The sequence below is a fragment of the Pelodiscus sinensis genome, chromosome 1 (assembly GCF_052426305.1).
Source record: "Pelodiscus sinensis isolate ZL-2025 chromosome 1, ASM5242630v1, whole genome shotgun sequence".
Lineage (NCBI taxonomy): Eukaryota > Metazoa > Chordata > Testudines > Trionychidae > Pelodiscus > Pelodiscus sinensis.
The window spans coordinates 16,656,188-16,800,366 of NC_143052.1; the positions used below are offsets into that span (position 1 = coordinate 16,656,188).

General features: G+C 43.6%; 1 protein-coding gene and 1 long non-coding RNA gene across 3 annotated transcripts; one reads left to right on the forward strand and one right to left on the reverse strand.

The window, feature by feature from the left end:
- Positions 1-14,104: 14,104 nt before the first annotated feature.
- Positions 14,105-102,952, reverse strand: FAM107B (family with sequence similarity 107 member B). 2 transcript variants are annotated; one of them, XM_006117117.5, is made up of 4 exons: positions 102,788-102,952; positions 28,096-28,279; positions 20,613-20,766; positions 14,105-17,314 (listed from the first exon to the last, which is right to left on the reverse strand). In XM_006117117.5, the coding sequence occupies exons 2-4, from the start codon at positions 28,221-28,223 to the stop codon at positions 17,198-17,200; spliced, it is 399 nt and encodes a 132-aa protein (XP_006117179.1). In that variant the 5' UTR covers positions 28,224-28,279; positions 102,788-102,952; the 3' UTR covers positions 14,105-17,197. The 2 variants fall into 2 exon arrangements, with proteins under 2 accessions (XP_006117179.1, XP_006117178.1); XM_006117116.5 differs by lacking the exon at positions 102,788-102,952 and adding an exon at positions 29,451-29,641.
- Positions 99,176-107,045, forward strand: LOC112544801 (uncharacterized). The gene is made up of 3 exons (XR_012903230.2): positions 99,176-99,263; positions 105,761-105,996; positions 106,904-107,045. It is a non-coding gene; the product is annotated as an uncharacterized LOC112544801 (long non-coding RNA).
- The last annotated feature ends 37,134 nt before the right edge of the window (positions 107,046-144,179 follow it).

Here is a 144,179-nt window from a genome sequence, read left to right on the forward strand (position 1 = left end):
CCATTTGTCTCGTGCCATCCCTCTCCAGCCTTCCACAAACTTCAGGCAGTGACACCACTCCTACTCCCTGGCTAATACCATGGACCCAACCTCCATGAATTGATCTCACTTCCCTTTAAACTCTGTTCTAGTTCTAGCCTTCACAACCTCCTGCAGCAAGGAGTTCCACAGGTTGACTATTTGCTTTGTGAAGAACAACTTTCTGTTGTTAGTTTGAAGCCTGCTACCCATTCCTTTCCTTTGGTGTCCTCTAGTCCTTCTTTATGGGAACTAATGAAGAACTGTTCTGTATGCACCCTCTCCACCCCACTCGTGCTTTTATAGACCTCTATCATATCCCCCATCCGTCTCCTCTTTTCTAAGCTGAAAAGTCCCAGTCTCTTTAGCCTCTCTCCATATGGGACCTGTTCCAAACCCCTGATCATTTTAGTTGCCCTCCCCTCTCTCACCCTCTCTCTTCCCCTCTCCCACCTCCTTTTCCCAGTCTCCCCCACTTTTGTTCAATAAAGAGAGATTCTATTTTTGAACACAATTGTCCTTTATTTTGTACATCAGGAAGGGGGGCTAGGGAGGGGTAAGTGGAAGGAGGTGAGGGAGGAATGGGGTACGAGCCCCCGATGGGGAGGACTGGGCTGGCTCTCCGGGCTTCTGGGGGTGGAACCTCTCCTGCAGCCCCCCAATTGCCCCCTCTCCCCAGATGGCAGCCTGTGGCAAGTGCAGCCGGTCTGATGGCCGAGTGCTATGATGTGCCCAGTGTGGGTACTCCGGGCACTCCAAGCCAGGACTGCTTTGCAAGCGGGGAACCCTGAGAACTGTCTGTCCGGGGTAGGGGTCGGGTCCCTTTAAGCACAGTCTTCGGCTAGCCTGAGACAGCATCTCCACGCTCTAAGTCCTCATCTGATGCCCTGCCGGCACTGCTTCCGGCCATCTTTAACCTCTGTTTAGGGTCCACTCTGTGTGGACATGCTAGTTCTAATTAGCAAAACGCTAATTCGAACTAGTTTTTAAGTCTAGCTATGCTAATTTGAATTAGCTTAGTTCGAATTAACTAATTCGAACTAAGTTAGTTCGAATTAGCGCTGTAGTGTAGACGTACCCTCAGATAGATGCCTGCAAAGCACACAATAGTTTAGACAGTTTGTTAGCAGTGATCACAGCACATAAAACTTACTATATTTGTCTCATGATTACTTTGTGCACCTTTTCCCCAGTTCTACCCCAACAACTGCTGTATTTCATCTTAGCCATCAGCTGTAAGCTCCAATAGGGTGGCACTTAGCACAGTGATGACCTGCAAAACACCAAATCAGACCATTATTAGAGATAGATTCTAGTAGTGACTGTGCTTTGTTTCAAGCAATGAATTTGAAATACACCGAAGCAATGGGCTGAGAGCATAGCTTTTATATTTGGGCACAGCTATGTTGAAATCAGCTCCCAGGGTCTCTCTCTGCTATGGAGACTGTATTGTTCTAGCAACAAACGGGAACCTATGGAAGTGAGGCTCTGTGCTGAGTGCAGGGTGCCCAATCATTTAAAGGCGGCGGGGACATCACAACAACAAAACATGACATTTAAATAAAATGCATCTGACACCAAAAGAAAACTAGCCCTTAGACTATTCAGAATCAGTAATGGACGAGCTACCCTAACTTTAAATGTACAGTCTCTTGTCACTAACAAAATATTATATTAATTTAAAGAAACAATGTTAGAGTGCGGATCCCATTTTTAGTCATTCCAATCAATTAGCTTTCATTGGAATGACAAAGATCTTGTTTCTAATTACTATATAAAAATAGCTCCCTATGTCTGGCTGAAAACCAGCATTAAACACGGTGTTACGTATGTGACAAACTACAGTCTGTGAGACTCTCTCTTTCTCTCTCTCTGTCTCTCTGTTTGTCTATGTGTACAAAAAAAACCCCACACTCTAGATGGGGGTAGATTTTTGAGAGAACTCAGCACTGGGGGCAGTGAGCTGTTTTGAAAATCTGCCCCACGGTGTCTGTCATTCCCAAATTCTCTACAAACTGATGAGAGCAATGTATGCAGTCATCATTTCTTCCCGCCCCTGAATAACAGACTGTTCTGGGAGCACTCATTTTGTGACAGCAGCAGCACACAGCAGGAGATGTAATCTATTTAGGACAGGAGGTGTAATCTACTGTATTCAGTTGAAATTCCAGAGGGGGGAGGGTTTTGTTTTTTTTAAAGAGATGGAGTTGGATTATCTCAACTGGCACATAGCTAGTCCTAAAGCAGCAGTCCAAAGCCTTCCCTCCCCATCTGACAGGATGTGGGGCAAATTGCATCTTCCTACCTTGGGAAGCAAGAATCCTGATTAATGACAATACAATCCTTATTATCCCTTATTATTTGCCCCAGTCCGTATGGGGCGGGGGAGAGTGCTTTATTGTATTCCATAATGTGCAAAGAAGGGAATATCCTTTGCGGTGGTGTACACAGTAACAATGTTAATGCAGAGCTGCATGGCTAAATCCCTCATTTGGCTTTTAAAAACCTCAACCCATGTTTTTGGTGCAAGGTTTAAAATCTCATTTTCCACTCTTCATGCTGTTTAATTCCCTGAATTTCAGCCAGGTTGGACACTGAAACTAGACCAGCCAATCTGCTAGCACTATGTTGTTGAGTTTGGGTTCTCAACACTGCAGGCAGAAAACATTTTCTATGTACATTTCCCCTCATTTTTATTGCGTGAAAATATTCCTGTTAATGTTAGATTTTTTGTAATTCATAAAAAAATCCCCAATTTTGTGGTTTAAACTACTTGGCAGGCTCAAGTTGACTTCTTTAACTCTAGCAAAGGAAGACAAAGACAAGCCTAGGCACAAGGGGACAGCAAAGGAAGGATGAAAGAGGAAAGCACATCCATAGCCTCTGGATTGGAAAGTGGCTGAGCTCTGATGCTGAATTGTTGGCAAATGGATATGGATCTATAGTCGAAGTGGTAGCTCCCCTGGCCGGGCGCACAGAGTGAGGGGAGGAGGAGAGAGAAAGAGAGATAGACCTTGAGGTCCTGGAAGGCTCTGGGGGCATGTCTACACTACCCCGCTAGTTCGAACTAGCGGGGTAATGTATGCATACCGCACTTGCTAATGAAGCCCGGGATTTGAATTTCCCGGGCTTCATTAGCATAAGCGGGGAGCCGCCATTTTTAAATCCCCGCTGCTTCGAACCCCGTGCAGCGCGGCTACATGGGGCTCGAACTAAGTAGTTCGGACTAGGGTGCCTATTCCGAACTACCGTTACTCCTCGTGAAACGAGGTGTACCGGTAGTTCGGAATAGGCACCCTAGTCCGAACTACCTAGTTCGAGCCCCGGGTAGCCGCGCTGCACGGGGTTCGAAGCAGCGGGGATTTAAAAATGGCGGCTCCCCGCTTATGCTAATGAAGCCCGGGAAATTCAAATCCCGGGCTTCATTAGCAAGTGCGGTATGCATACATTACCCTCCTAGTTCGAACTAGGAGGGTAGTGTAGACATACCCTGGGTTAGAATAGGGGGTGGATGTGGGGGGTCTCATCACAGGTTTTGATGTATTACCGCAGCACTGAAAATTCACATTACATTACAAATCTCCAAAGTCTCATTTTTTCAAAGTTTTCTGCCCACTTTATTTGTTATGTGAAATGTTGAGAGGGGCAGCTTGGTTTACTAGACTGAGCAAGAGGCTAAGAGACAAGAACTGAAGCCTAGTCTTGGCTCCATAGGTTTATACAGTGCCTTGCACAATGGGGCCCAACTATACTGTGGTCCTTACATACTACCACAATGTAAACATGAAATAATCAAAAACCGTACCCAATCCTGCACTTCCAAAGAGGTTCTAAATGCCTTCGATTCCCACTACATTTAACAGGAACTGAGTACTCAGCACTTTTCAGGATTGGCCCCTAAATTCTATACTAGAAAAAAAAGCTGCTGATAAAAACCCTTATTCTGAAATTCTGCTGCTATCCGTGTATTAGTAAAATAACGTACCTGAGCTGGAAAAATCCTGTTTTGGTATCAATTGCAACCATTAGATGGCAGCATTATGTACCAGTTGAAATGGATTAGCATTTTAAAGCTGAAAACCCAGCCAGGAGCAATGAAGGGGAAGGCCAGCTGGTAGCTTGGGCAGACGCTCAAAAGCGTCAGCACAAGGTATTAGCATAATATTTTAAGAAAAAAATCAAATTCTAATAAAAACACTTATTTTGGATTCCATTAGAAGTGTCCGAACTACATTAGTAATAAAGAGGCAATTTACCATGTATAGCCTGAACAGGAAATGTGTTAGAGTTAGTTCCTCATTTACAAGGGGCCAGATTCTCTCTCTCATTTAGACAGGTTTCATACCAGTGTCATTTCAGCAGAGTTACTTCTGATTTACACTGGTATGGTTGGCAGGGGAATTGGACGGGAAAAATAATAATACAGTGTGGTACATTCATAGCCTGTTTTTCACTTGTGAGTCTTGTCTGAAGCCCTAGGTGGCAGGGCTGGAGCATGTACCAGCTTTCCAGGGCCCTGGGCAGTTGTCTGGTTTGCCACCCTAATTGCAGACCTGTCCTTGTGATCTCCTGTCTTGTGACTCCCTCCCTCCCAGGGCTACATGGATCTAGTCTAACTTCCTGTATATCAAACAGACCATAGAGTGTCCCCAAAATAATTCCTAGGGCTGATCTTTTAAAAAAGCATCCAATCTTGCTTTAAGAACATAAGAATGGCCGTACTGGGTCAGACCAAAGGTCCATCTAGCCCAGTATCCTGTCTACCGACAGTGGCCAGCACCAGGTGCTCCAGAGAGGGTGGACCGAAGACAATGATCAAGCATTGTCTCCTGCCATCCCTCTCCAGCCTCTGACAGACAGAGGCCAAGGACACCATTTTATCCCCTGGCTAATAGCCTTTTATGGACCTAACCTCCATGAAATTATCTAGCTTCTCTTTAAACTCTATTATAGTCCTAGCCTTCACAGCCTCCTCTGGCAAGGAGTTCCACAGGTTGACTACATGCTGTGTGAAGAAGAACTTTCTTTTATTAGTTTTAAACCTGCTACCCATTAATTTCATTTGGTGTCCTCTAGTTCTTCTATTTAGGGAACTAATAAATAACTTTTCTTTATCGGCCCTCTCCACAGCACTCATGATTGTATAGACCTCTATCATATCCCCCCTCAGTCTCCTCTTTTCTAAACTGAAAAGTCCCAGTTGCTTTAACCTCTCCTCATATGGGACCCATTCCAAACCCCTAATCATTTTAGTTGCCCTTTTCTGAACCCTTTCCAAGGCCAAAATATCTTTTTTGAGGTGAGGAGACCACATCTGTACACAGTATTCAAGATGTGGGCGTACCATAGTTTTATACAGGGGCAGTAAGATATTCTGGGTCTTATTTTCTATCCCTTTCCTAATAATTCCTAGCATCCTATTTGCCTTTTTGACCGCCGCTGCACACTGTGTGGAAGTTTTCAGAGAACTGTCCACGATAACTCCAAGATCTCTTTCCTGATTTGTCGTAGCCAAATTAGCCCCCATCATACTGTACGTATAGTTGGGGTTATTTTTCCCCGATGTGCATTACTTTACACTTATCCACATTAAATTTCATTTGCCATTTTGTTGCCCAATCACTCAGTTTGGTGAGATCTTCTTGGAGTCCCCCACAGTCTGCTTCTGTCTTGACTATCCTAAACAGTTTTGTATCATCTGCAAAATTTACTACCTCACTGCTTACCCCCTTTCTCCAGATCATTTATGAATAAGTTGAAAAGGATTGGTCCCAGGACTGACCCTTGGTGGACACCACTAGTTACCCCTCGCCAATCTGAAAATTTACCATTTATTCCTACCCTTTGTTTCCTGTCTTTTAACCAGTTCTTAAGAAAGGACCTTCCCTCTTATCCCATGGCCTTGTAATTTACACAAGAGCCTTTGGTGAGCCTTTGGTCAAAGGCTTTCTGAAAATCCAAGTATACTATATCTACTGGATCCCCCTTGTCCGCATGTTTGTTAACCCCTTCAAAGAACTCTAACAGATTAGTAAGACAGGATTTCCCTTTACAGAAACCATGTTGACTTTTGTCCAATAAATTATTGGACAATTGCCAGTGATGAAGAATTCACCATGACCCTTGGTAATTTGTTCCAATGGTTAATCATCCTCAGTGTCAGAAATGTACACTTTATTTCCAGTCACCACTTGTCTAGCTCTTGGGTTTGAGTGACTTGTGCATGATCACACAGAATATATGCAGCAGAACATGAAAAAAACAACTATATCTTCTGAGTCCTGGGCTTTTCTTGTCCATTCTATTCCTAGTTTGGTTTTTTGCAGTTAAAACTTATTTCTCCCTACGTACAAGTCCGTTTTTCCTCTTTTCTTCCAAGTAGAGGGATTGGGGTTCTAATATGATGAATAGCAATGCAGTTTCCAGACCAAAATACTCATTTTACAAACTTGCCATAGCATTCATTACTAGCCAGCCTCTTTTACTACAAACTGGCCCCAAGAACTCAGCGAAGTCAGAGGAAGATTGGCGGGGCAGCAGGAACTGGGAGTCAAAGTGAGTGATAAAATAGTAATGCAAAGGGCCATGAGGCTGCAAACAAGGAAAGCATGTGCTACATTAGATTCTGTCGACAGAAGAAGCAGCAGGGTCTATTGATTAAAACACTGAATTAAACTGGATGTTTCATTTTGCAAAAGACTTGCTGTTTGACCTTGGATACGTTATAGGGATCTCCTACAAAGAGAATCTCCATATATATGTACCAGAGTTGCACTGGTGCCCCTGTCATAGGAGTCTCTATGGCAGCAGAAGAGGGGTCTAGATAGTATTGAAAACCTCTGGCCACTAGAAAGGGAGTACATAGAATCCAATTCCCCTGCCAATTACACCAGTGTAAATCAGAAGTAGCTCTGCTGAAGTGACACTAAAACCTGTCTAAATGAGAAGAAAATCTGGCCCCTTGTAAATGAGGAGTCAATTCTAATGCACTGGCACAATAATCTCAGAATTATGTAATATCCTGACAATCCACAGGGCTGGGAACTAAAGGAAACCACAACAACAATTTTAAAAGTGTCTTAAGTGATTTAGGAGCCTACGTGCCATTGGCTTATAATGAGATTTAGGTTCCTGAGGTCCAGATGCTCAAAGGTTTTAGGGCACCTAATTCCCAATGGAAGTTAGTGACCTATGTGCTTAGTTATTTTTGAAAACAGGATTTAAGGCTTGTGTAAACTGGAAATACTACGGCGGTACAGATGCTGTACTGTACTCTAGAGTGTACACTGACAGACAGGGGCTCTCCCGTTGGCAAAGGTAATCCATCTCCCCAAGAAGTGGTAGCTAGGTTGACAGAAGAATTCTTCCATTGATCTAGCACTGTGTACACTGGGAGTTAAGCTGGTTTAGCTAAATCGCTCAGGGACATGGATTTTTCATATCCTTTAGCGACATAGCTGGGTTGACCTAACTTTTTAGTGTAGACCAGGCCTGAAGGGGTGCTAAAAATTTAACCCTAAGTCCCACTGCTGCAGATGTAAGGAAACTGGTCTCTAAACTGATTTTAACAACGAAATCCTGCCACTCACTGGCCAGATCCTGAAGTAACTGATCTGGAAGAACAGACATGAACTTCAATTAAAATTTTCCCCATGAAAGGCTAAATATAAAAATTTGGGGTTGGCAGGTTTCACTTTCTGTTACTAATGAAGAAAGCTAATTCCTATTCATCTTTGCCATCAGTAAATGACCTGTTAGTCCTGACTGCATTTCCCAAAGGATGTCTCTCTGTGTAACTCCACTATTACACACTATGCCAAACCCATCCCTGCCTGACTCCCTCCCACCCCTTTCCCAAATGGGCAAGTGCAAGCATGCTAATTTGATAACATACACCCACTTACCCTCTGTGATTCTTCCGGAACATCTTTGTCTTCATGCACGGTGACCTGAGGTCTCACAGTTGTGCCGTGCAAAGGGGCTGGATTTCCTGGACATTCCTTGATTTTCTAGCACCAGGAGCAGGGCTCAGGACTCCAGCTGCTCTATGAAGCATGCATTTCTCTACATGTGAAGAAGAGAAAACTGACATGATACATTTCTTCTTCTTGGAGAGTCAGGTGTTGGGGGAAGTTTCTCCACAGCACTTTCAACCTTTGAACTAAATTTTCTAGGCCATCAGCCAGGGACATTCTGCAGTGCTTACATAGTAAATAGCAACTCTGAAGGAAAAAACATTATTGTTTGGTAGCACCCAGAGATCTCTGCTCCGATTAGGGGATCATTGCTGTGATTACCACAGACACCACGAGACAGGCCTGATCAAGACAGACATGGGTGGGAGACAAGAAGTAGTGTTATCCCTGTTTAACTGAAGCCCAGAAAAAAATGTCCTGAAAAAATTAGGAAGAACAGCTCTTGTGCAAGAGGGGGGTTTTGCACAAAAAGGAGCTGTGTAGATGGCACCGTTTTGCGCAAAAGCCTCTTGCACAAAACCAGCCCCTAACCAATTATGCAAATGAAGCGTGACAATAAGCTAATCCACGCTTTGTTTGCATAGGCTTTTGTGCAAGAGGGGTACAATGAAGACGTAGCCCAAGTAACAGAGGCAGATGAGGGCTTTTCTGTCATCTGCCTTAGGCATTTATACTGGAATTTGCAAAGGAGTTGAACTTCATTCAGCATTAGCTGACTCTTTTAGGCTCGTCTACAGATTGTAGTGCCAATCACTATATAGTATAGGCACTAGACACCTGTAGTGATGTAAGCATAGGGCTGAGGGGTGGGGCCAGGACTTCAAATTCTCATCCTGGTTCTGACCCCAAACCATTCTGTGGTCTGAGGCAAGCTGCTTTGCCTCAGCTACTCCCATCTGTGAAAGGGGTATAATACATACATAGTACAGTATCAGACAGCAATTTTGTGGCAATTAATATTCATGAAGTGCATTACTGTACAGCACTAGGTAAAGGCTTAATAGTACTGTGTGTTGGTGTATTTAACAAAGTGCTTGAGCTTCCCATTCAAAGGCAAGGGAAACGAATATTAATAAAACAGGTTGATCTTTACTCCGAGACCTGTAATAAATGAAAGATAAAATAGAGATTTTAAAATCCTACCAGTTCTGCCCATACTTACTTCATTAGAGTGACAGAAAATAGGGTTGCCAGATGGTCTCCCAAAAATTACCGAACACATGGGCTAAAAATTTATCGAGCAAAAAACCCCCAAAAAACCAGCTTCTGCATGCAACCATAGGCTCCCAGCTGGGAGGCGGGGCTGCGATCGGCGCTGGGAGTCTGTGGCGCTGGGAGTGCAGAAGCCGGGAAGGGGAAGTAGCTGGGAGTCCCCCTGTCCCTGCCAGACATTTGTATGCTACCACAGGCTCCTAGCCACTCCTCCCCCCCAGGCTTCTGTCCGGCGCCCAACCGGAAAAACAGAAAATACCAGACATTGCACATGTCCGGTATTTTCTGCATTTTTTTTCTTTTTTACCAGACAGAGGGTGCAAAAACCGGGCTGTCCGGTAGAATACCGGACACCTGGCAACCCTAACAGAAAATAAGCCTAGACCTTCCCTGGCAGGCTTTTGTCCAACCTATTCTTAAAAACCTCCCCTGGTGGGGATGGATCCACAACCTCCCTAGGTAGTTATCCCCTTCGACCAAACAAAGGGGTAAGGCGACAAAGGTACTACATTAAGGAACCACCCCTCAAGTGGCAGTATTAATGAACATGTCAACACAGGACTATATGTTCTCCTGCTCAAAGCCAGGCCACCTGCCAATCCTGCGGCTGTAGTCAGAGCACCTCTCGCCAGAGCAGACTTCAGGCTGAGAGGAAGCTTCTCATTGGGTGACTGGCCTGACCGTGAATTAGGTGCCACCTCCTTGAGGTTTGGTTAATTGGCCTGTCAGAGGAAGGGGGAGATCTCTAGGAAAAGCTTCAGAAAACAATCTGCTGGTTGTCCTAGGAAAGAGGGGACACAGTAGGAAGCCAGCGGAGGGGCTGGCCAGATGTGCTTCGAGAGGGTGTACATTATTAATGGAGAGAGCACTGAAACAATTTACCAAGCGTCACTGTGGATTCTCCATCATAAACAATTCCTAAAGCAGGAGCAGATATTTGTCTGGAAAGTATTATCCTGGGGCAGATCTCTGGCTGAGGCCATAGAGGAGATCAGACCAGATAGTCCCCTTCTTGCCTTGAAACCTATGAAAGAGACAAAGCCAGCTCCAGGAGGCTAAGCAGGGCTGATGGCTAGGAAGCCAGTGGAGGGGAAAGCCAGCTCACTTTCCTGAGGCAGAGCCATGGCCAAAGAAGGCACGAGGGTCTGAAGTCTGACAGTGCAGCAGGGGGAGTTGCCTGCTGGTTCTTGGCACTGGAGAGACATGGCAGGGTGGTGATGGGGATACCAGGGCTCTATCTGATGTAGTCTGGGTTCTGGTTGTAGGACTTGGCACTGGGACTTGTTTTCTTATGGTTTATGTGCCTGGGACATTTATAATGAACCCCACAAGAGCTGTATTTGTACTCAGACTGTTCTGACTGTTCAAGAGGTCTCCTAAGAAAGGAGCCAGCCACAGGCACACTGGCTATGCCTCTGCCAGTCACAGACAGGTGCTCCCGGCATGCCTGCCCAACCACAAAGACCTTGTCTCTGGAACTCAAGTGTCAAGGTGACAAGACTACTTCACAGGGCTTCCAGTTAGAACTGCTCCTGCCTGGTGCTTACAGAACCAACCCTAACAAGCCCGCTCCTTGGGCTGCTTAGAAACTCATCTGGAAGGTGATGCCATTCTGAAAGGCTCTGAAAGGCTTGATTCTGCTGCCCTTGATTTTAATGGAGCAGGATGAAGCCCATCTTTAGGCTTGGAGAGATGTGTGAACCCCGAGGTCTGCTTACTGTCACTCACACACAAACGTTGCAGGCAGCATTGTTTCCTATCTACCTACCTCCTTAGAATGCATGCATCACCAACGGACACAATTTCAATCCCTAGCCAGTTTCTAAAGCATGGCCAACCCAATTGGTGGTTTACTGTCTACTCTGGTGGTTTTCAAACTTGTTTTTCTCATGACCCAGTTGAAGAAAATTATTGTTGCCCGCAATCCAACATAGTTTGATGAGAGTGAGGGCTCCAGGATGGGGCTGAGCTTTTGGGTGTCAGAGGGGGCTCCAGCTTTAGGGGGTGTCAGGGCTAGGGCAGGAGGGGCTTATCTTGAGCAGCTCCTGGTCAGCGTTGCAGTGGGAATACTGAGGCACTACAGACCATGCTACACTCCAGAAGCAGCCAGCAGCAGGTTCCCAGCCATTGGGAGTGTGGAGCTAGTGCTTGGGGCAGGGGCAGTGCGCAGAGCCCTGTGTGTTCTCTCCCGTCCCCACCTAGGTGTTGGGCCTACTGCTGGCCACTTCTGGGGTGCAGCGCAGTCTGCAGTGCCAGGACAGGCAGGTAGCCTCCTTAGCACCTCCATTGATCAGCTGATCCTCCTGCAGCAACAAGACCCATTGCCTGACATTCCACCACCCAGTACTAGGTTGTGACCGGTAGCTTGAAAACCACTGGTCTATTCTTTGGCCTCCCATCCCTATAGTCATCCCTGGCTTTTAACTTGGCCTGAAGCATGTTATAAATGTGGGGGCTGGAGCATGGTCCAGTGGCTGGAGCATAGTAATAGAGGTCCCTATTCTGTCAGCATTGCTGCTGCCTACTTACTTCATGACCTCAGACAATTCTCTCCCCTTCTCTACACCTTGGTTCCCCCCACATCAATCAAGTGAATTAATAAAACTTACCTGTGTCACAAAGCGTGGCAAGTCTTGAGCTCCTCAAATGAAAGGCTGGTCAAGTGAAAAGACACTAAAGTAAAATGATCTTACCTGTATTTTCAGGTTTTCCAGAACTCATCCCTTACCTGGACACACAGGTTTGCCAGCCCTTCCATCCTAAATAGGAAGAGCGTTTGGGAATCACAACTCACTTCACTCCCTCCCTTTACCCACTCTGATGGTACAGGTTGTGACCCATCAGAAGTCACACTGCTTAGTCTTCTTCCTCCCCACTCTAGAAATCATTACATCAGCTGGATTTATGGCATCACGCCTTAATGAAGAAGTATTCTTTAATCAAGGATGAAAATCTATGGCTGGCTCAACCGTAGCAGTGAGTAAGCTGACTCCCCACACAATATGGCATGCCATCACCAGTTTGCACACAACAGCAGGAGCAAAGCTGAGCAGGCTTTCACCCTGTAGCAAGCATACAACAGATAAGTATGTGCAAAGCCATTTTAACACGATGCAATCTGCAGACATACAAAGGAAGACAGTTTTTTGGTTTTGGTTTTTTTTGCTGGACTTGCTACAAAAGCAGATCAAACATCCCATGTGCTTTGTTTTCTTTCTTTCTTTCTGAAAATGGAACGAAATATCTAGAGGATAATTTGAAACATGTTTCTATATGTTTGGGGCGGGGGCATGAGAAGCAGCAATCCTTCTAGCAGGCCATAGAAACGTTTCATTTATTAAAACACTCCATCCCCGTCTACCTCCCTCCACATCTGATGGCTCCTGGAGTGGCTCCAGTCTCTGCTTCAGCAGCATTGCCAGGATCCATTCCACATGCTGAGTATTTTCTAAAGGAAAAAAGCATTTCCTGACATCTGGTCTGAATTCACTGCCTTTCTCTGCCTCCCCTGAACTCCACTTCACTATTGGCCATCCACCACCTGTTCTAGGCTGCCTTTAGCGCCTCGGTTGACGTTTTCATTGTCATCATCATGATCAAGTTAGAGAGGAAGACTGAATTGCACACCCACATGTTCCCCAGGCCCATCTTCCTCCCTCTGCATCTTTCCAGTCTGCCTTTATAGATTATTATCTTGCTCTTAAAGGCCTCAGTCCTTGAGGGTGCTGAGCACACTGACCCCAACCAGCAGAATGCTTAAGCATGTGCTTTACCTTAAAGACAACCAGTCCCAGGGGAATAAGTGTGCTTTAATGCTTTGCTGGACAGGAGCACATTGCAGGATCAGGATCAGCACTTTTTCCTTGCTACTATTTTTGAAATGGGCCAAATTTAGTTTGCTTTTTTTGGTGAATGAACTGATTTATGGAATGAATTTTGTGTAGGACTCTACCAACTTCACAGCCCATTTTGGTCATTTTCATGGTCATGGGATTGTAAAAATCATAGCTGTCATGATTTCCGCTATTTAAAACTAAAATTAGTGTGGCATTGGAGGGGTGAGAGAGAGAGAGAGAGAGAGATTTTGTAAGGTTATTGTAAGGGGAGGTGGGGGTCATGGGTCTGCTACTCTTAATTCTGCAGGGGGCAGTGCTGCCTTCAAAGCTGAGCAGTTGGAGCATGGTGGCTACTGGCTAGGAGACCAGATCTGAAGGCAGAGCACAAGTATATGTGGCAATACCATGATCCCTGCTAAAATAACCTTGTGACACCCTACAATTCCCTTTTGGGTTGGATCCCCAATTTGAGAAACTCTGGTCTCCCTCCTTCCCCTGTGAAGTTGGTATAGCATACGGTAAAAGCACATAAAAGGCCGGACTTCACCGGGGGGGGGGGGGGGGGGGGGGGGGGGGAGAGGGGCAGATTTCACAGTCCATGACACGTTTTTCATGGCCATGAGTTTGGTTGTGGCCTCCTCGTGTGCTTTAATAAAGTCAGCAAAGTTACACACAATAGCTTTCAGGAATTATTTAATCCCATCAAAAACTTTCCTAATTCTTTCCACCCCCTTATTCATTTGTACTAGTTGAATAGCTCAGCATTCCTTTTCTTTCCTAAATCATTTCTCCAGGCTGCCTAGATTTTAAGTCTTTAAAAATTCTCTGTGAAAATAAAAAGCAAAAAAGACAGTAAGATTTAGCAGTCTCTGCCAAAGTAATTTACCCATTATGTCATATGCGTATAATTATGGAGACATGTTATAGGAATCAAGTCAGTGTGGGCTTGAAATTGTTCCTTGGGAAAAAAAGGACAGACAATGACACTTTGAAATGACCTGTATAACTTTCAGCATACCGCCAAAACTATTTTCAGCAGGTCAAGACAGAGACAGTTGCATATTCCAAGCATGTAGTAGATTTTATTAGGTATAACTTTGGTTCTAAGTATTCCACTTTCATTATTGTATTACCTTTCATTAAAAACAATTATACAAGAGCAAATACAAAAAATATTAAATTATGAAAACACACCTATTAAGGCTCCCTTTTTATATTTATATATATTTATATATGTACACTCAAACAAGGACAGATATTAACAGATGATTAAAGCCAGCTTTAAGAGCTAGAAAGATATTCTACATTTACTACTATACTAACACAAACAGTTTAAAAAAAATTGACTCGCCCTATTACAGGCAGAAAGTGGTAAAAGTGAGCCTCTTTTAATTCAAGAAGATAGCTCAATGAAGACAGAGGATTGCTTACATTTTCATGTAACAGAGGGCCAGAACATAAATCCCTTTCCTTACATTGATAATCAGATACTTACACAAGTAGCCTCTGGTCTCAATGGGATTTCTAGTATGACCTAAGGGCTGCATCATCTAAACCAATGTTGGATCCTGATTTTAAAAAAAACAAACCAGTTTTGCCTGCCAAATCCTTATGAGATTGACATTTGGGTTCCTTGACAAAGTACAGCAGAATTTCTAAGATTTTTTTTTAAAGTCATTCTACTGATAATGAAGAATTTTTTTAAATGACTCGATGTTGTACATAGAAATAATAGTCAGATCATCCCTCTACATTTAACCACACTGGTTTCACCACCACAAATGGGAAGTGGAAAATATCCATCCTGTAGTCCCAAGAGAGCCTGACCCAAAGTCCACTGTGATCAATGGGAAGCCTTCTCCACTGACTTCAGCATGCTTTGGATTAGGCCCTGTTTTTTCTTATGTCTGCGTTAGAGTAGCAGGGTGGCCACGTACGTTGAGGTGAAATGGCAGAAGCTGAGCCGCTTCTGAAGAAATGTACTGGTCAGGCAAGATGAGACTGTCTCTTCAGGCTTTCTGTGGAACTGGAATCCAGCAGACCTAAAGGAGATCACCAGGCAGAGAGTGGGACAGAAAGATCAACAGCAGTGGCTAAGCATCAAGGTACAATTTCTGAAGGACGATTTTCCACTGCCCTTGTGCTGGGGGGTGCAGCATAGAAAATTGGAGCATGGGGATGTCTGAACAGAAGACAAGAGGCAAATCCAGTCAGAAAGTGTTTGAATGACTGGCTGCTAGAAAGGAAGACCTTCTTGGAAAACAAGACAGCCGGGAAAAAACTGCTTTAGTTACACTTATGTTTCCTCAGAATACAATATGGTAGAATTTACAAAATGTGGTGCCCTCCATTTTCCATGACCACAGACTGAACAGATCTGAAAATCACTTGTAACCTTTAATCTCCTCCACATGAACGGCACTGGCAATCTAAATTAATGATAATGACGCTTCTCAAAACTTAATTTACTTCTCATCTAATTGTGTCTTAAAAAAAAAAAAAGAGCTTGACCCTGACACCTTGAAGAAACACTGCTAATTGTGAACGCTATGTCCCAGGTCCAATACTGGAATTGTATTTACATTTCCAGTACCCAGGGAAAAACAAGAGAGAAAAATAGTATCTTGCAGATACACACACATACAATGCTGATGCAAAGAGAAAAGATTCTCAAGCAATTAGCACAGCTGTAATTACAAAGGAACACTTATTTCTGTTTAGCACTCTAGAACAAAGACGACAGGCAGGTGTGGATATGCACCACTCCCAGGAAGGAGATGCACATGTACCCCATCAGAGGCACTGGGATTCCATGAACAGTCTCCTCCCTAACTCCAGGGTTTCCTGACAGGGGAAAAGCAGTAGTCATAAGCACTGGGGGCCAAATTCTGTCACCCTGACCAAGTACCATTTTACTCGGCGGCACGTAAATGAGACTACAGTAAGGGATAAAATATGGCCCTACAACGGAGTAAGAACTTGGTTCCCTTAACCCATCTTTCCTCTTGTCTCAGGAAACACATTAGAGCTTATCTAACAGTGGGAAAAGTTTCTCATTTCAACAGCCTTGGAGGGGAGTTTGAGATTTAAATGAGACCATTCTGTAGCTGATCTGTGCACAGAATTCCCATTGTCTTCAAGCTGCTCTGAGCAAAGACAGAATCAGGCCCTTATTTCAAATGCCTGTAGTCAATACTCTGAGTTTAATGCTACTGATCTGTTAACACTAAGTTGAGATCTGTAGGTCCCAGAGGAGAAAGACTATGCCAGCAGACCAAACAGTCCTTAAGGAATCAAAACTAGAGGGTGGGTCTTTTCCCAGCAGGAGTTATCAGCGAAAGATACACCAGTGGAGCTACATGGTCTTGTACAGTGCAATTGCTCTACTGGAGTGGGAGTTGGGAGAAAGGAAGCATTCAAGGAGAGAGGAGAAATCAGTCTCTGATTTTTGCCCAGGTGAGAAAATATTACTATTTTTGCACTCTGAAGAGCCAAATTCTATGTACACCACAGAATTTAGTCACAGAAAACTTTTTTTTAGCTGTTCACAGTGCCCCTGAATTTCAAACATTCCTATTTCTCTGCAAAATATTTCCTAGTGGTAACAGCCTATGAAATGGCCAGCAAGGACCAGCTCATGCCACTTTCACTCTACATTTAACCCTTATCAAAATTAAGTGCAGGAAACCACATTTTCAAAACAGAGTTTATACAGACTGAAGGGACAGAAAGTGAGAATGACCCTGCACAGCATCGTTCCATAAAATATGACCAGAGATTTTTTTTTTTAAAGCAAAATATAAGCCTGATGTCTCCACTCAACTGGGATCAGAAGAACCCAAGCAGTGCAACACTCAAGGAGTTTCTCTTGTGTCCCTGGTTTAAGTCTCTTAGTAAGCACTTCAGACATGTCCATAATCCTGAACTGAAAACAGGCTGTGTATCCACTGGTTTCAGTATTGTGTTTGGTGCATATGATCTGTTTATGTTGCAGACTTCTAATCCACACAGGTTCCAGGAATTCAAAACCCATCTTCAGTAAACATCCCTGGATGTCGTGTATCTTCCCTTTCCAGGGCAAATGGGTGAGACAACTTTCAGAAGCCTTTCTCTGCAGCTGGAATGGAATGTTGAAAGTCTTAGCATGTACTTCCTCTAGGAGTCTGGTGCTTCTGCCGATTCTTGGGCTGTCCTCCTTAAGTTGCCTTTGACTTTCACAAATTCAGGTGCATTCTCCTGCTCCTCCTGGAGCTTTTGTTTTTCGAGTTCCAGCTGAAATGAGAATCGGGTTTAAAAAAATGTAAAGCTTTGATTTCATAGGAAGGAGACGTAGACTCAAAAAAACCTCAAAAGCAGCAGAACATACTTTAATAAAAACAGATGAAGTGGCTTTTAGAGAGGAGTATTACATTTTTTATTTTACTCCAATCTCCTCTTAACTCACCTCTCCTGGAAGATCCACTTGGCTTAGAAATAGCTGTAACACACGGGGTAAACCACAATTATGTGATGGGACAATGAGAGTAAGTCTTGGAGATATCCATGAGAATTTCCTTGCAATTTAAACATAAATAAAGCCCTCTCTTCTGCCTTCCAGCACAGGAGGGGAACAATCGTTCCCACTGAGGCCTGGTCTATATTAGACCAGGCAGGTCAGCTTAACGTACAAAACTCTAGCAATGCAAAATGTGTAGCTAGAGTTGGTTTACCTTAAGCTGAGCCATGGTGGCATCCACACAGTGGGAGGAGTACCAGACGCCGGTGAAGGCTGCCCTCGGCGTTCGATTTAGTGGGTCTATACTAGACCCACTACATCAAATGTTAGAAGATCGACCTCCAGAGCGTCTTCTCATAGGTAGAGACATGCCCTGAGAGCACAGGAGAGCAGGGTTAACATGCATGCTTCCGGGATCTCAATATGGATTTAGGTGTGTAACTGGAGACATCTCCAATTGCTTTGCCTGTCTTGAGCAGAAGAGGAGTAAAACATCAGTTCCTCCAACCCATCTGTTGCAGACATTTTCAGTGCCCAATTAACATTTTAAAATCACCTGGCATGCCTGCCCATACATGGCCGCCATCAAAAAAGCATTAGGACATGTAGTTTCTTACTGTGCATCTAGAGGTGTAGTAATATACTACAAGTAAAGAATGCTGTGTATTAACTGCTTTGAATAACAATGATCCTGCCAGTCCTGATAGCAGATCTATGAGCCAATAGGCAAGAGGAAGCAACTCTCTGGAAAGTGAACAGTAAACACAAGTCTGAGAGGAACTGTTCATTTGAATATATCAGGGTCTTCCTAATGATTAACAGGGATCACATACCACTCAAACCCAGCTCTCTGCCTTCTCGCTCTGTGACAGGGGACATAGCTTATTATAAAAAAGAATGGCTATGAATTCCACAGTGAATCATTTTGTCAATTGATGTCACTCCTACCATACCTGCAGAGTTGCAACACTGTTTGCTATGGGGCAGGTTTTTCCTGTCACAACAGGATTTATTTTTCCAGATTTGAACTTGGGCCAATCAAGGATAGGGAGCTTGCAAGTGGTGATGTACTTTGAGACTTGACTCTTCGTTAGGGCAAAGATTTAAAAACAAAAACAGAATCTGTCGCTCCTCAAGAATTCTTAACTTCTAAACATTTTTGTGTCTTGGGATGTAATTAATTAATATTTAATTAGACTAGCTGGATTAATTGTCTCATAATTAGGATTAATGTTTGACTTTTTTATTTAAATTGTTTTTTTAAAATAAAAAAATACTGTACTGCTTTTGATTGAGTCATTTCATTTTTTCAAGAGCATTTTGGTGTGTCTGGACTTGTTTTGATATAAGCAAAGAACAAAGCTCCTTCATAAACACACCGATGCCCTCTGCAAGTCACAATCTCGGCAGTCAGGGTTTTTTTTTTTTTTTTAAAAGGCTTGGCAATAAACTCAGATTTTTAAAACCAGAGGATTATGATAATCTACTTTGGTTTTCTGCAGAACACAGACCAAAGAATCTCTCCCAATAATTTCTGCATCAAGGCCATAACTTTGGTTTCAGCTAAAGAATTTATTTTAGAAAGACATCCAAACTTGGATTTAAAAACTGCACTTAATGAATAATCCATGACAACCTTAGGTAAATTGTTCCAGTGATTAATTACCCTCACTGTTAAAAACTGGCACCTCATTGCTAGTCTGAATTTGTCTAGCTTCTGCATCCAACTTCAGGATCTCATTATTACATTTTTCGCTAGTTTAAAGAGCCATCTATTATCAGAAATCTCTTCCTCATATAGGTATTTGTAAACCATGATTAAATCACCATCAGCCTTCTGTTTAAAAAACTAAATAGACTGAGAGCAGCTCACTTTAAGGCATATTTACCTGACTTTGCATAATTCTTGTAGCTATTATAGGAATCTTTCTAGTTTTTCAACATCCCATTTTGAAGATTCGGCACCAGAACTGGACATAGGATTCCAGTAATGGTCATTTTACTACTTATACAGAGGCAGTACTACCCATCTGCTCCCACTTGAGAGAAACAGCCCTCCATCTTATAAATGTGACCTACATTCTTTGTTCCTAGATGTGTGACCTGTATTCAGCTATGTTAAAAGATAACGTACAATAATGCTGTGTACCTTTGAAAAAAAGTTCTTCAAGGGAGGGATAGGAAGGATGGTCTAGTGGACAGAGGATTAGCCTGAGAATCAGGAATCTAGGTCCAAATGCAGGCTTGGTCAGGTACTTCCCTAAGCAAGTTGCTTAGACTGGATGCACACTTAAAAGTTTTGCTGGCATAGCTATATTGTTTAGGGGGGGTGATTTTTTCCGGTGTAGCTATCGGCACATCTACACACAGCAGGACTAACACTGAAACAAGCTATACAACTTGAGTTATGTCAATTGCATGGCTTAAGTCAAAATAGCTTCTTTTGGCTTTTAGCACTGTCTACACAGCAGGAAGTCTGAGAAAGCGCACTCTTCCTCCAATTTCCCTTACTCCTTGTACAATGAGGGTTAACAGGAGTCTGAGTAAGAAGTCCTCCAGCTCAACATTATTTCGACATTGTCAAAATAACTGCTTGTGGTGTAGATGCAGACTGAGTTATTTCAGAACAACATCAGTTATTCCTAAATAACACTGATGTGTAGACATAGCCCAAGCCAGCAAAACCTCTCGTGGAGATGAAGGTGCAGGGCATAAAGGTGCTTATGCTTGTGTAGCCTACTTGTTGCACTGGTACATGATACACCAACAAAATCACTTCTGTGCTGGTACAGCTGTGTCTATACAACATACTGCAGCTTTGACTCTTCCTATGGTGAGTAAGGCCTTAATCTAGCTGGCGTTTCAGTTCCCTATCTGTAAAATGAGGATAATACTTCCCCACCTCCCAGGTAGCTGCAAGGATAAAATCTACTAAGGGTTGTTTACGTGCACAGATACAACACAAATACTTACAAAGACAGAAGGTTCCTTTAGCCACTTCATCAACTTCAGCCTAGTCTAATTTCTAGCCCAGAGATTTTCTCCACCTTTTCTTAACACCATTTCCCTTCTCACCTGCTCCAGCTTCTGCTGTCGTTTCATTAATTCGATTTCCAGGTCCGATTTTTTCTTTTGTGCTTCCTCTTCCTTTTGTTGTTTAATAACTTGATCTCGTTTTCTTTTCTCCATCACCTTTTGCAGCTCTGGTTTATTCTGAGGTGCAAGACCTCTGGGGGGGGGGGGGGAGAGAAAGAGAGAAAAGAGCTTTTAATAAATTGCATATTCACACAGAAATGTACGCACATCTCCCTTTAGTTAGCCAATAACTACCATTTTCCAGGATAAATATTTCTGTGTTTATACGCAATAGTATTAAAAAGAGATGAGGACTAACCAAAATAATTTCAGGCCCCATTAGTTCTAGAAGCATTTCTTTTTAATGTATATATATTAGTTTTCCTCCTGGCTAACTCACACTCTCAAGTTCTTAGCTGTAGCCTTCTCCCTATTCCAGAGGAAATGAAGTACCAATGATCACAGGTCAAGTCAGTGGCACAGCTAGGAACAGAACTAGGGAGCCCTGTCTCCTAGCTCCCTATTTTAACCAACAGACCACATAGATTTTACTCAGTCAGGTCTGCACATGACAGTCTATGCAGAGACATTTGTGACAGTGGAACAGTTTTTCCCCACCTGGACTTTTGCCATATTACTCATAAGAATTGTGGCTTCTGCTATTTTCTCAACTTTTGGGAATTTTACATGTGGGTGGCTGCAATAGTCAACCATTTTAACTGAGAACACTGAGAGTTGTCAAGTGAAACCCAAAGCTCTATGGGAAGTTAAGAGACAGTAGACTTCTACAGCAGCATTTGGATTGTCCTAGAGAACAGACTGGCCAATTCCCAGCAAGAAGCTTCAGTTCTTCCTGGAAACAATACTGGGATTTGACTGCTTAAAACTTGCCACAGGATTTTGGTGTTTACTCCCTTCCTCCCAATCCCAGGAAAGAATTAAAAATGTAGCAGTTGTTTTCTTGTCTTCACTTCCCACCCCCAGTAGTAAAACTTTACACCAAAAGAATACTTCACGTCAGCATAAACTAATGAGGTTCTAAAATTAAATACTGCTGCTATTCAAAACGACAAATCATAGCAGTGTGGATCCTGTGGGCAGCACAGTTCTTCCGTGTAATAGGATATTCCTCCTCTACATAAGAAAAGAAAAACTCCAGACTACATTAAGGTGCTTTATGCTTTTATAAACCTTAAAGAGAAAAAGAAGATTTAATTCAGAGCAGCCTAAATATGCTTTGTGGATTAAGAGCATAAGAAAGGAAACCCCAAATGTCTCTGAATGTCTTGGTGCTAGCAGTTGAATCTTTGATGTTTAATCCCATTAACAAAAACCAGGATGCATGCACACCTAACGGCCAACCTTCTCTGATCCATTTGGACTCTGTGTAATGTGCCCATTTCATTGTCAGTGGAGAACTATTATACTGAGCATAGGATTCATTTAGATTTAAATAGCTGACCTCTGGCTTTTGGGAAAATTTCAACATTAAATATGCAAAAGGTTTCTCTCTCAAAATCCTATTACACCAAAGGCAAAAGGAAGAATATTAAGAACTAAGCAGGAAGATTAAAATTTGGACATGTAGGCAGTTTGGTTGTCCTAATGCAATGACACTCCCCGCTCCCATCTCTCCCACATGGAAATGTCTGTCAGTCTAATAAAGACTGATTGGCTGTTTATGGTATTTTAATTAACACCAGTTAAGTCTGGGCTATCGTGTCTCCCTTCAGTCTCCTTTGTCACCCGCCCATCTCTTATCTCAGGAATAGCCACAACTCAGACTTCGTCCAACAGCTATTCTTTGTGATTGCAGACATTTTGCAGGGTCAGAGACTACTTTGTGCTTATGGTGATGAATGCCATAAACACTGATTGTAATAGAAATGTAGCCGTGTTAGTCTGGTGTAGCTGAAACAAAATACAGGACTATGTAGCACTTTAAAGACTAACAAGATGGTTTATTAGATGATGAGCTTTCGTGGGCCAGACCCACTTCCTCAGATCAAATAATGGAAGAAAATAGTCACATATAGTATATATGGTTGAGACTATTTTCTTCCACTGTTTGATCTGAGGAAGTGGGTCTGGCCCACGAAAGCTCATCATCTAATAAACCATCTTGTTAGTCTTTAAAGTGCTACATAGTCCTGTATTTTGCTTCATAAACATTGTAGTTACTCAATTTGACCAGACATATCGAGGAAGGAAGAAGGGCAACAAAATCTGTAATGCTTCTTGTTGAGAGTGGGCTCTGTTACTGTGTCATCCTGCCTCTTTAAAGAAATGGGCAAAGTTAAATGTTTTTAAGCAAGGGATGCAGTGTGAAGCGTCTCTCCCCCACCCATCCCTTGTCATGTGACTTTGCTGTGGAAGGAGGAGGATTCCAAATATCACACTAATTAAATCTCAAGATTCTGCTGTTTTGCTTAATTGCCATACAAAGCGTATATAATAGTTCTGCTGAGCTATGCTTTCCATGAAAAGGCCAGCCTGTAAAATATGCATATCTGTTAGAAGGGCCATCAAATATAACCCCTTTTAAAAGCTGGTCTACTTAGACAAGCTCATGGAGACACTGTGAAACTAAAACGGTGTTTATAAAATGCACTGTGATCTGATAGAAGGCACTGGACAAAATGCAAAATTATTAAAATAATATTTAAATGAATAGGACTGTTCCACTGAAAAACCCTTAAATACTGTGTTCTAACATGGCTAAGGACAACGTTCATTTTCAGCTTTGTTCCACTACTCCTAAAAACTGAACATTTCAAAAATTTAAAAAAATTGTCATTACATCATATTAATTTTATTATATTAATTGATTATATTAATTGATATAGAGGGAATATATGTAACATTTATAAATTGATAAATTACAATTATTTAACATGTACGTGTGTATACTCTCACACACTTAAAATCATATGCCAAAACATATGTCTTCTGCACAGCAGTCCTATAATCTAAAATAATCTACCTGAACCTATTACAGATCTTCTGGAGTTTACATATCCATGAATTGCACTGGCATAAAGAGAAGAATGAAGAACAAACTATCAGACCAAAACACTATCTGTCTGTAACCATATCAATTTACCTGAGCATGGAGTATATACACAACTATGACGTACTTGGGCACAATCCAGACTATTGAGTAGCTGTGTCAGCCCTGGCCTGTAGCCGCCAAACCGCACTGCTCACAAAAAGCCTCCTTGCATGTAAGTCGCTCCCAGCTATGGCTACGTGTGCTGCAGCCAACCAGCCACATCTTGGCTCAAACCAGCCTTGGTTATGCTACAGAGTGACTGCAACACAGCCGCCTCCTGACCCCATCCCAGATCTGCTCCCGGTAATTTAGGTCCTGTACTTTCCAGCCCTTTCCTGGACAGTACAAATATAACAAACCTATTATTCCTTTAATGGATTAATGTGCCAGTTGATTATTTAAAATAGAGTGCCCAGACACGCAACATAAACATATTAGATTAGATAAAAACAGTAAAGCATGTCTCTTAACTACAAAGAGATATATTTTGAGTGTAAACCAGGGATGTGAATGTGCAATCCACTACATGATTAACTGATCAGATTAACTGATAAATCAAGTCTTATTGACTACATGCACTACCCCACCCTTGCTGCCTCTGATACAGAGGCAGCAAGATGCGGGGAGCAGGAACCAATGCCCGTGAGGAGCTGGCTTTAAGCAGGCTCCCCATGAACACCGGATCTGCCTGCCACCCCCTACCCCGATGATGCTGCCTCTGATAGGGCAGGCTGGAGCCAATATGTGCGGGGAATCAGCTTTTGGCTCGCTACTCGCCGCATGTGCTGGCTCCGTGCACCTGCCTCCCCCCGCTCCTTGCTGCCTCCTACAGAGGCAGTGAGGCGGGGCAAGCAGAAGCCAGTGTTGGGGGGAACCGGTTTTGAGGCCAGCTCCCCCAGGCACCAGCTCCACAATGCTGCCTGTCCCCTCCCCCCTGCACTGCTGCTTCTGATAGAAGGGGGCAGGAGAGGCTGCTGCATGGGGACGGGTGAGGCACATGGGGATGGGGGAGGTTGCCACAAAGCAGCATCTGTCCACAGTGGCCCAGGCAAATAGCTGGTTTGTGTGGGGAGCTGTATCAGAGGCAGCTGCACGGGGGAGTGGGGCTGAGAGAGCACTGGCTGCTGGGTCCCACCCCGGGGACTATTGACTAGTCATGTAACTGATCAGACTTCACGCGGTTACACGACTATTCAATTACACAATATCTAGTATCCCTAGTGCAAGCAATGAGGCCTAACAGCCAGAAATGGTTACAAGAAAACTAGAGATAAAATGCTTACTGGTGCCCAATTTAACTATATTACATTCAAAGCAAAGTTCTCTCACCGTACACTTTCAGCAGTCAGGCCTCTTCCCCCTAGAGTCCAACAGTTGCTTTCCTTGTGTTTTCAGGTGCAGAGAATGGGCAGGAAGAGTGAGGGAGGTGTTCTGGGGCATTTGCCCGTATTTATAATTTCAGTCCCCTTTTGAAAAACCACTTCCAGCAGGGAGCAAGATGTGAGAAAAAAAAACTTCCACATGGTTTGTAAGATCTTGATTAATTTAATTTAATTTAATTGTCCCTGCCCCCTTTCTTGCCAAAGAACAGCCACTTAGCAGATAATGGCACATTGGACTTGTTGAATGTGGCTGAAGTATCAGCTTACCTCTGGTCTCTTAGGAATAGGTCTGGCCATCCTCAGACTTATCTGGAAAACATGCTTTTAGTCATGATTTCAACTTATTTTTCTAACTTCACATCTAAGATCTAACACTCCTACGTGCATTTTGCCATGATGTTACTGATCAGCAAATTATAGTAAATGATACCTAACAATGCATACCTTGTACAGACATTATTTCCACAGTATGCAGTTTGTGGAAATGGTGGAGATATATTCGGTCACAATTATTAAGATAAGGCCATATCAAATTCAGGGTCCATTTTCGTCATTTTCATGTTTACAGGATTTGAAAAATCGTGAGTTTCATGATTTCACATCTTTAAATCTGAAATTTCACTGTCTTGTAATTAGAGGGGTCCTGACCCAAAAAAGGCATTTTGGTGGAGTCTCAAAGGTTTTGAAGGGGGGTTGCAGTATTGCTACCTTAACTTCTGAGCTGCTGCTAGCGGCAGCGCTGCCTTAAGAGCTGGGCAGCTGGAGAGCAATGCAGAGGCAAGGATGACATGCCACACCCCTCCACTCCTGCAACCTCCTATTGGGCTAGGATCTCGTTTGTGCCTCTCTGCTGATTCTCCCCCATGAAATCTATATACTATAGGGTAAACGCAAACAAAAAGACTAGATTACATGGCAAGGGACCAGATTTCACTGTCTGTGAAGTGTTTTTCATGGCTGTGAATTCAGTAGGGCCTTAACTGTAAAACACTCCTTTTTAAACATCTCCAGGAGTGGGGTCTAAGTCTACAAACCTTTACTCATGCAAGTATTTCTTATTGACCCAAGTAGGATTGCACGAGTATAGCTTGTAAGAGGAGGCCAATCGTTAATTATGCATAGTAACGATCTTTCACCTTCTTGTACATACTTACTCTTGGGGGGATTCTGTGCCACTGTGCATGTGCAGAATTCATCTCCACAGATTTCTTTGCTTCCCCACAACAAAGTTAAAATGACTTCTGATACGGAATTAAAGGGACGCCACAAATATGGTCATGTATCCTTCTCCAGCAATGCAGGGGCATTGTGTTAGTCGCTCAGAGCAGATGGAGGAGAGGTAGGATCATCTCCCCACTCCGTGCAGCCAGTGGCTCGTGCGCCGCACTGCAATGCTGGAACCTCCACATTTATTTAGAGATAATACGCAGAATTTTTAAATATTGTGCACACAATTTTTAATTTTTTGGCAGGGAATTCCCTCAGAACTAATACACTGAAACTTTCACAACGCTCCTGCAAATTATTAGGGAAGCATAATTTCCAATTAACAGGTGTGAAAATAAGGTTCCATAGCTTGCCCAAGGCTGCAGACTAATGTCCTTGTTAAGTATGTACCAGTTGACAGGTCTCATGGCAGAGCTCAGACCATGGCTTTTATCAATACATTAATGACAATAAAGGGAGTCAAGTTGAAAATACCAGTTACTCTGACAGCATGAAGTAAAAAGCACAAGAGGGTACTGAACATCTCTCAGCAAAGTATTGGCAAAGGGATATCATCTCACATCAGCCAAATCTTTAATACTGTTTAAACTGACAGTTCTTTCAAGTAATCTGACTCACTTTATATTCTGGGTGTGTGGATTATTTTTTATGTTATTATTCCCCTCCATTGTTGACTAATTTAAAACAAAAACCCAGATAACTTTGGGCTGAGTCCAGGTGCCAACAGAAACAGGATCTGAGGCCTTAGCTCTTAAACAGAACATAAACAAAGCAGCATGCTATGTATCATTTGACAGCATGAAGGAAGCAACATTTACATAATGTATAGTAATGGAGATGCATCAGGAAATCCAAATACATACCTAACTTGGTTGTAAGAAAGACTATATAACCGACAAGAAAACTTAAAAAACGAGTGAGACTCGTTTAGAGACTACCAAAAAATATAGATAGTATCACGAGCTTTCGTGGGCACAGCTCACTTCTTCAGATGAGTGGAGCAAGAGGCATAGACACAAATAGAACCCACAAAATTTAAAGCAGAAAAGAGGGAAATCTCGGCAATAGTAAATGTGGCCTAAAGGTGTCTCTATAATAAGGAGTCCAAGTTGGGGGTAAGGGAGGGGGGGAGAGAGGAGGAAATAGCATTAACATTTTTCTAACCCTGCCCACAACTCAAACTCTGCCTACTTGTGTAGCCAAATGAAATGCCATTTAGAGCAGATTTTGCAGTGCTTCATGATATGATCAACTTTCTTCTTTCCTGTGCTCTCTGACTGATGTTTTTAGGTGCTACTGCAAGATAACTAACTATATATGTGTTTTTTAAAAGAAACACGAAGATTCTAGAATTCAAGACAGCTACCAAGGGGAAAAGACTAGTCATCTCAATCCAGCACACGCTTGAAATAAAATTAAATGGGTATGGGCAGCAATTGTAATTTAGGGTTTGTCTACTTTTAGTTTGAAGCAAGGTGAACCTACCTTGCATTAGCCTGCTGTATATTCAGTGTACTCTGTGGACTCTGAAGCTATGCATTGTTCACCTTGACCTAGTCCCATTTCAAAAGTGACCAGATCAAAGCAAAATAATTACTTGTTAATGTACAGTAGCAGGATTCACACAGACAGCAGCAAACTAGTGTGGAGAAGAATCACACTCCAGCTGCCTGCAAGTTTAATGTTTGTGCAGACTAAGGTATGTTAGTGTGTGTAATTACATAATTGTTTAACTGCTGAAAATTTCAGCAGTTACACGGGGTGAAGGGGTGGGGAAAGGGGCAGCAGCAGTCAGCCAGTGTGTGGGGGGAGCTGAATTCACCTTTTCTGGTTCATAAGAAGCTCCCTGTGAAGGTCCTGATGATTCCGGGATGATTTCACAGGATTGATTAGTTTCTGAGGTCTAATTAATTCAGGGTTGTCTTCATCTATGTAGTCTGGTTCAGCCATGATATTTTTTGGAATAAGATACGGATCTTTGAGTTCAGTGTCGTCACTTAAGTTATCTGTAAAACACAAAAATAAATTATATTAAAACAACATTTAAAGACCCTTTTCATGAAGAAATACAGAATTGGTGACTGCATTCATACAGCTAAAATAAGTTATGTTGGTAACATTTACAGACAGACAGACAGAATTTAACAGTAGGTAGAGATAAGGCTATAGAGCAATGCATCCTAGTTTCGTAAATTATGGGGGGAAAAAAATCAGAGTATTCTTGGTGGGAGCTGAGGAAATTGAGGAACAACTTCTTCCTCAAAATACTTCAGACTGTGGGCTTCAATAAACTAGATCTTCTTAGTTATTAAAACTTTACACTGAGGACAAAGTTCAGCAAAATAACTAAGCATATGCCTAAAGTCAAGCATTGAATTGTCTTGTTAACATTAATGAGGCTACTCCTATGCTTAAGTGTTTCACTTGATCAGGGCCCAAGAGTATAAAACTGCAAGATATAGCAGTCTGAAAATATAATTACTATATTAATTGGGTATATATGTGGAGTCCATTGGGACTTCATTTCCCAATACCAGTAACCCCATGTAATAATTGCAGTGGAAAATATGGTCTCTCGTAAGTAAGTCCAGTATTATAATGCAGGACTGCTACGCAGCAGAAGGATATGTTTGTAATAAATGTTTGTTATTTCTTAGAAAAAAAGGAAAACTTTAATTTGGAAAATATTTCCCAAATTCAGAATGATAATTCACATCTTGATTACAGTTAGAATAACATGTCCAAACCTGACAACTTTAACAACCAAGGACCATATTTTAGCTGGTGTGAACTAGCACAGCTCTAGTCATTTGAAGTCAATGAAACTCCACTGGATTCACAAGGATCAGGCCCTTTGCATATTCTACAATAAATAAAAGCCATGATAAAAAAAAAAGTTTTTTATTGGTAGCTAATCTGCAAATTAGTTTTGAAATTGTTTGCAGTGTTTAATACCTAGTTACATTTAACAGCACACAGACCACCTACATCTGAAATTAAAAATCTTGGGCCAAATTCTGCCTTTATTTACCATCACCAAGCCCCACTGAGTAGAAGCTGGCACTCTGCAACCAAGCACTCATAGGAAACAACCAACAATGCGGTTTTCAAAACACCCTCACAGCAGGCTGTGTTCCAGAGATAAACTGATTTGACATTGCATAAAGAAATACAGACCTCGATCATCATGGTTGATGGAACAGCTGAACATTGTAGACCCTTTAATAGACAGCTTCCAAGAGAAACTGAGAAAGACCTCTCCGTTTATTTCCAGAGCAAAAGCTGAATTCCCTCTTTAACCAAATCTTCACGATGAGCTTTACTTTTGTTACTCAATGGAGCACAAAACCAGCAGTTTCACTCCAGTTAATAATTAGACCGGGTCTGTTTACTTACTTCTATATAAAAAGAGCTCAGAGCCTGGGCCCACATCTGTTCCACTAGCCCAATCCAAAGTTCTCTGAAGTCAATGGAAAGACTCCCAAATGCACTGGCTTTAATGAACTTCAGATCAGGTCCTTTTGTTATGCCAGTAACACTCCAACAGCAGGGAGATGAGTCTGGTATATTTGGAGAGCACAGACCCAGAGAAATGCCATAATTTTTTTCAATGGAGTGGATGGAATTACTTTGGATTTCTGTATCTTGAAAAGATCAAGCCACTTGGCTTCTCCATTTGAATAATTTATCTGAATCATACAGTTTCTTCCCCTACCCTTCACATGTGACCTGCTGACTTTGCTGGAAGTACTCCTGAGCATACCTGCCTGCTCTCTGCTGTGAGTAAAAGGTTCATTTTATGCATTAGCCCTTTAATCCTTCAAGGCAGGGACTTTGTTTCTGTATGCTTGTGCTCTGTGCCCAACTCAATAGACCCTCAATTCTTGTTTAGACTTTTGGTGCTAATGTAAATATTAGGTAACAATGTTGGTTGTAGTAACTCAAAACTTGGCTGTCACAGCGTTCATGTCATCTAAATCCTTTATCGATATCAACAAACACCCTCCCCTCAAAACCACAAAAAGTCCACCACTTTTTCCAGTTTTCTATTGCATCTATATTATTACAGGGTTATTAGCATTTTCTCATATGCTGCAAGTGCAACTAACAATTTATTGCATGTCTCTCACTATACTGTCAAGATGCCACATAAAATTAAAAAGTACATTTCTGGCTGAAAGGACCATATTGAGCTTTATGTGAGGGACCACTTTATTGCAGCCTTCTAATAAGCTCTGCTACACAGCTGTATACTCATTCGTTCTTAAGGGATAGGACAATCCAGATTCTCTATGTTAACACAAGGTTTGTCAATTCAAACAGAATCAAATATATACAGGTGGTGTTAATACATAATATTTTAGAAGCATTTATGATCATACAAACAAACTACCAACACTCTTATTGCTGCTTCACACCCAGATAACCCATGCAGAATTACCTACAGCAAGGAAAGCACAACTCAGAGATCATTTTACTACCATAAAAGCTTCTGGAAATAGAAAAGGAATCTATTTTTGGAAATGTTTGGTCAAGCATTTTGCAGAACATAAGTCTACTTTGGAAGGCATCAGAAAGGATCCAGCAGCGATTTCACAGGGTTTATTTTAAATATTGCTTGAACACTGTTCTCCTCATGCATGCTCTCTCTTTTCAAAAAAAGAAATATAAAGATTTATCCAATTGTAACATTTGACCCTTTGTGGAAGGAACTGAGGTCACCAGTGTAAAAAGAATGCCTTCAGATGATAGCTGCTTGCCTAGGAGCTGAAAATCTGGCCCCCCACTGTTACACTATAAATAAGGCCCTTCATTTTTGGGTTTGAATTTTGTTTAAAATTTCCCAGGAAGTTATCACTGTTTATGCCACATTTTGTAAAAAGGGTGAAAACTCAATAAATAATCACAAAGGGGAAGCAGCAAGACGGGGAGATGTTTGATAGGGATGTGAAAAGTTAACCAGCAAGCATCACACTTTACAGGTGATACTTACCAGTTCCAGTGAACTGGGGGGGGGGGGGGGAGGGGGGGGGGCTGGAGCAGCTCCCCGTCAGCTGTAGGCAAGGAACTGTTCCAACCCCAGGGCCTGCTGCAGACAGGAAGCAGCCCCTGTCCATGGCAGCCCTGGGTGGGGAGCGCAGGTAGGAGGGAGTGTCACCCCCCCACACTTAATTGGTCAACCAGTTAAACTTCACGTTGAACTGGCTGACCAATTTAAAGGGATTTTACATCCCTAGTGTCAGCTATTCATGGCATAGCCATTAAGGAAATCTTTTGCTTCCTGTGACCTGTCCCTATAGCCGTCAGGTGATCATAACTGCCAGACCTGGTTCCCTGCCCCTTTTGCTCCCTGCTGCTGCAACAAGGAGAAGAGAAAGATCCTGGCTCACCCAAAATTCAGGTAGAAGAAAAACAAAAAACCCCAGTAAAACCCAAACACTGAGTTTTTCAAACCTCACAATGCTTGGGGGGGGGGGGGGGGGAGAGAGGGGGAGGAAGACTGGTAAATATTAAAACCAAAGGGCTTTAGCTGTTAATTACTCCATCTGGGACTTCCAACTGGACATAAGGAAATGAGGACTCAACTCTCATTCAAGTCATTCCCTTTAGTGCCTTTGCAAAATCCCAGTATGCCCAATCCTGCATTTCCCTACACAAGAATTATTATTACTTGTCATTTGTATTATCACAGTGCCTAGGAGCTGCAGTCATGAACTAGGAACCTATTGTGAGAGTTGCACAGTGGCGGAACTGGGAACTGAACTAAACTTTGGCTCAGCTGATTTCAAACTATGTCCACTTCGATAAAACCCTTTTTCAAGTCAGAACCTGCAAACTTAATGCATGTTCAGACAAAAATGTCTCCACTGCACATTAGAGTAAATGTTCATCAAAAACTTTTATCTACAAATGTAAATTAATTAGTCATTACATTCACTTGCTCTGTTTAGAAACATTTCAGTACTACATACTGAAATGTTGTCTTTTTCTACTGCTTTTCAACCTAATATTCTCTCCCCCCCATTCAAGTAGTAAAATAAGGTTCCAATTACTTTTCCAGTGTTACCCATTTTACTCGAATATTCTTAGTTGTAGAGCAGGCAAGCCTTCCTGATGACACCTATATATAACTCTTTATATCTCACTGGAAGTAATGAAAGCATCCTCCAAGGTTTCTTCCCCATTTTGCCCTTAAAAAGCATCTGTCTGCGTTACCTTGTAAAAGACTGAGCCATTGTCTGGGGCCGTGCAATTCTCAATGCACGTGCCTCTTACCATAGTGGAAACGCAGAACTGAATATGGAATCTTGTTAATATGGAAATTACTAAAGGCAAATTCCTAGACATATAAGGGCGTGAGTATTTTACCAGAAACAGAGAGAGAGGAGTAAACTGCGTAGCCAAAAACCTAATATCCTGATGACAAAGCATAGCCCACTTCCAGTATATGGGGGTGGGAGGAAAGAACTTTGCTCTTGTTAATTTGTCTGCTTTACAGCAGCAGTGAAAATTGCCAAGACATTGACCAGTTTTCATATTGATGCAATTATTTTCCAGGTGAGAGCCAGCTTCTTAAAAAAAAAATATAACCTTCTCTATTTAAAAAGAAAATAAAATACAGTTCCTAGCCCTATGTTTGCAAATCTCCTCCCCCCCCAAAAAAACCCTAAAAAACTTCAAATCTTCTGTAAGTGAACTGAATGTTTTAAAAAAAAAAATCAGCATTATCCTCCTGAGTCTACACTCAAACAGCTCTGGTGCCTCTGTTGCTGTGAAGAGCTTTGTCAAGCTGCAGCCAAATGAAAACCGGAAAGTGTCCTATCAGTTTTCACTGCTGCCATTCAGAGCCCTAATGGGCAGCAGTAAAACCTATGAAGACTCACAGTAAATGTTTTAGGTCAGGATTGTCTTGATGAATGAGTTGGAGGTAAAGAAGCTGGGGCTTAATATTAAAAATTTCCCAAGCCCTGCTCATGAGTGACATAGAAAAGTACCATAGATGCTACTAGCCAGAGATATTTCTTTTTGCCTTTTATATAAAACTTGGAAGCAAAGAAAGCCCTTGTATCCCAGACAGGTGTCATGCTCTCATGTCTGAGGCAATACTGAGTGAGTTTTGGTACAAAAAATTAAAACACAAATATTTTGTTCTGTGAGTACTGGAGAGGCTCCACTCAATTTTTGTTAGCAATATGTAAAGCTACTGATGGTGCATAGTCCATATAACTATATTACCAATACCTTAATGCAAAGCAAAGAAACCTTTTATACAGGTGTTGGATAGGTTTGGCTCAGTTTGAAACTCTGGGACACAGAAGTGGCACATTATTTTTCCTCAATGTGTTTTGTAATACATTGCCTGAGCAGCAACATAAAAGTACTTATTTGCTGTATCCAGTACTGTAGACTGGGGATGTGATAGTGTACACGTTTAAACAGTTAACCAATGAACCCAGGCTCATCAGTTAACCTTCATGGTTACATGTATCAGAGACAGCAGAAGGGGAGAACATGCGGGAGCCAGCTTTTAAGTAGACTTCCCATGGGCACTAGCTCCCTGGGAGCTGCCTGCTCTCCCATGCTTGCAGCAGTCAGGGCTGGGGACCAGGCACCTCATGGGAAGCTGGCTTAAAAACCTGCTCTCCACAAGCACCCGCTCCTGCCTTCCCCCCACACTTCTGACTCTGAATCAGAGGCAGCAGCATGTAGGAGGGGAGGGGGAGGAGATCCCATGGAGCCACCTCCCTCCTGCATTAAAAGGTTTATCTGCTGAAAAATTCAGCAGTTACACATTTACAAAATAACCCACTTTTTAGCATCCCTACTGTAGACTGGGGCCTGACAGAATTCAGGTTTTTTTAAATAAATCTGACATCTTTATTTTTACATTTTTTAGATTTTTACTGAGTTCAGTTTTCACAATTGTAGGAAATTATGAGGGCATTAGACAATGGGAGGATTGGACAATGATTATTTAATGTCAGTAGATGTTGAGATCCAAAAAGTTAATTCTTTATTAGCCACTAGAAGATTTGCCTGGTGTTGCTCAAGTCCTTAACTGAACTCATTTTTGCTTTTTTGGAAAATAAAAATGTACCTGCTGGGGCTGAGGGGTTCTGTATGCAGGCAGAGGCAGCCCATGAACCTAGGCAAACTAGGCAGTTGCTTAGGGCGTCGCCGGCCCGGGTGCCCAATGATGATGTCATGGCCACTGTTGGCCATGCTGGTGGGGGCACTGATCGCACCTTCCACCTGGGGCACCAGCTGCCGCAGCCGGCCTCGAGCTGCTCCTGTATGCAGGCTGCGAAGGTGAAAGAGGATTACCCCAGTCCTCTCTCACCACAGCAGCTGGGCGCCTGGTGAGAAGTGCCTCTCCGTGGCCGCTGCAGCTCCAATGAGCACAGCCAGGAAGATGTGCTTCTTCCCCACCTGGGGCAGGTCCAGGTTTGTCTACTGCCTGTGCTCCCCAGCCAGAGTGAGGAATGCAATGAACTGTGCACTTTCCCCTCATTCCCTGAAGAAGGGGAAAAACTAGCAAGATTCCTGTGTGAATTGGGGGGTGGGACACGTTGGGGCTGGGGCAGTCCTGAGTGGGGGGGACACCCGCCCCAGCCAGCTCCTTTCACCTGCCTAGTGATTCTGTCTCTTTCCCGTATGGTTTTATGAGAAGCGATCCCATTCTAGGCACATCCCACTTCCCTGGGAAACACTTACTGTGCTTTTAAGTTATGATAAGGAAGCAGTACATCGACGAACTCTCTCAAATATATAGTAGAGCAAAACACAAATTGTCAATGTACATGTCAAACTGTACAAAGTTTGACATGTTAAATCAAACTATTAAAGTTATTGAGCAGCATTTTTTCTTATTTTTTCTATCTGTAAATTGCTATCATCAATGGAAATATTTTTTTGTTGGTGGGTGAGTGTGTACAGTGAAACCAATGTTTACTGATAAAAATCTAATCACTCCAAGTCTATGTATATAAGTAGCTTTACGTGAATTTTGTATGAAGCCCTTATTAACCACAGTCTTCCATGCTAAATAGAACCAAAAAAGTTTTGATTTTTCTAACACATCAGCATAGGCATTTGGGTATCCAAATAACCAAGGAAAATGCCCCCTTCATACTTAGGGACCTACCAAACTCACAACCATGGAAAACAGGTGACAGACTGAAATCTGGTCTCTTATGAGCTTTTATCCTATACAACAAAGAGTAAAAAATTGGGATTCTGACCCAAAAAAGAATTGCAGGAGGTCACAAGGTTATTTGGGGGGAGGAGGGGTGTCACACTACTGCCATCCTTACTTCAGTATTTCCTTCAGATCTGTGCAGCCAGAGAGCAACAACTGTTGGTCAGCCACCCAGCTCTGAAGACTACACCTTACCAGCAGCAGCACAGAAGTAACCTTGGCAACACTGCACCCAGGCCACTTTACTTCTGCATGGCTGCTTTCAGAGCTGGGTGGCCAGACGTGGGTGGCAGCTGTGGATTGAGGGCAGCAGCACAAAAGGCAGGCAGGCAATACCATACCATGCCATTGTTACTTCTGCACTGCTGCTGGTGGCATTCCAGCCAACAGCTGCCATTTTCCAGCAGCCCAACTCTAGCAGCTACACAGAAATTAAGGTAGCAGTGCCATACTCCTCCATAACTTTGCAACAACCCACCCCCCAAAAAACCCTCCTTTTTAGGTCGGGACCCTTCCAATTATAACATTTACATTGAAATTTCACATTGAAATCATGACATTTATTATTTTAAAAAAATTCTAAGGACTGTGAAATTGTTCAAAATGGTCCCTGAATTTGGCAGAGCCCTATCTGTACTAAAGCCATATGTTAAAATGATCAGATCAGGTACAAGATTTATATTTTCAGATGAATGAAAGCTATTTGCAGAGTCATCCAAGCTATCCTATCAGCACTTCAGTAAATCAAAACTAAGAACCAGATTCTGCCTGTTTCCATTGAAATCCATAGGAGTTTTGCCAACATATTCAGCAGGGCCAGAATAGATCCATTAATCTTTATTAGGTTATACATGCTGATAGAAAAATATGGCCTGAGAACCTACAAACTGAATTTTGGCAAGTCTGTCTATAAATACACTCCATACGCTATCTATAAAGACACCGACTATTTTTTGTTTTAAATGTTCTTCATATTTCATGTATTAAATGTGTTTCCATTAGGGTTTTTGGGCTAGGTCTCCTGGTCGTAGCAACAGTTCGAGCATTAGTATGAACAGGACTACAGGCAGTCACTAGCATTTTTAACAGTGTCATCTGACCCTTCTCCAGGGCTAGTCTTTACCACATGACAACTGCAGGAGCCTTCTCTACACTAGTGCTTCTACTGGTTCTTGCAACAATGGGAAATTCATGCCAAAATATCCTGGTAGTTACTAGCCCCTTAGGAAGTCTCAATGTTTTGCTTTGGTTGCTTTAGAGTGGACAACACCTTAAAATGTGGTTTTTCCCCTAGCAGATACAGAATTTGGATTTCAAAATTTTCTTGAGAGAACAAAAAACACCAGACATTTGTAAATTTATGCATATGAAACATTTACACACTTCAGGTTGTACCCACAATTATTTCCAGCTGTGAAAGCAGAAGCAGAGTTGAGTCCACTTCACAAATTAAAAAAAAAGGAAGGAAGGAGGGATGGACAGATAGATTTAAAATATATCCAGGCCTCAGAGGGTTACATTGGAGCAAGCAACCAGGACTATTCACTTAATTTTTATTTTTTGCCTAGATAAACTTTGAAATTAATTTTGCACAGAAGCATTCACTCAACTGCTTAATGTCTCCTGAAGTGAAATTTTATACTTTAAAGAGCTTGAACATCTGTTCTGAGCATACTATAACCCATCAAACGCTATTTTTGAAAGACTTACATTTTTAGCTCTTTAAACTACTGCATAGACTTGTGGTTTGTTACAAGTAACCCTAAGGCATTCTTTTAGGAGAAATATGATTCCACTCTCCCTCTCTGATTTTCAGAGGCATTACAATGAAAATACTTCAGCATGCCTCTACTCAGAAATTACATAACTAGCACAGCCTTGCACAAACATGGCTGGGTGTAAAAGGCTGCTTAAATTCATGCTGCACAAATTTCCACTTTCCTTCCAAACTGTGCACATCTGAACGTTGCTTGTGTATACCAACTAAGCACCACTATAATATTTTGTGCAAATATCTGTTCATAGGGAATGTAAGCGATCCCCAATTAGGAATGTTCATTTTAACCCAACATGAAGAATTAACTCCTCCAGTTACGGTTAGTTCTTTTTCTAACCTAGGGGAAGAGTTCTCATACTTTACTCATCTGGGATCTCAAAACCAGCCATGGTCCTAAGTCTTAGCCTGACTCTTAATTCCAGAATCCTCTGGGGGCGAAGGAGGGGATCCCATAAAATTTACGTCAAGGCAAGAACATTTATTTTGGGTGACCAAAAGGTGACTCTGGCTGGCGAGGGGTGGATTCTGGTGCTGCTGGCTGGGAGTAGAAGAATGAGGTAAATGATGCTTTAATGTATGATCATGCTCTTGTTCCAGGGAGGGTCTATCTAAAGATGGCAAGAATTTTGGCCCTAGATTATAAAAGGGTCAGGGACCTTGTGGCCTTTACTTGTCCCTAAGGCTGTGTCCAGACTCGGGGTTTTTTTCGAAAAAAGTAGCCTTTTTTCGAAAAAACTTCACCTGCGTCTAAACTGCAGCCGCGTTCTTTCGAAATTAAATCGAAAGAACGCAGCTTTTCTTTCGACGGCGGTAAACCTCATTTCACGAGGAAGAACGCCTTTTTTCGAAAGAGCACTTTCGAAAAAAGGCGTTCTTGAATGCCAACAGGACTTTTTAGAAAGAGAGCATCCAGACTCACTCGCTGCTTTCTTTCGAAAAAGCGGCTTGCTTTTTCGAAAGTACTGCTTGCAGTCTAGACGCTCTTTTTCGAAAGAGGCTTTTGAAAAAGCCTCTTTCAAAAGAGGCTTGCAGTCTAGATATAGCCTAAGTGGGGTATTCCTATGGCAGTACACATATGAGAAACATTATAGTGATCATTGTTTTAACATCCTCATAATGTATGTGGCAGTGTATTACAGCAGCTCCCCAAGTTGCGAACGGTCGAGTTATGACCGTTCGCACTTACGACGAAAGCTCCCATGGAGTGGTCGTAAAGGCGGTTCCCGAGTTATGAACGCAACCCGCGCTTACAAACAGCGCAGTCGAGTGTAACTCAATGGGGTCCAAGTTACGAACAGATTGAGTTACGGCCAAGTGTTTGGTTCGTAACTCAGGGAGAGGCTGTATTATTTATGGTGGATGAACACCACATTGGCTTCTGCTCCTGGTTTCAGCACAAGCTTCCTAGGTGACTTTGAACTCCTCACAGAACCTCCGCATGTCTCTATTTCTCCATCTGCAAAATGGGGATAACTTAAGCTGTCTCTGACAAGAGTTGGGATGTCCACTTCATTATTGTTTGTGAAGCAATTCAAAATTATCTGATGGTAGCGGGGTTTCAAAGGAGCCCGGGGTCAGCTGGGGACTCCAGCTGATCCCAGCTCCCACAGCACTGCCCTTTTGAAACTCTGCGGCGGTGTTTCCAAGGGGCAGCACCACACAGCTAATCCTGGGCTCCTACGGTGGTATTTCAAAGGGGCAGCGTAATGCAGAGCCAGGGTCAGTTGGAGTCTTACTATTGTTTAACAGCGCGATTAATCATGATTAATTTTTTAATCACTTGACAGCCCTAGTAAAGAGTAGTTTTCTGGTGAATGTAACAGAGAAAGAGGGGAGCTGGTTTAAGATGATCCCAGCAGGGCGGCAAACAGAGTTGCACAGAGTTTAAAGCCAGAAAGGGACCATTAGATCAGCTACTCTGACTTCCTGAATGTCAAAAGCCATTAATCTTCACCCAGATTCTACTTTATTTTGTGTCAGACAATAAGGCTATGTCTAGACTGCAGGCTTCTTTCGAAAGAGCCTCTTTCGAAAGCATCTTTCGAAAGAGCCTCTTTCGAAAGCATCTTTCGAAAGAGCCTCTTTCGAAAGCATCTTTCGAAAGAGCCTCTTTCGAAAGATCGCGTCTAGACTGCAGGCGGATCTTTCGAAAGAGAGCACCCAGCGAGTCTGGATGCTCTCTTTCGAAGACGGCCTCTTTACATTGAAGAATGTCTTCTTTCGAAAGAGGAACTTTCGAAAGAAGGCATTCTTCCTCGTAAATTGAGGTTTATCGCCATCGAAAGAAAAGCTGCGTTCTTTCGAAATAATTTCGAAAGAACGCGGCTTGAGTCTGGACGCAGGGGAAGTTTTTTCGGGAAAAGGCTACTTTTCCCGAAAAAACCCCTGAGTCTGGACACGGCCTAAGTGATTTTCAATGCCAGGGAGCAGCCAAAGTAGCAAATCTGGACTATTTAGATCTCCACTATTTGTATTTTTCTTTTTCTCTACCCAGAGCAGCCCAACACAAACAAAACTTCCCTAAAACTAGGAAGTTTACATTGTGCCCCCCCATCTTATCTACGTGGTGAAGGTTGAAAGCCTGGGATTACTGTGTAGACAGAAGGCAGTAACAGAGAGTCCATTGTTTTAACAATGTGTTTAAATCCATATGGTTATGGTTAATTATTGTTAATCTCATCTCTAATACAGCTGCAGCCTTTCCTTCTGGAACCTATCTGCCATTATCACACAGCTTGTGAAAATATGAATTGGAAAGTTATGAGCCTGATAAGCGACATGCAATTTAGCCAGACATGCCTGAGACAAACTCCATAACATTATCTTGGAATGTTTTGTTGATTAGAATGGCACTCAATGGGGGTAGCTAGAGACCAGTCTGAAATCTAAAAAATAAGGTATAGGTTGCCCCTCCCAAAGCCAGAATTCTCTAGTTCGGCAACCGGATCATGGATGTTCCTGGATCAGAGAACCCCAGGAGACTAATGGCAGGAGCGGCTGGGCTGAATCAGTGGGATGGGGGACGGGCTGGCAGCAGCCCTCAAAAGTGGGGCTGGAGCCAGCAGCAATCCTTAGCAGCCCCCAACTACCTGTGGCACCGGGACCAGGTTGGGACAGCCCCTGGCAGCACAGGATTGGGCTGACAACAAGACTGCAGCAGCATAGGCTGGGGCCAGAGCCTCAGGCAGCTTGCAGAAGTGGGGCCAGAGCCTCTGGGGCAGGAGCCTGAATCCCCGGCAGCCCCAGCAGCTTACATCAGGGAGTGGGGCTGGAGCACTGGACAGCCTGCAGAAGTGGGGCCAGAGTCGGCGGGCTGCCGTGGGACTGGGACCGGAGCCCAAGCCCTCAGCAGCCCCTAGTAACTCTACCAGGGCCAGAGCCAGTCCCTGACAGCTAGGGTTACCAGATGGCTTTCAAAAAAATACTGGACACACATGATCTCAGAACGGGGGAGGGAGGAAGGGGGGACCGGCCAGTGGGGAGCGAGGCTGGCCAGGGGAGATTGGGGGAAGGAACCGGCCGATGGCAAGCAGGGCTGGCCAGGAGGGGGTCAGGTGGCACGGGGATGGCCGGGGGGGAACCAGATGGCAGAGAGTGGGGCTGACCCAGGCGCATGCAGGTTCCGGGTGCTGCCCATCCCGTGTATGGTCCCACAGGGCGCATGGGCGAGTCTGGCCCTGGGGATTCCATCCTGCCCAGCCCCGCCACCCTCCTCTCTATTGCGTGGCTGCGTACTACCTGGCTGGCAGACATGATCACTCAGCGTGAACGTGTCTACCAGCCAGGCAGTATGCAACTACATACTGATTCTCATGCTAACAATAAAACTTACTTAATTAGAAAATACCAGACATTTGTATGTCCGGTATTTTCTCAATTTGTTTCCCGGACAGAAAGCTCGAATACTGGACTGTCCGGTTCAAAACCGGACACCCGGCAACCCTATTGACAGCCTGCGGTAGTGCGGGGCCGGAGCCAGTAACAGCCCACGGTACTGCAGGATGCTGAAGCACGGCAGGTAGCTTAGCCAAGTCAGTGAGGCCAGCAACCCAGCAGGCAGCCCAGCTCAGCAAGGGCTGGAGGTAGTCCCTGCACTTTCCTCCCCACCCCTACCGGGAGCTGGCAGACTCAGCAGCTGGGGGCTGTGGCAGGGAACCTTCTCTAATCTGGCAAATTCCCTGGTTTGGGACCTGTCAGGTCTTGAGGGTGCTGGATAAGAGATATCTGACCAGTACTTCCATCAGCATTTAATAGATTCATTAATCACCTGTCTGCCAAGAGGTGATCCTATTCCCACTGGTGACAAGCCAGACTGCCATTGATTTAAGTGGTGCGGGATCTATTCTTAAAATATTGCATTAATGTTGGGGATTTGGAATCCAGAAAGCAGCAGGCACTACTAGCTATAACTATTTCTGTTATAAAGAGTGGATATTAAACTAATTAAACCACTGCAAACCTCTAGGAAATCCAATTAATTATTTAAAAGTTTGTTTCCCCAACCCACTCAAAATACTTGTAGTGACTGTAACAGCAACCAAACACAGATGGAGCAGCCAGAATAGAAAATATCTGCCTAAAGATGTTTGCACTGGAAGATTTATGGACACGCAAAGGAAGAAGAGCAGGATAAACGTGGCAATGTTCTACACTTCTTCAGTGACCGCATTATTGTTTCTCCCTTCATATTGATAAGCTAGCATCTCTTTCTTGACCACCACCAAGCTCGTTCTATATCCCAGGGCTTCCAGGGGAAATCAAGCTCATATATTAAGGGCTATGCTGGATAAGGGAGTCTCCTTGGGTCAGAACAGTTCCCAACAGATCAGTTGTGCTGAGGAGTGAGCCACAGTTCTGTAATCTGTATGCAGTAAGAATGGGCAGCAATAGACAAATGGCTCTGAGAATGTTTACACTTTCCAAAGACACTGGGAAGGGCTAATGGACAGAGTCTGTATTTAGTTCTCCTGAAGGTTTTGCATTATGGCTGCGAGATCCTATGGAAAAAAAACCCTTTGCAGAAGTAATTTTGAGACAAGGTGAATTATCAGATTAACTAAAATTCTGAGCAAAAATGTAACTAAAGGAAGCTGCTAGATTAAAATGGCGAAAAGCTGCCGTCACAAATACCACTGTTTGATTAGGACAGGGAAGGAAAGAAGGAAAAATATCCTTTCCAGGATGTAAAGAGACAGATTTCCATACTAGATGAGTTGTTCAAACAATAGGCTAGACTGAGGTAGAATCAAAAGGTGCAGAAGAGAGACAAGCACCATTAATTAAAATGTATTATAGTAGGCATGTGGAGTCTCCTGGGGGCCATATTGTGTATGCCAGGCACTGCACATACACATTGTAAGAGATGGGCCTTGCCCCAGAGAACAAATAATCCAAATTGATAAGATAGATATAAAGGTGGGAGGAGAAAAAAAGGCATAGAAAGGGGAAGACACCTGCCCAAGACATCCCAACAGGTCAATGATAACATCACCTGTATAGAGCTTTTAATCAGTAGCTCTCAAAACACTTGAGTAAAGAAAGTATCATTAAACTCCATTTTACCTATGCAGAAACTGAGGAAGAGGAAACAAATGTGACTTGCACAAGGCCCCCAGCATTCACAGCTGCGAGGAAAACCTAGCTCTCCTGAGTTCCAGTCGAGCACCCTATCCACTAAGCCAGGGGTGGGCAAAAAGGTCTCCACGGGCCAGATCCGGCCCACCAACAGGGTAGATCTAGCCTGCAGAGGCCCTGTTGCTCCCCTGCCCCCAGGCCAGTTAGGGTCTGGGGGCGAGAAAGCATGCAAAGCCTGCCTCGTCCTGCCTGGAGTGCATGGTGATCTGAAACGTCACGCAGTGCTCGCAGGGCAGGGGCAGAGCGGAGGAGGCTTCACATGCTCCCCCGCTCCCAGACCCTATTTGACCTAGGAGCAGGGCAGCCCAGGAAGTCTCCTCCCACAGCAGGGGCATGGGCACCTAGGGGAATGTGTGTGTGTGTGTGGGGGGGGGGGCAAAGGCACTCCCTCACTCCCAGACCAATCATTGTCTGTGGGGGGGGAACCTGGAAGTATCTTGGTCCCACCCCTTCTGCTTGATGCCCCGTCCCTTCCTGTGCAGCCCGAAGTCACTTCAAAAATTTCCAAAGTGGCCCCTGGCAAAAAAATATTGCCCACCTCTGCACTAAGCCATGCTGCCTGTCAGTGGATGCTGACAAGAACCAAATCAGGCTATTCAGGCTCAGGTATGCCTTTGGCTTATCAGAATTTCTCTACTTGCTTTTTATTAAGGGTAACACTGTGATCTTGTAGCTATTCCAATGCATATATGAGATAGCCACTGTGGGGAAGGAGGGGAGGGAGCGGACACATACTGGTGACAAGGGAACAATCTGATCCTACCCTGGGCTTGTTCCAAAGAATACATGCATGTGGATAAACCACATTTATTTCTGCAGTAGTAAAAGAAATATTGTGCAGGGGTATGCACAAACACAATTTATTTCATATGGATTAAGCAAGATTTACTAAAAATATGTAACCAAGTGTATGAAGTCTGGTTCTCACTGAAGATCTGTAATTTTAATCAGTGCATACAGCAGCAAGTTTGACTTTTACTAGAATCAGATCATTCAAATGGTCATCTCAAGGGAAATAAATGTGACAGAATAATTTGCATTAATATTGTTCCCCCAAAAGTAATTAGAAATTTATTAATATGCATTTCAACATTAATCCATGCACAAAACAAAAGTGCATTTTTTTCAATCCTTAGATTACATGAAAATTTGATTACTGAGGGAGCTCACTGGATCTAATTCACCCACTGTGTAACTCTACTGACATCAACGATGTTTCACCAGGATACCAGCCAGATTGTGGCACAGCGGAATAAATCACATTTTGGGGCTTCATATGAAGACAGCATACTTAAAATAAATTCCAGGTGTTTTAGTATGGAAAATCAGAAGTTTAGCTGCTTCTTCAGGCTTTAGTGTAGTGAGCATAAAGAACATTGTCAAACAGTGTCACCCAGTGGTAAAGGACTTCCTACAGACAGTAGCAGAAATTGCCATTGAAAGGAGAAGAAAAAACATGACAAAAGGATGTCATACAAAGTGCTACATTTAAAAAAAATGGTGGTATTGGAAAGCTTATTCGTGATCCCAAATCCAGTTTGGTTTTATTACTGGGGGGAAAGCCCATTCCCCAGCAGTTCTTCAGTATAATATAATTCATAATGTCTAGTTTATATTTCTGCCTCATACAGGGCCAGATTTTCAACCTTGCTAAAAGCATCTCCACTTAGGACCAGATTTTGTAAGATTGCTTAGCTCCCAGTTTTTCTGATTAAGAACAAACGGAGCTGCAAAGTGCTCAGAGCTTTTAAAGACATGACCACTTCATGGTCTTTAGGTACCTAAACAGAAGTGGATGAATCTTGAGCTATTTCGAAAATCTGCTCCGTAATTCTTTGTCAAGAAGGCTTGGGGGAAAGATAGATACATACAGTTATTTCTACATTTGTTAAATTGTTAGGAGAGATTTAATTAGTCAGTGCGCCTAAGGTGCTTTAAAGATGGAAAAAAATCCAAAGCATAAATATTCCATAACCCGCAAAGAATGTACAGTGGAAAAAATGTGGGCAGTGAATTACAAACAATAGTTGGGAATGCCTGTTGCAATAAAGCAACACCGACTTGCAGGTTCGAACACAGTGGACTTGGGGACGTTGCAAGCCTTGCCCTCATGCCATCTGTTGTGCTCTGCACTTTGGATGGGAGCACTCCAGATTCCTTCTGAAAATTACAAGAAAGTGCAATTCACTGGGGAGACACCACTCCCCAAAGTAGCGTGGGACCTAGCATTTTGTGGGTGGTGACTATTAGACAATTGCAAACTCTACTACCCACAGAACACTATTCCATTTTTAAAATCAGCACAATTTATGCTGTTTAGCCAGCTTACCAGTTTCCTAAAAATCCTCAATCGGCCATATTAAAAAAGCATACTTGTACTGTATACATCTTCAGGCCTGGCTGATGTGACTCAACTACATTTCCTTTCAGTACCAGGATCTCCTCCAGGTGTTTGCATCCTTGCATTCACAGCCTGAGAAAAGAAAACTCCTGCACATGCCTTTTGACTAAGCCAACATTTAGGTCCCATAAACTCTTTAGCATCTCTTGATTCTGCAGGGCTCTTTTCCCTTTGAGAACAAACTTCTTGGAACAAACCTCCAGACGTTAAAAGAATTCCACAAAAGATGTAAGCAAGCCAGGGGAGAGAAGGGGGTTGGAACAAAAGAAATAGTGGCCTAACATCAAGATTTACTCTCGCCATGAACCAAACACTCTCTCTGCTCAGCTACAGATAAAAAACAAACATTTAACATGACCAAACAGCAAGTCTTGGCTCTAGCCTCCCTCTGTATCAAAGATGCTGTGTTGAGAGAGAACAGTAATAGAGATGTAGCCGTGTTAGTCTGGTGTAGCTGAAACAAAAAACAGGACTATGTAGCACTTTAAAGACTAACAAGATGGTTTATTAGGTGATGAGCTTTCGTGGACCAGACCCACTGTCTTCTGCCTCAACCTATTTTATCAAGATTTTCATTTCTGAGATATTATAAAGGAGCCACGCTATTAAAATGAAGTACATAAAGCAAAAGATGGAGAGCAAACATAAAGAGGAGGAGGAGGGTTTGCAGGAGAATGCAGTAAACAAGGCATCGATAATAATTATTTTAATAAGACATCACGTGACATCCTGGACTTTTAAAGTGGGGGGAGAGGGAGAGAGAGAGAGAGAGGTGGGGGGGGGGTCAAGCAGATTTTAGGGCTCACCATAGCATAGGCAACAGTGGGATCCCTGACAGGTGTGGGATGAGCACAGATACTGGTCACACAGGAAGACTCAGGAAAATCTGTAATAAAACCTACAGCAGATAAAGCAACAGAGCCTGCGCCTCTCCTGAGATGGAAGGGCATCATTTTCTAAAGAAATGCCTCTATGACTGACAAACCTGTAGATCTTTTCCTTACAAACTTCAGCATCCTTTGGGCCTTTACATTTCCTTTCACAGAGTTAGAATGGCATGATTTTAAAATAAAAACCAAACATATTCAGAAAGCTGTGCACACACACAGATAACATTTACCCTCCAGCAGCACAGATTAGAAGCTACATAAATATACTGGTCTACTTCAAGAATGTACTGCACAAAACCAGATGGTGCTTTTCATTAGAGATAGTTTGAGGGAAAATGAGAGGAGCACCGCTATAGACTAGTTGCAATCTCTCTAACAAAGGACAGCTGGGATAGTTTAGGGCTGAGAAGGCAAGTAGGGCGATATTAGAATGATCATTTCTCTGAACAGTTTATCTGCTGTCAAGCCCTCGGAGAGCAAGGGAACAGGGCAGTAATCCAGACACTGTCTAATCAAAAATTCAAGGGGGAAAGTGGCTCTAAGGGATCCAGTGCACACAGGGAGCCTGCTTAAAAGCCAGCTCTCCTTGTGCACCGGCTGCCCCCTTTGGTTCCTCTCTGATACAAAGGCAGCAACGTGGGGAAGAGGGGCGTGTGTGTAACCGTGAAGGTAAACCGATGAGCCCGGACTCGTCAGTTAACCACTTAACCATGCAGACCATCACGTCCCTACTAGCCAGACTGCAGCAACAGATGGGAAACCAGTGTCTAGGTCAGTGTCTGGTTCTTTGCGAGGAAGCAGCACACACAGCAACCAAAGGAGGAAGTGCCATTTGGGAGGGGTCACTCCAAGATGGACAGACATGCACATGCTAGCTAAAAACAGCTGCCTGACCGCCGCAGCACAGGCAGCAGCTCCCGCTAGTTGCTCAAGAACATTCTGCTTAACTCCTGGTCACATACCGACACTGCTATTTCATAGCCCTAGCGGAGATAGCACATGTACGTCTTCTCACAATGGGAAATGTACCTCCCAGCTGCTACGTACAAGTACCCTAAAACACTCGTATATGGCCAGCCAACAGGTGGCTCTGGAAAGGGTTACATTCAGCTCTTCTAGGGGACAGAGGAAAAGAGAAGGGACTTTGAAAAAAACATTCCCCACTTCCACTCGCCTTAGATTATATTATAAACACTGCCTCGATGCCCCAAATTACCTTTCAAACTGATGAGCCGAGAAGATGCCCCTATCTCAGATTTTGACAACAGCTGCCCAATTCATATGATAAATAGCTATTCATTTGTGACAGTTACAGCCAACTGCCAGCTGTACCACTTCATTTTTGAAGTGGCCTCTGTTCTGTATTCACTCGATGAAAAGGCAGCTCGGTGGGCTGCCTGTCAGACCTATTTCTGCTACTCTATGAGGAGAAATTTGAAGGCCAACAGATATCCCTGTTCTGCAGGCTGGCAGCAGGCAGCTGATGAGGAGGTATGAGGAAAGTTACCATATTGAGGACCCCTGGAACACTACCACAGTGTTACCATCCAATTCTGCGTAGGAGTTAGAAAGAAAGGACGAGGAAGGGCATGTGAGTTGATGCCTGCACTCTTTTAATAGTAAAAACGGCCTATTTGTTTTTTTAAAGAGCAAAGAGAAGTTAATGCAGAAAGAATGGCTTGATACATTTAATTAAAATCCTGTAGCAGATTCATTTCAACCCTGTCTCCTCATCTAAATTCCTCATCTTCCAAAGCCCTTTCTTTAGCAAACAGAGGTACTATGGACTCCCTCTCAGAGCCTAAACCAACTGTATTTAAACTACTGCTTGTGAACCACTTGCGGTCTGTGGAGCCTAAGATGGCAGTCCCTTTTAGGTGGATGGTCACAAGATACCAGCCCCTCCTTTCTTTGTGCTAAACTGCATTAAAAGAACTAAACAAGGATTTTCAGAGATTGCCCAACTCTGCTTCCATTGAAATCAATGGTAAAACTTCCACTGACTTCAATGGGATCAGAGATCTGCCAGTGCTAAGCAATTTATAAAATCCCTCTAAATACTTCCCTGCTACTAATTTTTCATGTAAGCAACTGTTGTAGGTGCCACAGGGATATAACACAATTTTGAAAGATGGGGAAATGGCTTTTGCACTCAAAGCAGAGTGAATATGGTCCATGAAAGGAGCCACACTTTTCTCTAGATGGGCTGCCCCAAAACATCCTTCAGATATTGAAGTTGTTCCATGATCCTGAAATGCAAGCAGAGTAATTTTAAAGAGAGGGTTAGAATCATAGAACCATAGAGCTGGAAGAGACCTCAGAAGATCATCAAGTCCAGCCCCCTGCTCTAGGGAGGACCAATCCCAACTAAATCAACCCAGCCAGGGCGTTGTCAAGCCGAGACTTAAACACCTCTAGGGATGGAGACTCCACTGCTTCCCTAGGTAACCCATTCCAGTGCTTCACCACCCTCCTAGTGAAATAGTTTTTCCTAATATCTAACCTGGACCTCTCCCACCACAACTTGAGACCATTGCTCCTTGTTCTGCTCTGTTCTACTGTGAACAGCCATTCTCCATCCTCTTTGGAACCTCCCTTCAGGAAGTTGAAGGCTGCTATCAAATCCCCCCTCACTCTTCACTTCTGCAGACTAAACAGACCCAACTCCCTCAGCCTCTCCTCATAGGTCATATGCTCCAGCCCCCTAATCATTTGGGGGATAGTTCTTACTTTTTTGTCAAATTCTTGGCTTAGTGCAGATCCCATTTATCCAAAATAGAGGAACTAGTTCTCCCCAGCCTCCTATAAACATTGCCACCCAAAATTGCTCAAAAGTTCCAACCTGCCACATGAATCTTTCTACTTGCAATAGCCACAGTTTCCCAACCCATTTGCTTAATGGCAGTGTTACACTACTAATTAACAATGGATTGCTAAACAGAAATGTAACACTTCCCTTTTAGGTCAGACTCAGATGCTGTATTTGACCATATTTTAAAAATTACTTACAAAGTAAATGGCCTGCAGCACCGAGAAAAGGGCATACTTTCCATGAATTAAGTTAATTTACACAAAATTGGATCTGTGCATTCCGATAGACAAACACCACAAATTCTAGTAGGTGGGTAGTGTGGTCCTTAATAGAGCAAAGGACCAGGAGCCAAAATATATAAAGATATTTAGGGGCCTAAAAATGGAAATAGGCACTAAGTGGGATTTCAATAGGGGCTAGACTTCCATATTGCTAGGATTTCAGTACAAGTTTCTTAAATCACTTGCACATGATAAGTCTAACCTGTCTATGTTTTCATCAGTATTTCCAGTGTGCCAGTTGCTTCCAGCATCATATACCAGGAAACAGGAAATGATGGCAAGTACAGGAACATAAAAATGGCCGTACTGAGTCAGACCAAAGGTCCATATAGCCTAGTAGCCTGTCTGCCGACAGTGGCCCGGAGGGGGTGGACCAAAGACAATGATCAAGTGATTTGTCTCGTGCCATCCATCTCCAGCCTCTGACAAACAGAAGCCAGGGACACCGTTCCTACTCCCTAATAGCCTTTTATGGACCTAACCTCCATGAATTTATCTGGCTTTTCTTTAAACTCTGTTATAGTTCTAGCCTTCACAGCCTCCTCTAGCAAGGAGATCCACAGGTTGACTATGCGCTGTGTGAAGAAGAACTTTCGCTTATTAGTTTTAAACCTGCTACCCATTAATTTCATTTGGTGTCCTCTAGTCCTTATATTATGGGAACTAATGAATAACTTTTGAAAATATCCTTTGAATCATTTTCTGGATACTCACTGGATTGTCTACTTTCCTTTTTTCACAAGTGGTTTTCAATGACAAGAACACATATCCTTGGGAATACAGAGAGGTCTTCCAGGGTGCGTCTACATATCTAAGTATTTGTCTAGTTTTACAACAGGCTACCTAGAAGGTACTAGCAAAATCAGGACAAACTAAAATTTCATGCAGACAATGGCTTCTTTTTACTGCATTACACAAAATACGCTGAAAATGTAAGTGCAATAGCTATATTCCAATTTACTTATAATTATATGGTAAAAATGAGAGCGCAAGCAATTTTTTCAGTAATAGTGCCCTATGACACTTATATTTGTATGTCTGATTTTGTAAGCAAGTAGTTTTTAAGTGAGATGAAACTTGGTGTACACAAGACAAATCAGATTCCTTAAAGAGGTACAGTAGTAATCTGGAAAGATTGAGAGCCACTATTTTACAATAATCACAAGCTAATAAAATGAATGCAAGTACATTAATATCGTTAGTCTGTAGTAATCAGCTAAAGAATCAGAAGCTACATGTTCCTGTAATCTGTTATGAACACTTTGTCACAACAGATGGGGTTCTTCCTTAGTTCAACTTTCTTGCGCCAGAATTTCCTACCAACTATGGCATATGTTGCAAAGCCCCTTTCCTGATATTGCAGAAACATTATGTTAACAGGTAAAAAAAAGCACTCGTAATTATAGGAAGTTCCACTGTGTAGGAGCGGGAGAAAGAAGAAATACGCCTACATTCAAAATTAACAGGAACAAAGAAAAAGGACATACAGATTGAAAACAAAGACTTTGTTCACTTGAAACCAAACGAAGGGGAAAGCATTTTCTCTCTCTATATATATAAAAAAGTTTTTCCTGCAGGACGACAGACTGACATCATCACGCCACTCTGCATCCTGCCTGCCTCCTCCCTCTCTCCCCACTCTCCCAGCTTGAGCCCAATGTCACTGCTTCCCTTCGCCACTTGGAATTGGTATTTTAAACCAAGTCCCTACTCTCCTTCCTCCACCCCACCCTACAGCCATGGCAGCCCGGGGCGGTGTGTGTGTGTACGTGTGTGCAGTGCTCGGGACTCACCCTCTCCTCAGTGGCTGCACTTACTGTGGCTGCTCCTTCCCTTTTGCTCCCAGCAGATGGCCCTGGGCTTTCTGGACAGGGCTGGGGCAGTGAGCAGTGCAGGCAGGACTGCGTTGGGGATAGGACGAGACCGTGCCCCTGGCACTGCTGCTTTCCCCACCTCAGCAGGCTGCAGTATCCCGGAGAGCCACATGCACATGGCACTACCTGCATCTCACTGCACCCCATGCGGGATGGGCAGACACTCCTATGCCTCGCCAGCTGCCGGGGATAGAGCTGGGCCTGGCATGCGCTGCAGCTGAGGAGGGAAGGTTAGGATTGGGGAGGGGGGCAGAGGAAGGGCCCAGGCTGGTGGGGGGGAGGGAAGAGAGAGAGAAGGGGCCCAGGCTGGCATAGCAGGGGGAGGCAGGAGATGGGGGGGAAGGGGAGGCCAAGGCTTGCAGGGGAGGGAGAAGGAGCCCAGACTGACATGGCAGGGGTGGGGGAGGGAAGAGATAGAAGGGGCCCGGGCTGGTGCAGCAAGGGGCCAGAAGGGAGGAAGAAGGGGCCTGGGATGGCAGGGACCGAAGGAAGGAGAAGTGGGTCCCAGGCTGGCACTACGGTTGCCAGGTGTCCTGTACTGACCCAGAGAGTCTGGTATTTTTGCCTCCTGTCCGGTAAAAAAAATTCAGAAAATACTGGACACCTGAGATGTCTGGTATTTTCTGGGTTTTTTCCCTGCCAGGAGGCGAAAATACCAGACACCTGGCAACCCTAAGACACACTCAGCAACTGGGCCCAGCTCCCAGCCCCTTCCCCCCTCCCCAACCCCTATGCTTACCTGGGGAGGGAGACGGACAGACTTGATCAAGAAAACAAGACAGCCGACAGCAAAAAGACCTGAAGCAAGGGGAAGCAATGCCTTCCCTGGGTCTTAATGCTCAACCTCTCCTGTCTCGTACTTAAAGGGGCCATGCTGTTTTAATGCTGTTTTATTATATTTGCTTAATAACGGGGTCCTTTTTTTTTTTCCTCAACAGAATTCCCCCCCCCCAATGTTTTTGGGTTTTTTTGGGAGGGGAGGATGTTCAGTATTTTTGGTTAAACCACTTGGCAACCCTAGTTGGCACAGCAGGAGAGTGGGGAGAGAGAGAAGGGACCTGGGCTGGTGGAGGGCAGGGAGGGAGAAGGGGCCCAGGCTGGCGTGACCACAGTCCAGTCCTACTCAGTGGCCAGGGGAGAGCCGGAGTTGCCTATCCCCCGCGAGAGGGAGGTTGGCAAGCGCAGCGTGCAGGGGGCACAGCCCCCTAGTTTATGTTAAATTAGTACACTGTAAATGTGAAATCCACTTAATTAGGGTGGTTTTCATTCCTGTAATGCACACAATTACAAGTCAGGTTCATGGACTCAGGAGGCAGCACTAGTGATGCTAAGACCAGCAACAGGGCAGCTATGAGACATCTGGCATAGTGACCAAACATGCATCACTGTCACAGAATGAGCAAGTCAGCAACCACGAGAAGGCCGTGGAGAGGAACCTCAATCACTCTCTGCACATATAAGAAGCAAAGGAAGACCAAGAGACAAAACCCACATGGAATGGAAAAAAAATCGCTAGTTGCATTTGATAACTTGGCCATACATTCTAAAATTCAGAGCTAAGAACCAATAAATCAATTGCAGACATCCTAGAATGGAATTACCGTCTCCATTAACAGCTGTCATTGTCACTGGGCTTAACTAGGAAACCTTCTATGTAATCATATCCTGATTAGTGAAATGCACACATTACTTTTTAAGAAAGCTATAAAAACTGCACTTCCTGAGATACAAGTGGAAATGCTATTTTAGACTATTGCACTCAAGTGGCATTTGTTAACTTTAAGCATGTAATGAAGTGCTGTCCCTACTTATTTTTTTTCCCCCATTAAACATTTTTGAAGTTCATTGGCCCTGGGGAGAAAAAAATGTCAGAGAAAATTACATATTTTTTTACACCACTGTAGCAGGAAATAGATATCGTGAAGCAAAAGCCAGAGTTACATCTCCTATTTCAAAACAAAATGCTATCAGCAAAAAATATTAGCTTATTGATATAGTAGAGCACAGAGGAAGTTGCAAAGCTCTTTAACAGTCTTAAAAGCTGTAAGGCGTATTGCTCACTGTAATAGATGGGAGAAATTAAATGCAAGTGTTCTTTAAGTAAGATTTAGTAATCCAATAACAGAAGTCAAATAGATTAAATGCTGCATCGGCTGTTATAATTAAATTAACAAAATACTGATGGAAACATGCACATTTCCCCCTTATGTACCAAACTTTGTCCAGGGATGTGCTGTAGCTACATATACATCCTGGATTATAAATAAAATACAATGAGCCAAATTGATCCCTGACGAAACTGCACTGAAATCAATAATAGATTAGAGATCCAACAGGCTCAAAAATGTTCTCTGTGGCTACGTCTACATTGGCCCCTTTTCCGGAAGGGGCATGTTAATTTCACGAGTCGTAATAGGGAAATCCACGGGGGATTTAAATATCCCCCGCGGCATTTAAATAAAAATGTCCGCCGCTTTTTTCCGGCTTTTAGAAAAGCCGGAAAAGAGCGTCTACACTGGCCCCAATCCTCCGGAAAAAGCGCCCTTTTCCGGAGGATCTTATTCCTACTTCAAACTGGTCAGTTTCAGCAGCGGATGAATCAGGACGCCCGTGGCAGGGCGCTACTGGACCAACCCAGCAGCACCCCAGCTGCTCTGCCCCAGGCGTCCCCAAGTCAGCTGCTGCTGAAACTGACCAGCGCTGACTACAGGAAGCCCGAGGCAGTTGCTCTGCCCCGGGCTTCCTGGAATCAGCTGCTGATCAGTTTCAGCAGCAGCTGACTTGGGGACGCTTGGGGTTCTTAAGTTGATTCTGTATGTAAGTCGGAACTGGCGGTCAGTTTCAGCAGCGGCTGAATCTGGACGCCAGTTCCGACTTACATACAGATTCAACTTAAGAACAAACCTACAGTCCCTATCTTGTACGTAACCCGGGGACTGCCTGTACTGCAATTTCCCATGGACTCACATACAGGCAGTCCCCGGGTTACGTACAAGATAGGGACTGTAGGTTTGTTCTTAAGTTGAATCTGTATGTAAGTTGGAACTGGTACATATTGTAGGGGAAACTCTAGCCAAACATTTCTCCAGAGCTCAGTTTTATTCTCCCACACCTCACTTTCCTCAGTCCTTTATTCTCAAGCTGAGGTGTCTGCTGAGAAAAGCCGCTCCGGGGGCGGGGCGCTAGCTTCGCGTCTCCCTGGTCTGCTGGGGGGGAAGCAGCTAGTGCGGGGTTGCCTCACCCCATTTGTAAGTAGGGATCCGATGCAAGTCGGATCCATGTAACCCGGGGACTGCCTGTATATTAACATTAACAGGAATGTTGTGAGCAAGACAAGAGAAGTCATTCTTCTGGTTTACTCTGCACTGATTAGGCCTCAATTGTGTCTGAGTGCTTTGGTGGATAGGGTCAAAATTCAAAATGATCTGGACAAACTGGAGAAATGGTCTGAGGTAAATAGGATGAAGTTTAATAAGGACAAATGCAAAGTGCTCCACTTAGGAAGGAACATTCAGTTTCACACATACAGAATGGGAAGTGACTGTCTAGGAATGAATATTGCTGAAAGGGATCTGGGGGTCATAGTGGACCACAAGTTAAACACGAGTCAACAGTGTGACTGTTGCAAAAAAAGCAAACATGATTCTGGGATGCATTAATAGGAGTGTTGTGAACAAAACACGAGAAGTCATTCTTCTGCTCTTCTCTGTGCTGATTAGGCCTCAGTTGGAGTACTGTGTCCAGTTCTGGGCACCACATTTCAAGAAAGATGTGGAGAAATTAGAAAAGGTTCAGAGAAAAGCAAAACAAATTATTAAAGGTCTAGAAAACAGAACCTATGAGAGAAGACTGAAAGAACTGGGCTTCTTTAGTTTATAAAAGAGAAGACTGAGAAGGGACACGATAGCAGTTTTCAAGAATCTGAAAGGCTGTTACAAGGAGGAGGGAGAAAAATTGTTCTCCTTGGCCTCTGAGGGTAGGACAAGAAACAATGGGCTTAAATTGCAGCCAGTGAGGTTTAGGTTGGATATCAGGAAAAACTTCCCTCCTGTCAGGGTGGTTAAACACTGGAATAAATTGCCTAGGGAGGCTGTGGAATCTCCATCCCTAGAGATATTTAAGAGCAGGTTAGACAGACACCTGTCAGGGATGATCTAGATGGTGCTTGGTCCTGCCGTGAGGGCAGGGGCCTGGACTTGATGACCTCTCGAGGTCTCTTCCAGTTCTAGTGATCTGTGATTCTATGATATAAAGTTAAGCACACACATACGTGTTTGTAGGACTGGAAACTCCAGTTGGCATGTGTTGCAGTTACACAATGTTGCATAAGTGTTTCTTCATTTAAAAGAAACCACCAAAACAAAATACATCTACTGTCCCTCTCTCCCTTCTGCCCATATCTGCACAACTAATGATAGCTGCTATCCCCAGAAGATTATGTGTAGAAATGTTCCATGCTTGCTCTCAGTTCAAAAGGAGGAAAAAATAACAACCCCTTCCCCAAAAAACAACCTGTTATTCAGCCATTTCAGAATTAGGAGACTAGATGTGGTAAACCCAGATTGTCCTAACTGCCAGGTGTTGTACTTTTAATGATGACAACTAAAAGGTACTGAATGTTGAAAGTTGGATCCTTGCACACGAACAATGCTTAATATGGAGCTGTATCATTGCTACATTTGTAGGAAATAAGGGGGCAGGACTTTCTTCTTTAGAGAACAAGAGTTAAACAGGATTCAAAAAACCTGATATACATATTCTCAATAGACACTGTTTGAGTTTATATTTGTTATAGGGTACTCAGAAAAGAATAGAGAGGGCACAGGATACTGTTCAAGTTTTTCCCCCCTAGAGCACCTCTCAAAGCATCTTCTCCAAAGGAAGGTGTTGGGAAGAGGATAGAGGAAACAGGAGGTGCATTCTCCCAAATCCATCATCCCAGGATCCACAGATAAGGCAACATCCCATTCCCTTGGAAGATCATTCCCTCCACATTGTTGCTCCAGTCAAATCTATTCTCTGCAGAGCGAAGGGCTCTTTACTGGCCTTTGAATGATCTTACCAGAGTCCTCTTGCAACTGCACAGTCAATGATGAGACAGGCAGGAATTAATGCAACTTCAAGATGCAGTAATTCCCACTCAGATTTCTCACTAGAAATTCATGGGTTCAGAAAAGGATGCTGCCACAGACAGGGGCTAGTTCCCCTGCTCCATCACGTCATGTCTCTAGCTCCACCTCCAAAATTCCAGGAAGCAGATTCAGAGGGAGAACACTCCTGGGAGCTAGGAAGGCCAGGCATGATGCTGTGAAGGTAGCACTTTCCCACATCCCGGTGCCACTGCATCCAACAGTCCACACTCCTGAAGGCTTTCAGCATAGATGGAGAGGATGACCTGAGCCAAAGTAATTGGGTGAAACACATACACATACTTAACAACTAGATACTTAACGACACACAACATACTTCTTGTAGGTCTCTATGTATGGGTCTTTCCATGCAATTATGCTAACAAATCACACTACTCAACATACGTGGGTCCCAGTTTCTTCTGATAACTGAGCTTTTCCTTTGATTTCAAGTTATTTTGGGGGATTTTTTTCCTTTTTCCATTATGGAAAAACTTCTCTTTTTCTAAACAACCATATTCTGGCCCGTACACAAGAAGGGTGTGAAGGGTGCAAATGCACTCCCCCCCCCCCCACACACACACGGTCCTTTATGGTACACCACGGGGCCAATTCATGCCAACCTAGGGAAGGCAAGGGTGGCACATGGCTCCAGCCTCCCTCCCCATGCTCTGGCCAGCCAGGGAAAAACAGGAAGGTGCGCTACCCTGTGCTCTGTCCAGCTGGGGAAGGCTGGGGCCGATTCCCCACTTCCTCACCCAGGAGCGAGGCCGGGGGTGGGGCTGGGCTGTGGGGAGTGCAGCTGGGTTGTGGGGGGAGGGGTGCAGCCCCCAGCCTCTCCCACAGTTTGGACCTCTCCCCAGAAATTCCTGCGTATAGGCTTGGTATTGCTTATTTTTTTGCTCTGACATTTTCATTTCATCTCATAATAAATCTCTCAGGCTACCCCAGATAACAGAGATGCCTTGTTCCTGACTGGTAACAATTATAAATACGGATCTGGTGTCTCTCCATTTTTCCACCACTGTATGAAAATGAATGTCACTTGCCAAGAAAATTTCGAGCTACAGCGAATGCCACACAAAGAAATAACCATTTTAATAGGACATAAATCCATTATTGTAGCTCTCACATTAAGTGTAATAGAATTAAATTCTATTATTAGCCTGCATGCTCCAATCATCACTCTTAATTAAGGAAGTTAAAATAATTTAGCTCTCAGATGCAAAATATTTTCTTTGTAAAATAAAGGTGAAATCCAGTGGGAACCACCACGTTTTCTGGATTAAAAATTCTCTGTAACCATATCCCTCAGTAAGAGGAAAAATACCCATTATTGTGTGGTGTAGCCTAATTACTCTCCTGCTTTATGAACCACTGACATGTAAAATATTTCCGATGATAAACAGGGGTTTCTTTCTGTGAATTGCATGAGGGATGCTGAAATGATTATGACAAGAGATTTTAGAGGCTGGCAGTTTTCCAGCTTGATAGCTTAAGGTTAAAGTTCACTGATAATTTGTTCCCACAGCTGCTAGCCCATAGTAGGTCAATAAGCGTTCTGGTCTCCATTGGCATTCATTACGAGCCGGAATAGTATTGCCACTTATCACTGGCCGTAGTGCAGCACACTAAGCATTTGGTGCCTCCGCCTCTCCTCTTGAGAATGGAATACTCCAATAGGGCACCTGCGATCATGAAATCGTGGTGAGTTGGGAGTCTTCCACTTTCAGGATGAGCATGCCCAAAAGTGCTATGGCAATCACTTCTTTCCCAGCTGATGAAAGCAAGAGATGGTGGCATGTCCTCACGTTAGCAAGAGAAGTCTGAAAAGGGGGGGGGGGGCATCGCTGTTATGTCACTGGTAAGCAAAGTCCCTGCTAAGGTGCATGGTTATGCACAAAAAAATTCTCCATCCGCCCACCTCCTCTGCAGAGTGGCACAGCAGCACTCACCTTGCTGGAAGGTGAGTGGTGTGGCAGGCCGCTGCTCTGGGCCTGAGCCAGCTGAGGTGGCATGGTGGGGAGGCTACTGGAGGGGCGGAGGGGGCTGAGGATGCGTGGTGGAGGGGCTGGGACCTGCCGCATGGAGGGAGGGAATCAGGGCCTGCTCTGGTGGCTGAGGCTGGGACCTGCTGTGTGGCAGGGGGGGCAGGAGTGGCTTGGGAGGGGCCAGGCCAGTCAGGGGCCTGCTTGGGTGGCCGGAGCCACTATAGCAGCGGAGCTGTGTTCAGAGCCAAAACGTGGCTTCCCGACTGCTCCCTGAACTGGCCACGTGGTGGCTGACCAAAGCTGGAGCTGGGCTGTTGTGTGGCTGCTCCTGGGGCTGGGGCCCCTTGCACCTCTCTTCCCCCATCCTGCACCTCTCTTTTGCCCGTCCCCAACCCTTCGCCGCCCCCCCCCCGCCACTGCCCCATCCTTAGCACCTGTAACTCCCTGCAAACTATGGTGCTAGCAGCAGCTTCCCTCTGCCCCAGGTGGGGACTCGCAGCCAGCCCCATGAGGAAGAGCGCCGCTCCCGGGGGGGAGAAGGAGAGGAGAGACAAGTTTCACCTTCTCCCCACAAAGTGGGGGGGCACCACCTGGGAGAGTCTCTTGGGAAGCAGCGCCACTGGTGGGTGTCACAGTGGCAAACATCCAAACAAGCACACGCAACCTCATTGCTGGCACACAAGACAACACTCATTCCACTCATGGATGGAAAATCTTAGCGGGAACACTGCTGGTAAGCTTTTCCCTGGGTGACTAGTTAACTTGGTAGGTGTGTCCACCAAGTTCCTCTATCTCTGTAAAGCCTGATGGGGAAACTGAGATCTAGAGATGGAGTAACATCTAGTTTGTTGAGGGCTCGAGTAGTAGGAAGGTGAAAACTAAAAAATTAAATTTAATGAACATTTCCCAAAATCTACTCCATAGTAACATTGGTGAAGGGAGGAGAGTAGGATAGATTTTTTAAGAAATGTTTGCTAAATAAGACACCCACTCCCAAGTGGGGAGTGCTGGAATTTGGTGGGTTGGGGTGGGGATGGATGTTATCAGATGCGATCCTGAGAGACAGACTTGAATTCCTGGGTGAGATTGGTGCTTCCCCCTCCAGCGGCCCCCTGGAAAATGGGCTGGACTCTTTACTCCAATTGAAACCTGGGACTAAGCCAACCCAACCCAGCCTTGACTCAGGCATTACTAAGAGACAGCAACAGCTTTCAGGTTCCTGGATGAGGCCTGTACAGGCTGCTGAGTAAGAGAGGCCTGAGATCAGCAATGCCATTTCCCAGGCTACTACAAGTTGAACCTCTGTAAACCGGTACCCTCTGATCCGGCATTTCTGAACCACAGACGTTCCAGGGCCAGACAGTCCCGGTGGAGGGCTGGTGGCTGGGCTTCCCACAGCTGGGCTATACAAATGTTGCACAGTATAACAGAACCCTAGCAGGGAGAGATGAAGATGACACTATGATTCACAAACACAGGAAATCCAGTCCTTGCTTTCTTCACTTGCATTAAAAATTCTAGGCATGCCTTTTTCTCAACGTAATCAAGTAGTCACATGTTCTCTGATTCATCAACCATGGAGGTTAAGTACATGTATAGGCAAGCTCTCACCAGAGATACCATCAATCTGAAAGGTGTTTTAGAGTTCAGATATGCACATACACAGGATTGGTTTTTCAAGACTTGAAAGCAATTAAGTCTAATAGGACGAGGCATGCATAGTTCATTTGTCTCATGCTCATTTTAAAATAAGCTTTTAACAACTAACTTGTAACTCTGATCACAAACAGCTTTTGTTTAGATTACTAAATTATTATACTGTTTCATCATTCTTACTCATAAACGTCTATTTACACAGAGGTACAGGCAGTCCCCGGGTTGTCAGTCCGACTTAAGTCGGACCCCTAATTACGAACAGGGGGTGTGCAGCTAGTGCGAGGTGCCTCCCCCACGGTCGCCGCCTCCAGCGGGGCGGGAGGCGCTTCCCCCCAGCAGACCAGGGAAACGCGGAGCTAGCGCCCCCCCCCCACCAGCAGACCAGTGAGACACGGAGCAGCTTTTCTCGCCGCGGAGGACGCGGGTGGCGGGACTGCTGAGATGCGCTGCAGTCCTGCCGCCCGCGTCCTCTGCGGCGAGAAAAGCCGCTCCACGTCTCCCTGGTCTGCTGGGGGGGGGGCGCAGCTAGTGCGCCCCCCCCCCCAGCAGACCAGGCTTTTCTCGCTGACACCTGGGGTAGAGCAGCTGGGGGGCTGCCGGGTTGGTCCCACAGCACCGAGGTACGGCGCTACTGGACCAACCCAGCAGTACCTCAGCTGCTCTGCCCCAGGCGTCCCCAAGTCAGCCGCTGTTGAAACTGATCAGCGGCTGATTCCAGGAAGCCCGGGGCAGAGCAGCTCTGCCTCGGGCTTCCTGTAGTCAGCCGCTAGTCAGTTTCAGCAGCGGCTGACTTGGGAACACCTGGGGCAGAGCAGCTGAGGTACTGCCGGGTTGGTCCAGTAGCGCCAAGGAGCAGCGCTGCGGCACCATCCCTGCAGCACCCCAGCTGCTCTGCCCCAGGCATCCCCAAGAGCAGCTGGGGTGCTGCCGGGTTGGTCCCGCCACGCCAAGGGTTGGCGCTACCAGACCAACCCAGCAGCACTCCAGCTGCTCTACCCCAGGCGTGTCCAATTCAGCCGCTGCTGGCCAGTTCCGACTTACATACAAATTCAACTTAAGAACAAACCTATGGTCCCTATCTTGTACGTAACCCGGGGACTGCCTGTACTCCTCTTCTAAAATGGTTAATCCTGGCAAATACAAGGACTTAAAGTCCCCGTCCCCCCCGCAATCACACAAACCCCCATCTTTTAAATGGAAGTGGGGAAAAAATGAATTCAGAAAGGAATTTATAATGTCACTTTCATTAAGAAGGAATGCCCAATGCAAGCATAGTAGTGTATATATTGACATCAACCACTCACATATTCCCTATGAAAGCAGAATACATTGCTATTGGGTATTCTGACATGATCATATCTGTCTTGTCATCAATTTTTTCAGGATGGGAATGGTAAAAATAAAGAGACACTAATAACAAAACCTGCTGTCCTGCAGATGATATACTAACCAAAGTCTCTTTTGTTGGTCCCTAGTTGCCAATTCAGAAAGAAAGTTAAAGATTCTGTGGTTCATTTTGAAAGAAATGTGTGGCTGATCTAACATTACTAAAAATAAGCCCATTGCTTGATCCACCTCCGCAGAAATCAATGTTGGATTAAAGTCTGTGTCTCAGAGCAACAGAACAGTCTGGAACAGGCAAAGATTAAGTAAGTTACAGCACATGGTGTTGAACTATCATTATTAAACTCAATACTATTGAAAACATGCTTCAAGAGCCATTAAATCAGCACTTCACAATTTTTTTTGCTGGCACAAACCCATTTTAATAAATTATTTTCTCCTGGGACCCCATGCAGCAAAGGGGACCCCATTTTGAAGAGCAAAATGGAATCCTCTGTACAGTGTCACCTTCCACACACCAAGTGTGTGAGGTCACACCACGTGGGAGGGGACCATGTTGCTCAATGGCAGCCTCCATGCCTTGTGACCTTGTTCACACAGCCCACACTATGCAAAGAAAAATGAGGCCCTCCGTACACTAGCAACTGCCACAATCCCACATCTGCTGCACAAAATATTAAATATGCAGTATGAAACCACAAGTCCTAGTTGTGATTTTTTTAAGGTACAAACAAGATGGGGTATAAAGGTTGTTGCCAGGATTTCAGTAACTGTGCCCTGGATTACAAAGACATCTCCATTAAATATTTTGTAGAAAAGTTTTAAGTTAAAATAAAACAAGTTAGAGAACAGATACAGCTCACAATACTTAAACTAAATTTATATTTTAATAGCTATATATGCTCCATACAGCAGGCTACATTTTTCAGAACTAGGACCCTATGTTTCAGAGCCTCGGGATCAGATTTTCAAAAGTGGCTGAATACAGATTCAGGAGCCTAACTTTGAGAACTTAGGCCTGAGAAGAGAAGCGGGGTGCCCCTTTTGGCCAGGCACACCAAAGTTTTTTGGTCTGGCACCTCCTGCCTGGTCATTATTTAGTTCATCTCTTCTGGGATAACAGACAGCCTAATATTGAACAGTCCAGTGTCCTCACAAGAGGGTATTTGGTCCCAACTCCTGGCCTTCACACCCTTGCCACAGGACTTTCCAATGTTCTTGTCCCCCTCTCCAAACTCATGCCACCTTGCCAGTGGCTGGTTAGGGAACCAAGGCCTCCCACTTTGCCAGGTTTCAGCCCAGGGACTCTCTAACCAGCCGCTAAGGTCTGGGCATTCCCACTCCTTACTGCTGTTTCCCTGGGCTCCTTCCTACCCAGCTTGTCCAACTGGTCAGCATGTTACACAACCTGTTCCTGATAACACCAAGTTGCTGCACAACATTCTTCAGCATGCAACAGGATAATACTTCCCAAACGACACCCTACCTGAAGATTGCACTACAGATAAAACTTGATTGCCTTTACTTTTTTTGAAGGTTCTGCCTAGAATTTTTAACATGGTAGTGGTTCCGTCTTCCAAAATATCGAAACATTGACAAATTTAATTTTAAATGTTAAAGTACAGGTATCTAAATTCCAAGATATTAGAAACTAAAATTCCTCAAAGAAAAGTGAGTATGTTACCTGCTACCAATACAGAAAACTAGAGCAGAAATATTTTAGATTAGAGAGATAACCTAGATGTTACTTGTGTGGCTTCGACTGCCATAGTATTTGAGAGCCTGATTAACACTCACAGGCTGCGTCTAGACTGGCATGATTTTGCACAAAAGCGCGCGCTTTTGCGCAAAATCTTGCCGCCTGTCTATTCTGGCCGCGAGTATTTGCGCAAGAACACTGACTTTGTAATGTACAAAATCAGTGGTTCTTGCGTAAATACTCTGATGCTCCCGCTCAGGGATAAGCCCTCTTGCGCAAGAGGGCCAGTGTAGACAGCAACATTAATTTCTTGCGCAAGAAAGCCCGATGGCTAAAATGGCCATAGGAGCTTTCTTGCGCAAGAGAGCATCTACACTGGCACGGATGCTTTTGCGCAAAAGCAAATCTTTTGCGCAAAGGCACATGCCAGTATATACGCTCTCTTGCACAAATACTTTTAACGGAAAAACTTTTCCGTTAAAAGAATTTGCGCAAAATCATGCCAGTCTAGACGCAGCCACAATGTATCCTGACCGTGTTCCTGCATAATTGAGAAGTACATTCCCCATTTCACAAGGGAACTGGTATTTGGGATAATTAAATTATTGTAAATCATTATATTTTTTCCCTCCTTCCAAATCCAGTACTATTGTACTCATGGCACACAACCTGTGAGAGTAATTGAGCATGTCCTTAAATTCTGAAGGCTACTTTTTGAGACTTTATGAACAGAGAGAGTTCATTTCTCTTCAGTTTACAATAATTGCTTTTCACTGGGATTTTCAGTAATTACTCTACTGTAAAAAAATTATACTCTTTCCAATAATGTAAGATGTGAATTTATTCTTTTCAGCACTGAATTTAAGAATACAATTTGATAGTCTGCTACAATGCCATGGGACTCCTAACTCAACATTTACATCATGAGATCACCTTTTCTTTCCTCCTGTGCTGTGAAGTCTAATATTCCATTTCCTTTATAAGTCCTCACCCAATTATTCATTATTTCATTTCATTTTGCATTAAAAAAATATGAAGCTCAAAGTAATAAAACACACATAGAACTAAACTTACACAAAGACAGCAATTAACTTTTAACTACACTTTCAGCTATAAAAGGTCTCCTTAATGGTTCACTAGTTCTCAATAAAACAGTCCCCATGTCCAGCACTTGAAGATTTTATGTAATATTGTTAAGGGTCTGTTCACTAAAGATAACATAGCTGGTTACCCCTAGAAGCTTCCTCAACCAATAAACTGCACATAGAAAGCAGTTCACATCTTTTATAAATGCAAATCTCAGTACATGAACAACCAAAGGCTATACTATGCAGCATTAATAAATTATGAGTGTGTCAGGGAAAGGAAATATTTTAAAATTGGAAAAAAAAATTAATGTTTCACCTTTATCCATGAGTCACAGCCACTGGGATTAATACTCGGAGGCCCTCAAAACTTTGTTTAAAAAATACAAGTTCATCCTTTAAAGAGCAGGTTCATTGATTCTATTACTTTCCTCTCATGCTGCCTAAATGATGTGGTCCCAGGTCACAGAAAATCATTCACATACACATGCAAGTGGCACAAACTCAGAGTTCAACTGCCGAACTAGAGAGGACTGACCCATGGAGCAGTTAATAAAACGCAACCCAAAACAACATGCATTTGTGTCAGCACCAATTGTAAGAATGGCAGCTCACACATTTCCTCACCTTCTACATTTCAAGCTGTCACATTTAAGAATAATAAGAAGCAGCCACTATTTGTTTCTGTTCTAAGGGAAGTAAGTGGTTTTCCATCCATCCTTCCAGCTCCCCTAAATGTGCAACACCTACCACTGTGGGTTTGGAAGACAGAACAGCTGGCCTGTTTTGAGTCGTATATCACTTGGGCGCTCTGATTTTCATCACGCTACTCCTGTTCATTGATTCTTCCATGATGTGGGTCAGAATTCTCTACAAGAATAAACTGCTGCAGCACTGCTCCAAGTTACACCCATCAAAAACACAGCCCTGTGTTCCTTCTGCAGTCACTCTCAAAAGCTTCCCTCCTCAGTGTGCAAACCTTGGGGATGTTAACATCTTCTACTGTAGGTTAACACTCTTTACCTTTACCATCCCACGATTATTGAAAAACATTGTTCTGTCTACATTCAACCATCCCTACATTCCAGCTGTAACACAGCGCACCTGCTTCTCATTTACGCTATGTCCCCTTTACACTACTCTGGCAGCAGAAAAAGGCCTTCAGCTACGTTTAAGCCCATGCTAATCAGATGCAGAGAGGCAGGGGTGGTGTGGAAAAAAAAAACAGACAAATTTTAAGTCTCAATATAACCATTTTACACTAAGAACTTTGTAATGTATCAGTATTATACAACAGAGTTATAGGAAACAAGGAGTTTATTATGGAAACATTGATGTAACCTTAACTACAGCACATAGCTGGGCGAAAACACTTTACTGTCATTCTGATGGAAGAGAAATAGCTTTCAAACCAACTAGTCTGTACAAAATAAAATAATAATCAGGGATGTCAATGTGTAGACAACTACACAATTAACCGACAAGCCTGGGCTTATCAGTTAATCTTGTCAGCTACACACATCCTCCCTCACCCTTTGCTGACTCTTAAAAGCCAGCTCCCCAGGAGCACTAGATCTGCCTGTCCTCAGCCCTACCCTAACGCTACTGCCTCTGAGAGACTCTGCGGACCTGCCTGTCCTCCCCTTTACCGTGGAATATCCTTCAAAGGCAAAAAGCTAAATAAAGAGGAAGACACTTGCACATCAATGCAAAAAAAATCACCAGTAAGAACTGTGTGCCTCTTGTAGAAGTTTTTTCTGTTTTCAGTGAAACTTCTGAGTTTCACCACAAAAAAATCATTTGGCAAGTGTAGATGTTTCTGCAGTTTTTGCATAAAAAAGGGGTTTATTTGCTCTTTAAGTATAGACATACCCTAATAGAATAGTGATGTGCTCTATAAGGACTAGGAATGTTACATTTCCATTAAACGGCTAATCGAATAGTGGATGCAATTTGCATAAACTATTTGATTAGTCAGTAAGGGCACCTCCATCTTTGAAGTATAGAAACAGTCCCAGGGCTGTTGCTACACTTCAAAGGTGAAAGCGCTGTGGAGAGCACGGAGCCAGGAGGGCAGTACCCCACAAACCCCGTGCTTCCTGCAGCAATTCTAAGTTGCAGAACTGCATGTATACTAGGGTCAGCTGGGGACTCCGCAGACCTGCCTGTCCTCCCCTTTACTGCCTCCTACAGAGACAGCGGGTGGGGGTTGGGGATGTTAGGAAGTAGCCGGTGCTGGGGTGAGAAGCTTGCATAGTTCTTTTGTGATAGTCATCACAGACTACAGCTATATGTGGAATTCAAGATCCAAAACTAAGAAAAACTATGATCCCATGTAACAAAAGGAATTAAGCCACAGGACATCCTTTTATTTTCAAAGACATTAATGGAAACTTTAGGTGCTGGAGTATTATGCTAATATAACTGCTTTCATTTAGGTTGTAGTTTCTTGGTTGATAAGCATTGTTATTTTTTGCATCAATGAGCCTGTAATTCAAAGGAGTAAGCATGCACAATATTAATCATCCTTCCAGGAGCTTCAAAAGAAAACAAAAGAGTTTCCTGGATGAGTTATTCAGCAAGTGTACATAAGAGCCCAATCTACTGTCCACTAGAATCAACAGACATCTCTTTTCACTGACTTCAGTAGGCTTTAGATGAGACGTATTCACTGACTGTCAAGATAAAATTCCAAATGCTGGCTATATTGAAGTAACTCTAGGCTAGAAATTACAAATTAATATTTCCAAAAGTTAAAAAGATCACCTATTTTTGCAAGATTCGAGCTAAAAATGACAGATCTAAAAATCATACATTGCAACAAACATTAAGCCTTTATACTGACTGAAGAAATTAACATGAACTCCTACATCCAGCATAGCCATGAACAGTAGTTCTGTAGGGCTGCTTTAGTAACTTTCCTCCACTGTCATACAGACCCTCAAAAAGACAGCCAGTCTGAAAGGAAGGACTCTGGACAGTAGGTGCAGGAAAACTAGTGCAGATCTTTAAAACCTGGCACAGATACAAATTTACAATGCATACAAATCAGTACTTGTGAAACTGCAGGACTCTTGTGGGAACCACAGGAGCAAAAGGAGCACAATGTGGAGCTACCACATGGCGCTGCTGCTTTGAATCACATGCAGTCTGGAGCTAGCTGGGGAATCCCCAGGCTTCCCACGGCATTTTAAAGCAGCAGCACCTCATGAAGCCCAGGGTCAGCAGGGGAGTCCCCAGCTGACCCTAGGATCTATGCGGTGCTGCTGCTTTGAAATGCCACAGGGAGCACAAGGCCTGTGGGGTACTGCCTCCCTGGCCCCATGCTCTTTGCAGCACTTTCACCTTGGAAGTGTAGCAACAGCCTTGGGACTGTTTCTATACTTCTAAGATCGAGGTGCCCTTATCGACTAATCAAATAGTTTATGCAAATTGCATTCACTATTCAATTAACCATTTAATCGAAATGTAACATTCCTAGTCCTTATAGAGCACACCGCTATTCTATTAGGGTATGCCTATACTTAAAGAACAAATAAACCCCTTTTTCTGCAGAAACATGTATACTTGCCAAATGATTGTTTCACTGAAAACAGAAAAAACTTCTACAAGAGGCACACTGTTCTTACTGGTGATTCTTTTGCATTGATGTGCAAGTGTCTTCCTCTTTATTTAGCTTTTTGTCTCTGAAGGATATTCCACAGTGCCTAGGTGACCACTCTGGCCAACAGTTCTGCTCCTCTGTTCCCCGTGTAAAGCCCCAGGAACTTTGAACTCCCCTTTCTGTTTTCGTGGCAAATGCTCACTACTCAGCTCACCATGATATCCTGCTTGGAAAAGTGCTGAGCTACTGGAGCTGATCAGTGTTTGGGGAGAGGATAATGTACAGGGACCCAGGATGCCCCGTGATCACTCCCCACCTTTTTCTCAAGGCTTATCTTCAAAATGGAGAGATGCATTGTGGGACAGCTCCCTCGGTGCACTGCTTTCATTTGCGACAAAGTGCTGCAAGTGTGAACATGAATGACACCTATGAAAGTAAGTGAGAAGTGCTGTTCTTTTACTAATTCCTTATCACTGGTGCAATTGACAGCACAAAAACTCTGCAAGTATAGACATAGGCTTAGATTATTTTCCCCACTGTGGTCTCTGGACAGTCTGTACACCACTCACCTCATCCTGATCTCCAGCTCCATCCCAGAGCCTGCAAGCCAAGGTTAAGCCCTCACCCACTGCATGCTAATCCTCTGCCCCAGGCCTGAGCCCCCTCACACACCATGAATCCCTCATCCCTGGCCTTACTCAGATCCCACACCCCCAGCCGGAGTCCTTATACACACCTGCTTTCAACCCGCTGACTTTGCCCTAAGAACTTTCCTCCACTCTTCCATCCCACACATCAACTCCATGTTGGTGCACATAACAAAATTAATTCCACACATGCATGGGAAAAATTAGAGGGAACAATGCCCACTCTTTGGTCCTCTTTGGTCCGACCTGGTCTTCTTTTCAGATGTCGTTATGAACCCAAGGTTCTCATTCTAACTTCATCACTCGTTACAAAAGAACCACCAGCATATTTGATCTGCTTACGTTATCTCCAGAGATTTGCTATCTAGAACTTACATCTGCAAACATGAGACTTATCTTTTGTATATTCATTATTTACCTCTGTATCTAAAAATACCTATATTTTTATCATTATTTGAATAATAAAGAAATTACATTTCCATCTATGTTACTTTTACACTTCCTAATAGTGTTTTTTATTTTGGCTTGTAGGATTTAATACAGTACACACATCTCTGTAGTTATTTACATCAGATCAGATGTAGACAAGATCACACGCCTTCACTGCATTATTATGAGCCAAGTGATTCTAAAATATAAATGCAGATTCATAATATAGTATATACCGTTTCCCTCTTGGTATGTCCCAGTCAATTTAATTAAATGTATATAGTGCTTTGTATCCGTAACTCCCTCTCCCTTGTTTTAATTCATATTTCCCCTAGCTTTGTAATAGAAATTTGCAGTATAAAGAAGGCATGAAAAACATGAAAATAATCAAAAGCTATAAGTTTAAGTATGTTTAATTCCCATTCATTGTCCTAAGTCTATGTTTTGAAGTAACACCTGTGATTCTGGCCCTGTATGTCTTTCTGGTGCTGTACATATTTTCTTTCAAATGGACAATAAATGTACATTTTTACTAATAACTTTAAACAATAATACATATTTATTATCTGTACACAGATGCAACTGATATTATGGACAAAACAGAACATTTCTCCTCAATCTCCTATAAGGCCAGGTCTACTCTATGGGCAATGTCAAACTAAGATACACAACTCCAGCCATGCGAATAGCATAGCTGGAGTTGACATACCTTAGATTGAGTTACTGTGGCATCCTCATTGCAGGGGAGTGATGGGAGAATCTCTCCCGTCGACTCCCCTTATGCTTCTCAAACCGGTAGAAAACTGGAGTTGACAGGAGTGCGATCAGTGGTTGATTTAGCAGGTCGTCACTAAATCGACCCCTGGGGGAATCGATTCCCACAGCGCTATTCTTCCAGTAAGCACAGAAAAGACTTAATTGTTACATGCTTGTCTGAACTGCACTGGCATGTCAATGCAACCTAGGTCTCAGTTTTTGAATCAAGTACTTTTCAATACCTGTATTACAACCTTCTCAAATCATCTTTCCTACTACAGTATTTACTTGGCAAAAATTATACCTAGAAATCCAACAGCAAGGGCCTGGTTCTACAGTGGAGGTTGGAGGCTTGAAGCCTTCTATAATCAAGCCCCTTAGCATCATGTTGGCTCTGTTTTTAATAGATTATCCCCCAAAATGTATTCCCTATACTTTGTTTATAAAACTGTATTTTAGCTATCAGATTAAGTCTCATAATTTAAATTGTAAATTTTTAATCCATAATTAACATGTGAAACTAAGGCCTTTCTTTTGTTTTCTTTGCATATTTTCCTCTTCCTCTAGTGCCAGACCTTTCCATTTGTAAATATTTTCCATTATCTCATTAACATTCATTCTCTCACTGGTTACATTTTCTATTGAAGTAGACATGCCTTGGACTCAGAACCCTGCCCGGCAATGTCTAGAAAAACAAACTTACAAAGAATAGTACAATACACTAAAACACAATCATTGTCATCTCCCAATCTATCCGAACCCGAACCCACACACTTACTTCATACCTGATATTTAAGTAAATAAAAAGTGGGGGGGAAATCCTTCTGCTGTTTCAGAGGCACAAAAATGTGACTAGATACATATTTCTAACAGTGCTATGCTGGAGAATAAACAAATGCTAAAGGGCATAAATTCATCTCCACTGTGCTAGTGTGGGCAGAAGATCTTGGTCCACCATCCATGGCTGTAGTGTTGGACCTTACCTGACCAGGACTATAGTGGAGAGAAGAGTCAAGGAAACAACTGTTCTACACTGCATGCTCACCTCTCATTGTTTATAATTTTTGCACTGCTGCAGTGATCTGACAAATGACAGAGGATTAAAGGCCTGCAACATCGAGAAGGAAGCAGAGAATCCATGACTGACAGACTTAAAATGCTTCCGAGGGGTAGACGAGTTAGTCCGTAACTGGAAAAACTTTGAAAAAAAACAAATGATCTAGCAGCACCTTAAAGACTAACAAAACATGTAGATGGCATCATGAGCTTTCGTGAGCATAACCCACAGTTTTTTCAGACTTAAAAATGGTAGCAGATCTCAGAGGGACTCTTTCAAACTAAGCAGGCAAGAAGAACTAAAACTGAGTTAGTGGTAATCTGATAATAACCAAGCTGTATCACAGAGGGAATGGAAAAAGAAGGCTAACAGGCCAAGATCAGAAGGCATTAAAGCCATTGCACGTACAGATCTTAAAAATAAACGGAAGGATCTAACATGATACAACAATCTTGCACTGATAATAGTGACACTGGATAATCTGACAGGTCATTTCTACCTCTGACTTGTGTTATTGCTTCATCTGCCACAGGTACAACTACTAAAAAGCTTCAAAATATGCACCTAAAATGCTTCAACCAAGAGAGATGCAGTAACTTGTAAATCAAGTCATGAACAAAAGGAAATCTATGAGAATAATAAATTACAGTATAACTTTCTTAATTTGTCTCCATCAGCAGAGCTAGTTTAAAGCACTGAAATATTCTTTAACCATTTGTGAAATCTGACCCTTGCCAGAGTTTTACACCTTAACTTGCGATGACCATGGATATCCTTTATCTAAGCATTTATTAGACTGATAGCACTCAGTTCCTCTAAAGGAGTCACAATCAGCTTTCATATTGCACTTCAGGCTTAGTGATTCTTCCTTAGGAGATCATAAAAGCAGTTTGGCATTCGTGAATACAAATATTTGAATACAAGCCTAGAAGGAGCGTCTACAAATCAGGATTCCCCAAGCTCTGCGAGTTTCAGTGTTTTACATCACAAGCAAGTGATCTGATGTTTCAGAATGTCTTCCCTTCCTCATTATTCAATCTCAGTTAAAAGGAACAGAGTAGGGACAGCAGGGGAAGTTGCAGCTAGTATTACCATAATTTAAATTCTAGTGCGAAGCTGACTACATATGTAACCCACACACCTTCTGGCTGTGGGGCACTGTCTCATCCAGTGACACCAAGACCATATACAAAGAGAATAAAGTGTCTTTTTGTCCTACAACCTTGCTACCAGCCATCTAGCTTTTAGTTCATGCAGAAGAGACCCACGTTCTAATCTCCAGAGGTCCCAGGTTCAGTTTCATCTGTTGGCGTTAAACATGCATTCCATAAAATGCCTCGCAAAGGGCTTCTGAAGTTCAGTGTAGGTAGGGTAATGTGAAGACAGTGACTAACTTACTGAACAAACCAGCCTAAGGATAGATATTTCATACATAGAGGGACGAATTCAAAGTTGTCACACAGACAGGGATCTGAAGGACACCCTCTTGTGGCTGCCACCAAGGGAAGATTCACCCCAAAACTGCGATTAGAAGCAATGCCATCAAAACTACGGGGTGGATTTTTCAAATATTCTAATTTACTAGCTGACTTTGATAAAGATTCTCCATGTGCACACTAAGGATGCATGTATTAGAATTAAGATCAAGATAATAAAAAACAGCACTTGTATATCAAACGCAAAACAAACCACAAAAAGCCAGGTGCAGGAGCCTGGCTGCATTTTGAGGCACAAATTCTTAAATGAGCAGTTTACCATAAGAACAGTAAACAAAGGCCTTGGCAAGTCTGCCAGTTTAATGTAATAAAGAGAAACCTGAACTGGTTTCTTTGAGCCCTGTTCCCTATTAATAGTTACTTCTCCCAACCCTGTCCTCAGGAATGCACGGAAATGCAAGAATATAAACTCACCTGGAAAAGGAGAATGGAAAAAGCAACAAGACCACAGAGATTTTATATTTTTTAAAGTGTAATTTACTAAGCAGTACCAAGAGTACTAGGGCTTTTTAGAACTGAAATGATTATAAAGATAGTAAGCTGTGTTAAAGACAATAAGGTTGCTTATGGAAAATTTTTTAAAAAAAACAGCCAGAAAGAATGTTTACTTCTCAAATTACAGTATCACCACACTGGAATTTTCACTGAAGTTCTGAAGAGAAGGGACATCAGATGACAACAAAATGTATTGTTTTTGTGGTGTGGTCACCATAAGGGAAAAAATCTTTCATTTGGACAGCAATGGCCTCGTGTGACATCACCCCAACTCAAAAGATAGCAGAAATGTAAGATCACCAACATAGACACACGGAAAAATGTCAATATGAGTATTTATGCAACAAAAGCACTTTGAAAATGAAGTACAATTAATAGACCTTTCAATATCATGCAAAGTCAGAGATTCAATTTACTTAAAGACTACACTAGAACCTGACATCTCAGCTGCAGGGGGGGAGGAGGAAAGGAAGGGAGAAGAGTCACATTTGAAAAGATGAAGTGACACAGATTTTGTAAGCAACGGTTGACATTTTAATCTCAAAGTACTCACACACCACTCATGGTTGCAGGAATTTACTCTGTGTCATGAGATCATGTGTCTACACCCCAGATAAATTATGCAAGCTTTGCCATAACTAGTCTGATTTGCCACTTTATTGCACAACCACAGTAAAGTATATCTCATCTATATTCTATGATATCCAAAAAGCTGTGCTGGCTTTGGGAATGATCCATGCTCCTATATTAAATCTTTAAGTGAAATGGACATTCAACTCATTACAAAATGAGGTAAGTTATAAATAAAGTTTCCTTTATGAAAAATTTAAATGGTTTAGCTAAGTAGACGTTTTTCCTCCTCAGAAACTGCCCCTTCAGAACTAAGGTAACAATATTAAATAAAATAGGAAAGGGATCAAACACATTTTGCAATTTAAATAATAGTGAAGATTTTATTTTTAAAAGCTTCAAATACAAGAAGTTGTATTGCTTGCTTAGGACAACTGCAAACAAAACTGAAGGAGGAAGGTTTTCATTAAAGAGGTCTGAAGTGGTTCAGTAACTTGAGCACAGTAACTCTGTATGAGCTCATTGCTTGCCATGCCACAATTAGCAAATGACTGCAGCAAAGGAATGGCAATTTGCAACTAGACAACAATTTACCTATCCCAGCAAGAGCTAAGGGAACGAGAAAACAAAAGGAGATATTGTGGCCACTCTTTAATCAGAGACCGAGGTTGGAGGAGGTGTGTGCGCATGTGCACTCCTTTTAAAGGCTTCAAATCAAAACAATATTTAAATAAAAATTAACTCGGAGGCAGGCCAGGAAAGTAAACAGGAAAAAAAAAGGATGATTTTTCCTCTGTCCCTAGGCTGACAGCTCAGCGAAGTCCCCATTTTCCATGGCTAGAGTTCAAAGTAGAGTCCCATAATCACAGTTGCTAGAGGCTGGGTGAAGTATTGCTGAACAGTGGGACTTCTGTGTGGAGTTTTCTTCCTTCCTTCCCTGCGTCTAAGTCTACCCATCATAGATTTCCCTGCATAACTGCCATTTTGCAGCTTGCAAATGCCACGTGGTTTCTGATAAAACTTCTCTGAAAGTCCAATTACATTATAATCTAGTTCTCCTTGATGCACGGCTTTGCCAACCTGCTCAAAGAAAACGAGTGACTTAAAACGAGTGACTTAGAGAGGCACGACTTCTCCTCTCAAGATAAGCCGGCATGACTTTATATCATGCTCCATCTTCTAAGGTTGGGGACAACTACATCCTAATGGGAGTAAAGTCAGGTACTATAGAGAGAGAAGGGACCTAGATGCCAGTGAGAGAGTAACATTCTTCATGTTCTCCTTGTGGAACTCCTGGAACTCTGGACTTCACACAGCAAGAATCTGTGGCTCCCATTGCAGCCAGCAATCATCAGTGGCTGCTGCAGGTGTATTCTCGGGATGGGGGTGAAGTTGCAGGACAGCTCAGTGTGCATTAGCATCAACTTCTTTGGAGATGTTACACCGGCTGCGCCCAGAAGCTGCTTCAGCCTGCATTCCCATAGCCATTCAGGCTCACTCTGACATCCTTCATGGCATTCTAGCTGGGGAAGATGGTAGCAAAGGGTTGCAGCTCAGGTCCTCATGCAGAGGTGACTGCAGACACCCCACCAGGAGTGGAATTCTGCCTCTCCCACTCCAATATCAGAAAGATGTGGGAGGAGCATGTGGGAGGCTCTAGATGAGGGCAGAAGATGGGGACACGGTGCCATAACCTTGTGGAATCTGTGTGGCAACAGAGCCCTTTGTACATACATGAGAAATAACTCTCATGCTTCTAAGTCTTGGACATCTTTTCTTCCTCTTTGCTACTCTGTAATCCCCCCTGCAGGGTTTGGTAGTGCTCCCTGTATGCTGTGCGCTTGTGCAGACACTCAGGGGAGATTCAAATGCCACCCAGCAGATCAGCAGAAAGCCCACAACAGGGGTTTTGTTTCTACAGGTTTAATCTCCTAAACCCTGTACTCTTTGGTTTGGCAACATCTGTGGTCTGGAAGGACCCCGGTCAGTTGGGCAGCAGTGGGGCTGGTGAGCCCCATCTCCAGGCAACCACAACATCAGTGTAGTGTATTATCTCCCTTAAAAAACAAACCACTCAAAAGTGATACAAATGCTGCTCCAATTTCAACAGAGACCAGGCACAAGTTCTACTAACTACCTCTGTGGACTTCTATCCATTTCTTCTCTCTGAATGCTCTGCAACAGTTCCAAGGAAGATGTTCAGTACTTGGATCTGTGGATACACCATAATCCACTGGGCCTGAAGATAAGTCAACCACAATGTAGTAGAAGGTGATCAGGGAAAGAAGTGAGAATTATTACTTGCCCCTTTCATTAATTTATCATCATTACACGGCACTTTGGAAAAGATAATCTGACAGACGGCAGCAGAGTTGATTCTCCAAGCAACAGAAGGCTGAGTCTGAGTTGCATAAGTGTTTTCCTAAGACCACTTCAGTGTCTAGCAAGAGACTTACACCCACAGAAGAACTTCCGGAAATGCTGAAGGAGGAGATGTTTCTTCCTCTTCTGGCTAGAAGGATTCCAGCTGTCCAATACCAGCTCAGATATTTTAAATTCAGTAGAACCCCAGTAATGTTGAGGAAGACTGTGCATCAACAACAGCAATATTCATTGAACCGAAATAGGAGGGGGGAGGATCAAGATTTGCCAAAACCTGGACAGAAAAAAAGTTGCTTTCAAACTCTGAAGATGGCATCGCATCGAATATATAGCATGCCGAAGACCTTTCAAATGAATTCCATCCAAGTATCCTAGCATGTTTTATCATTGGTAGGCGCTGGGAAGTTTAATGTTCATCAGGTTTAAAAAAAGAGGAACCTTTTTAAAAGCCACAAAATTAGAACCAACAATACAACGTGAATAGTTACAATTCATCTGAATAGAGGATATTTGCTAACCATCTTTGCACTGTTGTATAATGTTCCCCACCCCAGTGTTTAACTCAGAAAGCAGTTATGCCACTATTTTTTTTAAAAAAAAATGAGCTGTAACAGCTTAATAGAATACATCTATTTTATTTACTACAGGGGCAGAGAGCCAGACAGTGCATTTAGTTAAATCAAGCTTTATTGAAAGCAGTATCAGAAACAGTCGTAAGTGGTAGGACTGCTCCATTTTTCCTGGTAGAACATTGCCCTCAGACCTCTGTATATGTACTAAAAATAAATAAATATAAACAGTCCTGCAAGATACACATGAATATCAGTCATATTAAGGCCCAGGTTGAGATCCTTCTGAAAACTCTATCCACAAGAATTGTGCCACTCTAACTAGGCTGATAGAGATAGAGCAGTCCAACTCCTAGTGCGGGTGTCATTACACTGGTATTACTGTGGCTATATTTTTATAACTTATTCTTTTATGCCAGTGTAGCTTCATCAACACTAATAGTTGTATTGCACTGATTAAAAAAAAAGTCATATAGACAACTGCCATAGCTACAGCAGTACAAAAACTGTAGAGATTATGCCTGAAAGTGTTTTAGGCATATACTCCAACCCACACAAGCAGAGCGTCTTAGAACCTCACAGAGTTGGTGCATCTACACAGCACCTTTACCTCAAAATAAGCTACACAATTTGCGCTATGCTAATTGCATAGCTTATTTCAAGTGTATTTCAAAATAGCTTATTTCGTAATTTGGTGCTGTCAACACAGCACCAAATTTCAAAATAAACTACTATTCCGAAATGTCCTTGACTCCTCGTGGAACGAGTTTTACAGGAACATTGGAACAGCGCACCTGTTATTTCAAAAGATATTTCAAAATAATGAGCACGCGTTTAAGACATGGAATAGCTATTTTGGGATATGGAAGTATCCAAAAATAGCACCGCAGTGTAGACATACCCTAAAAGGACCAAAGTTGGTAACCTGGGGAGAGGAAAGGAATTGGTCAACTTAAAATATAAGACTCAAAGGAATGAGGAGGGTGGGAAAATTAGATTCCTCTATTTTATAGGAATATGCCAATTATATCAGTCTTGACCGAGTGTACCCAGAGTCTATGATGTCTTTACTTGCAATATATTATTCAGCTACCACAGGTATTTTTGGCATTGTTCCTAGTAAGCAGACTTGACCAACCTGGAACCCTGGGTGGCAAGGGTAGGAGGTGCAGGGGAGAGAGTAAGAGAGGGTATGTCTACACTACCCCGCTAGTTCGAACTAGCGGGGGTAATGTAGTCATCTGCAGTTGCAAATGAAGCCCGGGATTTGAATTTCCCGGGCTTCATTTGCATGAGCCGGCTGGCGCCATTTTTAAATGCCGGCTAGTTCGAACCCCGTGCTGCGCGGCTACACGCGGCACGGAGTAGCTAGTTCGGATTAGGCTTCCGATTAGGCTTCGGATTAGACTCCTCGTTCCACGAGGAGTACAGCTAGTTCGGATTAGAAGCCTAATCCGAACTAGCTACTCCGTGCCGCGTGTAGCCGCGTGGCACGGGGTTTGAACTAGCCGGCATTTAAAAATGGCGCCGGCCGGCTTCATGCAAATGAAGCCCGGGAAATTCAAATCCCGGGCTTCATTTGCAACTGCGGATGACTACATTACCCCCGCTAGTTCGAACTAGCGGAGTACTGTAGACATACCCAGAGAGACAGAGAGAGCATAGTTGTACCAGTTTTATATAATAAATATCTCCAGTTTAAAAAAGGACTGCAATTCCCTATACCACTGCTTTACTTTCATCATGCTAACATCTGGCTACCTAGTCAGTTTGATGGTTAATATTTAAAAGCCAAAAACCCAAAATGAGATGCACTTCCATTCACACTTCCATTCCATTCACCAGTTTGAAATGATGGGCGATTTTCTAACATTTGATTTCCAAGACTGATGTCTGAGGTCAATGAAGTACTAGAATAACCCATGCAGATAACACAAAGTTTACGCAGGACAATGATAAATGAGCAATGTATCTTGATAATTAATGAGTAAGAGAAGAGTAGAAGTACACACTCTGTTTTCCCCCCCCCCCTCAGCCTCATGTGTGGTTTACAGATTAGAAAGTTAGCTAAAATGAAAGTATAGCCGTTATTTCCCCATCTAAAATACCCACCATATGGCAGTTGAACTGTGTTAAGGAAATTAAGGTGGCTTGCTTTCTCAATCAATTCTTTTTAAAGTCACCACTCTGAAAAACATTTAGGGACTGAGGAGAAGAATCTAGAACACTGTTCAGCTGCACGATTTTTTGTTAAATCTGCCCAGCTCTAGTACAGTCCAGGCTTTCAAGGGTTCACTGCGAAACCACATTAGGCAAGTCTAAAGCATACAGCATAACACAAACACAGAATGAGCAAACAAGGAAGATTTCATAACCAGGAAAAGAATAGGAGGTTTGACCTGATCACACATTCATATCAAGTGACATTTTCTAATCCATCTGCTGTTGCTTTACAAAAAATTAAGGATTCCTACGTTGTCCCCTTTAGTCTGGGACAAGCCACCCATGTGGGGAGTGCATTTGGTTGCAGACGAGGAGGAGGAGTACTGAGTATGTATCAATTCGTCTTCCTATTTAAACAAGGCCCGTTCTCCTATTCTGCCTCCTGTGCCATGTGCTAAGCATTCTGAAGCTCTGTGGGCACCAATGGAAGCTGAGGGCATCCAGCAAGTTGTAAAGAGCAAGCACCAAAGATAAAAGGCAACACCACTTGGCAAATGAATTTACCATATATTAAGTGTGCTTCCTTGAAACAGTTTCTCCTTTTTGCTGGTGAAATATATTGACAATATTCATAGGCCAGCTCAGTGGTCAGGATGGCTTGGAACAACTGGGCTGAGTATGGGATGGAGGGCCTGCGCAGACTTTATAGGAGATTCCAAATATATATTTGCCTGGGAAATTTATTTGGCACCTGGTAATTTGGTTAATTCCAAATGCAGAAATATGTCACTCTATAGACATATTGTCAGGAGCTTCACCCAGGAATAAACCATCTCTGACACAGAATGATCTTGTGTCACAAGAAAACAGGAGCAAGATTCTTCAGAAATTGGTAGATTTCCCCCAGTGCAAGAGTCAATTTGGAGGCCAAAAGTTAGCAAAAACTCCTGGGAGCATGCTGCTATTTGCGGGAAGTGGGGCTGGAGAATCATTTAACCCAGCGGCACATGGGTGCATGTGTAAACTAAGTTTTTAAAGTTGTGTACTTTTAAACAAGGATTAAACTGATGTGGGAAGGGCATTCACCCACACCCATTTCACAGGGCTGTCTAATCACACCTGTACAAACATCAGCTGAAATGCACAATACACAGATACACACCACAAAGCCCGCATTTTTTTAAGTTTGCACATTTCATGCATACTGCCATACCCATGCCCCTCTCCTTCTAAATTCTCAAGAGGGAATCACGAGCACCTATGAAATTTCTTGAAAAGTACACGATTGTAACTCCCCGTGACAGCACGTTGGGGAGCCCCCGACCCTGCACCCCCTGTCCGCAGCCAGCTGCGACTCTCAGTCAGCCAGTAGATTAGGAGGTTTTATTGGTTCTCGGGACACAGGCAATGGTAGCAGGATACACTGAGCGTGGACAGCCTTATCCCTCCTGGGGGGTAGTGGTTCAAGGGCCCCTGAAACCTCCCTGTCCTGGCTTTAGTCTGCCTTGCTCATCTTCCTCCCCCAGACTTCCCCTTCTCCCCGCCACCCCTCGCTCACTCCCCCCAGGCAGCCACACGCCTTCCTTTGTTCGAACTCCTTCCCCTGGCCAGGTGTGAAGCTTCTGGCCATTGTCTGTGTGTCTTGGCTCAGGAGACTCCCATCTCCCGCTGGGCCCTGCACAGACACAGAGCAGCATAGGATCACAAAAGCAGACAGCATCCCCACTACGTCACAATCCCTAGTGCAGCACCCGTGGGACCTGACTGGTATCGAACCAGTAAATCTGCCAGACCAGGGAAGGTCAATGCTAGCCCATCTGCTGCCGCAGGGGCTGTTCTGGTCTGCGCCTCACTCAGAGCCATAAATGAGTTATTTGCCATGCTCCAGAAGTTCTGGGAAGGCAGGAAGAGGAGTTGCTGAGGGTAGGGCCCAGCTTTTCCCTGCAAATGCTCCAGCCTTGGAGCAGAGGATGCTGGACCACAGATGTTGCCAGACTATGGAAGTCTGGACTATAGAAGTTCAACCTGTAGTGGTAACACGTCCTTTCCTGTATCTACCTGACATCCAGCCTAAAAAGTGATCCTGTGGCTTATGTAGAACATTCCCAGTATCTCAGCTTCAAATATAAGAGTCATATTTACAGGAAGAGAGATACTGGCATTAAAATCTGTTAATACTCACCTGCTTCATCAATTTACTTGATTCAGATTTTGCCAGAATGGTTTCAGTCATTATACTAAAAAGTAATGGTTTCATGTAGCCATGGGTCAAGGTTCAGAAATGTATATTCTACATTTTATTTTTGGATAAATACATCTAAAAAATTGCTTTTCACTGAAAAAAGGTCAAATTCTGATAGCTGGAAAAAAAAATTTAAATCCAGTCAAATCCCCCAAAGCATGCACATCTATTTTGTAAAAGACATACACTTATAATTTCCACTACTCCTCACCCCATTATTTAGTGCATTAATGCCTACAGTAGGAACAGACTGCAGAAGGGTGTGTTCACACAAACCATTGCTTGGTTCTGGAAGATGTATGAATGTTTGCATCACATCATGCAACCGTGACTATTCGGTTTTATGCTCTGCCTATCAAAGACAACATCTGGAGTCCAGAATGCAGCCAAGGACAGCGAAAGTATCTTTCCACAGCTGTAAGGCAGATTTTTGTTTGCTTTTATGGGGTGTGTATACAATACATACACCTACCCAGATTTTGGCCCAGGGCCTTTAACTTTTGAAACTTCAAAACTATTGCTGCAGTATAAAAAGTATGATACGCTTTAAAATAACATTACTCTGGAGGAGGTAAAGAAACCCAATTAAGAGAAAATCTCCCTACAGAAGAACTTGTAAACAAAGAAGTGTCACGAAAGAAGGAAAACCCAACACAAAAGGAAAGCAGCACAGTCTCCTGCAAAGGTCAGCCGGTGGTTGACTCAAAACAGGGTGCTCCCTTGCAGGGCGGGGGCAGGGAGCAAGAAAGTTTGCATGTTCCCCCTTCCCCAGGCTCTGATGGACTTGGAGGTACTGGGGGAGTGCCCAAAGTCTCCTCCCACCGTCAGGGGCATGGGCACCACCAGCTGTTCAGATAGCTGGCTGTTCCCTGGGAGCGGGTCAAAGACTTTGTGCGCTCCCCCACTGCCAGACCAATCAGGGTATGTGGGTGGGGAAGCAGGAAAATGTCCTGGCCCAGCCCCTTCCACCTGAAGCCCCGCCCCTTCCGGGGCAGCCCAGAGCCACTTCAAAAATTTCTGAAGTGGTCACCAGTCAAAAATGATTGCCCACCCCGATCTAGACAGTGCTTGGTCCTGCCGTGAGGGCAAGGGACTGGACTCGATCTCTTGAGGTCTCTTCTAGTTCTAAGACTCTATGCTGCTGCCACCAAACAGCTTTTCAAGACAAAGGTGGAACTACCTCCATGTTCCTTTCTAGGTTGACAAGCCTCGGTAATGTAGACAAGGCCTTAGGAATTACACAAATTAACTTCCTTTTTGGGAATTCAACTCAGCTATAATCTGTACAGTAATTCCTCATTTAACCCTATAGATGCGTTTCTGAAAATGTTCATGCTAAGCGAAAACATGCTATTTAGGGTCAATTTTCCCATTAAAAAATAATGGAAAAGGTGGGGGTTGCGTTTCAGGTGGTAGCGGCAAAGTCAATTTTTCATTGGTGCTGGGTCATCAATGTCAACATTAGACAGCTAGCAACACAAGTCGCCGGGGTTTGTTAAAACACAAAGATAAACACATGAGTGAGTGGAGGAGCGCTGTGACCACATGTATTCATCCACTCATGCATATTAGCACTGTTTTCACCAACTTATACTGCTGCGCAAAGTAGTCTGCCACTTGATTATTTTCGTGATACTTCGGGGACGGTCATATTATTTGAAAAACGGCCCCTCAAAAAAAATCGTGCTATTGCGAAAACGCGTTAAGCGGGCATGTGTTAAATGAGTAACTACTGTATAGAGATGATATGATCTAGAGCAGTGTTTCCCAAATGGTGTTCTGCGGAACCCTGGGGTTCCCTGAAGTGAAAATAAGGATTCTGCGAGAAAATTCTACTCCCTACTCAGCGCTGCACACGCACCTCAGTCAGTGGTGAGATCGCATGTCATATAACACCGGAAATCCCCATACTCACTGCCAGGGAGCGTGGATCATGTGGCTGACATTAGCAATATGACAAGTTAATAATATCTACACATAGAATTTAAATTACCAAAACTCCCCATGGATCATTGGCTAAAAGAAGGAACATTAAAGAAAAAAAGTGAGTACAGGCAGTCCCCGAGTTACGTGGATTCGACTTATGTCGGATCCGCAGTTACGAACGGGGCCCTTCCTCTCCCTGGTCTCCAGCAGACCAGGGAGAGGAAGCAAAGCGGCGGAACACGCGGGCAGCGGACAGGGCTGTCCGAGGCCCACGCGCTCCGTGGCTTGGCTCTGCTTTGCCCCCCCCCTCCCCCGGTCTGCAGACCAGGGGGACTGGGGGGGGGGGGGGCAAAGCAGAGCAAAGCAGAGTCAAGCTGCGGAGCGCGCGGTCAGCTGACAGCCCAGACGCGTCTGGGCTGTCAGCTGGCCGCGTGCTCCGCAGCTTGGCTCTGCTTTGCCCCCCGTTCCCCTGGTCTGCAGACCGGGGGGGGGGGGGGTAAAGCAGAGCCAAGGTGTGGAGCACGCGGGCAGCGGACAGCCCAGACGTGTCTGGGCTGTCCGCGTGTTCTGCCGCTTTGCTCCCCGTCCCCCTGGTCTGCAGACCAGGGGGACGGGGAGGAAAGCAGAGCAAAGCCACGGAGCCCGAGGGCAGCAGGACAGCCACAGCGCGTCTGGGCTGTCCCGCTGCCCCCGTGCTCCGCGGCTTTGCTCCGGACACCTGTGGTACAGCAGCTGGGGCGCTGCCAGTTGGTCCCGTAGCGCCGCTCTGGGCGCTACTGGACCAACTGGGCAGCACCCCAGCTGCTCTGCCCCAGGTGTCCTGATTCAGCCACTGCTGGTCAGTTCCAGCAGCGGCTGAATCAGGACGCCTGGGGCAGAGCAGCTTGGGTGCTGCTGGGTTGGTCCAGTTGCGCGAGGAGCAGCGGCGCTACTGGACCAACCCAGCAGCACCCCAGCTGCTCTGCCCCAGGCGTCCCCAAGTCAGCCGCTCCTGAAACTGACCAGTGGCTGACTACAGGAAGCCCCTGCCCTGGGCTTCCTGGAATCAGCCGCTGATCAGTTTCAGCAGCAGCTGACTTGGGGATGCCTGGGGTTCTTAAGTTGAATCTGTATGTAAGTCAGAACTGGCGTCCAGATTCAGCTGTTGTTGAAACTGATCAGTTTCAGCAGTGGCTGAATCTGGACGCCAGTTCCGACTTACATACAGATTCAACTTAAGAACAAACCTACAGTCCCTATCTTGTACGTAACCCGGGGACTGCCTGTACTTCAAACACTCCAGTTGTTACTGAAACCAGCAAGGAAGATACTGAGGCATTTCAAGCTAATTATAAAGAATTGCAGCTAAGTAATAAGAAACGCAGGTACGCTGAGGACTATTTGTCATGTGATTTTTGTTTTTAAGTATGTTCAATTAAACTAAATGTTGATCTCATGAGCTTGTTTAGCATTTGTTTATTATTATCGTTACTTATTTGTGGTCTACTTTTTAAGCTCCATATATAAGACTATTATTAGGGGTGCCACAAAATTCTTCCGAGTTTAAAAGGATTCTGTGGCCAAATAAAATTGGGAAACACTGATCTAGAGTAACAAGCATAGTTGACAGACGAATCACTAATTTGTGTCAGCTCAGATACCCATGTAGTCCAACACCCTGTTTTCAACAGTGGTCAGTCCCAGATGTTTCAAAATAAGGTACAAGATAGATCACTGGTCTGATACAGTATGGCCATTATGTTAACTTGACACCACTGATTTTAAAAATCAGTACTACTGTACATAATTAAAAAAACACTCACAGTTAGACCTCTAAACACAACTGCCTAAGCTGCCCATTAGGTATGTTTCTACCTTTTTAGCAGTTGGTTTATTACTTGAAACACAAGACTCTCATTCTTTCTGGGTATATTTACACTGCACGGCTATTTTGAAATAAGCTATTCCAGAATAGTATGTCTACACTGCAGGGGAGCCTCAAAACTAGTCTGAGGCAGACTTCCCTAATGTAGATGTGCTATCTCAATTTAGAGCTCCAGAAGGCACTGGGGAGGAATAATTTAGAATGGCCTGGTGAGGGGCTATTTCAACATAAGGTATGTGTAGACTCTCCACTATTTTGAAATAGCTATTTTGGAATAGGCATTATTCCTCATAAAAATGAGGTTTACAGATTTCGGAATAAGCCGTCCGTTATTTTGAAATTATTTCAAAATAACTGAATGGTTGTGTAGATAACTAGTGTTATTTTGAAATAATGTGTGTATCTCAAAATAACAGTGCAGTGCAGACACATCCTTCCTGTATAAATGTCTAATTTTTCTAAAAATCCTATGAAAACCTCAAAGTCACAAGTTCAAATTCTAGCTAACTCTACTTCCAATTATAAAGAGCACTGAGTAAATCGCTTCAGGTCTCTGCCTTTGGTTCCCCATCTGCACAACAACCACCAATACTTCTATACTTCAGAGAAATAGTAGAAGGATAAATGTCTATTTGTGCATCTTTCAGCATATACAAAGCTCTGGGTAAGTATGAAGTAATGAATACTCTGATCTACATTCTTTTCTGTTAATAAAATTATTTGATGTTTGTAAATCTTGAATATCATTTTTCCTTTTCCCTGTATATGGTTTCCTACACTACATTTCTCCATCTCCATTTCAGCCAACCATGTTGTTCTAAACTGGGTTTGCACATCTTAATTGGGGTGTGTTAGAAAATCTGTGTATCAATTACAGAGAAGTTTAATCTTAAAAAAATACTGTGAAACACTGCACTTGGCACCATGTAACTTCTGTACCCCTTTTGGTCAGTAGAATGCCAGAGGCAATAGGAATGGGAATTCTTTATTTTAGTCCTTTTATAGTGATCCCTAATTATGAATACATGACAGGATTTGACTGGTATTGGTAGTTTCGTACTTCCCAAGTGCAATCCTTGCCTGACAGTGACATTGTTTTTCAGTGTCTGAGTTTAGAAAGTAAATGTTGCATATCTGTAGACATTTTTTCAGAAAGCTAAACAGTTTTCTTTAAAAAAAAAAAACCAACCAACCCTGGATCAGTGACTGATTCTGCAAGTAAAACAAGAACTGTGATGTCTATAGTGTTTTCAAACATGAACAGTAACGTCTATACGTACACCAGCATGTACAGATAGGCCTGAATTTACACTTCAAATTCTCACTGATCATCCTCTTCAAATGATCATTCCCTGAAACATGGTTTGCTAACAGAAATCATGTGTTCTGTTTGATAGTACTCTTTTTTCAATTTAATTTCTCTAAGCGATTGGAAAAATAAGCTTCTTTTTAAGCACATATTTCTTTAAAGGATTTAACAATAATCTGTGTTTCATTGGACAGAATAGTTCTTAAAATACACACATATTCCTTTCAATGGGTGTCCTTCAGTTATGACTTTCCAACATATTAAGTGTCAAAACAAAGCTTTTCATTACTGGAGGATGAACTAAGTGAAAAACAACATTCACATAGGATGTGTTACAGTGCTGAGCTTCAGTGGCAAAACTTCAAAGTAGGAATAAGAGATCCTCCGGAATAGGGCTTTATTCCGGAGGATCGGGCCAGTCTAGACGCTTTTTTCCGGCTTTTCCCCAGGCCGGAAAAAAGCGGCGGACATCTTTATTTAAATCCCGCAGGGGATAGGGAAATCCGCGGAGGATTTAAATATTCCGAAGTTTAAAATTAGCATGCCCCTTTCGAAAAAGGGGCCAGTGTAGACATAGCCTCAGTGTTCTGATGACGACTGTACAGCTTTGACAAGTGGCCAGAATCCACAAGAGCTAGATTTTCAAAGCAGTTCAGCTCCCAGAAGTGCCAATGAAAGGAACAGCCGTTACTGGGGAAGGCTCTATTAAAACTTTCTATCAGATTTTCAAGATAGGAATGTTGCATTCAAAGACAAGGCAAGCATGATTCAGCAAAGAGGGTACTAGTTGACACATAAAATTGTACCAGCGTAGTTAAAGCAATGCAACTCTTTAGTGCAAACAGTAATAATAGTATAAAAGCGCTTTACTATAGGTATAAGTCTCAAAGGGGTGGCATTATTAGTTTGTATCTACAAAAACAAGGAGTCCTGTGGCACCTTGAAAACTAACAGATTTATTTGGACATAAGCTTTTGTGGGTAAAAAAACACTTCCTCAGTTGTCTTATGCTCAAATAAACCTGTACAAAGACTGTGCAGACCAGATCTACGCAGAGCAAGAGTCTGGCTTCAAAGTCTTGATCTGCCACTCATTTGCTTTTTTTACTGTAGGCAGGTCAGTTCACCTCTCTGGGCCTCTGATTTCCCTACTACACTCATTGACTCTTGTGTAATTATGCTGTAAGCTGTCTAAGACTGGCATTGTCTTATATAGGTGTTCACACACAACTAGTATGAGTCAAATAATTATTAATGGTAGTTGGTTTGTAAATTTGGTAGTCAACTGCCTTTTAAAAAATTAATGGAGATTGCCTATCTCCTAGAACTGGAAGGGACCTTCAAAGGTCATCGAGTCCAGTCCCCTGCCTTCACAGCAGGACCAAGTACCATCCCTGACAAATATTTGCCCCAAATCCCTAAATGGCCTCCGCAAGGAGTGAACTCACAACCATGGGTTTAGCAGGCCAATGCTCAAGCAAGAGTGGTCCCTTTTATTATGTATTGTCACGTGTTGACAATTCTCATATGCAAGTACAGTCCAGTGAAAATGGTCAGTAAATTCCTGGATTTATGAGGTCCGAATCTTTGGATCATAGAAAATATAAAACACATCCAGCCTGAATCTACAGGCTGCCTTTTCTTTCTGCAAAAGTCTCTTCTGAGACCAAATCACAATTCCATACAGTTAGAAAGTGGTTGAAGTTGAACAGTGCAGATTTGGGTCTGAACATTCCAAAAATTGAATGAGGGGAGGAGAGAGGAGGTTGATCAGGCTGATCTCAGAGGTGCGCTTTGTTGTGTAACAGTCCTTTTATAATACCTTCCACCTAAAAATGATTTAACAAACATTTACCAAGTTTTTCAAAACAGATTTAAAATAGATGAAACAATGTACTAAAACAGCTTGTCAAGGTATTATATGTAATACAAGTGTATTCATACTTAGTGTGTTACTTAGCTACAATATTGCATTTTAAGAATCATTACAGGGTTCCAACAGCTCACCAATCCCCATATTTAATTGGGGGATTATTATCATTCTGTTCATTCATTCATTCATTCACTCACTCACAAGGAGAGACTGATCACACACAGCAGTGCATTGCAGAGCAAGAAACCCACCTTACCAGAACACTTCCCCTCATAACACAATGCAGCCTGTGGTATTCCTAAAACCTTGTTACAAATATCTGCTAGAGTATTAGGAATAATAAAAAAATGATGTGGTTTTAACAAAACAAAACCCCTCACACACACAAAATTGGCACTAAATCTTAGGTGACATTCCCTCCAGACTACAAACTTAGTGGTATCTAGCTAGCTCTTTCATTTTACATGCAATGGCAGCAATGCTTTTAATTGCAAGAAATGTACAGAAGTATCTTTATTCACTCTTCCAATTCAATGGCCTATAAAGCACCAAGTGTCTCCTTTCAGAGAGTGGAGATTCTTTAGTTCCACCAACCACTCTTTGGTTTTTTGTTTTAATGGTAGAAAATATGCACCAGCAATAATGCCCACAAGGAAATGAAAAGAAAGTATATGGAATGTCTGGACTAATACAAACATATGCTAGACATCTTCATTTTCACAGCTATAACAGGGAGCTAATTGCATGTCCTGCCATATAGTTTCACATTGTATCATTTGCTCAAGAACAGACTAGAAAAAAACAACTCAACTAAAACTACACTGTCAGATAAAACAGGAATTAGGGACTCCTATGGAGCCAGCCAAATATTATGACAGTACATACTATACCAATATTATACAGGATTTTGAATGAGGTTTTCTGATCTGTTATGATAGTTCTTATGTTCCTATTCTTGGTATCCTGGGATACTAATAATTGCCATTCAAAGCTACAAGTGAGCAAATACAATCAAGATTATCAGACTCCTGGGCTCTATGTCTATCAAGCAATTTGAGTAGTGATAGAAATGTAGCCGTGTTAGTCTGGGGTAGTTGAAGCAAAATGCAGGACAATGTAGCACTTTAAAGACTAACAAGATGGTTTATTAGATGATGAGCTTTCGTGGGCCAGACCCACTTCCTCAGATCAAATAGTGGAAGAAAGTAGTCACAACCATATATACCAAAGGATACAATTTAAAAAAATGAACAAATATGAAAAGGACAAATCACATTGCAGAACAGAAGGAGGATGCGGGGGGGTGGGAAGGGGGAGGAAGGAAGGTAAGTGTCTGTGAATTGCTGATATTAAAGGTAGGGAGAGTGGGATGTTTGTGAGTTAATGGTATTACAGGTGATAATTGGGGAAACTGTCTTGATAATGGGTGAGAAAGTTCAAAGACTTGTTAAGTCCTTGTCGGTAAGTGTCGAATTTTAACATGAATGACAGTTCAGAGGATTCCCTTTCAAGTGCAGATGTAAAAGGTCTTTGTAGCAGAATGCAGGTGGCTAAGTCATTTAGAGAGTGTCCTTTCTGGTTAAAGTGGCAAGAAACTGTTTTCTCTTTGTGATCTTGTCTAATATCTGTTTTGTGGGCATTAATCCTTTGGCGAAGTGTCTGAGATGTTTGTCCAATGTACATAGCAGACGGACACTTTCGGCACATGATAGCGTAGATTATATTTCTGGATGCGCAGGAATATGTGTTCTTGATCTTATAACTCACTTGGTTAGGTCCAATAATGGTATCAGCAGAATGAATATGTGGACAAAGCTGGCAACGGGGTTTGTTGCAAGGGAAGGTACCAGGGTTGGTATTAGTGTGGTATGTCCTGTGGTGGTTGGTAAGAATCATCTTGAGGTTAGGTGGTTGTCTATAGGAGACTATGGGTCTGTCTCCCAGAGCCTCTTTGAGTATGGTATCCTGTTCCAATATAGGCTGTAGTTTCTTGATAATGTGTTGGACAGGTTTAAGTTGGGGGTTGTAGGTGATGACAAGTGGTGTTCTATTGTTGGTTTTCTTGGGTCTGTCTTGAAGTAGATGGTTTCTAGGTATTCGTCTGGCTCTTTCAATTTGCTTTTTTGTTTCTCTGGGTGGGTAGTTGAGATTTATAAATGCTTGGTAGAGATCCTGAAGCTTCTGGTCTCTGTCAGTGGGGTTAGAGCAGATGCGGTTGTATCGAAGGGCTTGGCTATAGACGATGGATCGTGTGGTGTGTTCTGGATGGGAGCTGGATGCATGTAGGTAACTGTATGAGTCAGTGGGTTTTCTGTAGAGAGTGGTGTCTAATTTTCCATTGTTGATTTGTACGGTGGTGTCCAGGAAGTGGATCTCTCGTGTAGAATGGTCCAGGCTGAGGTTGATGGTGGGGTGTAGGTCTTTGAACTTTCTCACCCATTATCAATACAGTTTCCCCAATTATCACCTGTAATACCATTAACTCACAAACATCCCACTCTCCCTACCTTTAATATCAGCAATTCACAGACACTTACCTTCCTTCCTCCCCCTTCCCACCCCCCCGCATCCTCCTTCTGTTCTGCAATGTGATTTGTCCTTTTCATATTTGTTCATTTTTTTAAATTGTATCCTTTGGTATATATGGTTGTGACTACTTTCTTCCACTATTTGATCTGAGGAAGTGGGTCTGGCCCACGAAAGCTCATCATCTAATAAACCATCTTGTTAGTCTTTAAAGTGCTACATTGTCCTGCATTTTGCTTCAACTACCCCAGACTAACACGGCTACATTTCTATCACTATTCTACATGCAAGGCACTACATTTAGCCGTTTGGAATGGAAATCCATCAACCATATGAAGAAACTCGCACAGATACAGACAGACATCATCTTTCTATCCAAGTGCAAGAAAATGGACATCGTACCCAAAGGACTGAAAGTGAACAATCCACTAAGATCAACATACTTCACTGACTACAGTGAAAGACTCTGCCTCACACTATCCAAGAAATTAAGAAACCACCTGATAAGTATTTTATACAAGAAACAGAAAACCATCAAGAATGACATTTCTAACTTAGATCGTCTCATCTCAAGACAAACATCCACACCGACTGACACCTTGCAAGACTTTTGTTCCACCAGACAAGAAATCTACTATACACACTTCTATTCCCTACAACAAAGAAAAGACAATAAATTTTCTAACCTGCTCCATACCACTGGCTACAACAGCAACTGCCTCAACCCACCGGATAATATTGTTAACCTCTCCAGCTACAAACTCAATCCAGCAGAAGAGTCTGTCTTGTCCCGGGGTCTCTCTTTCTGCCCCACGTCCCCCACAAACTGGATACAATTTTGTGGTGACCTTGAGGCTTTTTTTCGCCGCCTCCGTCTCCGAGAATATTTCCAAACCACCACTGAACATCAATCTGACCTACCAGATCCCCCCTACCAACACCAAAGGAAAAATAATTCTATATGGACTCCCCCTGACGGTCGGAATTACAATCTGGATTTCTATATACACAGCTTCCGCAACAACGCACAGACTGACATTATTCACAAACGACAACAAGCGACACACAATCTTAGCCGCGCTGAACACCATGCCATCCAGAGTCTCAAAAACAACCTGGACATTGTAATCAAACCAGCTGACAAAGGGGGTGCTGTGGTCATTATGAATAAGGCCGACTATAACCAGGAGGCAACCAGACAACTCTCGAACACCACATTTTACAAACCTCTCCCCTCTGATCCCACCTTGGACTACCAAAAGAAACTACACTGTCTCCTTAAAAGCCTCCCCACAGCTACTCGGGAACAAATCCTCACAGAATCACCTTCTGACCCCCGACCAGGATTGTTCTATCTACTTCCCAAGATCCATAAACCTGGGCACCCCGGACGTCCCATCATCTCTGGTATTGGCACGCTCACTACTGGTCTATCCAGCTATGTAGACACTCTTCTCAAACCCTTCGTAACCAATACCCCCAGCTATCTCCGAGACACTACTGACTTCCTAAGGAAATTACAAAACATCGATAACCTCCCCAATAATACCATCCTTGCCACCATGGATGTAGAAGCTCTATATACCAACATCCCACATGAAGACGGATTACAAGCAATTAGAAACACTATCCCAGAGGACACTACTGCCAACCTGATAGCAGACCTATGTAACTTTGTTCTCACCCACAATTATTTCCGGTTTGAGAACAACTTATACCTCCAGATCAGCGGCACAGCCATGGGTACACGCATGGCCCCACAGTATGCTAACATCTTTATGGCTGACCTAGAACAACGTTTCCTCAACTCCCGTCCCCTTTCACCCTCCTCTACCTACGGTACATCGATGACATCTTTATGATCTGGACACATGGCCAAGAAACACTGGAGATATTCCACAGAGATTTCAACAACCTACACCCCACCATCAACCTCAGCCTGGACCATTCTACACGAGAGATCCACTTCCTGGACACCACCGTACAAATCAACAATGGAAAATTAGACACCACTCTCTACAGAAAACCCACTGACTCATACAGTTACCTACATGCATCCAGCTCCCATCCAGAACACACCACACGATCCATCGTCTATAGCCAAGCCCTTCGATACAACCGCATCTGCTCTAACCCCACTGACAGAGACCAGAAGCTTCAGGATCTCTACCAAGCATTTATAAATCTCAACTACCCACCCAGAGAAACAAAAAAGCAAATTGAAAGAGCCAGACGAATACCTAGAAACCATCTACTTCAAGACAGACCCAAGAAAACCAACAATAGAACACCACTTGTCATCACCTACAACCCCCAACTTAAACCTGTCCAACACATTATCAAGAAACTACAGCCTATATTGGAACAGGATACCATACTCAAAGAGGCTCTGGGAGACAGACCCATAGTCTCCTATAGACAACCACCTAACCTCAAGATGATTCTTACCAACCACCACAGGACATACCACACTAATACCAACCCTGGTACCTTCCCTTGCAACAAACCCCGTTGCCAGCTTTGTCCACATATTCATTCTGCTGATACCATTATTGGACCTAACCAAGTGAGTTATAAGATCAAGAACACATATTCCTGCGCATCCAGAAATATAATCTACGCTATCATGTGCCGAAAGTGTCCGTCTGCTATGTACATTGGACAAACATCTCAGACACTTCGCCAAAGGATTAATGCCCACAAAACAGATATTAGACAAGATCACAAAGAGAAAACAGTTTCTTGCCACTTTAACCAGAAAGGACACTCTCTAAATGACTTAGCCACCTGCATTCTGCTACAAAGACCTTTTACATCTGCACTTGAAAGGGAATCCTCTGAACTGTCATTCATGTTAAAATTCGACACTTACCGACAAGGACTTAACAAGTCTTTGAACTTTCTCACCCATTATCAAGACAGTTTCCCCAATTATCACCTGTAATACCATTAACTCACAAACATCCCACTCTCCCTACCTTTAATATCAGCAATTCACAGACACTTACCTTCCTTCCTCCCCCTTCCCACCCCCCCGCATCCTCCTTCTGTTCTGCAATGTGATTTGTCCTTTTCATATTTGTTCATTTTTTTAAATTGTATCCTTTGGTATATATGGTTGTGACTACTTTCTTCCACTATTTGATCTGAGGAAGTGGGTCTGGCCCACGAAAGCTCATCAAATAAACCATCTTGTTAGTCTTTAAAGTGCTACATTGTCCTGCATTTTGCTTCAAGCAATTTGAGGGTACTAGAGATGAGTTAACTGGATATTCAACAGATGAAAACAAAAGCAAGTTATATATGAATAACACTACCAAAATCGTAATAAAAAGTGCTTTTATAGGGCCATAATCGCCTTATGAATTACTAGTTTTCTTTTTCTATGTGTAGATTGCAGGCTCCTTGGAAGATCAGGGACTATGTCTTGCTTTGTGTTTGTAAAGCATCATATAAGTGAATAATAAACAACACATACATTAGAGAAATGATTCAATTATTATAACTGTACTGAACAAAATGATTAAGGTTTAGCTTCAGGAATCTGTTTTTAGTGTGTACATCACTTTTTCATGAATCTTAGTTAAGAAAGAAAACCAGAAACCTAGGAAATTCAGAATTAAGGTTTTACTCCCACAAGCAGCTAGTCACACCCAAGTAAACTGCCCCAATACAGTCCAAACACTGTAGTATTCTCCAGAACTTTTACAGCAGATCTTAAACAAGCATGGACAACTTCACTTGCAGCTTTATCTATGAAATGCCTACTGCCGCTCTACAATTTTAAATAAGTCTTTGTTTTGTTTTGTTTTTTTAATACATTAACCTTTTGAAAGACCACATACAAAGGGGAACAACAGATTCGGATTTTTTTTTTCAATTATTAAGACAGCCTGAAAGTTGTTGGTTTGGGTTGGGTTTTTTGGAAGGGAGGGGGTATTTGAGCAATCTTTTACATTAGAAATCTAGCTTTAGTACAGTCTGTTTTTCCTGGAAGAATATAGGGTCAACTGGAGAAATAGTAATTCTATGAAATCACAGGCCTCAAGGAAGGTGAAATTCAGTTAACTGAGTAGGGAAGAAATTTGTATTGAGATTTGCATTTTTATTAACGTCCCTTTGATTCAAAGTCCTGAGAAACAAAAGAAAAACACTTTTCTTAAAGGATGGTCAATCTCAGCCCTTAGGCCGGAGGAGCCAATCCTGTAAACACAAAAACATGTAAGAAACTTTTCATATGCAAGTAGTCTCACTGGATTTAGGACTTATATTAGTAAAGATACTCATGCATATTGGGCATATAGACTCAGACGGTAAGAATTGCTCACAAAGGGCCTCTCCGGATTCTCCAGACACTTCCAGCATGATGAGAGATGAAATTACCAGATTTGACACTTTTGATATTTCAAAATGTGAATATTTTAAATGCCTTTGAAAATACATTTCAGGCCTCCTTATATATCATAAAGAAGCAAACTGAAAGATACAAACAAAACTGATTCTCCTTTTCCCCCACCCCCATTCCTGTAAAGAATTGTCAGAAGGAAAACTAAATTCCAAATTTCTGGCAGGTCTTGCTGGACATTGTGAGCATTGAAGTGGGAAGGTAACAAGCAGAGTTTTAAAAAATATATACAGTCTTTATCGAATATACCCCGCGGTTTTTGCAGTTTGAGTGAAAAAAATCTTGTATACCCTGCACACAAGTATAACCCGCAGGGTATATAAGACTTTTTTCTAAACTGTGCGGGGGAGGGAGGGCATCTACGAGGGGGGGGGGGAATTAGACACCCTCCGGACGGGGGAGAACTCACCTCACCTGGTTCCCACGCAGCCGCAAAACCTCTGGGCGGTGAAATGAGTGCACTCCCCCGGCCCTTCCTGCGGCTGCGCAGCCACCAGCCTCCAGGTGGGAGAGTGCTCATCTCCCGGTTCCTGCGCAGCCTCAAGAAGGGGCAGGGGGAGTGATCCTGCGCAGGAACCAGGAGGTGAGCACTCCCCTGCCCAGAGGCTGGCAGCTGTGCAGCAGGAAAAGGGGCGGGGGAGCGCTCACCACCAGGTGAGTAAAAACATTTTTGTATACCCCGCACCCGAGTATACCCCACAGGGGGTGTGCGGGGATTGTAAAAACGAATATAACCCACGGGTTATATTTGCTAAAATACGGTAAGTTGTTTTCAGTATATTTTACAGTATAGCTCTACTTCAAGAACAAGTTGCCTTGGAAACCTTCTGAATGAAAGGCACTATATAATGAATAATTATCATAATCTAAACTGGCCAAAGGCCAAAAAAAAAATCTTTAGGCTGCAAGTGAACACTGGCCTCCTGCCTCACTTACCTCACAAACTGACCTCCCAGAGACATTTGTATCCCATTCTACATCTCAAAGAGTACATCTACACAGCAACGTTATTTCAGAATAACTGATGTTATTTCAAAATAACAAAATGCATGTCTACACAGCAAACCATTATTTCGAAATAACACTGAGCTGGAGGACTTCTTTCTCAGACTCCTGTAAGCCTCATTTCGCGAGGAGTAAGTGTAGACAGAGCCAAAAGCTGTGTAGACAGAGCCAAAAGCCGAGTTAAGCTATTTCGACTTCATCTATGCAACTGACGTAGCTGAAGTTACCTATCTTAATTCGACTTTTGCCCCGCTGTGTAGACGTGCCCAGAGAGAGCTCAGATGTAACTAACCACATATACCCTTCCATGAAGTCCCTTATGGGGCACCACAAAGAGAGAAAACCTAGAAGATTTTATCAAGTCAACGGAGTTGAAGGCAAATCATCCATTTCGCTGGTGGCACTTCAAGGAAACTAAAGGAGCAAAACCATTTTTCAATTTAAAAAGCAGATCAATGTACCTAGTGTTTATTTTTAGGTGCTACTCAGCAACCTGACCTGCCAGTCGTCTTCTTAGCATATGCACAACGTGCCTCAGGTGGCATGTGACCAGGTTTCACCACTCAATTCAGCCCGCTGGTTGGATCATTAGCTTCCCCCAGAGATGCTGATGGGTAGAGTGACATAAACATTGATTCATGCCTCCTGACCTGCCAGGAAGGCATAAAATTTCACTTGGTCCAAATTAGGGATGTTAAAATGCATGTAAATGGCTAACCATGTAGCCGCTGAAAATGTCAGCAGTTACATGCAGGACAGCAAGCTGCTCCCCAGGAGCTGGTGCATGCAGGGAGCCAGCTTTTAAGCCAGCTCTCTGCATGTACTGGTTCCTGCCTCCCACTCCTCGCTGCTGCCTCTGTATAAGAGATAGCGATATGAAGTGGTAGGTGGCTCGTTGGGAGCCAGACTGGGAGCTGTGTGTAGTAGCCATTTGGGTAAAACGGATAAGCTTATGCATCTCGGTTACCCACTGAAATGGCTACACCCTTACTTCCCTTGTTCAAACCAGATTCCTTGCCTTCCTGAGCTTCCTGACAATAATATTTTCCCTTTACTTTGAATCTGAATTCAAAGGTAACTAAACAACTTTGATCCACGTGCTTAAGTGCTTTGCTTGGCAGGGGTCTAAACAGCACGTCCGAAAGTGTAAATTAATTCCTTAGAAATCATTTAAGTTTACATACAAGTGCACATATATACGTGCAGCCCTAGATCTAGGATGTATTTATGTATAGCAGACCATTCTTGACCCACTTCTTGTCACGTCCTCTTAAAAGAGAATTAACATCCCTAGATATTTATTATTTTCAATAGAACAAAGGACAGTGTACATGAGGTCACGTGAATGCCTATTCATTCTACACACAAGGCACTGAAAGAATTATTCCATTATCTCCCCCTCATAGAAACACACACTCCCCCAGCACTCTCTCTCTCACCATAAAAAGACTTTGTGGATGTCATCTCCATAAGCTACCTCCGACTGGCACAGCTTCCTTCTGGAGCTGATTTAACTCACTTCACTCCATGAATTAGCTAGCTTCAGCTGGCACTGGGGCGGTGAAATCAGTGTCTCTCAGAAGGGGGGGAACCCTCACTATTGAACTAAACAAAGTTATGGGCATGAAGGGAAATCCCCAATTATATCATCATCAATCTATCCTGGAAAATGACTGGCTGGCACACTACCTTCCACATCCTATGACTTCAACCGAGCAAACAATGCAGGTGCTAATTGTTCAAATTACAAGAGGTTGATAAAAACAATCTATTCACTGTCTTTTTTTCCCCTCCCCCTCTCCCCCACTTCCCTTATTTATTCTTCGATCTGGTCTTTTAATACTGCAGTCATGTGAAGAAGTGGGTTGTGCCCACGAAAGCTGATGATACCATCAACATGTTTTGTTAGTCTTTTGTTAGTCTTTAAGGTGCTATTAGACTATTCATTATTTTTTAAATTATATTAAGCTATTTCAAGGATCAAATATACATCACTTAAATAAATGTACTTTGATCGCAAAGCTGAGGGACCTCTCTTACCACAAGTACTCACTGAAAAGACTCCCCTGGATTAGTCCAGTAGATTTCAGATTCTTAACTTGTTCTCTTGTAAAAATCACCCAGGCACAGAGGACCAAAACATGCCTATTCCCCCCCCCCCCTTTTAGATCAGTGTGGGGTAGGAGAGAAGCCAGTGGTGAAGCTTTTGAACCCTCCCAACAGCTATACTGTCTTCCATGCCTTTTCATGTCACAAAGAAGACTTCCATATTGATTGTGCCAAAGGCTACCAATGGTAGCTAGCTAGGATATCCCAGGAGAGGGAAATACAGAATTTGCAATATATCTTGGAAGCAATGTTCTCTCTAAACTTTTCCATCCATGTACGGGATTTTTCCATCCATGTGCAGAATAATTTTGTGTGCGCTAAAGCATGTGCAAATACACACCACCAATAGAAACAAAAAACCTAACCCTGGGCACTCTGCTAATCAGCTGGGCAGCATCTGAATCTCTCCTGAGTGGCTGCACAGGCACGCAGGTTACAAGGATCACTGCTTGGTACTGCTTATAGGTTGGAATATGGACATAGGAAGTGGAGGGGATTTCTCTTCCTCAACTGCACAAACCCTGGTTTCTTGGACTATAGGATAAAATGAATTTCATCCTCAATTCCTGACTGCATTGCTTCTCCCTTTCTTTGAGAGTACGCACCTGTGCATTCTCTAGCAACATGAAACCAGAAATGTTAAAAAATAATATATGAAAAACCAAGAAACAAGACATACGAGAAACGGTTTCAAGTTCTTGCTTTGGTTGTGGAATTACAATTGTGGATACATTTGCCTAGGTCTATGACACACTACAGGCCTACCCCTGAATGTAAGGCAAGACAAATTCAGCTATATTAAAATGTAAACTCCACTAGGTCATTAGAAACATTGGCATGATTGCTACTTTCTGTACCCTACTTTGGATTTGTGACAGCCTTATTGAGATGTTCTTTAAAAAAAATAGAGTGCCCTACTGGAGTTCCACACACACACAGCAGCCAAAATCCCTTTTGGATTATTCATTTATAATCACAGCTGGAAGCCTGAAACTAAATATCTGCTCCCTCATCAAAATATTTTTCTGCATTGCTTTTATACACACACACACACACACACACAGACTTGTTATTGTAGGGTTGTGCAAAACAATCCATACAGGATTACATAAATTTTGCACACAGAACTGCCAACTACCAATCTCAATGTTGTAAGAAAATGTTGTTTTGACTTTAGTGTTTCTAGTCATCAAGCAAGCAAAGAGCCCAGACAGGAGATTCTGAAAAGTTTTAAGATTACAGTTACAGAGGAAGTGTTGGTTTGGTCAAAACACGCCTTTCCCCTTCACAGATGTCAGGACTTTCTGCTCTGAAGCTGAGATAATCTTCATGCTATTTCCTCTCATGTAGGGAAGTCACAGACTCGGTTCCCCACTACTACGCACCTTGTGTGGTCATTAACAGATGAAAATATATGCAAAACAAAATGTGAATGGTTGTGTTTTACACACATGTAGTGACTGCACATCATGCAAGGCAGACAGCAGCTTTTTTCCTAACACTTGGAACAGAACCATGTATCCGTGTTGAGATTAGGGTAAGAGTCCCACCTGTACACTCATTTCACACTCCAGAGGTCTCTCCTGGTTGTATGGCCTCTCTATCAAAAAGTAGTTGCCATATAAATATGTGCCTTAAGTCACAACTACATACACCACAATCAAACCAAATCCTATGATAAAAGTGGTTTCCTGCTGGTCTGCTCAGTCAGGCTTGGCCATGTCTCTGTTTCACTCCTCATGATTTGTAGGGAGAAGAAAGGATGTTCCACAGATCTCCTCTGTGACAAGGGGTAAGTTATTTTGTTTCCTTGCATTTCTGTTCCCCCTAGGGGAAAATAGCAATTCCTACTCCACAGAGATGTTGTGAGGATAAATAAATTAAAAGTTTGGGAGCTGCTCACATGCTTCACTAACGGGAGGCTATACAAGTACCTAACCCTAACCCTAAGATTAAGACCCTCTTTCCCCTCAATCATCCCATCTATCCAGAACTACCTTCCCTAAAGAAGACATGTTTGCTTCAACTCAGCTTTAAGCCACCTTTTTCCATTTATCTTAGGGTTGATTCTTAGCCTTGCTGTCACATCCTTCCATCTTCTTCTCCTTCCTGTAGCTAATATACAAAAACCCTGCTAACTGTTTCTTCCTGTGCTCCATCTTTGCATATCATTTTTCTGCATCTGCTCTTATGAAGAACACTTTACCCAACTCCGTAAATCAATACTGCTTCTTGATCTCATTGAGAAGCACTGATCTCTTAAACGCATTGAACTATACAAAAATACACTGAATTGCACCTTTGACTTATCAAACTGTTGCAAACTTGGCTGTTACACGAGGCAACTTTATTTTAAAAGTCTGCCACCTGAGTAAATGTACATGAATTTGTTTATTATAGGAATTAGCTTGTAAAAATAAGTAGAACCCTGCACAAATAAAAAAAATGTGTATCTACATCTGTATCTGCAAAAATGAGCTGCAGAGAATATGGAGACCCGCAGATATTTGCAGATTTGCAGGGCTCTAAAAGAAAGTTGTGTGCAGAAAAGACATTCGGAACTCCAGTTACCACCTAGTTCTTAACTTACCAAGCTATGGACTGTTACCAGCAGATGCTTCAGTGCAGTTCGCAACCTCAAGGTAAGCTGGAGGTCAGAGGAGCCATGCTCCACTACCTTTTCTGAATTAAGATGCAAGGACTGCAGAAGTGAGTTTGCAAGTTAAGGGACATAAGAGAAAGTAAGTGGACAGAATATTTAGAGGAGTTGTTATCCAAAATCTGGGGAATCCGGGGGGAGGGGGCTGTGAGCAGGTTTATGGGGGGCACCAAGCAGGGCCAGCATTAGACTTGCTGGTCTCAGGGAAGAAAGGCAAAGCCCCACCATATCAAACTGAAGTCCTGGTCCCCGAGTCCTGGCACCTGGGGCTGACGCCAAAGCATGAGCAGTGTAAGTAGACAAGGATCCCTGCTGCATGGGGCCCCAGGCAATGGCCCTACTTGCTATCCCCTAATGCCAATCCTGACTTTTAAATACAGAAAGCCAATTACTATGGCACGGAGGGGCAGAGAAGTTTTATAGCATGTTGAGGGGGAAGCCTCGGAAAGAAAAAAGTTGATTGAGAGGGTCTCCTCAAATGACTCTCCAGCACAGCTCACTACTGTCTATTAGGCATTACCATAACACAAATAATTAGTATTACCTGAGCACTGAGGATAGTGCAGCAAATTTAATTCCAACATTCTTGGATCATGTAAAATGAAATTCAGACTTAACATGCCAAAGTCACCTGTGGTGTCATGGAGTTCCAGCAGGAATGAACTGGCCCAAAGCTATTTTAATACAATAAAATATTTTTGGGGGGCAAGGCAGGGGGGCTTACGGCCTAACCACTGGTGACTAAGCAAATATCACCCACCACAAAAAAGCAGGTATCACATCCATATGATGCATTAGCTATCTTCCCAACATTATTGCTCCAAGTAATATTAACATCAGATGGCGTAAAGGTTCATTTCAGAAAGGAACATTTAAAAAAATAGAGTTGCACTGCTGCTTCAATTGCCTGCACAGTATCCCATGAGATCCTCAATCAACTACACAAGTGAACACAGCATTCTTCCATGCCAGCATGACTCTGCTAATTCAACAGAAATCAATACTGTGAATATCCCAGTCATTGCTATAGGATTTGGTAGTTAACCAACCCCTGGGAGTGCGCACACCCTCCCTCTCCCCAAATTTAGAATACTACTACTGCCAAAAGTGACTTGGAACAATCCTCTTATCATTGACTATACACAGCAATTATATCATTCAGAAATAACTCTTTATGGTTTTAATTTTACTATTCAGAAGTCTCAATTAAATTAAATGTTCATGTGTTCCTGTCGCATTCCTGAGTTTGCTACAAACAGGCATGAGATTCATTATGCAGAACTGAGATCCTGTGCACATTGTCCCACAAAGCCTCACAATCCAGTCTAGCATGTACACAGGCTTGCAGGCTAGTCAGACTACATATGGCTGATGTCACAATGCCAAATGACGTAACAGAATTAATAATTTTACCTGTAAACGTATAATATACACCGTTTCCCTTCTGATCTCTAAATCAAATAAACACAGATTTTATTAGCAAAAATGTATCTAGGCTGTTAACTTTTTGTACTGGGTTTTTAACCCAAAGCATTACAAAAATCTAGTGATTTACATCCTCCCAGACACTAAGGGGAATTCTGACAAAATCAGAAACTGTAAGAGTAAAACCAAGAAGAGAAACACAGGAAAAAAACATTCTCTGTGGCTACACAATTTATGGTAAGTTTGGTGAGTGGAAGAGCACGCTCATAATCCATCCGCCTACCGTCAGAACTTCAAGGTGGGACATTGTTTTCACACTTTAGTGCCAGGATGACCTAATAGGTCTTGCCACCCTATCGTATCTTTAATTGTCAATCCAAGTGCACACATATATTCCTAGATGTCTTGTTAGACGTCTGTGACTAATGGAAAGAGGATCTAAGTCTCACCCACCTTCTTTAGCACATGGAAGAGCAATGAAGAGTTAACACAGAAAAGACACGCTGGAAAGAGACTCAGGAAATAGAAGTTACTTCGGAGACACATGCTGGCGAACAAAGATACCCCACAAACTCCTTAAAAGGGTAGAAGCCAAACGAAGGGGAAACCTGCCATTATCTGCAAAAAATAACTGTTCTGCCCTAGATTAAAAATGCCTCGTGGCCAAGAACCCTGATTTCAGATCCAGATTTAGCTCATTATCTGTCCAGGGAACCACGATTCACTGAGCATCCTTCCTTTTAAAGGATCAACTCTCAGTGCCTATTTTTTTTTAAATTTCCTTTGTACGGCACTTAAGGAAAAGCCCTACAAGACGGGCACACAGACCCCTTCCTTCCGTTTCTGTCTGGGAGCAGAGAAGGGGCACTCCCCCACCGCCAGGTCAGTTCCTCGGATGCAACCCGACAGCATTTGCACCCCGCATGGGGCGGCTAGAGGGAACTTTTCTTCAATGAAAGGCCAGGAGCTGCAGCTCCCCTGACACACACGAGCAGATTTGCAGCCCAAGGCGGCGGGGAAAGGTTGGGGGGAGGGAAGAGATGTATTTGCTATTAAGTTAGAAAAACGTAGGGAAGGTGCTTTTCCTCCGCCCTCCCTAGCCCCCTGCGCCTCTCGTGAATAAACCAACTGGCTTTGATTTTTTCCAGCAGCTCCCCCAGCAAACGCACAGCCCCTCGAGCAGAGAGTCTTTGTGTGCAGTGCAAAGCAGAGCGCGCGACCCAGACACCTACCTCGCCCCTCTGGGCGGCTCTGCCCCTGAGCTGCCACAAAGGAACCTTCCTTCCCCCGCTGGCAGCGCCCGCTGCGCTCCGCGCGAGAGGCTCCCACACGCGCTCGTGCCGCTGCTGCTGCTGCTGCTGCGCTGCTGCTGCCCTCGCTCAGACACAGGCAAGCCCTGGCTCCGGCACGGGGCGGGGGAACAGGCGGGGACTGGTGCTGAGTCACGGCTCCTCCTCCTCGGCACCCCGCCCAGCTGGCGGGGCATGCACCTAGCTCGCGCCTCCTTTGTTGTCGCGCTCCCGGGGAAGGGGGTCTGCGGGGAGAAGTTGGGGGCGGGAGGTCACGCTCTGCTGTGAGCTTCCCAAGGAGGGGGTTAGCGAGCGTTGTGTTTGGGAGGCAGGGAGCAGGAGAAGGTATTAGGACTGGTAGCCTGAGCCCCACACACCCGAGGAGAAGGGTGTGTGCACCTGCCCCACCCCACAGTGCTCCTGTGAGGCTGGGGCTGCCTCGGGGGCCAGAGAGGAGGAGGAGGAGAAGGAGAATTGTGCTGGTGTTAGGCCATGGGCGGGCTTGTTGCATGGTTAAAGTACTGGACTGGAACTGGGGGATAGGGAATGCTGTCCTGGCTCTGCCACAGACATTCTGTGTGACCTTGGGCAAATCACCTAAGCCTGGGTTAAGCCTCAGAATCAGATTTGACCTAGCCACCTTGCTCAGGCCTAAGAAAAATTTCACCCCTTTGCAAAGGGGTTAGGCCGGAAAATTCCTCCAACAATCTACCTATCACCCTAGGAAGAGGTGGAATAAGTATAGCAACAGAAAAGTTTTCCCTCCATGTAAGAAGCATCTCCATTACAGTTCTACAGTGGTACTAGTAAAACACCATAGCTGTGCCATTGCAGCATAAACATATCCTTCATCTCTTGGTGTTTCAATTTCTCCACATTTAAAATGGGGATTAATTTTTTTTTCTTCCCATTCTTGTCTATTTTGTCTATTTAGACAGAGATGGAACTGTTTCTTAATGTGTATTTGTATGGTGCCGTAGCAAAATAGGGCCCAGGTCTCTAGACCAAAAGTCCCCAAAGTATGGGGCACGCCCTTCCAGAGGGACATGGAGAAATTTGGGGAGTGTAGCTGGGATCTGGACCAGTTCTCTTGGGAATCAGGGAGGAAGCATCACCTAGCTCTGCTCTTGACCCCAGCCCCAGCTGCTGGCCCTGGTTCCCAGCTCTCTTACCCATGTCCATGATCTTCCCTTGGAGGCAGGGCCCCCTTCCTAGTCCCGGCTCATGGATGAGGTAAGGAGGGCATGAGGTAAAAAGTCTGAGGACTAATCCTCTAGGCAGTACCATAATAAAAATAAAACAAAAAGAGAAAGGGAGGAAAGTGGGAAAAGAGAAGGCAATGGGAAAAAGGGTTTCCTGTCAATTGTATAAATCCCAGATGTTCCACGCAGGTTTACACATTGTTTAAGAGCTGGGATTGAGGAGTCTTTCCTTGATGTTGTAGTTGTCTCTCTCTTAAAAGAGGAAACAGATCAAACTGCAGTGGACTGAATTTTATGGCAGGAAAAATATGGTTTGCTTTAATTGTAGATATTTTCTGAAGATAGTAAAGCATTAAATCCTTTTTGGTATCTCATTTACTTGGGAAAGTGACTCATTCTTTTCTTTATCCAAAGAGTAATCTCCAACTGTATTTTTGTTTTAATTTTCCTCCCCCCCCCATCTATTTCTTCTCTTTTTTTATCCAAAAATAAAACAAATCTATCCCATCCCCAATTAATATTTCTGCCTATTACTAAAAGTGGATTGAAGCCCCAATCCAAGCAATGGATCCATGGAGACAGACCTAGGCATCCTTGTGGATCCGAGTGTAGCATGAGGGTGTAACTCAGTGGTCACCAATCAGTAGATCGAGACCTACCGGTAGATCTTGGAGCCTTTGACAGGTGATCCTGACTGGTTTGGCCAAGAGGCTGTCAAGTGCCAGCACTTCAGCTGCCCCTCCCCCCACTGCTGGTCATCTCCTGCCCTTTGCCTTGGAGCTGCCCCTCCCTCTTGGGATCCCCCTGTTTTCTGTGCAGGGCAGGGGAGGCAGAAGAGGAGCCGATGTCAGGCTGCCCCCTCCCACTCTATCCTAGCTCCACAGAGCAGACAGGGGCACAACAGGACTCGGGATGGAGTTTGATGGCTACTTTAGGGAGTGGTGCAGGGCCAGGGCAGGGGTGAGCCTGCCTTAGCCCCACTGCACCACCACCCAGAGGCCACCTGAGGTAAGTAGTGCCCAGCTGGAGCCCACATCTCAAACTCCTACCTCAGTCAGGAACCCCTCCAGCACTCCAAGCCCTTGCCCCACCCTGAGCACCCCTGCATCCAAACACCATCCCAGAACCTACACCAAGAACCCACTCTGATACCCCAACTGCCTGCCCCAAGAGCAGCTCAGAGCCCTTCTCACACTCCAGATCCCTTACTCCAAGACAAGAGACGGAGGATGGAGTGAGCCAGGGTGGGGCCTCGGAGAGGAGGAGGGAAGGAGGCGGGGCAAGGGTATTTATATTTGAGGTAGATCTTGGATTGCACTTACATTCAAAAAGTGATCTCGTGCTTAAAAAGGCTGGAGACCACTAGTGTAACTGATAGCATTAGATGGATATGTGGGCTAGCTGAGTTCAATTTCTGACTCTTCAATACACTTCTTGGGTGATCCTAAACAAGTAATTTAATCTCTCTTTGTCATAGTTCCTCCTCTGTAAAACATATATATTAATAATAGTGCATCTGAAATTACAGAATATATAAGATGGAAATCTGTTTCAATATAGGCAGTACACACTGGAAAAGTAAAAGACAATTTGGAACAACAGCACAGATACTTTGAGAATGCACAAATCATTAATGAACCTTCTTGGATTGTTAATTGCAATACATGTTTTACATCCTTGGATTCACCCAGTCATTCTGTATTTTTATTACTAGGAAACTTTTCTTTAGCAAATAACTTGGATTGCAGTGAAGGACAGTTGCAATAGCAGCAGAATCTTGAATCATACAAATAATGAACATCTCTTTCATGGCACTCAGCCATACCATCTCAGGATCTCATCTCAGCAGCCAAGCAGGGTTAGACAATAAGCAAAACTTAAATATGGGAAACCTTCGAGAAAAAAATCCAACAATTTGTTGAATAAAAGACTTCAGATGTACAGAAGAAGGTGAGGCGCTCTTTTAACTGAGTCATTATCCCAGCATGGTTATGGACATTAGTGTATGGTTGGAATTACTGGGTTTTTTGTTGTTGTAGTTTTTTTTGTTTTTTTAGGGTAAGATGTAAAGCTATAGTCCTGACCATATGTGGTTTTTAAGGATTGTTTGGCACTTTCTGTAAGGCTATGTCTTCACTAGGAGAACAGGCTGTGATGCTGGGCAAATCACTGAAAACATTTTTTTTGGGGGGTGACCATAAATTGTGTATTCCTTATTTTCTTGGTGCCTAATTTAGGGCAGCAAAGATCAGATTTGCAGATGTGCTGAATATTCACAGCTACAACTGAATTCAACTGGAGTAGTGCTATGAACAAATAAACAACTGTTTTAAAATACTGAGTCCTCTGAAATATTAGCCCACAGGCATCTGAGATTAGGTACCAAAAATTAGTGGATAATTTTGACAGTTTTGGCCTCAGTCATTCAATGCCTCAGCTCCCCATCTGTAAAAGGAGACTGATAATACCACTTTACCAATGCATTGTGAAGATAAATGTGTAATTGTTTATGGATGGGGGCCAAGAGACTTGCTGGGTCCCTAGGCCACTTGGGGGGGGGGTATGGCAGAAAGGGCAGGGCTGGGGCTAGCCTCCCCCCCCCGCTAGCTCTTCAGCACCTCCCGGAATGTCCTACACAGGGGCATTTTAAGGGCTTCTGGTGGCAATTTAAAGGGCCCAGGGCTCTAGCTGACTCCACTGATGCAGTAGTGGTGGTAGCCAGGCCCTTTCAAATCACTGGGTCCCAGGGCAGTTGCCCCCTTTGTTCCCTTCCCCATTCCCTGTTTCTGGAGCACTCATATGCTACAAAGAGAATATCACAGAAATGTCTCACAGGAAATTAACAATTCTGTTTTAGTGTAAGGATTGAACAGTATGCAGTAAACATGACGTGGGATCATACACTGAATGAGGAGCACTGAATGAAGCAGTTATCCTGTGGAAAAATAGTATGTGATCATGTAATTAAAGACTCTTGTAGTGCATATGCATAAGGGTAATAAATTAAGCCTGCTCAGTGAACCCTAACTGTGGCATTTCCAAATGTTTGACTGCTTGATGTGCAACTTTAATGTCCTTTTCATAAAATGTTTGTATATAATTAATAGGTATTTGAGGAGGTATCTGAGCCATTAGCCCTCATCTTTGAAAAATCATGGTAGACAGGAGAGATTCTAGAAGACTGGAAAAGGGCAAATATAGTGCCCATCTATAAATAAAGAAATAAGAACAACCCAGGAAACTACAGACTAGTCAGTTTAACTTCTTTGCCAGGAAAGGTAATGGAGCAAATAATTAAGGAATTCATCTGCAAACATCTGGAAGATAATAAGGTGATAAGTAACAGTCAGCATGGATTTGTCAAGAACAAATCATGTCAGACCAATCTGATAGCTTTCTTTGACAGGATAACAAGTCTTGTGCATATGGGGGAAGCAAATCTAGACTTTATTAAAGCATTTGATACAGTCTCGCATGCACTTCTTTACTAGGGAACTACAACATAGATGGGGCTACTATATGGTGGGTGCATAACTAGTTCAAATAACCATTCTCAGACAGTAGTTATCGATGATTCACAGTCATGATTGAAGGGCATAACAAATGGGGTTCTTCAGGGATCAGTTTTGGGACTAGTTCTGTTTAATAGCTTCATCAACAATTTAGATAATGGCATAAAGAGTATGCTAATAAATTGTACAGATGTTACCAAGCTGGGAGGGTTTACAAGTGCTTTGGGTCATAATTCAAAATGATCTGGACAAACTGGAGAAATGGTCTGAAATAAATAAGATGAAGTTAAATAAAGACAAATGCAAAGTGCTCCACTTTCACACATACAAAATGGGAAGTCACTGTCTAGGAAGCAGAACTGCAGAAAGGGATCTGGGGGTCATAGTGGACCACAAGCTAAACATGAGTCAATAGTCTGACATCTTTACAAAAACATCCGGTGTCACTCTGGGATGCATTAACAGGAGTGTTGAGAGCAAGACACGAGAAATAATTCTTCCCCTCTACTTTGCTCTGATTAGGCCCAAATAGAATATTGTGTCCAGTTCTGGGCACCACATTTCAAGAAAGATGTGGAGAAGTTGGAGAGGGTCCAGAGAAGACTTTTAATCATTTTTGTTGCTTTAGAATAAGACTGAAAGAACTGGGTTTGTTTAGTTTGGAAAGGAGAAGAGTGAGGGGGGACATGATAGCAGCTTTCAAGTACCTAAAAGGGTGTCACAAGGAGAAGATGTGAAGAAACTGGAGAAGGTCCAGAGAAAAGCAACAAAATGATTAAAGGTCTAGAAAACATGCCCTATGAGGAAGACTGAAATAATTAGGTTTGTTTAGTTTGGAAAAGAGACGACTGAAAGAGGACATGATATCAACTATATCAATACCTAAAAGGGTGTTGTAAGCAGAAAGGAGAAAAAATATTCTCCTTAACCCCTGATAATAAGACAAGAAGAAATGGGCTTAAACTCATCAAGGGAGGTTTAGGTTGGACATTAGGAAAAACGTCTTGGTTGTCAGCATGGTTAAGTACTGGCATAAATTGTCTAGGGAGGTTATGGAATCTCCATCATTGGAGATCTTTAAGAACAGGTTAGAGACTGCATTGTGCTAGACACCTCACAAACACATAGTGGCTGTGTCTACACTGGGCCACTTATTCCGGAAAATCAGCTGCTTTTCCGGAATAAGCTGCGAGCTGTCTACACTGGCCCTTGAATTTCCGGAAAAGCAACGATGCTCTACTGTACAAAATCAGCTGCTATTCCGGAAAAACTATTCTGCTCCCGCTCAGGCATAAGTCCTTATTCCGGAACACTGTTCCGGAAAAGGGCCAGTGTAGACAGCTCGCAGTCTTTTCCGGAAAAAAGCTCCGATCACGAAAATGGTGATCGGGGCTCTTTTCCGGAAAAGCGCGTCTACATTGGCCACAGACACTTTTCCGGAAAAAGGGCTTTTCTGGAAAAGCAGCCTGCCAATGTAGACGCTCCTTTTCCAGAAAAACTGAAAACGGAATAGTATTCCGTTTTAAGCATTTCCGGAAATTCATGCCAGTGTAGACACAGCCAGTGAGAGACAGTTCCTTCCCTGAATATCTCATATCTATATCAGGGGTGGGCAAATACCAGCCCATGGATTGGATCCAGTCCACCAGGGTTATTCCCTGGCGCGCCCACACCTCCATGTTTACCTGTTCCTCTGCAGGTATTGGATGAGCTCAGCTCTCATTGGCTATGGATGATCTTTTGCAGCCAATGGGAGTGACAGGAAGTGGTGTTCCAGTTCATGCCGCTTGCCGCTGCTCCCAATGTCTGCAAAAAGTGATCCGCAGACAACGAGAGCTTGTCGTCTCCCGATACCAGTGGAGGCACTGGTAAATGTAGTGGCAGTGGTCCTCCAGGGACTAACCCTGGCAGGCCACCACTTTTTTCCTGCCCACCCCTCAATACACACCCATACACACACACACACACACACACACAAAACAGACAAAGGGTGGAAGAGGCATGGAGAGATTAAATGACTTGCGCAAAGTTGCACATCAGCAGTAATCAGAAATGGAAATCTATTGTCCTAACTCCTAGTCCAGTGCCTTTTCCACTAAATTACACTGCCTTATCAAATAATGGGTCTAGTGAACTCTAGACAATACTTGCAAAACTCTTAGGGATCCTTCTGGATAAAAGTTACTATACAAGACATTTTACCAAAAATAGTGTATTGGAATCCCAGCCATGAATGAGCTGGCTGCACTTCAGATCATCTCTCAAACTGAAAGATACACTAGAAATATTTCACAAGATATGCCTTATTTTTTTATTCATATTTATGGCCAAAAGTACACAGTCATTTAATTTATGAACATCATGTAACACAATCATTCGGCATACTTGGTATCTTATGAATAAAATGGTTTCTATTAAGTATCTTGAGTTTTCTTATCTGTGTGTGTATATATATATATATATATATATATATTTAAAAAGAAACAATAAAGAAAAGTATATTACATTATTTAGACTGTAAGCTCTTTGGGGCAGAGACTGTCTCTTACTGGGCGTCTCTATCATCCCTAGAGCAAAGGGACCCTGGCTGCTACAGTAATAAGATAATAATAATCATAAGGTACTTTCTGTTGCAAAATCATGGAGCAGATACTCTGGTGGCATCAAGCTGGGTCATTCCATTGAGTTCAAAGGAGCAACACCACTTTCCATCAGATGAGGATCTAGCCTTCTGTGTTTGAATTTGTTTATTTTTAAAATGGTTGTCTAGACTTTTAATAAACAAAACCAGTATGACTGTAGGGTTCTATGGTCATTTTTAGTGCTACAACGTAGCAGAAACATCAGTTATGTATCTGAGAAAACATCTGCTATACGCATTATAAAGGATATGAACATCATGAAATTATAGCTTTCTCTTTTTTCTTTACATAAAGCCTGGGGCATAAAAGGGATTTCCTCAGAGTTTTCCTGTGTATTAAAATTCAAGACCAGGATGCCACCTTGGTTTCCTCTTTTTCTACGCATTCAGTGAAAGGAAACGATTCTGGATCAAATCACATAGAGCACTGGAAAAAACAGAGTACTTTACATACAGTCTTTCAAAAACTTAATTATCTATTAGACTGTATCTTTCTGTAGGAGGGATATAGACACATCCCATATGTTAATAGTTGGACTCTGTGGTTGACCTACAGCTCAAATAATCTATATTGTGATTAATGGTACACAGCTGGATACAAAATATGTTTGTTCCAAAGGCTGCCAGACAAAGGAGGATTCTATTTACCCTGCAGCAGGGACTCTGGGCAGCTAGAGCTGGGGCCATGTTACCTGCTCCATTCTCAGGCTACGCCACCCAGCACTCCAGAGCGGAGCGTGCTGCAGCTGCACCGTCCACCCACTTTACACGCTAGTGCTGGCTGCATGGCATACTGGAGCTGCAGGTGCTACAGCCATGCGCCAGGGCTGGGGTGCACAAGGGCTGAGGACTGCAGCGGGGGTGCTTTGGACTCCTGTGGGGGAGTAGGGCCAATAGTGAGGGAAAAGGGAGAGGCCTCAGGCACAGGGGGAAGGGCCATGGGCTAGCCTCCCCCAATGGCAAGGTCACCAGCTACCAATGATCATAGAACTTCCAATTTAATAGCACACTACTGGTCTCATTCATGTTGACTGCAATATCATTGCAAAAGTGAGTTTAAAATATCCTGCGTTTCTGCCTAGCAGTAGGGCTGCCCAAAAAACAAATACTCCTGCTTCTAGAACTCACATGGGTGACAAATCAATACCCTAGAGGCAACCCAAGAAAAACATGCGAGATAGGTTGCTCTCTTCCTAAGGTCAGAGTCTGCTTCTTTTTTGCTCTACCCCAGGCAGGATAAAGCCTCAGGAGATGCCTGACGTTCAGTTGAAATGAAAAGTAATACATTTGATTTATGATGCAAATGAATGTCAGAAGGGAACTGGAATGAGAAAGAGTTTCTTTGACATTATAACACCCCAGGCATTACAATATATAGGGGAAGTTCAGATCCAAGAAGAGATCAAACTGTATCATTGCTGAGAAGAATCCATTGGTCCAGTTTATAACTCCCTGAAAATAAAATCTTAATAATATGATGGAACATTTTCATTTCTATTGCCTTCCATACTCATTACTAGGGTCAGCACTATAAAATTTCCTGATTCTTCATTTCTTTAATTAAGATTCACCTCTTTTCAGACAGTGAAAATTGTGTGGAGTTTGATGCTGTCTTTGATTGCAAATCAATCATGTACATTTCGGCGCTAGAACACGGTGTATTTTAATGCACAATTAAACTTTTTTTATCTGTACAGTTAGAATTCTGGAAAGTAGAGATGGCTTTGGGGTTTGTCTGGTTGTGTGGGCGGGTGGGTGGGTGGTGAATTTTTTGTTTTTGTGTCCTACACCAGCAATCGTTTCTTGTAGCAATCAAATTAATGAAAAACATGACTGAATTCTTCCAAACCAAAGTTCCACAGGAGTTTAATTCCATATGTGATTGATACAAATTACTCCAACCATAAATTGCAATCCTAATTATATATTTATTTTCATAGAGCTTCCTCCCTGGGATTATACACCCTCTCCTCCCCCAAATCTACATATGGAGTGGATTTTTTCATCTTGCATGGAAGTAGAGACTCAGTTCATTCCTTGCGTAGGGTACTCAGTAAATCTAAATCCTTGACTACACTTACTGGGAGATCCACACGGCGGAGATCAATTGCCTGGGGTCAATTTAGTGAGTCTAGTAGTAAAGACCTGCTAAATCAACTGCTGATTGCACTCCTATTGACTCCGACACTCCACTGGGTTGCGAGGAGTAAAGGCAGTTAGATTGGAGTGTTTGTCCTGTCAGTTCCTTGCAGCAGGGCCGATGCAGTATGTCACCCTAAGGAATGTCAATTCCAGCTATTCATATAGCTAGAGTTGTGTACCTTAGTTCAACTTTGCCCCCTAGTGTAGACCTGGCCTAAGATTGGCACAGAGGAAGGGGACAGAGATGGGGCAGACTGGGGACCGGAACTGGAGGGCTGAGATTTGGAGAGGACATCTTTCCAAATTCCATCTACCCTGCATAGATTCCGAGAAAAAATGAAAGACAGCCTAAGGTAGTATTTTCTTTCCCACAGATCACTTAGGAAAGCTGTATCCAGAAACACCCAGGTACCAAGGTTGTAACAGAACCACCCCATTAGGGAGTGTTGGGGGGCAAAGAAATCATGTAGGACCCCCTGAACTCAAATGGCTGTGGTCTCCATGGGTCCTTCAGGTTCTGTCCCACAGCCGATTATGCAGAAAAGTAAATCTTGCCTCACATTTCCTCCCAATGAGATACTGTGGGAGGTTACCATCTCCACAAGGAAATCCTCATAGAGATTTTCTCCCACATAATGTCCTCCTACAGGTTTTCCCATGGGAAGGGATGATCTGCCACTACTGATAGAATATGAGCTTTTATAAATAAATACTAATGCTGGGTAAATTTTAAAAAACTAGTACACATTTCCTTGTAGAGATCATGATCCTGCATCTGTGAAAGAGATATCTCTCATTGACTTCAGTGGTGCAGGAGCTTGATCACAAGGCCTAATCCAAAGCCCATCCAGGTTAACCAGAGCATTTCCATTGGCCTCAATGGGCTTTGAATCAGCTCATATTTTTCACTGCCATATAAGATTATTCTGAATATTTATAGAGATTCTAAAATTTACAAATGTTACTAGTCAAGTCAAGGTTTACTCTCCTCTACATAGTCTTTGTTTTAGAGTTGTAATACTTTCTCACTCTAAAAGACAGCACCATGATATTCATTTCACCTGGAAACTGGATCTTCTCTACATACATATCTCAAGGAATGGTGAATGTTAATGAATAGTGAATCAGGCTGTCCCTTGCTGTGAGCAATTACAGAAAAAACAGCCACAATAAAATGTTCTGTCTGCACTGATATCAGTGTAACGCCCACTTAGCTAAATTCTGGTCCTTTACAATGATGGCTGCAAAACCAGATGGTCTCACTGACATTATTTCACATTTATACCATCTTTTAAATCAGCCATTCTTTATTCTGCTAGCAACAGATAGAGAGACAGACTGAAAAGTAAGATACCGTATTGTATGTGTATTATTTGTGGATAACCCTCAGTCTTTTCCTAGGTTACATACACCACCACTATGCGTATCATATATATTCAGTATGCTTTGCATTTATATTCTTTTATTATGTTGAGGCAGTTGCAGAACTACAAATTGAGCCCCGGGGGGCGGGGGGGTGTCAGTCCTACTCTCAGGAGGGAACTCTGCCTCTCAATTGTAATAAATAAATCCCCATGATCACAAAGAGAAAAAGGAAACAAAAAGCTTCCTGCTGGCTTTTCCTGGAAGGATAGCAGTGAAATAAATCACTCCCAAAGTGTGCTAAGGAAATATAACATCGTTATAAAACACCAAAAATCATCCTAGCACCAATACAATATTATGGTTGAAATATTTGTCCCCTCTGTTTTGCAGAATAATAGAATCTTCCTAATGCATTTTCATACCTTCCCCAATCTTGCAGAAGAAGAGAATACTTATCTGCTAAGACAAAACTCGCATGACTTCCATGTGAAAACAACTGGGGTGAAGTGGCTGAATACATGAGATCATGGGGTGATGTTCTGTCTGTATCTCTTATAAACTGCTCTGCTCTTCTTTGCAAAGGAACAAAATTATTTCATTTATTCTCAAGCCAAATTCTAGTTTCACTATTAGAGCTGGTTGGGACAGACAGTAGTATGTTTTCCAGACAAGGAAGTATCAATGAAAACGTGGAACTCTGGTTGTTGTTGGTTTTTTGCAGTTTAAAATCAAACATTTCAGGTTTTTTTCTTTTATCAACAACGTCACTCCACAAAAATGGACATTTTATAGAAAAATTTCCATTTGTTTGAAAAAGCCATTTTCTACCACCTCTACTGATTCTAGGGACAGCTTCAGTAATTACACCATCATCTGAATTCCCAGAGTTTGGGGCAAGGAGGGGATATTTCCTTGCATAAATTCTGAACCTAGAGTTTCCCTTCATATTCCTTAGTAGTGCAAAGAAGACTTTGGATAGAGAAAACATTTTGTTTGCTGGTGGGGATTTTGGTGGGAATAGGGAAGTAAATTTAATAATGTTTAATCAATACACATCGACCTGACCGATGGGTAAAGTAATATGTTGCATTCAGGGGCAGATGACGATTTTGCGGGACCCAGGACAGCACAATTTCGCAGGGCCCCCCTTTGACACAGCGCATGCGCGGTGGCACCACGGCGCATGCGCGGGGCTTCTTGAAGTGCAGGGCCCGGGGCAGCCACCCTACTCTCCCTGCCCTATGTCCACCCCTGCTTGCATTAACAATAAAGTAGATAGAGCAAGTTTGGCAAAGACTTGACACACTGGAGACTGGTGTCATGTGGTATCAAGAAGGCAAGAGAGCAGCCTAAGGTTTACAGAGCCTAAGGTCACATGCACTCCTGCTCTTCTGGGAATCGCCCACATCTCATACATTCCTGATTCAGCAAAGTTCTATGAGTACTGAGCTCCCCAGTTGCAGACTCACTTGCAGCCTTCTGGATAGCAGTAGTGAATTCCCATTCTGGCCTCCCCTGCTACAAATTGTGCTTTGGCTCAGCCTATTGGCCTGCCAGTTCATACATGGGGAAGGAGATCACCAGAGGTTATGGATCCTCGTGAACTGGCCAAGCGTGAGGCAAGGTTGCAAGTAGGTCAGAAATGCTAGAGAGAAGGGGTGTGAGCAAATCCGGGTGGCAGCCTTCACAGGTGCGGAAAAAATGGATTGGATCCTGAAACTACACATAGTGAAAGCCCTGAACAGCGATGGCAAGGCAGATGATGTGGATTGTTTTCAGATATTGTTTGAAAGCTCAGTCTGGGAAGGGATGCTTAGCATTGAATGGGAGAGTTCCCCTGGTGGATATGCTTGAGCTTTGCTCTGGAACTCCTCTAAGACATTGGCAAAGGACAGTAAATGTCTGTCTGTTTGGTAAGACAGAACATTGAGAGGAGCAAGAGATGGTGCCAGAAACTCAGCATGACGGGGAGACTTACAGAGAGGCCAACCCAAATCTTGAGGATTTACTGGGTGAATGTGTGTGTTTGGTTTTCAAAAGCCTTATCAGGTGGGTTTTGGTCTCAAGATGCGGCTGCAGTTCTCATGTTGTTTACTTTCCTGGATTGTAAGGAGTTGAGAGAAACAGTTCTTGTTTCAATCCATCTCCAGTGTTAATCCCATTATTTAATCACTGCTCAGAGTCATCTTGTGATCATTCAGACTAAATACAGAACCCAATTAAAATGATCCTGAGGTATTCAAACTACTCTAGGAAATTAAATTCTGGTGTTCCCGATCTAAAAGTGATTCACAGCTTCAGAACATCAGTTAGGCTACGTCTAGACTCCATCTCTTTTTTGAGAAAGGAATGTAAAATAGGCACATCGATAGTACAAATGAAGCTGGGATTTGAAGTTCCCATGCTTCGTTTGCATAATGGCGGCCACCGTTTTTTTCCGAAATGGGGCTTTTTCGAAAAACAAAAAGGCAGGTTAGATGGGGCCTTTTCAACAGAAATGCCCCATTTCGAAAGATCCTGTACTCCTCTGTCGAAAATGCCCCGTCTAAACTGCTGTTTTTTTTTCGAAAAATCCCCGTTTCAAAAAAAGCAGCGGCCGCCATTATGCAAATGAAGCTCAGGAAATTCAAACCCCGACTTCATTTGCAATATCGATGTGCCTAATTTACATCCCTTTCTTGAAAAAGGGAAGTAGTCTAGACACGGCTTTGGTGTAATAGGGGGCATGGAAGGCAGAGTAGCCTAGTAGTTGGAGCGCTTGATTTCCAGCCCCCTGCTTGGTCAAGGTGCCTCAGCCTTTAAGGTGGGGAAAAGGTGGGAGAAGAGGCCCAGGTCCTTCTGTTCTATCAGGTCCCAGTCTAGGGCTCTGTGTAAGTCAAGCCCTGAGTATGAGACCTCTCAGCAAGGAGTCCATGGCCACTGCCCTGTACTACTTCCTCTCACTGTCTATTCAAATTGGGACATGATGGCCCCTATAGTCCAAGTCCCTGTGGTGGCTTGTCTCTGGCAGTGCCCCCTTCTGGACAGAATCCTGTTGAGGTCCTATTTTCCTCTGGGTGGGGCATCCACAAGTTTGGTGGGTCACAATGTCCCAAGGTTTCTGTGTTTTGGTCACCCAGGTTTCTCTTGTGTTCCTAGGCCTCTTCCACTGTCATCTTTGGCCAGGAAGACAGTGTTTGTTTCTGGGTGGCTACCTTGTCCAGCAGGCTATTGCTCCTTCCCTCTGTAAGGAGCCAGCTAACTCTTGCCTCTTTGCCAGTCAACCCCAAACTGAGTCAGGTTCCCTCCTTTTCTCTACCCTCCAGGCCTGGCATTGGATACAGGTATCACAGAGAGGGATAGCTGGGCCCAAACTGTCTCTTTAACCCCTTCTGTTCTGACAGGCAGTTTCTCTGCCTCATCAAATCCTCCCCTCCCCCTCACCCCCCATGTTTTCTTCTTTACAATTTTTCAGTGTACCCCATATGCAATACATTACTTATTCCCTAGTTTCTTTAACAGAATTTTACAACAACATGACAGAGGTTCTAAGGGCAAATTTATATGTCACTGCCTACAGTGTCATAAACCTGCACCTAAAAAAAGAACTGAAAATATAACCCCACTGATGTGGTTCTATTGCAGGAGACAGGATACAGTGCTTAGGTTTGAGAATTTCCTTGGGTCCCTGGGATCATGGGAATGTGCTGAAGTGGAGGAAAAGAGAGTGTGAGAGACAAGGAAAGGGTGGAGCCGGAAGTATTCCATACATCTGCAGCAGCATTCCCAGAAAATCTGGAAGGTTACCAAAAGGGTTTCATGGTTACCTCTTTTGCTATTGAAAATAGGCTCTGATTGTTAGCAAACCATAGTTGGAGGGAGAGGAAGAAAGGCAAGGTAAATTGTAGTAAAACAAAAAATGTTTTTCTCAAAGAGTGTTTTAAAATCAAGTTGAAAGATGACCGGTTTGTTAGGGATAGCGAAACAAGCCATTTTGTTTCACAGGGCTCTCTCTGGCACAGCTATGTCTAATAACAAGAAACACTGACTAAATCACAGCGAACCAAGAAATCAGCTAAAAGGGGAATAGGAGATACACTAGAGACTGAGCTGAGTAAAGAACTTGAAATTATTAATATATTGAATTTTGCATTTTTTCCTGTTTGCAAAACATACACACTTATTCATTATTTGAATTTCTTCTAAGAATAATTCTTGATCCGTAAATCATTCATCATATTTCAGGGGGATTAGTTGCAGTTCTCAAACTGTGCTGCATTGATTGGATACAGAAATCATGTGGTATTGTTTCTAATGTATGATTGGATGAACTATGTGTCTAACCAACACACTGTGAATCCAGAGCTTCAAGGCTTCAGTAGCATTGAATGATACATAGGCCCTTGTGCTTGTGTAAGTAGGGGAATGGTCTGCTATTGCGAGGAACTTTCCAGGCTGCTACATTATCATGGAGAAATGGGCTAGTGAAAAGATCTGAGTCCCTGCTCCCACTTCCTTCACCCAGAGGCCTGCCTGGCCTCAAGGGCTCCCCTTCCACTTTCCTGTGTGGCAGTGTCCTCATAACCCCAACAAAGCCGAGCCCAGGATTCCTGGAGGATTGGACTCCCAACCTTGTCGTGGTCACTTAACACAGGAGCCAGGATGTCCCCACTCCGGGGTGCTCTCTCTGCGCTGGATGCTTCCCTGACCCACTGATCATTACATACAGGTCAAAGCAAATACCCTTTATTAAGCAGCAATCAATTTTAAAAAGAGTAAGGAAAAATGGGAAAGGTTAAAAGAAAACCCTGCTCTGTGGCAGGGAATATCACAAACAGCGTCTCTGCAATAGAAGGGGAGTTCACAGTCTGTCCCTTGTAGGTCCCAGGTCTCCTGCCCAGGCTCTGGCTGTGCTGCAAGGATGCTGTGGGTTAGAGGCTTGCTCTGGTCTGGGTCACACACCTTCAGGCTCTAGCTGGCAAGATGCCCCCTCCCTAGCCAGCATCCATCTCCCTGTCGGGGTTATGATCCCCCCTCAGACCGGCCTGCAAGACTTCTTGACTGGCAGTGAATCCTTGCACTGGGCTTTGACCCAGAGCCTCCCTCGCTCTCCCCAGATGCTCATCACACCCATCTCCCAACAGCTTGAGTCCCAGCTCCAGTTCCACCCTCTGCTGCTCTGTCGCCAGCTCCCTGGGCTGCTTTCTCTGGCCTCTCAGACTCTGTGGCTGCAGCTTTGCTCCCAGCATAGGATCTGCTCTCTGGGCTGTGTCTCTGGCTCTCTCTGGCTGGCACGGCTCTGCTCCCCAGCTCAGCTCAGGCCCCTGCTCTCTCCTTAGCTCAGCCCCACTGTGTGTGACCCAGGCAAATCCAGCTCACAATGAGGATGGCACCCCTCCTACCCTCTCCCCACTGATCCTGGGTCCTCAAGGTCCTGATTTCCTATCTTTCTTATCAACCTTTCCCTTTGGTACTGGGGGCTAGCCAACCAAAAACCCCATGGAGTGTTAGTAAGGGGCCAGCAGTCCCCTTACACTTGTCCTTTACCCAGGAGTAGCCAATGTTAAGGGTAGAATGCATAAATGACACTGTTAGGGCAGATCTAGACTAAGAGTGCTACATCGGTGCAGCTACTCTGATACAGTTGCCTTGCTGTAGTGCTCCTGGTGAAAACACTCTATGCCCACAGGAGAGCACTCTCCCATCAATATAATGACATAAGCAGAAGCCATGTCCTGCTGATATAGTACTGGTGTGGACAGTACTGAGGTCACTGTAACTAGCATCGCTCAGAGAGGTGTCTTTTTCACACCCCTGAGTGAATTAAGTTAGGTTGACTTAGTACTGTAGCATAGACCTGTACTCAGATTCACCTTTCAGTTTGGTCCAGACACTTTGGGTACATCTACACTGCACCCGTAGCTCAAAATAAGCTACGCAATCTGAGCACAAAAATTGCATAGCTTATTCAGAGTTAATTCAGAGTTAATTTTGAAATAGAGCGCTATTCCAAAACGTCCCTTACTCCTCATGGAACGAGGTTTACAGGGACATTGGAATAGCGAGCTAATTATATTTTGAAATAATGGGCTTGCTCAAAAGATGCAGAATAGCTTTTTTGGGATACCAGGATTATCCCAAAATAGCTCCACAGTGTAGACATAGCCTTTTGGCCAGATCCTTCATGCCTTCGTCACACACAGGTAGTTCTATTGATTAGAATACTGGCACTTTTGCAATCCAGACAGGTGTTGGTCTTTGATGGGTTAATAATTTAATGAGTGAAAGGACTGGATATATTAGATTAACGCAACAGATAAAGTAAAAAATTTAGACAGTAAAATACATTTATCATGTGTCTAAAGGATCAGCCATAGGAACTGCTTGTAGCCTCCTATCCCTTCAATAGCAGCAATCAATGACAGCGGGTTTATTAATCTGCTGCGGCTCCCACACATTTTATTCTCTCAGCTTGCCTTTCTTCCCCTTCCTGCCTGGAAATGATGTGCACCCCACCTCCTAATTCCCCAACCACCACCAAGCTGCTTCTCCTCCCCCCCCCCCCACTCCGTGCTTCTCATATCATTCCAGGGAGTCCTTTTATACTTCAACTACACGTGCAGGCAGGCCTAGCAGCCACTGGCCTCTGCTCTGTGACAAGGTCTTTAACTGCTCCAGCCAAGGTCTTGTATCAATTAGGGCTCTGTTCTGGCAAACTCTGCTGGGAGCTAACACTGCAGGAAGACATGAAGGACTAAACCTGCTATGCAGCTGTAATACAATGTGCCAGAATAAACATTAGCAGGGATGGGAGCGGGGAAGGGAAGAGAAGTGCTTCATGCTTGGGCTTGGCAGAATTCAATTTTTTAATATAATTTTGACAGATAAAATTGATGTTTATTTTACAGGGTTTTTTTTTTTTTTAGTTTTTAATCCATTTAAATTCACAGTTGTGTGAAATTATATGGGGCCAACAATACATGTCAAAATGTACAAAGTAAATATCCTTAGATCAAACACTAATATGTTCTCAAGCAGCATTTTGCTTACTTTGCCTCTCTGTACATTTCTGTCATCATTACTGGAAATACTTTTTCATCAGTTTGTAGGTAGGCATACTATGAAATTTATGTGTACCAATATTTACTGATCAAAATCTCTCCAAGTCTATTAATGCCTGAATTTCAGTCTTCTAGTCCATGTCTTACAGTCCAGATCTACTGGCGTGGTCACACAGCCAGACTCTGCATTGACTTTCTCCTGTGAAACACAACTGACTCCCAACAGGGTTGTGCAGTGTGGAAGGCAGAGCGGGATCTAGTGCTCATGAAGAAAAAATCTGGATCTTGATTTTAATGGGAGCTTCAAACTCAGATTCTTGTTTATACCCACAAATAATTGCTCATGTGCATTTTTTTACTTCACTGATATGTGGGCATAATATAGGCCACTTATCCAAAATTGTACCAACTGCTTGGCTGCAGAGCTCTGGTGCAGCCACCTAATGCAAATTCTGTCAGTTTCTTTTTTTTTTTAATTTAGATGTTTAAATATGGAAATGAATGATGCACTTGGTAGACTACTAAATTCCATTCCCTCAGTGTTCTCCCACATGTTAATATGTCCCATGTTTTTGTGACTCAGTATATCTTCATCACAGACGTTATCAGGGGAAAACTGGAGGTTTTGGCAGTTGGGCAGGGAACAGCTGAAACTTTCATCTCCTGGGAAGCTGTTTGGGGCTGGTTTCAATGGATCTTGCTACATTTAAAAGGCAGTGGCGCAGCAGAGAACCTGGGGCAAGCGGGGACTGCTTCAGTCCTCGCTCATGCCATTTCCCGCTGCACCTCTGCCTCCCTTGCCACACCCTGTGGAGACAGTGCTGGTGGGAACCAGCTTTTAAGCCAACTCCCCCGAGCACCAGCTCCTGTTATCCTCCTTACTACCTCTGATACAGAGGCAGCAAAGGGCGGGGGAGGGGATAGGGGAGAGGGCCTAATTGTCTTCCTAATAGGAAGAGGCAAGTAGAGGAGCAGTAGAGCAGCAATAGCATCTGAAAGACTGAGACAAGTTGCTAGAGCACTATCCTGGCTGGCTGTGTCTAGACTGGCCAGTTTTTCCAGAAAATCAGCCGCTTTTCTGGAAAAATTTGCCAGCTATCTACACTGGCCGCTTGAATTTCCGCAAAAGCACTGACTTCCTACTGTAAGAAATCAGTGCTTTTTGCGGAAATACTATGCTGCTCCCGTTCGGGCAAAAGTTCCTTTTGCGCAAAACTTTTGCGCAAAAGGGCCAGTGTAGACAGCTGAGATTTGTTTTCTGCAAAAAAGCCCCAATTGCGAAAATGGCGATCGGGGCTTTTTTGCGCAAAAGCGTGTCTAGATTGGCCACGGACGCTTTTCCGCAAAAAGTACTTTTGTGGAAAAGCGTCTGTGCCAATCTAGACGCTCTGTTCCGAAAATGCTTTTAACGGAAAACTTTTCCGTTAAAAGCATTTCTGGAAAATCATGCCAGTCTAGACATAGCCGCTGAGTACAGCACGTGGTGCTAATGAGCTCCATGCAGTGCTAGGGCTGCAATGATGTCTATTGGAGATGCTGGCTATTGGAGACACCAGCTTTTGGAGATGGAAGGTCTGGACTGACTTTTAATGCCCTGGAAGGGGAGGATCTTAGTGACCTGGCTGGAAGGCCAAGCCCAGAATATCTGAGAGTGTTTGTGGCTGCAGAGTGAAACAGAACAGAGGAAGAAACCGCCCAAGGGAGAGCACAAGCCTTATGGAGCCAATTCCCAGGATTACCAGCAGGAGGCACCACTAGCAGTGAGTGCTCCCTCCCTCCCCTTTCCCTGCATGACATGGTGAACTGAGAACTAGTGGACCTTGAGAACGTTGAGACCCCTTTGGAATGGAGACCCCTCCCTTCCACCGGATGATTAACTGAACCCTGTTCCCTGGCTGTTTATTAAGATGAAATTGTCAGGCTCCAGTGCAAACACTGAATCCTGTTAATTCATTGCTGTGGTTCCCTTAGCATCCAAACAAGACAGCAATTAAATCAGATAACTCATTTCCTGAATGCCATCTCCTCTTTCCTCTATTGCCCAGGCAGCAGCATATTTCTGGCATTGTTTAAAGCATTAATGGTAAATAATATCATTTTGTGTACCATAAATAGAAGTCAGGCAGCAAATTAAATTAAACATGGACCCTAGGACACACATTCATGATCAACATAATCTGTTTATCTGACAGGAAATACAAGAACTTTTGTTAAATATGCCCATGACTGACCTAATCTGATTGTGGTTTTTGTTAAAATGTTGTTCTACCGTGTCTTGAAATAAAAAAACAATGCAGAAATAAGATCACTCATAGGGATCCAGATTGCAGAGTCAATTGAACTGTGATGTTTCCAGTGTTCTTATACTATTGATATTGTTAAACAGTTATTTATATGCACAGGTTTTAAAGGCATTCAGGAAAAAATACAGCGTGGTGGTAGGCAGCCTCGAAGGTGATTTCTGTAGCAGTCTCTCCTTCAGTATTTATAGCTAAATTCTGTCAGGCTATATCTATACTACTGGGTTGCGGTGTGTGGTTTTTTTGGGGTGTGTGTGTGTGCGTGTGTGTGGTGGTATGTGCTTGTGTGTGTTTTTGTTTTTGTTTTGTTTTTGCAGAAGAGCAGAAACGCTCCTTCGGAAGCCCTGTCTTCCTCCTTCCACGAGGAAGAAGGCCTTTTCTGAAGGAGGAAGCTTTTCTGAAATTTGGCCCAGTGTAGACGGGCCAAATTTCAGAAAAGCCTTTTCCAATAGATCAGTGCAGTCGAGATGTAGCCTCAATGTCCTGGGATGGGGCTTTTACACAGAAGCTGGGGGAGGGGGAGAACCTACAAGATTCTAGTGGTACTCAGGCTACTAAATTGGGCAGGACAGCAACCCTGCTGAAACCAGCTTCCCAAAGTATTTTGAATAGAGTTGGTCAGAATATATGCCTGCCTATTTTAAGCTTTCATCTTCCCACCCATCTCCAAGTAGCTGTGCATCTTCCACATAAAATCAATAGCAACAGCAAAGTCCTTAGTGGATTTCAGGGTCCTGTCATCTGAAGAAGTGGGTTGTGCCCAGGAAAGCTCATACCACCATCTACTTGTTTTGATAGTCCTTAAGGTGCTACTAGTCTACAGGCAGTCCCCGGGTTACGTACAAGATAGGGACTGTAGGTTTGTTCTTAAGTTGAATCTGTATGTAAGTCGGAACTGGCGTCCAGATTCAGCCGCTGCTGAAACTGATCAGTTTCAGCAGCGGCTGAATCTGGACGCCAGTTCTGACTTACATAAAGATTCAACTTAAGAACCCCAGGCATCCCCAAGTCAGCTGCTGCTGAAACTGATCAGCGGCTGATTCCAGGAAGCCCAGGGCAGGGGCTTCCTGTAGTCAGCCACTGGTCAGTTTCAGCAGCGGCTGACTTGGGGACGCCTGGGGCAGAGCAGCTGGGGTGCTGCCGGGTTGGGACCAACCGGCAGCGCCCCAGCTGCTGTACCACAGGCGTCCGGAGCAAAGCCGCGGAGCACGGGGGCAGTGGGACAGCCCAGACGCGCCATGGCTGTCCTGCTGCCCTCGGGCTCCACGGCTTTGCTCTGCTTTGCTCCCCGTCCCCCTGGTCTGCAGACCAGGGGGACGGGGAGCAAAGCGGCGGAAAACGCGGGCAGCGGACAGCCCAGACACGTGGAACGAGGTGTACAGATAGTTCGGAATGGCTTGCTAGTCCGAACTATCTAGCCCGTGCCGCGTGTAGCCGCGCGGCACGGGGTTCGAACAAGCCGGCATTTAAAAATGGCGCCGGCCGGCTTATGCAAATAAAGCCCGGGAAATTCAAATCCCAGGCTTCATTTGCACGTTCGGTATGCATACCTTACCCCGCTAGTTCGCACTAGCGGGGTAGTGTAGACATACCCTAACTTCTCACTTTTTAGGGTCAAACAAACAAACCCAAAGATTGCTTCAAGTGATTTTTGTTTGTTGATTGATTTGTTATATTATTATTTTAATGTTTTAAATTATTCAGATAGTAGTGTAAATAGTATATATTTTGAGGTGAGTTTGGGCAAAAAGTGTCAGGGTTGTGAATATCACATTTGCTGTGAGTCCTTTTTGAAGACAAAAATTTCATAGTGTTTCTTAAAGCTGGTCAGGCCCTGTATTCGACTTTTCTGCTCTGCAAATTCATTCCAGAGCCATAGCCCTTTGGCCAGCAATGTCTTATCCCCAGCTCTCAGGCTGCACGCTGGGAATTGTGGAAGTGTGGGGCTTGAGCCATTAACTGCTGAAATCAAAAGTTTTCTGCAATGAAACAATCGAATTTTCATCAAAAAGCAAGAAACTTCTGTTTTAAAACAAATCATTTTTAGTTTTTGCTTACAGGCACTGAAACATTTGTAATTAATTTTTTTCTGAAATGGGCAATTGTCATAAATATTTTGGCAAAAAAACATTTTCCACTGAAACAATTGGGATGGACTATTTCTCCCCAGCATTACTTTTAAACTCTGCTAGCAAAACAGTTGGGGTTGGTAAGGCCTCTAAAGCTCAGGAAAGAGACATTTACAAACTCTGCTGGCAAAACAAGCAGAATCTGCAAGCTGAGCAACAACAGATATATTTATTTTTTCCCCTTTTTTTAAAAAAAGTGAGAAATGAAATGCAAAGAAACCTACTATTAAGGCACCCTTAGGACGAATAAATCAAGGGCTTGGTAGTTATGTATTTGAATATGATGGCAATAAGAACCAGCACTGAGTCAGTCTTGTTACAATCATGCTTGTTGAAATCCATGGCCAAGCACTCACTGATTTTTCATCCTCCAAGAATAGGGGCTTCATGAGCAGAAATTGAGATGTGCCATGCACAGGGTGTGCTGTGAAGTAGTTTAAATCTAAATTCTACTCTAGCCCCTGGTCCATGCCCTTGTATTCATCTAGGCCTGTGGCACCCAGATCTTGCACCACATCAGTCCAGCTGTAAGAGGCTTGGGTCTCCAATGGCATGTCTACACTAGGAAACTATTTCAAAATCACTAAATTTGAAAACTCCTGAAATAACAATTGAAATAATGGGTCCCACTACAGGGGAGCCTCAAAATTAGTCTGAGGCAGGCTCCATTAATGTGGATGCGCTATCTCAACTTAGAGCCCCAGGAAGCACTGAGGAGTAATTATGTTGAATTACTCTGGAGAGTCGTAATTTTGAAATAGCAGCACCGCAGTGTCCACACTAACAATTTTGAAATGAGCCCTATTCCCCGTGGAAAGCAGGAGTACAGATTTTGAAATAACCAGCCCATTATTTTGAAAGAACAGGCTCGGTAGTGTGGACACTCCATTTATTATTTTGACGTAAGGGGGCTTATTTCAAAATAACTCTCTAGTATAGATCAGGGCCAAGTGAACCCCAGACAGTTGACCCCTTCTAGGAATATAAGGGGACACACACACACACACACACACACTCAATTCCAGAGCCAGATGGAGTTAGAATCCAGACAGTAGCGCCTATGAAATAGGCTATTCGATCTGATAAATATTTTTAATTGATGTAAACTCTGAACTGACTGTGGTTGAAGTCAGTACAGTGTCAGTTTTGTCACTGATTCCACAGGAAGCAAGATAGAGCCCTTAATCTGTTTTTCTTAAAAAGAAAAGATGACACTGAAGTGCATCCTTTGTGTAAGGAAAAAATAGTGCTGATAATATAAAATGTTTTTTTATCAGATCCTTAATTGTTGTTGCCAAGAAAATGTATCCTCTTGAGCCAAGGCTTGTCCAATGAACCAAATGAAAACATCTTTATTTGTGTCTAAAGACAAACTGAGCCTGATGCATCTCTGGCAAAACTCAGTTGAAATATGTAAATGAATTTGGTTCATTTATCTCACTAAAAACCTACATTAAAAAAAACCCCTCTCTCTCTCCTTCGCTGTATTGCTAACAACACTTTGCTTTTAAAAAGAAAGTTGGGAAAAGCCAATGTACTTTTCATTGTTTATTGCTGTTTGATTAGCCTTTGCTTGGAAAAGGCTTCAGCCCATCTCTTCATGGTCAATTTCTGTTCTCAGGTCTTATGTGCTAAGACAATGCTACAATGCTTGGGTTGGTAGGAAATAGTCTAAAGAAATAATGCTCCTGAGTGTCGCTGAATTTTTGAAAAGTTCATATCCTGATTTCTATACAAAGCCCCACCCTGTGCAACACAGGCTGAACAAGCTATTATGGCCCCACTCAGCCACACCTGTAGGAGATGTCAGACCTGAAGGGAGGAACTGAAAAAGGGAAGTGACTATTCATGGCAGAAGAGACCTTCACTCTTCAGCTCCAGGGCTGACTGAAAACCAGAGCTCCTTGAAAGACCTCCAGTAAGGGAGATGTGAGGAATCACAGGTCAGAGGCCCAAAGGACCCCAAATGGTGTCCAGACACAATAGCTCTTCAGAACCACTAAGGGAGGGGACTAGCAGAACTCTGGCCTATTAGATGCTGTGCCTACGAAACTCCTGATTGGAGCAGCTATTTGGCTCCATTGATTAGCCCAGATACATTACTTATGCCAGAAGGAGGCACAGGACATGAATGGTACTGTAACTAGGGCTGCAGGGAGTTCTGCCACACTCCCTGCCTTGAAGTAATCATAACAAACACCAAATACATCACTTCTATCATCAGCACCCTGTTGCATAAAAAAGCCTCTGCCTGAGCTCACTAGATTTATATACATGGATTTTCTAAAGCTACACCAAACTGTAAGGTCTAAGGTTTTAATCTGCAATTTATTGTGATCCTTGTCAATCTTTGTAATCTGTGTAACTCTCAAACTTACTATAAACTGCAACTTTGTAATCTTTGTAACATTCAGCCACCTTGCTTGTAACTTTCTCTAAGATGCATTCTCCCCTGAGTGAATGGAGAGTGTGAGTGTGTTTGAAGAAGGCTTTGGAACAATGGACCACGTGGCAATGAGTCAGCAGTCTGGGCATGCTCCTTGCTGGATAAAGGGAAGTCTGGGCATGCTCCCTGATGACAAGATGAATGAGTCACAGGGGCCATTCAGACACAATAGAAGAAGCACATATGAGACTCTTTTTTTTCCCCTTCCCCTGCTCCTGAGAAGCTCCTCTCCAGTGTCCCTCCTGACCAGCTTCCCCAGCCATGATGAGCAGACAGACCCTCCAGGATCCACATGCCTTGGCTCCTTCTGCAACCCATGTGTCTGTGTAAGTGTGTGACTGCCTGAGGGCAGGAATGAATGGGTGTGAATGAATGGAGGGGTGTGTGCTTCCGAGAGCGAGCGCGCGTGCTATCTTCTTTAGTTTAAACCTTTGGTGGCTGCTTTCTCCTCTTTACTTTTACCTAGTGGAAATAAACCCATACTAGTGTAACCCTGGGTGGTCTCCCGTGAGAATATTTTTGGGGTAACACACCCCAGCGCCCGTTTTGGTTGGTGATACTAGTGCTCCCCACTGACAGGATACATCTGTGAGTGGAGAGATGCCCTTGTGGTCAAAGCAATGACACAAGAGATCAGGGTTTCATTCACCCTCCCTGGGTGCCCCAAGGTCCTCTGTGTCCTTGAACAAGTTTCAGACTCTCCCTTGCCTCCATAATTTAAAGTCTTTAAAGAAAGATTTGAGTATCTGAGCTGGAGGTTATGGCCTATCCCAAGAGTGCAGGCTACAGAACCTCACCCACCCAATGTGCAGGAAGTCAAACCAGATTATCAATAAGGTCTGAGTTCCTGACCTGTACAATAGGATCGACACTACTTTTCTTGTCTGTTTAGATTGTTAGCTCTTCAGATTGGTCTCTTAATTAGGTACTTGTATGACGGAGCCCTGGTCTTGGTGAGGTTTCTAGACATTAACATAAAATAATAATAGTAATACATTAATGATTATTCTATTCTACTAGCACAGAGCATGACTGACTTGAAAAAGCACTCTATATTTTTCTTAAGTCATTCTGTATAAGGTATTTTGACACATGCTAATGCAGTAAAAACACTGATAAGATTTCTCTTCCTGATACAAAATGATATGGTATTTATCCATAAATAAATACCACCATGCTTGCATCTCTAATAATTGCAAACTTTTAGAGGGTTGCTTTTGCTAGACAATTTAACGAAAGGGTCTGTGTATATATATTGACTATAATAATTATTTGCTATGTAATGAGCAGCAACAAAGTTGTGCTTAGAGTTGCACAAAATGAAGCTTTTTCTTCAGGGAACCCGCTTTATGCGGGCTCAGTCTTGCAAAACCTAACATGCATGGGAAGTCTCATTGATTTCAGTCAGTGATTAAAGATTTACAGTGTTAGGTTTTCCATGGTTACTGCATTTGTAATTGGTTTCTTTATTAATATATTTCCTTCAAGAGAACTAAGCTGGTGACAATGGAAACTAACTGCAATGAATGTTCACCTCTGTTGGATAGAAAACTTGCTTCCGCCAACTTCAGATGGCTGGGCCTAGCTGGGAGCTTTTTAGCAGTCATCATAAGAAGCCAGGAAACAAGTACAGTCATCACATTCAGCAGAGACACTATAGTCAGTGGCACAACCGTACAGTACTTCCATTGATAGGATTAAGAACTCTGTCAGGCATCACATTTAGGTTTTACCTGAATGATGGCAGTTCTGATGCCTCAATTATCAAAATCTCTACTTATATTGTCTTTCCATCCCCCTGTTCCCTCCTGCTCAAATGGCAACATGATAATGTCACAGTCAGGATAGCAGCCTCTGTCCTTAGCAAAAAAAAAAAAAAAAAAAAAAAAAAAAATAGACCATGTAAATGCTGCTGACAGACAACTCACAAAACAAAGAGACCAAATCTGCTTTGGGCTTCTTATGAGTGAGATAGTCTAGGGAGAAATTTCCACATCTGTTTCCTTCATTCATCTCTTATTTAAAGCCACACTTAACAGGAAATACATTGCTCCATGCATCAGTCAGTGACCTCCAGAGAGAAGGGCTGAGAATGTGGCAAAGAGAGTTCTTCATAGTTCTATTGAGCCTTAGAAAAATGGATCATTATGAAACTAAACTTGCTGTATCAGTGGTTGAGTTTTGAACAGAGAGTACATTTACAGCAGGGATAGATACATATAAAAAATCCAGGGAAGGTTGATTTTAAAAAAAACCCCTCAAACCTCTGCTAAATGGAAACCATTCCTGAACAGGAATATTTCAATTACTGTGCACATCATATGAATACCTCAGTTTTTTTCATGGGTATGACCTCCCTGTCCTTTCACTCTAGGTTACAAATCAATATTACAACTACAAAGAGTTCCTCTATTGCCTGCCTTGCATTCTCCACTTCATAAATCTGCTACGAGACATCCTCTTTACAGGAGAATAAGCATGTTTTAGTCATTCTTGCTATTTAAAGGTCCCTGAAGATTTGTCACCTGGTTAAGTTAAGGATGACTTTCAGGAATGTGATCTCTGTTAGACTCCCAGAAAGAAAGGGCGCCATATCCTTTACTGGTGTAAATAAGCCTCGCTCCTTTGACTTCAGCAAAGTGACACTGATTTAAACCAGCTAAGCATCTGGCTGAGCGTGCGAGATCTTTGCACTTTTGGGGCCAGATGCTTGGCTGGTGTGAATCAGCACTGAAATCAGGGTATCTGTGCCAATTTACACTAGGTCAGTATTTGTGTCTATAGGCTTCTGCTCTCTTCCAGCACTTGCCTCAATATGTTCCTTGCCAGAGTCTGATGCATGAAGTCAAAGGGTCATTGGTTGTTTTCATACACAAAGATTTATCTCTTATTCTAAAGGCTTTGGATGTAAAGACATATTGTCTCTCCCTCCCCAGCTGCTAATGGAAACGAGTGCCTGTGAGCAAAGGAAGATAAACAGTTGTCATTCAGAATCTCTTTTTCCAGTAGCCCTTAGGCTACTGACCTTTGTCTTTTATCCTGAAGCCCAGATAAGTTGTCTTCCTGATTTCGTTCAACTTATTTTCATTGGCTACGTCTAGACTGGCATGATTTTCTGGAAATGCTTTTAACGGAAAAGTTTTCCGTTAAAAGCATTTTCAGAACAGAGCGTCTAGATTGGCACGGACGCTTTTCTGCAAAAGCACTTTTTGCGGAAAAGCATCCGTGCCAATCTAGACGCGTTTTTATGCAAAAAAGCCCCAATTGCCATTTTCGCGATCGTGGCTTTTTTGCAGAAAACAAGTCTGGGCTGTCTACACTGGCACTTTTGCGCAAAAGTTTTGCGCAAAAGGACTTTTGCCCGAACGGGAGCAGCATAGTATTTCTGCAAAAACACTGACAATCTTACATGATATCGTCAGTGCTTTTGCGGAAATTCAAGCGGCCAGTGTAGACGGCTGGCAAGTTTTTCCGGAAAAACTGACCAGTCTAGACACAGCCATCCTGTATGGAACTCAAACAGGTTGGTAGTCCTGTTCTGTTAGGACTAGACAGCTTTAAGCATAAACCTCAGCAAGCTTTTAAGTAGGCAAAATGCAACAGCCTGTTCTGTCCCCACAAAGTTCCACACAACAGCCTTATTCAGAAATATTAAGAGCAGAGGGATGGACCATTAGGGAGGCCAGATCATCGGTTTGTCAGTAAGCATTGTTCCAGCAGCTTCTCTGGAGCAAGGTCAGTTTACACCACTTCAGGATCTGCCCCCAAAAAGTGCTTCTCAGATATGATTTTAAAGATTTAAAGCTCCTGAAGCAAAGATATAAGGTGGCCATGTAGAACTGGGTGTCTTACAAGTACAAGCCACTAAGGGTATGTCTACACTTCACAGGTTTTTTTGAAAAACTTATGTTTTTCCGAAAAAAACCATCAGTTATGTCCACACTGAAATTGCATTCTTCTGGGGGGGAAACTGAAAGAACAGAGGGGTTTTTCCAACAGCGGTAAACCTCTTTCTATGAAGAAGATTGTCTCTCTCTGTTTCTCTCCAGTCCACAACGGATTAGATAGCTCTCATGACATTGGCAGTCCTGCCAAATTTATTGAAAGGATACAGGGACCTTAAGAAGATCAGGATAAAATGCATATTTAAGACTATAACAGGGTTTAAAAAAGAGCTAGATAAATTCATGGAGGTTAAGTCCGTTAATGGCTATTAGCCAGGATGGTAAGGATTTGTGTCCCTAGTCTCTGTTTGTCAGAGGGTGAAGATGGACGGCAGGAGAGAGATCGCTTGATCATTACCTGTTTGGTTCACTCCCTCTGGAGCACCTGGCATTGGCCACTGTTGGCAGACAGGGTACTGGGCTGGATGGACATTTGGTCTGACCCAGTATGGCTGTTCTTATTTTCTCATATTGGTAGAATGCACTTGCTAATGCTTTCTAACTAATATATGCGAAAAGTCAAGATGGCAAAAGCCTCACCCCCCTCTAACACGTCCTGAGATGTTTTATAACCTAAAAGGGAGTCTAGATTTTAACTTGACCATCTTGAAATATACACTGCCTTGTCTACACACCTTTTATCCTATTCTACACAAGGGCGAGGGTTTCCAGGACTCTTGGGTGTGCTCTAGTTAGCTTCAGGCAATCCCATCAGGACTGCACTGAGCAGTCTTTCCTAACTACTCCAGGTACCAGCTCACAGCTGCCTTCTCCCAGCACCACCTTCTGTTCTGTTCTGCAGCCCTCACTAGACTAGCTGAGGGAGGAGAGTTGTAAAAACAATAAGCAAGTACCCGCCTACTCCAGCTCTGTTTGACTTTGTCAAACTAAATCCTAGCCCGGAGTGGGCAAAAGGGCCTCCATGGGCCAGATCCGGCCCACCAAGTGGCTTGATCTGGCCCACGGAAGCCCTGCCGCTCCCTCGCCCCCAAGCCAATCCGGGCCTAAGGACCAGAGAGTGTGTGGTGCTTAGAGTTAACCCTGGTGGTTGACTCTAAGCACCATGCACCCAAGGGCAGGGAGCAAATGACTTCGCATGCTTCCCCTGCCCCAACACCCTGATTGAGCAGACATGACCAGACATGCCTGATTGGTTTGGGAGTGTGGGGAGTGTGCAAAGTCTCCTCCTGTCCTGCAAGGGGCACTGCACTTCTAAGCACTGCACACCTAGCAGGGGTGGGGCAGGGCAGGAGAAGACTTCATGTGCTTCCCCACCCAAGCCCTGATTGGCGTGGGGAGAGGGGGTGAGCATGTGAAGTCTCCCTCCACCACCAGGGCCATGGCATCTAGAGGGAACTGACAGCTGTTCAGAACAGCTGGTGGTTGTCTGGGGGAGGGAGGGCAAAGATGTCACATGTTCCCCCTCCCTCAGACCAATAAGGGTCTGTGGGCGGGGAAGCACAAAGTGTCCTGGCCCCATCCCTTCTGCCTAAGGCCCCACCGCTTCCAAGGTGGCCCAGGGCCACTTCAAAAATTTCCAAAGTGGCCCCCAGTCAAAAATTGCCCATCCTTGTTCTATCCCCATCGATTGAAATTCACCTCTGTGGGATGTAAACCTTGCTGCTTCGAACTTCAGAAATCCTTTGAAAGTTCTGGTGCCTGAAGCAGAATTCATCATGACCCTGCCCATGGGACAGGGTAAGCCCACACTTACAGATTCTTGGATTCATAGATTCCACAGCCAAGAGCAACCATTGTGATCATCTAGTTTGCTCTCTGGTATTGCACAGGCCAGAGAACTGACCCAGAATAATTCCTAGAGCAGCTCCTTGAGTAAAACATCCAATCTTGAGTTTAAAATGGTCAGTGATGGAAAATCCATCATAATCCTTGGCAAACTGGTTAATTATTCTCGTGGTGTAAAAGGTATGATTTATTTCCAGTGTGAATTTGTCTAGCTTCAACTTCCAGCCTCCGGATCATGTTACATTTTGCTCTGCTCGATTAAACTTAATCTCAATGAGAAGCAAGTTGGGTCAATGGTTATGGCACTGGCCTGGGTCTAGATTTAATCAGGGCTATCCAGAAGGTTTTGGGGGCCCAGCATAAAATCTGAACTAAGTTGCCCCTCACCCTTCCAGTCCAAAAAAGTTTTCCTGGCAGAGAGGCACAGTAGCACAGTGACCCTGTGTGCCAGGTTACTACAACATTCACTCACATTTGGCCTGGATGCCCTTCTGTTGTACTATGTTACAGAGAATATGTACCATGCACAATGGAGTCCTTAGCCCTTGGAGATATTGATAGTTTTTGCAGTATCAACTCAGATAGTAGGTACATTTAGCTTACATGCTCCTTATGTCTTGTCCAATCCTGTCATTTCTGTGTTGTTGGTTCTTACTACAGGTTGAACCTCTCTAGTCAAGAACTCTCTAGTCCAGACACATCCGTGGTCTGGCATGATTTTAGTTAGCTGGATGTCGACTTTTCATGACTGTGGCCAAGTTTCCTGCATAAAGTTTGTTTACATCCACCAGTCCTGGCTCTCAGGCTGCATCTAGACTGGCATGATTTTGCGCAAATACTTTTAATGGAAAAGTTTTTCTGTTAAAAGTATTTGCGCAAGAGAGCGTCTATACTGGCATGTGCCTTTGCGCAAAAGATTTGCTTTTGCGCAAAAGCATCCGTGCCAGTGTAGACACTCTCTTGCGCAAGAAAGCTCTGATGGCAATTTTAGCCATCGGGCTTTCTTGCGCAAGAAATTAACTTTGCTGTCTACATTGGCCCTCTTGAGCAAGAATACTTGAGCAAGAGGGCTTATCCCTGAGCGGGAGCGTCAGAGTATTTGCGCAAGAACCACTGATTTTGTACATTACAATGTCAGTGTTCTTGCACAAATACTCGCGGCCAGTGTAGACAGGCGGCAAGATTTTGCCAGTCTAGATGCAGCCTCAGTGTTATGTGCTGTTGTTTAGCTCTAATTTACCCCTGAATGTCTTTTCAGAGCCCAGTAAGCGGTGGTAGTGTCGATAATGCTGTTACACAATATTGACCTCCAGTGTTATGGAAAATTCTATCATTTGGAACCAGTCAGGTCTCGAAGCTGTCAGACTAGAGAGGTTCAACTTATAGTTTTCTTCTTCTCACTAGTTTGTTAATATTCCTTTTAAACCTCTCATCATTTCCTTCTACCTCCTCTTAACTCGGAGATGTAACAGAAGAGAGTATATTCCCCTCCTCCGAAGATGTCCTGTGAGAAGAGTATGAGAAGCTGAATGGAAGGATGAGCTTCTCCACTACTATTCTTTTTGGGACTAAAGGAGCTGCTGTATAGGGCTTTTGGCACAGGAAGAGCTTCGGTTTTTAATCTCTTGCCTGAAATGACAAATAGAAGACTTGCTTTATGGGCAGTGGATGGTTGAGGAATATCTTGCGTCATTACAATTGGCAAAACAAATCTATTTACAAAGATGACACCACCTGTCTGACTTTCCCATCTGCAGGAAATTCAGCCTTCCTCCCCTCTCCCTCCCTGAGAGAAGACATCTGTTGCTTTGTTTTAAAGTTCACATTTCAGAAATAAAGTAAGCACTGAAAAATATAAACAGCGACAACTTTGCACTTGGAAAGCAATATCTGAAATGCTAGAAGACAATGCTCTTCTTGCAGACATTAGTAACACACACTGAAGCTTCATACACAGATGCCATGAGAACCACTCCCTGCTTGGAAGAGCTCAAAGTCAAAATAGCCTTGGTAGAAAAGGAAATTCAACCAGAGAGATGAAGCAACTTGCACAGCAGTACGGTAGTAGAGCTAATAGAACCCCTTTCTTTCAATTCCTAGCCTAGTGCCCTTTATCCAATAAACCATGCTTCCTCCCTCAGTAACTAGCTACATGTTTTAGTCTTATAGGACTGAGCTATCCTGCTTCTTGAGCACATTTTTAGAGGCTGAGAGGGCCAGATCCACAGCAGCTATAAATTAATGTAGCAACATTAGTAAAGGGAGCTATGTTCATTTGCACCAGCTGTGAAATTGACTCTTAATAAAAAGTTCAGCTGGAGAGCTTATGGTATATGAAACATGAAAGGACCTAAGGAATTACAGATGCATGGGGCTGTGGGGTAACTCTAAGAGGTCATCTGGTCCACACCCTCACACACTGTCCTGTGGAATTGCCAGAATGGATCAGACCGAAAGTCCATTTAATTCTGTATCCCATCTCCAGCTTTGGCCAGTATGACATCCTTTAGAACAGGGGTGGGCAGTAATTTTTGACCAGGGACCACTTCAGAAATTTTTGAAGTGACCCCAGTCTGCCTTGGAAGGGGCGGAGCCTCAGGCAGAAGGGGCGGGATCAGGACACTTCAGTGTTTTCCCACCCATAAACCCTGATTGGTCTGGGGGTGTGGGAACATGTGAAGTCTTTGCCTCCACCCCCCTGCCCATAACCACCAGCTGTTCTGAACAGCTGGCGGTTCCCTCTAGAGTCTAGGTGCCTGTGTCCCTGGCGATGGAAGGAAACTTCACATGCTCCGTCCATCCCCAGGCCAATCAGAGCTTGGGGGCGGATGGGGTAGCACATGAAGTCTCCTGCCATGCCCCTTGCAGGGTGGGATGAGACTTCACACGCTTCCCCCACTCCCAGGCCAATCAGGGCTTGAGGTGGGGGGAGCCAGCAAATGGCTTCCTGCCATTGTGCACATGATGCTTAGAGTCAACCCCCAGGGTTGCCTCTTAGTGCCACACACTCCCTTGTTCCCGGGCCCTGGTTGGCCTGGGGGTGGGGGAGCAACAGGGCCTCCACAGGGCCCTTTTGCCTATCCCTGCTTTAGAAAATGGTGCAAAACCTTCTGGGCTGTGTCTAGACTGGCAAGTTTTTCCGCAAAAGCAGATGATTTTGCGGAAAAACTTGCCAACTGTCTACACTGGCCGCTTGAATTTCCGTAAAAGCACTGACGATCTCATGTAAGATTGTCAGTGCTTTTGCAGAAATACTATGCTGCTCCCATTCGGGCAAAAGTCTTTTTCCGAAAAACTTTTGTGCAAAAGGGCCGGTGTAGACAGCTGAGATTTGTTTTCCGCAAAAAAGCCCCAATCGCGAAAATGGAGATCGGGGCTTTTTTGCGGAAAACCGTGTGTAGATTGGCCACGGACGCTTTTCCGCAAAAAGTGCTTTTGCGGAAAAGTGTCCATGCCAATCTAGACGCGCTTTTCCAAAAATGCTTTTAAGGAAAACTTTTCCGTTAAAAGCATTTCCGGAAAATCATGCCAGTGTAGACGTAGCCCTGAAGTAACCAGTTCTGGAATACTCTTCCCTCAAGGAAGGTTCCTTCCTACACCAGTGTAATCAGATGTTGGCTTGTGCCCCAAAGCATGAAGGTTTATATCTCTTCTGCAGCTCTTACTTATTTTTTCTAAATCTTCAAATAGGACTTTTCCAGGTTTCTGTAGGCTTCACTAGCCATTCTAGGAAACCGACACTGCCAAACGAAATGGGATTCATGAGTGTGCCTCAGGGTTACTTCCTTGGTAACTGGAGTTAAATCAAAGAAGTCTGTCAGAAGCTCATGAAACAATGGCAGATATTAGGTACTTCCAGAAAGAATGCCCAGGGTCCTTAAGAGAACAGGGGAGGAGCTATTAACTAGGAAACCTGCCTCATTCCATCTAACATAGTGAATTTATTTTTCTGATGCCTAAGCATAGGATCAAAATCACTCTAAACACTTTAAAGACCCCAGATAGAGAGGAGGGGGAAAGAGCAGTCTGCATCAATTATAGGTGAATCTCACTCTAACCCAGAATATGCTGCAAGCGAAGATGATCCACCTCTCCCAGCCCAGGAGCAGGGCATCTGAGCACAGTAGAACTGACCCAAAATTTGCAAGAAAAAAAATGTGGTGTGAGTAAGCTGAATGGATGTAGACTTCCTTTGTTATTTTAAGCATTTCTCTGATGGTTGTGTTCCTATTGACTAATAAATAACACGTTGTTTTGAAAAATCTGTATGGTGTCACTACAGACATTTTCTGGTTACAAAGCTTGAAAGGTAGCCAAGCTAAACTGGCCCTGCTCAAGTAGTCACACTGAGAAATAAGGGTGCTGATGCCAAAGGAGAGTTTGCAAGTCCCAGCATTGGCAGGAGAATGGACAAGATGACTTGATAGAGGTTGTCTCTCTTCTATTTTTAGCCTGACCAGATGTGATAAATAATATATCTCACAAAGTTTACAGCCCAGTTTGGCAGCTCCATAAGACGTCTGTTAGATTCCCCAACTTCTGGATGCTTTGTCTCCAAATTATAGGGAAACACTAAGGCTACGTCTACACTGGCATGATTTTCCAAAAATGCTTTTAATGGAAAAGTTTTCCGTTAAAAGTATTTTCGGAAAAGCGCGTTTAGATTGGCGGGATGCTTTTCCGCAAAAGCACTTTTTGCGGAAAAGCGTCCGTGGCCAATCTAGACGCAGTTTTCCGCAAAAAAGCCCCGATCGCCATTTTTGCGATCGGGGCTTTTTTGCGGAAAACAGTACTGTGCTGTTCACACTGGCCCTCTTGCGCAAATGATTTGTGCAAGAGGGCTTTTGCCCGAACGGGAGCAGCACAGTATTTCCGCAAGAACACTGACGATCTTACATGAGATTGTCAGTGTTCTTGCAGAAATTCAAACGGCCAGTGTAGACAGCTGGCAAATTTTTCCGCAAAAGCAAATGATTTTGCGGAAAAACTTGCCAGTCTAGACACAGCCTAAATATTTGGAGCTTTGCCCATCACCCACTATCCAAAAACACACATCATCATCACAGTGCAATTTACTTCCGGTCCAGCTAATAAATTCATACTTGCTGCTTTCTCTGTGACAGCAAACAACTACAATGGAAAGAGACATGAGGAGGAACAGTTAGGTAGCAAGTGCTTCCATACAGTTCCGTTGCTAGGCAAACCACTTCCTCTGTCTATTCACGTTCGGAGAGAGCCATTGTAAGAGCTCTCGGGATGGTCAGATGCTGGAATAGCCCTACTGCAGGCAAAAGAAAAGAAAATACTCTCATAGCCTTGAAATAAAAATGTCGTAGAGCAATTATATTTCAAATAAGTTACATATGCTGTTCTAATTGCACTCAGTACCCAGGGAGTGTGGTAGATGATTTATAAAAAAAAAAAGTTGTAAAATCCTCTTGTTTTCATCATAAACATGTGGACTGTTGTGGAGGAATTTTTTGCAAAGCCGCTTGTGCTTTCAAACAAAACACAAGCAAGTTAAAGTTCAGTGTAAAGAAAAGCCCGTTTTGTTAATGGGGATGTAAACCTTATTTCACTTTAAAAAAGAAAACATATGACCCTAGCTGTCTCTTCTTACACTTACTCTGATTTTCTGTCTTTAAATTTTCACATGACATTAGAAAGACGAGCACTTGCCTCAAGTTATGCATGTATTGTGTAGCAGAGCAAGATGCAGGGTCAGTCTTTTGCTTTTACTACAAGACCATGTTTCCATTCCTCCTCCGCTTTCCCCAAAGGATGGTTCTTAACAGCAGTAACACAGTGCTGGTCAGCCTTTAAGGCAGGGATAGTTTATAGGGAGACCGCGAACCAAATCCAGACCACCAGAAGCTTTTGAACAGATCCTGAAATCTTTATATTTACATATTATTGTTGTTATTGTTTTCTCTGGAGTTTGGATCTTGAATATACCTTGGATGTTGAAAACAACTATTGGCTATCCCTGTTTAAGGTACCCATGGGCATTCACAAGGTACATACAATATTTTATAACCAAGCCTTTGTGAAAATCAGAAAGAAGCAGTTTGATTGATACATAGTGCACCCTAGAGCAGACCTCCTCCGGAGATGCATTTTGCCCCTATTACACCTGTTATCTTCAGCTGGCTCTTTATCCCTTCCTGTCCCAGACATTGCAACATAAGATGTAGATGCAGCTCAGGTATGCACACCCAGGCTAACTTTAATCTGGCTAGCACAGGTAAAAATAAAAGTGAAGACAAAGGAGCACAGGTGTTAATTCCAGCTAGCCACCTGAGCACAAATCTGCTGGGGACCCTGGCTATGTATTCAGGTTGCTAGTCCATACCAATGTCCATGCTGCCATAACCCCTTCTTGCAGTGAAGATAAGCCTCCATGTCCTGGCCTCGCTACCTGACTGCAGCACTTGAAGGCGTGGGATAAGTCCTGGCACCCCAAACCTGCTCCCAGGCTTGAGAGTTAGGCAGAGCTGGGTAAGCCTCCAGTCCCTGTCTGGAGCACTGGTCAGACCTGGAAAGTGGGGGACATGCTGGGGCATGAGGCAAGTCTGGGAGAGCTGCAGGGATGGGCCTAGATACAAAAGGCATGGGCCACGGCTCACTCAGGTCCACCCATGGCTACGCCCCGGCTACCCACACTACAACCATACCTCAGTTTCCAGGGTCACCATGGAAACAAGCATGTGGACCATTCCTGGCTTTCTTCACGCTAAGCTGTCGCATCTTAGACAAAACCAAGATCCTGATGATCAGCAGTATTTACAGCAAGTCCCCTCTGTGTTAGCTGAAGCGGGAGGCTGTAGCTCAGCCGAGGTTCTTCTGCAGGCAGGCAAAGCCCAAGATGCTCCCCAAACAGCCTGAAGACAGCGAGCACACAGGCTGACTGCAATGTGACTGCCAGCGCGGTCGCAGCTCTTTCTACCCGTGGACAATGCTACGCAAAAGTATTTAGGGCCTATTGCTGCTGAAATCAAAGTCAGTTATCACCATTGACTTCACAAAGCCTTGAGCAATGGTGCGGTAACAAAACTTCTAAAATCATTCTAGAGCACTCAATAATAGTGCTTTGCACATGCAGTATTTCACAAAGTGGTGTGGAAACATTTATTCTAACACTAGAAGCAGCCAGGAGGGGGCGGGTAGACCACTGAACTGGGAGTCATAAGGCCTGAGTGCTAGTCTCAGCTGTGCCACTGATGTGCTGTGTGACCTTGGTTAAATCACTAACCTCTCCATGCGTCTGTTTCTCTCCCACCATGGGTCTGTTTAGCCTGTAAGCTCCTCAGGGAAAGGACTGTCTCCAACTATGTGTTTGCGTAGCACTGTGGGCCCAACTCTTGGCTGGTGCTACTGTGATAAGTAATAAGTAATTAATCATCACCTTGATGCTGCAAAATAGGTAGGGACTAGAGCTCATTTAGTAGGGACTAAAGTTATTCTCAGTGATCAGTTGATTTGGTGAATTGGGACCCTTTTTCTGTTCGTAAGTTACCTACAATAAGTCTGTGCTTTCTCCTCCCTCCCCCCCCCCCAATCTGTGTGTTCTGCAAACTGAATCCCAGAGTTTATGCGGGTAACGAATGGCTTGCTCTTGATGCAGTGCCTCACCATGCCATCTCAGCAAGGCAAGGAACCACCCCGTGAATTTCCTTTAGCACAGAGAGAATAACCTTGGCTTGGCTACATTGCCTTTTCTCTTGTTGTGATCTGCTTTCAAGTTTAGTGTAGATGGGTGGGATGCGTTTAGCTTGGTCTTGGGAACTGATTGTTCTTCTGGCACCTTGCAGCCAGGCATCACCGCTGGTGTCTACTAAGGCTGGGAAATGCTGGACTGCTCGAGTCAGGGTTGGGCCACATCCAGCCTGCTAGCCACTTCTTGTCCTCTCCTGACAGGTGTTTGTCTAACTTGCTCTGAAAAATCTTCAATGATGGAGATTCGACAACCTGCCTAGACAATTTCGGGGGTTAACCATCCTGGCAGGAAATTTTTCCTGATGTCCAACCTAAACTACTTTTGCTACAAGTCCAGCACCATTTCCCCCCCCCCCACCCCCGCCTCCTCACCACAATTTGCAAGGCTGCTGGCTGGCTGTGGTGAGGGCCCACACCTGCATGAGACATCCTCTGCCAACCTCAGGATAGGGTCTATACAGCCAGGCTATGTCTACACTGGCGCGATCTTGTGCCAGAAATATGCAAATGAGGCTAAGTGTGGAATATCGCCAAGCCTCGTTTGCATATCTAAAGAGCTGCCATTTTTGCTGAAGAGGCTCTTGCGCCAGAAGGAGCTGTTTACACTGCCCCTTCTTACGCAAGAAGAACCCTCTTGCGCAATGCCGCTACGCTGATTATTTTCAGGAATAAGGGGGCTGAGGCACATGATTTACGAGAAGAGGCTGAGGGATTTGGGCTTGTTTAATCTACAGAAGAGAAGAGTGAGGGGGGATTTGAGGGCATCTTTCAACTTCCTGAAGGGGGTTCCAAAGAGGATGGAGAGAGGCTGTTCTCAGTGGTGGCAGATGACAGAATGGGGAGCAATGGTCTCAAGTTGCAGTGGGGGAGGTCTAGGTTGGATATTAGGAAAAACTATATTTTGGATATTAGGAAAAACTAGGAAGGCAGTGAAGCACTGGAATGGGTTACCTAGGGTTGGTCGAATCTCCATTCTTAGAGGTTTTTAAGTCCTGGCTTGGCAAAGCCCTGGCTGGGATGATTTTGTTGGGGTTGATCCTGCTTTGAGCAGGGGGTTGGATTAGATCAGTGGTTCCCAACCTGTGGGCTGCGGACCCCTGGTGGTCTGCGACGGTACTGCAGGGCGGGAGTCTGGAAAGTTTAAAAATAAGGATTGGGCCCACTGCAGTGGCCCAATCCTTTCTTTTCTTTTTTTCTCCCCAAGGAAGGGGGGGGGGGCGCTGAGAAATGTTTATAGATTGAAAAGGGGTCCATATGCTTGAAAAAGTTGAGTAAAGATTGGGAACTACTGGATTAGATGAGCTTCTGAGATCACTTGTAAGCTATGGAGTGGTCCATGGGCAGCTCTGGAGCAGCAGCTGTATATGAGAACAGCCCTGGGGACTAGTCTTCCTTATGGAAGGCCAGCCTCCTTTCTGCCCCAGAATTCGGGACTGAAAGGGTGATATAAAGCCACCTCTACTTGCCCTCACCCTCCTTCGTCATGGGTCACATCTTTTGAGCTGGACCTCCTGGAAGATGCTGCTCAGAAACTGAGCCTTCAGACAACAGGCTACACTTTTCTTCTGCGTATGCCACGATGCTGCACCAGAACAGTCTAACTACGCTCAAGAGTCAATTTCCTTGTGTAGCCTGATCTTCTCACTGCTGGGTGTGACAGAAGCGCACAAAAGTGGGAGAGGTCTAAAGAAACCACAATATACTTAAATGGTTTGAAGTGGCTCAAACTGTGGTAAAGATTTTCAGTTTTTGAAGTATCTGAATCAGATATGGCAGAATTGCAGCATTGGTTGGGGCTGTAGATTATATGTTCAGGCATTTCCCTTTGATACGCCTTGAAACACCCTTCCGTCAAGTGGTCAGAGTAACCCTGCTTTGCATTTCTCTAAAGAGTTCACATCATGGTGCCGAGATTACCTAATAAAGTCTCATGGTTCCTCCCCACATAGGTATCCCATTTTAAAGACACTGAGAGGCTAAGTATCTTCCCCAAGGCCACACAGTGAATCAGTGGCAGAATGGGAAAAGACTCAAGGTTTCCTAGTCTTGTACACTTGTCTACACAGGAAAGTTAGGGTGCAATAGGGTGTGAATTTAAAGTGCTCTAGCTATGCCATACTATTTCCCTATGAGGACACTCTGAAATGGGACTAGATCAAAACATATTCATGAACTGGTAGTGTGTGTGAGCAGGGTGCACATGGACAGTTAGAAATGGCAGCAGGCTAGTATAGGGTAGATTCACATCCCAACTTGCTGCGAACGAAGGGTGTGTCTACACTGCACCATTTTTCTGAAATAACAGCCATTATTCCAGAAAAACAATATCCACACTGCAATTGTGTTATTTTGAAAAAAAGTCGAAACAACAGACAGCTTTTTCTGACAGCGGTAAACCTCATTCCACGAGGAATAAGCCCTTTTCCAAAAAAGCTTTTTTGGCAGTTGGTGTGTGTGGACACTCCACTGCTGCTATGTTGAAATAGCTCCTCACCGGGGCCATTCTAAAGCTATTCCTCCCCAGTGCCTCCTGGGGCTCTAAACTGAGATAGCATGTCCACATTGGAGAAGCCTGCCTCGGACTAATTTTGAGGCTTTCCTGTAGTATGGACACTCTATCTTCTGGAAAAGCTTACAGTGTAGACGTACCCTCAGTGTCTGTGTAGATACTCCCTTGATCACAGCAGCCAGTGCCCATCACCTCTGGTCAGCGGTGAGCACGCTGATGCTCTGTGCTTGAGATGCTCCATAACTCATGCTAAGAACACAACTTCAGTATGTCACAGTCCTGGTACAAAGACTTATTGGTAAAGTCAGGAAGGCAAGCCTAGAATATCAGTCACAAAAGCCCAGGAGTGGTACAACCGGTCTAAACAGTCTGGGCATCATTGATCTAAATAGTGTCCACATTGTTCAACAACAGAGAAGGAAAAGGAAAAGCCAAGTCTTTCCTAGCCCCACTGAAGCAAAATTCCCATTGGCATAAATAGATTCAAAGATTTTACTCTGTCTCCCATCCCATCTTGCACCTAAGCAGACCTTAACTATAGCTGGTCAAAAAGTTTTGTTCAAAAGATTGGTGAAAAATGGCTTTTAAAAACATCATGGAAATTTTGCATTTATTTTGAAAGTTTCCAAGTTTTAAATCAAAA

Excerpts from the sequence above, each read along its gene's own strand:
- FAM107B (XM_006117116.5), bottom strand. The coding sequence starts at position 29,484 with ATGTTCAGCTGTTCCATCAACCATGATGATCGAG. Across the intron at positions 28,280-29,450 it reads CATCAACCATGATGATCGAG|ATAACTTAAGTGACGACACT; the intron begins GTCTGTATTTCT and ends TGTGTTTTACAG. Across the intron at positions 20,767-28,095 it reads CTTCTTATGAACCAGAAAAG|AGGTCTTGCACCTCAGAATA; the intron begins GTGAATTCAGCT and ends CCCCCCCCCCAG.